This window comes from Punica granatum, chromosome 2, assembly GCF_007655135.1.
Source record: "Punica granatum isolate Tunisia-2019 chromosome 2, ASM765513v2, whole genome shotgun sequence".
Classification (NCBI taxonomy): domain Eukaryota; kingdom Viridiplantae; phylum Streptophyta; class Magnoliopsida; order Myrtales; family Lythraceae; genus Punica; species Punica granatum.
The window spans coordinates 6,327,187-6,449,792 of record NC_045128.1 but is presented as its reverse complement, the minus strand read 5'-3'; the positions used below and the strand labels follow the sequence as shown (position 1 = coordinate 6,449,792).

Here is a 122,606-nt window from a genome sequence, read left to right as displayed (position 1 = left end):
GATATATCCCAATAAATATGTTTGCGTTTTCAATATGTTAATAAATTCAAGCATATTCCCGAGAGAACTAATTAATTGTTCGTGTATATATCATATCGATGATGCATGTTGATTAACTTCACCTCTTATTTTGTTCTATTTTTTAATTTTTCAGGAAAAAGAAAAAAAAAACCCTCCATAAATAATAAAAAATTAATAAACCTTACCGGAAAAAAATTGATAAACCGTCTTAAAAAAAAAAGGTATTCTGCTTCGGCCCCTAATTCAACAAAAATCAAAATAAAAAAGTTTAGGACCCATAAAAACCCAACACTTTGTGACAATAAAAAGACAGAACAGCAAAAGGAAATTTATTTTCAAAAGTGTGGGTCGAATTTGTCATCTCTCACCATTCATTTTACTGTTGTTAATGTTAATTCTAGGTTATATAATAATTGTTACATATGATACGTGTAATATTAAAAAATTATTATCTCTTACATCAACTTATTTATTAGTAATGATAATATCTTAAAATAATGAATTTGGAGCGTGCATAAGCCTATGAATTATAAACTCATCCTTATAAAATAACTATCATTATTATCATTAATTTGATCTTATTATGTAAATTCAAATATTTAAAACAAGTAAACATATGGCCAAAAAATATATAATATGGTGATATTATTTTTAATGAGTCAACCCGCACTTCGTTGTGGCTCTATATTTTACAAAATCTAACATTGGACGATCTCTACTTTCGTTTTGCATATTCCAATATAAAGATGCAATAAGCTCTGCGGCGTTAGTAAGAAACTTGTTATGCTCAACAAATTCAGTCAGTTGGAACGGACAGTTTTGCTCGTTGGATGACGAGTGGACTCCATAACAGGGATGGATCCTCGATATGAATCAAGGAGTGGATACGATTAAAAATTAATCGAGATGTAAATTTTCATTGAGTGTCACAGTTTTAGGTGATACGATTGGCAAATGAGCATAAGAATGGCAACGTATTACTGGAGCAGTGGTACATATATGAGAAATATATCCCACAAATCATTTGCCATAAGAATTTTCAAAAAGCAAGTTCGGTAGAAAAATGTAAAGTAGACGTTTCCCAAAATTTTCCGGCAGGGATATCTCTTGGAGAACCATGAAAAGGGACGCTACCTTCGAAAATTGTTCATGTGGGTAACACATCCCTTTCCACCCTCGTGCATATAGTTTTTCTGTGCTAATGCCTTCCTCATGAGTCATGACAACACCGAAGTACAGTTGCAAAGTTCGTGTCGCACGCCCCTTGCTGGACAACGAAAATCGGGTCGATATCACAAATGATTCATGTGTTGATTGTTGATGAAGAATCCACGAGGGTCAATCCAACCATGAGCCACAAACACCTGCATCAAGGGGAACTCGGGAGTGGTGTCCCAATTTCCCTCTCGGATGCTCAAATCAGATTGAATGTTATGTGCAAGGGAAAAGAATGCAAGTAGTCGATTAACTCCAGAAGTATAAAAGAAGCATGTATTTATAGGAAGTTTAGAAATAGAATAAATTACCACCATGGAGAAATACTCGATATATCGTTAAATCTCTTATCCATAATAGGAAGCGTACCTCATAATTATCGAAGTTGCCGTTAATAATCTTGTGAGGGGCCTTCGCTGGGCTAGCTTAAGTGATAAGACCTCAGCTCGCGCTGCTCACCAGCAAGCTAGGTTTCGCCTTATGAGCCTTACCGGGTCGGATATCCAAAATCCAGTCCCCAACACCCTTTATTCTTTGTCACGTCTTATCGCCCGTAGGCTCCATATGTTTATGGAACTTCTTTTCAAAAATCGGAGAAAAAGAAAAAACCTCTGATCAGCAAGAAATGACAGTTTAATTTTTTTGAAAATCATTTGTTAAGACTTAGATATTATAAACAGCACAAAATTTATTCTCAGCGATATTTAAAAAGGTTTCGCGCTTAGCATGATTACAATTTTCAAAAGTAATTCGATTTAAGTCCGCTTGTAAACAGGACTACGTTTTAAAGGGATTTTTTATTTTTTGCTAATTAAGGAACCAGACATTTTTCTGTCTATATGAGTAAACAACATATGTTATCCTCCCATATTAAGGGAAGAATTATGAAATAATATACTTTTTCGGTAAATATTATGAATTTTTTTTTTGGAGAAAAAGAATTATAAAATAATTTCAATTTCTTCATTTTGTGGTGGGGCAGAAAATTACTGTAAACATATGACTTAAAAGAAGAAAGCATTTTGAAATTTCAAAGTTTCTTCTGTTTTCTTTTGATGATATCATTCTGTAAGTCATCTATTGACCTAAATGTAAACCCAATCCATATAAAATATTAACGTTGCTTTGATTTCAAAATAGAATTTTAAAATCAGATTTTGATTTTAAAAAAGAATGGTTTAAATAGGGTTCACCCTTTGATTTTGTATGAGTTATTTTATTTGTTGTGAAAAAAAAAGTTGTATAAATGAGATCCATTCTTTGCCTTTGTATAAGTTATTTTATTTTATAGTGGGTAGAATTATATTAAAGTTGAGATTTTAAAATCACATTTGCAAACCAAACAAGCTAAAAGTCAGACCCATTTACCAACCAATGTCACATAGGACGGAGGAAGGTTCTTCTTGCATAACTTTTTATGTGACCGCCAACAACAATTTAACAAATGGTGTGCGTAATGGTGCCAACTCTCAGAACTGATGCCATGGAAGATAAAAAAAAAAGGCTAATTATACTATAATAATCATAGACATTTGTCAGCACCCCATTTTGGTCCACCGGCTACAACAAAGTCTTAAACCAATCGGGTCATAATATGAGCTTCAACCGAAAATAATCAAACAAAATCAGTTTAGTATTCATGGCAAGATCGACAGGGCCAACCAGATCTCATTCATTTTCAGCAAGAAGCTAAAGAAATTCAGTCAGCATTTTGGGGGAAATATCGGCCAAGTTCATGGAACTAAAGATAGGAAAGAATTCGGTCAACATGGTGAGCATAATAGGAGGCAAGTTCAGCTGAAAAGAAAAGAGCAAAATTCGTCCAAGTACAATCGGGGTAGAATAGAGCAAGAAAAATCCCATTAATCGCTTTCCCGTCTTGCACAATTTTCCAGTTTTGGACCACCTTCCTACCTTGCCACTCTACCTCACCTTCGCACATTGATTCAGCAGAGAAACAGAGGGAATAGGAGAATAATTTCGTCCAGGTTCAAGGAGAGCAAAAGAAAGAAAGAAAAAAGTCATTAAACCGCTTTCTCGTCTTGCACAACTTTCCAATCAAAACTCTTCCTTCCTCTCTCAACCATGACCCTCATTGATAGGGATTTCATTCAGAACTTTGGGAAGGGAGAGTGAGCAGAGGACAGAGAGAATTCGTCCAGATTTGAGCTGTACAGAAGAGAGCAAAGAAAAAACTGTTATTGTCGGAAAAACGTCGTTTTCCGGCAACCACCCATCCACCTTCACCCAAATCCCAAAAAAAATACATAACACACCTATTTTTGACCTCCTAAATCTATTTTCGAGCTTAATTTTAGCATTCGAGGCCCCCAACCCCGCGTTTCAGCAGATAACAGAAACAACACAGAATCGGGTTTCCATAGCCCTTCCCGGGTCCTAGGCATGCCATTTCCTCTCACGATCATGGCGAGTTGTGCCTACACCTCCTAAGGGTTCCTCACGACTCTCACTCTCCCCCGTGACAAGGTGGTCACGTGCCAAGAGCCGATCAACCGCGCACAACCTCCATTTCTCTCTTTCCTTCTCCCCGGGTTATCACAGTTTTTACCGATTTTCTTTTGTCATTTTTGGGTTTGTTCAGGCCCTTGCACGCCCAAAGCTTGTCACGACCACCTTATGCAGTCCCTTGGGAGTCGAGAGGGCCCGTGCCTACACCATGCAACCACATCGAACCATCCGAGCCATTACCTTTCTACCCGGGAGCCATTGCTGTTTTTCTGGACAGCTTCTGTGCAACCGAGTCTTCCGACTCTCTTGCCACTTCTCCGACTCTTTTCTCGCATTCCGAGGCTAGGTATAACTTCTCTACAACTTAGAAAAGTAGGTCTTTTAGTTATCTAGGCTTGTGGGGTGATAAGGCGGACCCAATTCGACTTAACTTCCATGTTCTAAGTTTATTTATTTTATTTTTTTGCATGTAAATATCGACTTATTGTATGTGTGTTTACTGCTGGAGTGTTGGACGGGTGTCAATGACTCATTTCACATACTTTTCCTTAGATCCCGAGTTTGGCCCTTGAGCAATTTCGTGAACCATCCGACTTCAAAATGACCTGAAATTTTTACCACAAATTCTTGATATTATTTTAAGTCCCCACAAAAAATTTCAGATTTTTCTGGGCACTGGATCTCCAGATAAAAAATGTTTACCCGTCATTTCGGTGTTTTCGGTCTGATTTTGATAGGTCTCGTGAACCATCCGACTTCGAAATGAGCTGAAATGTTTACCACAGGTTCTTGATGTTATTTTAAGGTCCTAAACAAAATTTCATATTTTTCTGGGCGTTGCAACTCCGAATAAAAATTATTTACCGAACATTTTGTCTATTCGATAGATCAGATCACATTGATTTTTGGGTCCAATGCAGCCCTCTCCAGACTAAATCTAGATCCAAAACAGACCCCTTGACCCCGATTCAACTTTGTTTTCATGTTTATTGCGTTTACGATTTACCTCATTTTCCATGCCGATGTCGTTTTATCGATTTCTATAAATATCGTGTTTGCATTTGTATTGTGTGTTTGTGTGCGTCTCCAAGAACATGGTGGCATCGGCTTTGTAAAATGTGCGTTATTATCGTGTTTGATATCTTATGCATGCAAGAACCGGTTAAAACCGATTCTTGGAATTGATTGCAACTACATTTTTCGTTTAATCATTAGTTTCGTGTTAGTTTGTATGTTAGGCGCGTAGTTTCGAACAACCATCTCATTAATCCATAACAATTGAGGTTCAAGATCTCAATCACTAAACCACTCCACAAATGGGAAATGGGATGTATCATTTGGTTAATTAAATCATTCGGCTTAAATAAAATTGTATGAACCGGCTATCAATTCATAAACGCGTCGACGAATCATGAACCGACGGAAATGCCCTTTTTACATTCACAATTTCAAAACGCCAAGACGTGTAACACGAATAGAGTCAATGTCTAGGGTGGATTTGTGCACTTTGACTCGAGTCCGGGCCCGATTTGAGGCGGTTCAAGTCGAAACACACAAGTCTCCTTTAGACCCCTTCGTGTCACGCGATCTCAACTTTTCATTAACTCTTACACATTTCGCAAACCAAAGGGCATAACTGTTGTTTTCGTGATTCACCGACATTCTAGGTGTTAAGGAGGTCGAAACACCTTGATCTATGGGTAGGAAGGTGCAGCCCGTTCGGGTGCGAGTCTTATTCGCATGGCCCGTTTCATCCACTTTCAGTGTTTCTGTCATCTTACCGTAGATTCGGTAGTTAGCGTTGTTATTTTTGTCACAAAACGTGTAAAACCGAACTAATCATTCACTCGGCTTATATAAACATTAGATAATGACTAGGCGGAACTCTAGTTTCCAAATCTAGAGTCAAAATACGAGTTTGGCGTATTCAGTGAAATCTCAGTGTCATTTGCAGAGTAAAGTCTTAAAACAAACTCACACACATAGTTGACTTAAGAATTGCATTTTAGCATATTCATCTGCTTGCCTAGGGTAGGGAAATTGTTTGCCAAGTAACCCCGGTTAATAATTGACTAAATCACGTAAATTCGGTCTAATACACAACTTGTCTGCACTTGTCTGTTTATCCGTTATTTGTCTGTTTTTATATGTTTATATAAGTTTTATTCAGTTTTCTTCTATTTTTCACTTTTATTTGTTGATTTGTTGCGGTTCGGGTCCGAACCCTTATGATACGATTTACACGGGTCCAATGCCCCTTAACTGTCGATCACTGGGTCCAATGCCCCCATACACTGAGTGCGTATCTTAATTTAATTTTCAGTCTTATCCAAACCATACGGTGAGCACGAGTGGAATAATAACTGAACGTGAACCAATCGGGATTCAGTCATTGTAATTTTTATTTTTATTTATCTGAGAGAACAATGTAAGGGTTTATGTTGTACATTTATTTATGTAAGAATCCCGATCGGAGAGTGGACGGTTTGAGTGTTTCTTCGAATTTACGGTGTCAAAACGGACGAGTCGAGTGCAACCCTACATCATGCGGTAAATAAATAAGATGGCAAGCTTAGCAAGCTAGAGTACCGAAAGGGCGTATGAGATATAGGCCCATACATAATAGAACCCCCGAATTCGGAATTTCCGGTTCCGTACAAACCATTGCCTTAGCATACTAGGTGTATCTCATACCCCTAGACCCGGGCAACTCACCGGCCCTCGACCTTCGGGTCGTAAACAGGTAGTGGCGACTCCTTCTCACGTGCGTCCGTCGCGCGTCCCCGGGAAGGTGGACACTCCCAAGCCGCGTTGCATTTAGGCGCGCACATGCGTGCCCCGACGAAATGAAATTCGGGTGCGCATAACATTCATTAAAAATAAAATCATAGACGAAAGTACTAATATGATCAACTGGTTTTTCTTGGTTGTGATTCAATTGATGTTGCTGCTTCCCCAACTGATGCATCTACCCGAGTCTTGACTTCGTTGGTCAATGAAAATCAAACTACAGGACTAATGAAGTAAGTACTACATGGATTGAGTGACAAAGCAATCCTATGAGATATTTTCCTTTATCTTTTTTTGGTCATATATGACTATAATCGAGTCAATGTAGAAATTTGATGGTGTCCAGAATGTTTGGATCTTCAGTGCTGGTTGTCCGCGCAAATGCCTATAAAATGGGAGATCCGCGATGGTTTCCTTTCGCTCTCTAACATCTAATTAAGCACATTGTTTTCAGTTAAAAAAGAGTAGGCTTGCCAAATAACGAGATATATAGATGGTTTTTATAGGTATAGAAAAAATTAAAACAAGAAAATTATTCAGTCCAATAACTCTAGACCGCACACATGCGCGGGTCCGTCATCTAGTTTTATTATAAGAAGATCATAAGTCGATATAGTAAGACACAAGAGAAAAAGAAATCGAAGAGTATGAAAAGTATCCTTACTCATCATCAAGAATATCTTGATTTTATATTGAAAAATAGTACCAATGCATTAGAATTCTCCTTCTCTTTTTTTAATGTACGGGCACCCTAATATCTAGTAGTTTGATAGGTCTTGACTAATCCAATTCAAGTCGAGTCGACTTATTAAGGATTAAATGATATGGCGACCAAGTGGCTATCAATTAGACAATGATTTCCTACTTTTCTATAAATAGGTTATTACATCTATGTAGTGGTGCAATTGTAAATATATATAGTATTCGTTGGCAACAACATATGTATAAAAGAAAAAAAATAAGTTCATTTATATATCAACATACATATAGATAAACTACATAGTGCACTCTCACCATATTAAGTAGGACTAAGAGTTCGTCTGACAGTGTGATAGGAGGTTTCATAATCAGTTCTTATTATAATTTTAAGCATATTTGGTGTTTGTGAGAGTTTTTAAAACCATTATTTGGGTCGAAATTGCGGTTGCGAACGTGATTTCCTCAAATATATTAATAGGTGATTGTGAAACCAGCTTTTGCATATTTTGTTTCAAGTATTAATATTTTTTTTCTTTTACTTTCAACAGTTTTAAATTAGTTTCCTCCAAACACTTTAACTTATTTTAAAATCAACACTTATTTTTCAGCGATTTTGTTTTAGTACTTCTCCATCAGCAACCGCTCTCCCAAACCAAGTCTAAATTGATAAATATATGAATAACTAATCCACATTTAACAAAATATATATAAATAATAAATAAGTTCATCTATATATCGATATATATATATATATATGTAACATATATATACTTTTGACTCCCACCCTATTAGATAGGACTAAATTTGTAAAGTCATATAGGTTAAGACCTCAACTAAAAATATCTACATATTGATAGATAAACTATATATAAACTTGACTCCAATAATAAATTGGGGCATAATAATTAATGTATTACTATTTCATAGATTAATATGTTATAGAAAACTTGATTCGTTGGCATATTTCCATCACAATCTCCAGAAAGTAGAGCACATTAATAATACACTAGCCCCTAATCCCGCGCGTTGTGCGGGCATTTTCGATCTCTCTTATTAAAAATATTCTTTTACTTCATTATGTAATTAGACGTGATGAGTTCAAATGAAATTAGTTATTGAAACGAAATGATCCTCCTTGATTGATCAAACTTTTTCATTTTTTCTTAGCATATGACATGCGCACTAGGAAAAGGTAGTACAGCTATTTTTTCAGGAAAAGGAAAGAAAGAAAAAAAAAGAGTCCTAAATTAGTATTATTTTTTATTTGATTCATCATGCAATACATTTCATGAATATATACATTAAAATCTTAAAATATTTTCCAGCACCTATAAGGAGAATAAAACAAGTTTGAATCCTAGAAAGTGCACATGTTGGGAGGGGAATAACTTTTAATACTCAATCTTTCGGAATTACAAAAGCAATGTCTCCCATAATTTTAGATAATTTTAAAAACCTTTTATAGGAAGACATATTAAAGTAGAAACATTTACTCTTGTTTTCTTGGTTTACGAAGTTAAGCTCAATTATTAGAGCCGATCATGCATGGATTATTTGAATGATTTTTTTCGTAAGATTTATTTAAAATATACATGCATTTTGATATTAAGTTTATATTTTTCTTTCTTTGATTTATTTTAACGGATTTGACAATTCAATTTTTTATTTCATTAATTTATTTGATTTGCTAATGTTGCTTTCTCGTAGTTAGTTCAATAAGAAACTTTTTTTAAGTTATTATCCAAAAAACAAAATATGACACAAAATTACGAGGGAGGTTATAATGGATAAAATGTGTTCATTACTTTGTATATGCATATATATATATATATGTGTGTGTGAGCAATCATTCCTTCATCTTTTAATAAGGTGAAAATATATCTGAAATGCGAAATGCAACTTAAGACTTTTGGCATATAAAGTGATAAGAAATTAGAATTGGACTATAATTTAATAATTTGGTAATTGAAAAGGTATATATGATATATACACCTTTTTCGCATTCTTCTATATCATATATCTCAGTCATTGATTCCCTATTGAATGTTGTTGCTATTTATATACAATTCCGACATGTAATCTACATTTAAGTATCTATATAAACATTCTTAACTGAATCTTTTTTTTGATAGGTTTCTTAATTGAATCTTAATCTATTCAGTATATATAGACATAGAATCTTTTTTTTATAGGCCTCTTAATTGAATCTTAATTTAATCATTGATGCTATAATCAATTGATATTTCAATATTACAATAGTCAATAAATGACAATTTGTTGACTAAATTTATTTCTTTCTATAAAGCTATTTCACTCGTCTTTTAGTGTAAAGCATATATATAGTAATGCCATTAATTAATTAGGTGATGTAAATAGGTTAATTAAATTTAACTAAAGTATAAAACTTAATATATTCAAGATTACACACATGCGATACATTTCAAAATACACAAATTTTTTGTATGAATAATCGAATCGAAAAGTAAATATATGTGCAAATAAAGATAGATATAGCATCAATGGAATCAACAATCATAGTAAAGATAAATATAATACATTTTTTTTATTTCTAATATATTGCTTGAACTCATAAATTGAAATTATCACTTAACACAACTAATAAAATTGGTTTCCTCGGCCCCTTCCTCTTGCTCATCCACCCCCTATTCTGCCCATCGTGCTTTGTCCGCCCCCTATTTGTCATAGGGGTGAAAGCGGTTTGGGTTGGGTCGTGTTTTCCTATTTCGGATCGGGGAACCAAAATTTTGGGATGGGTTGGGTCAGGGAAATGCCTACCCATAAGAACAAAAAATTACTAAATAACCCAACCGCTAGTCAATCGGGTTATTTGGGTCGGGTCCCCGATTGACTAAAATGACTTAAAAGGGGAGATAAAAGAATCGCATATTTTTCTACTTACTCTATGAAAAGAATTGCGGGTAAAGTCTCTACATTTGAGACTAGACAGTACATTTGAGACTGGACAGCAAATGATGAGAGAGAGAAAGATGATGATGGAAGAAGAAGAAATGCAGAAGAGGAAGAGGAATGTGATTATTAACACAAAAAATGAAAAAAAGCTTCGTTCTTTTTTCTATCTGAGGTGGGTTATGGCTCTTTAATGAAGGAATTGCTAGTAAAGTTTGTTTATTTTTTTTAATTTGGTTCCCCATCCAGTTTATTGGGTCAGTTCGGTGGCTAAACCGAGAACCAATAAGGGGGGCTCGAACCGACGGGTTTTTCGAGGTTTGGGTTTTCGGGGTCGGGTTATGTCGGGTTGGGTCAGTTCTCAGGTTGGTTCGGTTTACTTTTCATCCCTAATTTGTCATATGTGATCATATAAGCCCACGGATAGATTTTTTATTTAACAACAGAAAGAACCTAGTTATGTTCAAATGCTAAATAGACTTTACCACCTTGATAATCCCGGACATTCTATGTCAGTATGTCTTCACCCGATCCTAAGGAATAGTTTGGTACCTGCATTTTTACAATTAGAATCTTTAAAAAACAATTAACGATATCGAGTTTTAAGGTGATCATGCCTTATCGATTTTTTAACCAATAGAGATTATGATTTAACTCGTGGGTGCATAGACTACTACAAGTATATCCAGTCAAGTTAATCTTGATGGCGGTGCATCTTATCAAAGTTTGATCACTCATGCTCGAAAAAAGCAATCAAGTAACTGAAACTCGATATAAAAATTCATGCAAAGACAATTCGTCGTTGTACCCGCAGTCACGGCCGCCTCCATTACCACCGTACCTGCCACCACTGAGGTTGTAGCCGCTACCACCACCCTCGTGGCAACATCCGCATCTGTTTCCACTGCCGCTAGGGGATTGGGCCTCGTTGATGATGATGCTCTTGCCGTCGAGATTCTGGTTGTTCATCCCCTTGATCGCATCCCTTATAGACTTCTCATTGACGAAGGTGATGAATCTGAGGCCACGAGACCTCTCGATCTCACGATCGTTGATGACCCGTAGGTATAGATCGAAGGGAGGAGCTTAGATCCAATGAACGAAGATTAAAAAAGAAAAAAGAAACTGTGGGTATCAATTTGATTAGATCTTAGATACTAATGAAAAGATGATTATGGGACGTACTGTCTCTTCAAATCAACAATCTCGCCATGCGCATTAAAGGCTCGCTCAGGGGACTGGTCGTCGGTGGCCCAAACAAGGCAGCCGACGAAGCAGCAGTACTCAACATCAGTGAGGTCATGGCAACAACAACCAATAACAAGAGAGATGCCTGAAAGGGGAAGAAAAGAGCTTAATGATTTTTGTGGGAGGAGGAAGAGGGTGGCTTTTATAAAGGGTGCAGAGGAAGAGACACTTAATTAGAAGGTAAATAAATAGTCAAAATACTGACGTGACAAACTCTCATATATTAAACGGAGGACTCTCATTGCACAAATATGAAGAGTGAGCTTATATATTATAAATAGATTTGGCTAGCTTGACAGGTCTGATATTACCAATACCAAATAAATACGAGAAAATCATCCAAAAAGTAAAAAAAAAATTCCTTAAATACAATCATCCAGGAGTTGACGAGAAGGGAAGGGTTGAGTGGCGATGGCAGTAGCAACGAGAAGGGGAGGCTGCACGACGCACGAGAGGAATAATAAGATGACTGAATAAAAGAGTAGAGTAAGGTTTGAGGTTTCAATTTCATATTTAACAGCGCAGCATGACCGTGCTTTGTCACGGGTCAAAAATTACCTTAAATGATTTGTTAAATATACGTTGTATCAAGAAATTATTATTTATTATACGCGCTTATTTTTAAATAATTATGATATATCAAGACAATGGATTTAGAGTATTCATGAGTTTGCGAAAAATAAACTCTTTACAAAATAATTATCATTTATTATCTCAAATGATCTTATTATATATTTGAAATCATTAAATATTTGGGGAAAAAAAGGATTTTACAGTCACCTTCTTGGCAATTTTGCAGAGACCACTAGTTGGCGGTACTTAATGAGTGGTACGAATGCCAAGTGGTTAGGGCGAAAGGTGATCACACCCTATTTAGATATTATAGTTATCTATTTTGGACATACTTCTTACAGTTATTGTCTTATTTCTTTAATTTTATTTCAAAAAAAAATTATTTACAAAAATGTTGTATGGTAGTAAACTTCATCTCTCGAGATCAAGATGTCTAATATAATATTTGAGATATCAATCTTGATGAGTGAGGCCTACTCTCTAGACTGTAGAAAGCCTCAATATTGTCGATATGTCGGTCTTTTTTTTAAAAAAATCTTTTATTATTAAAAATATTACATATTAATTGGTCTATTGAAATTTTTACCAGAGAGAGCATGAGGGACAAACCGTATAATATTGACGATAAAAGTGAAAAGCGATTAAAAGTTGGGGATCAAAAGATATTTTTCTTATTAAGTCAATACGGTTAATAGGATGGGCTATCATTTTCTGTAAAAAAAAATGTGGGTAAATTTAGAAAAGAAGAAAAGAGAGGGTTAGACTATGTGGGTAAGTCAAGGACACGTGTTCTTGTGTGGGCTAAGAACCCCATGAAAACAACCGTTTTAATATATTTAAGGGTAAATTGCACTGATAATCCAAAAAGTTTTACAAATATTTTAATATGGTACAAAAAGTGTTTTTTGCTACTTGATGGTATAAAATATTTCAAAATTGTTACAGTATAGTACAAATCGTCATCTCACCATTAACGCCGTTAAGCTGTTCTTTACAAGATCTGTAAATTTTGCACCATCATGTAACTTACGTAAAACATTTTGTACTATTAAGTTACAACTTCAAAACATTTTGTACCATCATATAACGTCCCACAAAAATCGGTTTTGCACGATCAGCGTCGGCTTGACGGTGTCAATGGCAAGATAACGATTTGTACTATACTAAAACAACTTTGAAACATTTTGTACCATCAAGTAGTAAAAAAAACTTTTTGTACCATATTGAAATATTTATAAAACTTTTTGGACCATCAGTGCAATTTATCATATATTTAAAGATAAAGATTTTTATTTTTTTTATTTTCTTCGATTACAAAGGAGGTTCAAAACTTAATACAATGAAAGTTAAATCCTAAATAATTAATAAAGAGACACAAGTAGTCCCACTAAGTATCAAGCATGCAACCTCTAGGACAACAGGCGAGGGCGTGAGCCACCGTACTGCACTCTCTTTTAATTTCATTAGTTGGCTTATTTAATATATATATATATATATATATAATTGGGCTATCCCGCTAGGCCAACCAAATGAAATAGGCTCGGCCCAGCATATAATCCTTTGGGTAATTAATTTTTTTTGGGTATATTTTCTGCGAATAGGTTAAGTCACATGGGCTAAATTTATAATTTCAAATCTTCAGAAATATGGAGGGGAAAAAAAAAAGATAATATTTCTTCTCCCGATTTGAAGAGTATTCTCCCCAACATGGTTTCAGTAACCAGCAATGAGATGGGGGGAGAGCAGGTCATATACGCAACTTATCGGGTGCATGTCTCCGCACGCGCGGGAGACTCTAGAGGGTCCAAAGGAAGAGTGGCCTCGTTTTTTTCCGACAAGCAAGTGCTTACCCGAAATCACGAAGCGTATTTGTGAATTCTTTATTAAGTAGGAAAAAAAAATCCGTATTTCATCTCTATGCATGACAAATCCGCAACTCCGGTAATTATTTACATGCAAGCCGTGGCGTTATGAGGGGTTGAAAATTTATCAAAAGAACGATGCGGATGAGTGCATGTACATATGTGTACATATATATGCGTATATATATATATATATATATGAGTGGTGGCCGACGGTCTATCCATCTATACAACCATATAAAGTCTTGGTTTTAAACTGGATTGGAGAACAGTAAAATCGAGTATTAGACGTGTCCTCGTCCCATTCCGATCTTCACCCTCTCTCGTTCTGTCCGTCCCCGTGGCCTTACTTGTCTCTGTCACATTATCTATTATTCTCTTACTTTATAATTTAATTCGCAAACAAATTTTCTATCTTTCTAATGGACCAATTTTTCATGCCTTATACTAAAGTAAAATTCAATAATAAATTTTGTAAATATTTCTAAATAAACATTTTTTAATTGTGAAGTTTTATTTGATACCAATCATAATTTTATATAACTCACCGCAAATAGAACGGGGATAATTTCTAGTAAAAATAAAGCACATTGACCTTGACGAAGGACACTCCAAATAATTGCAGTGATGAGCAATGCATTAGTAGGGACAAATCTAGAAATTAGAGTATTAGGATTTTAGAATTTTAGATCGATCATACATCTAAACTGTCGTGAGCATGATAATTTATCATAATTCGAGTACCTGGAAAGCTAATTAGCTTAATCAAGTCAGTTGTAAATTATCCACAACATTCATTTTTTTAAAAAAAAAATTTGGGTTGAGCGAAAGTTTGTGGTACTAATATAATGAAATAGAAATCCTAATAGCTAATGAAGAGATACGGATAGTTTCGTTGAGTATCGAACGTAAAACCTCTTAGTTCTCAAGTAAAAACGCGTATCATCGCACTATACGCTCTTTTTCACAGCATTCTATTTTCAGAGGATATCAATTGAATGTTTAGGCTCGGCAACTACCTTCCATATGTAGGGTTGTATAACACGACAAAGATTATAATAGAGAAAAAGCAGATCTAGGCACGGTAGACAAGTAAATCTAACACGAAAGATGGCAGGATTTAATTCATCTTAAAGATAGATTAGTGCGTTCATCAATTTATATATACCAGTGATTAAGCTCACCGGCAATGACATACATATATCCGGCATGACTCCCTAATTCCTGTCACCATATGAATGACGCGACTATATATAACGTTGCCAGTGTCGTCTCAAACCTTCTTCTATTCCTCCACTGAGCTTCGCAAACCTCCACCATTAGTTTTCTCATAGGACAGATCTCTTACATCTCTCTCTCTCTCTCTCTCTCTCTCTCACACACACACACACACATTCTCAGCCTTGAGGGAGAAAGATGGCTGAGCAGAAGATGGTGGTTGAGGATAACTGGACTAATACAGCAGCCGGAGATGTCGATGGCACTCCGAAGAAACCGCCTCGGAAGAACAAGTTCGCCTTCGCTTGTGGCATCCTTGCTTCCATGAATTCAATTTTACTTGGTTATGGTAAAACTTTGTTTTAGTTGATACCACCCACTCTACACTACCATTGTTAATATCCCGATTTCCGCTGCATATTTTTACACATACCGTTCGGTCAAGTTCGTCCCGATGGATTCGCTTAAATGAAAAATGTTTTATTAGCTGAATTTGTCATTCGTTTCGTTCATGTGCATGTGGTTTCTTGACTGCTCTGCTGAGTCTTGGACAAAGATTTTCTTCGACCCGATTATCGAATTTTCTTTTGTCACCATCTAAAAACTATTGGAAAAGATGTTGCTTTGTCGTAAAAATTAGTTTTTATTTTAGACGAAATATTCTCAGCCTGTCGGATGAAATTGTCATTGGTGAAATTCCATTATCTGAGGATAATAATTTTTTTTCAAACAATTGCATCAAGGTGTGAAGGTTGAGCCCATGAATGTTGGATAAATCAGAGACAAATATTCGTACATATTGAATATGAAGTTATAGTTTATGTTATATATTTCGAGAAATAGTATGATATCATTAAGGTATAAAGCAATAATTTGTTGGATAATAATTCCTTTAAATTCTCTATTTCTATTTTATAATTATTTTTATTATTTATTGGAACAAAATAGATGTCGGGGTGATGAGTGGAGCAAATGAGTACATCAAGAAAGATTTGGGATTCAGCGACGTGCAGATTGAGATCCTCGCGGGCATCATCAACTTCTACGCCCTCATTGGATCTGCCTTGGCTGGTCGGACTTCCGACTTGGTCGGTCGCCGCTACACAATAGTCATAGCTGGGGCAGTCTTCTTTGCCGGGGCCCTATTCATGGGCTTCGCCATGAACTTTTGGTTCCTCATGTTTGGACGCTTTGTGGCGGGGATTGGTATGGGGTACGCCCTCATGATCGCGCCTGTCTACACAGCCGAGGTTGCTCCCGCTTCGGCACGCGGCTTCCTGACCTCCTTCCCTGAGGTCCGTAAATGTTCTCTTCTCTCAATTTAATTCAGTCTGCAATTTTACCAATTTGATGACGCCTTTGCTAAGAAGTGTTTTTTTTTTTTTGCTCAATTGAATAGTCAAGATCTACAGGACTTCCAAATACCATAATTCACAGTAAAAGTAATATCTTGTGTATTCTGTTACTAAAGAAAATCTTGTGTATTCAGTTACCAAAAAAAAGGCCTCGTGTGTTTTCATGGCGTTTTAAGATCTTTAGGACAATGGACAAACTAAGAAAAAGTCTATGGCACGTTTTCCAAATAGGTGATATTACGTTACCAGTATTTCTATACTGTTTAAATCGCAAAATATTCTTTATCTATTGGTCGATTGGGATTAATTCTTATTCAATTTTAGTTTATAATTTTAAGTAATTTCAAATCCCTACGTAACAAATAAAATCATCCTCTAACAAGGCGCAATATGCTGGTTGTAACTATTTTTAATATTCGAGACTGCGATGGATGCATTGACAAAGTCTAATAATATATAAATAAGTTACTTTTAAATTTTTGTTAGATTATTACATTTGATTTAAAGTTGGCAAATTCGCAGTACATAATCATTGATTTTCAACGGTCGATATTTTTTATTTCCAGGTATTCATCAACAGTGGCGTGTTGCTTGGGTACGTGTCGAACTACGCCTTTTCGAAGCTCCCATTGAACCTGGGATGGCGATTCATGCTTGGGCTCGGAGCCATCCCGTCCATTGTGCTAGCTCTTGGGGTCCTTGCCATGCCTGAGTCTCCTCGCTGGCTCGTCCTGCAGGGCCGCTTAGGTGAGGCCAAGCAGGTCCTCTACAAGACTTCCGACACCAAGGAGGAGGCCGAGCTGAGGCTTGCCGACATCAAAGAAGCAGCCGGCATACCCCTGGATTGCAATGAGGACAGAGTGCAGATCTCCAAGAAGAAGAGCAGCGGATCCGGCGTGTGGAGGGAGCTGTTCCTCCACCCGACACCGGCGGTCCGCCACGTGCTGATTGCCGCTGTAGGCATCCACTTCTTCCAGCAGGCAACTGGGATCGACACGGTTGTTCTGTACAGCCCACGGATCTTCGAGAAGGCCGGGATCACATCATCCGACAAGAAGCTGCTGGCCACCGTGGCGGTCGGGTTCTCCAAGACTATCTGTATCCTGGTGTCGACCTTCTATCTCGACCGGCTCGGGAGGCGGCCGATTCTCCTTGCAAGCGTGGCGGGCATGATTGTATCATTGGTGACACTCGCGTCAGTGCTGGCAGTGGTCAACAGCCACCCGAACGAGAAGCTGATGTGGGCAATCATACTGTGCTTCATCATGGTTCTGACCTTCGTGGGTTCATTCTCAATGGGGCAAGGCCCGATCGCCTGGGTCTACAGCTCGGAGATCTTCCCGCTAAGGCTGCGGGCCCAGGGATCGGGCATTTGTGTGGCTGTCAACAGGGCCACAAGCGGCCTCTGCTCCATGACCTTCCTCTCCCTCTATAAGGCCATAACCATTAGCGGGTCCTTCTTCCTCTTCGCGTCGTTCGCAGCCATCTCCTGGGTCTTCTTCTACACTATGCTGCCCGAGACGCGGGGCCGGACCCTTGAGGAGATGGAGGTCCTCTTTGGAAGCTATCACCGGTGGAGATCCGTGGCGAAGAAACTCGAGAAAAACGAGATTAGAGTTGTCACTGACAGGGACAAAATCTGTAACAATGAGATCCAGTTACCGGTTACCGGGCAAGCTGAGAAGGCAGGGACCTAACTAGTAGCAGCTACTGTGCCATTGGGGCGGGCAGGAAAAATAATAGTTCTTCTGTTCATTACTTAATCCACACCGTGATGCATAATTAGAGGTCAACATTATATTGCTGCTTGATCTCTTCCCTAAAATGGAGTGTTTCGGATTTTACGGAGCTGTTGCTAATACTTCGTCCCGACCATTCTTGTGCCGGTTCTAATTACTTCAAAGCATTGTACCGGGGTCTACCCTGATTACTGTTTTCGTTTTCTACATGTTAATAAACTCGAGCACCACCTGGTTATGTGTGGTCAATGCGAGGGAAGTTGAGACCATATGTTTTTTCTGCTGTCCTTTTTCAAAACAAATTTGGCTGGGGCTATGAACTTCACCGTGCTGCATTAATCAAGATTCAAGAGGCTTTGCCGGCATGCTTATCTATAATTCGTATGGAAGGCTCGAAATGAGCTTATTCACTCGGAGATTCCCTAGTCTGAAGATAAAATCATGGGGTGCATCAAATCTACTGTCAAGAGCAGGCTCTTGGTCGTTAAAGATCTTTGGAGGAGAGTGAAGACGAGACAACAGCAGAAGATCCTTGGCAAACTGGGGCTATCTCACTAAGCTGTCGTTTTTTAATAGCTTTGTTTTGTACTGTTGTTTAATTACAAATATTTTTATTTTTTTCACTGTTTGCTTTCCAAGCTTTTATTGGGCTTGGAAGTTCTACTGTTTGTATCCATGTACCCTGATTTGAATAAGAGCACAACTGATTCATCGGAAAAAAAAAAAAGAAAAGAAAACCTCGTGAACATTGTCCAGAGAGCACTAATTATTCATGTATATATCGATGATGCATGAGGACTTATGTTCACCTCTAAGTTTGCTCTATTTTTTATTTTTCACTGGAAAAAAAAGTGGAAAGTATGAGCTCTATAAATAATACGTACAATTAATAAAAACGCAAGTATAAGACCATTTAAATCGAGATATTTTATGTGCAATCATTTCCTTGCACTTTTTGAACCATTAATTTACAAAAATAAATAAATAATTTAGTCATCATCCAATGATTAAAAAGTTGATTGCATCATTATACCTTCCAATGAAAACACATCACCTCATTAAGAAGAAGGGTAGGGACAAGATATGGCAGAGGAAAAAAGAGAAGCAGCAAAAAAAAAAAATCTAAGGACTGGGGTTGAATTTGTCATCTCTCGCCATTTATATTTTAGATATTATTTATATATATATATATCTTTAAAAATAATAAATGACTGCTATTAATATTATAGATTTATATGCTATAACCAATTTCATAATTATTTTTATTATTGTTGTACTTTTATAAAGTTTTCCCCATTCTCCATCTTATAAAACCCTATAAAATCTTCGTACAAACTCTTCTTTTTTCATTTTGTTTCTACCTTTTTTATTTTCTCATGCTTATTTAAGTCTTCTTAAAAAAATACTTATTTTTCATAAAGAGAATTTGGAAAAAAAAAACACTTATTTCTTTTTTATTAATTATTTATTAATTCATCTATAGAACTAGAACTCTCCATAAATTTTATTTCGCACTTTTCAAATTTAATCCCATATAGTTATCACCTCAATCCCCATTATCATGATATCATTTTTTTTTATTTTTTTTATCATTCTTTCATACGTTCCTATAAAAGAATTATTGACTACATATATTAAATCTATTTGTGTACATTAACTTCACAATATTTAAAAAGACTATAAAATTCAATTATTATAATTTGTATATGGACATGATTTCATACTAATTTAAATGTTTTATATTTTCTTATTTTTCTTAAGGTTTTGTCTATTATCTAAAAGTATTCTTAATTTATTCGATGTCATTTAAAGAACATAGTTATATATATGTATAAGATTATTTAGATTAGACGAAGGAATATTTGCGGAGATTATGTTATGAATAATCATATATAACACTGTTAAGAAAATTAAAATTGTTTTAAATTAAATATAACTTGAATGGACCTGGGATGTACTTCTATTATGTAAATAATCTGCTATAATGCTTGGATACCTTTTTCAAGCGTAGAGAAAAAATACAGATCTTTTCTTTGTTCTATTATTTGCTTAGTATAGAAATTGAAATTAATTAGTTTTTGTTAGGGGAAGCTATAGAAAGTTATAAGATATTTGGTCGGGAATATTGCAAACACTGAATTTTTATTACTAGTTCTTATTGGTTAATTGCACAAAAAAGCACCCATTTTACTCATTTTATTAATTTTAACACGGACCTTTTGAATCTATCTGATAAAACATCAACTACTGACTTTGTATCACTTCTAACATGATGTCAATTTCCATCCGTCCAAACAAGAAAACCTTTCATAAGAAATTTATCCCCCGCTGGGTTGGATATTTTCTTCTACACTATTCTATTCTAGGAATAAAAAAATATATATAAATTTATCTATCGATAGTAGAGCTGCAACATTCGATTCATTGAGTTGATTGTAGATGTCAATTTCGACAAGAGGACGGCGCACGATCCAAGGGGTCTTGATGCTTTTTATGTAGTCGTGAGGAAGATGATTTCCTCTTTTTTTCTGCAAAAGAATCATTTTAACAAGTAACTATGGTGACATTGTCCGAGGCAAGCTGAACTGGCTAGTTAGCTGGAGTGTGCTTCCACACCTCGCACTATGTTGGATCCATTGACACGCCGACTTGGTTGGAGCTTGCCACTCATTCGGATTATCTGAATCCGGTTGACTCAATAAGGGCCACATCTCTCGTTTTAGGCAAGAAATAAAGATAGTTTGCCATTTTTGTGTGGCAGAAAGGCATACCATACTAAGTAACAGTTGCTGGCTAACTATGATAGCATGCGCAATGCCGACTCTTATCAGAGCCCGCCACGTGACGAATCGAATGTGTATGTTGGGTCTTTTGGCTACACATGATCAACTTTGTGATGAGGAGTTAGATATGAGCTGCAAAGTAGAGACTTTGGAAGCGACAAAACAATGGAGCTCCTCCATCTCCATGGTCCCAGGACTTACTTTAGATGGAATATATGGAGAGGTGTTGATCAATTAATGGTTCTTTGATCAAAATGATTGTCATATTCACTTTTGCTCTTGCCTTTTAGGTTCCCACCTAATGTGGGGCTGTGGTCCGGTACGTGATGTGCTGTGACAATGAGGCATTCTTCTTCTTCTTCTTTTTTTATTTATTTATAAATAACGAGAGGTCTTTGAGTTTTGTCTAATTAATTCTTACCGTTCATGTGGAAATTTAACTTGCGTTTTTTGTTTTAGAATTAAATAGAGTTGAATTTTGATTTTAATTGGGTTATAATGATTGTGTTATTGAATTATGAGAAAAATATGAAAAAGTAATGAATAGTTAAGAGAAAGTAATAATTGTATTGTTGAATTGTGAAAAAAATTAATTGATAGTTTAGAGAATTTAGTATTAAAAATTGAATTAAATGGTTAAAAAAATTGAAAAAAAAAGTAATAATTGTGTTGTTGATTTTTATTGTGTAGTGAGTAGAGTTAAAGTTAGAATTAAAATTTTAAAATTTTGATTGCAAAACCAAACGGAACAGTTTATAGGATATATCAGTTTGATCACAAACTGTGCAGGTGGTCAAATAAAAAGTATTCTTTTATATGATTTCGGAGATAAAATGGAACTTGAGACATTTGAGAGTTTTCTTGTCGTCAAGAGGAGGAATGGAAAATTCTCTAATGGAGATATGAAAGAACATTTTAAAAATTATATACTTGGGTTGAAGTCATAATTATTTAGTTGCAAAATTTCCATTTTTATAGAGCATAAACTACGAAAATGTCCTCTGTTAAATAAAACATCTTCATCTTATTATCAAGAAAAGGATAATAAAGATTTTTATTACAATCTTTCAATGCCTATTTATATTGAATATTGAAAGGAAACGGTTTTTTTCTCATTAATTTGAATTCAAAAAAAAAATATTGAATTGACTCCTTCAATCTTGATGATTAACCAAAAATAGATTATTATTATTTCAAATAGCCTACGCCGCTATGGTGAAATCGGTAGACACGCTGCTCTTAGGAAGCAGTGCTAGAGCATCTTGGTTCGAGTCCGAGTGGCGGCATAGCATCTTATAAAAGAGATATAATAAGTCCTATAACGAATTCAATTCCTAATTTTAATTCCGTATAATTTGCTACTACTCTCCCTTTATTTAAATTATGATATTTTTTGCTTTAGAACGTATATTAACTCATATATCCTTTTTGACGAGTTTATAGGATATATCGGTTTGATTACAAACTGTGCATGTGATAAAATAGAAAGTATTTTTTTATATGATTTCGGGGATGAAATGGAACTTGAGACATTTGAAAGTTTTATTGTCGTCAAGAGGAGGAATGGAAAATTCTCTAATGGAGAATCGATGATTGCACAAGATCTTAAATCCGAAATAGAGAAATGATTCTATGTCCTTGGATTTCTACATGTTTTCTCCCAAGGTTTGAATAACTCCACATCTTCACAGAATCTTGGATACATGCATGATTTTGATTGAGAAGTTCTTTTTAATTTTTTATATGAGCCGTTTTCAGCTCGTTAACCAAAATTAAATCTTGCTCTAACGTATGTTCTCTTGATATTTGGTAGCCCAAGTATTCAAGTTATCATGTGAAATAATACACATTTTCCATTTTCAGTAACGGGGTATTCAGATTTATTTATTATTTTGTTGTTATATTGGATGTTCTTGACCTTTTTCACAATGAAATAAAAATACTAATAAATATCTAATAAATGAGTATGGATAATTTCGCGATAAACATTAAACTTGAAATCTCTTAATTACCAAACAATAATATACTCCACTACGCTGTATCCTTTTTGAGATGAGTATTCAAACTTTACTTGGCAATACTATTGGAATGTACCTCCCTATTCCGTCATTATGTAGAATACTTTATTTTTTGGTTTCGGTTCATTTTTTACCCAAAAATATTTGGTGTAATATATATTTATAGTGACAACTTGTCAAAATATATATTTAACATGCGCACATAATTTTATCAAAAGGTATGGAAAAATAAGCGCAAGAATTTCTTTATTGTGATCTATTTATATATTTGCTTACACTTTATCATCAACATTACTTTAAAAATATACATGCTCAACTACTTTGAAAATTTTTACTTTAATTATCCAACAAATAAAAATTGATTCAAGTGATTCGACACTTGTTCTTCTTAAATAAGATTTCAAAGTCGAGTCTTCTTAGTGATCCGACACAGATTGAACTGAATTAATTGAATCTCATTAAGTTTCCGGATACCAAAGTACACAATGTAAAAATGTCCTTTTTCACTATGACAATAAGGTAATATTTATTGAAGTTAATTATAAATAAATCGAAATGAATGAATTGCGACGAGTCTCTCATTAAGGTAATAATGCTTCCATGACGGAAACGTGTAGGGCCTGTTTATTTATATAGAACAGATTCTCACTTTTCTTCTCCTTTTCTAAATTTATTTCAGCATTGAAAAATATAAAAGTATGTTTACTAATGTTAAAGTTATAAAATCGTAGCTCATAGTACGTCAATTACTAATTTAGTATTGTGGCTCAATCTTGTGAAAATAAATTATGTTTAACAAATAAGAAAGGAAAGTCATAAATTAAAAATTAGAAAAGGAAAGAATTGGCTAATGAAAAATTAGAAAACTAAAAAAAGTGTTTTTCTAATTTCTATACAAATTTGAATTATTGAATAGTGAAAAAGAAAATTTTCTTAGAAAAATTATTTCAATTTTATGTTAATAAACATATTTTTTTGTAGTTCTCTACTTTTTAGAAAATTTTCCTGAGAAATTAAAAGATTCTCCAAAATTAAACAGTCGTAGTGTCTCATTAACAACCATTGGATAGTGCCTTAGATATAGTGAGGGCCAAATTCTCTCCAATCTGACGGTTATCGATCAGTCATGGAATCGTGAAATTTTCCTTGAGAATTATTCTTAATCTCTCATGAATACTACTGCATCATTGAACTCATCTTCCAATTTTCATATGCGGAAGGATTAAGAAAGAGAGCAAATTACATATAAAATCATGTGGTTTATTCATTTTTATAAATCATACGATTTCATTTTTATTTTACTAAGCCAATCCGTCAATTAATCCAAGCTCAATATAGATTTAAGGCCGAAATTGAAGAATTATTACTACTATTACTTTTTGCTTTTTTGGTGCTGTCTCTTTTGCGCATGGAAAATCAAAGTCATCTTCAACTCTTCTACTCACAGCTCAATCAGTTGATCGAGACTTCGAGAGGTGATCGGTTAAATTCGTTTCATACGAAGACAAAGGTGATGGGCGTACTTGACGTTAACTTTATCATTATTCCATCACACCATTAAGTGTACCCTCATCAGTTGACTAAGAAAGTTCTCGAGCCGTTTTCAGTTCGCTCTAACTTTTTTTTTTTGCTAAAACTCACCAAAACTTTCCACTACTCCTGCAACCTACTCATTGAGTTACGATTACTATTCCATCAATCATCCCGAATTCGACCACTTCAGCAGCTGAACGGAGCAAGCTGAGCGAAAACTTCTTGACAACAAACACCATCGCAGCAGCGCTGATGTTAGTTATTAGTTAGTTTATAGTTTAACCTTAGTTTTATTTTTCTTATATTTCACTTAAATTTTAAAAAAAGAAGAAGATAGGTTGGCTAAATTTTAAAAAATAAAATAAAATGGCATGCTTTTATTTATTTTTTTATGTATTTATATTTGAATTTGAAATCTTTGATTATTTGGGTAAATAGGTAAACCACATAAATTTTGAAAAATGGGATACAGTGTAATAGCAAGGGTTTTCGTCTTATAATCTAGAAGTTTTAGATTTGATTTTCGTTTTGAGACTATATGCGTCTCTGTATTAAATTTCTCTATTTCCTTCTATTAAGTCCATGAGCGTCAATTGTTATTCAAAATCACATAAATGTTTATGCAATTTACTCTAAGAGTAACGTAGACAATCTATTGTTTATTAGCTACATAAAATGAGAGACGAAATTATTGCAAGAGAAGGGGAAAAAAAATCAAATTGATGAATGGGATAATTCATCTCTTCAGCCACCATTTTAGACCACTTTTTTATATTGTTTGTACCGATCCCACCACATAGAACGACCTGCAGCAAAGTCATATGGTGGACCATATGACTTCCAAATCACATGCGATCGAGTCCCATGACATCTAGGACAATTATTGATTCCACGATTTAGCTCGATCGATGTTTTCAGCTTTCCCATCTATACCTGCATTCATCCGCGCGATTTAGATTTATCACGGATAAGTGATTAATGGATGAATATCAGAAAGCTCTCGTTATTATTATCGATATACAGTAAAGTTGACTACCTTTTCCAATGAATGCTATTAATTGTTAGAATAACTTCTACTCAAAGTAATTAATTGAGCATACATTAATCACAACAACATACTAACTATACACAATATAAATTGAGCATATATTGATTAACACAACATACGAACTATACAAAATATAAATTCAGCATATCAAAATATAAAATATCTTGTTAAAAAGGATTTTAAATTAGCAGTACTGTACTGTAAATTTGACTAAATTTTGCAATAAACTCTATCAATAAATGTAATAATTATACTTAATTTTTTTAAAATAATAAATAATTCTATTAAAAATATGAAAATAGTTATTAGAACAATTTTTGCTCGGCAACAATTAATTAAGCATAAATATATATTATCATAATTCGCTAATTGTATAAATTATGAGCATATTAAAAAATAAAATTAACGTGTGAAATAAGTTTTTGGAATAGAGCTATTTCAAAAATGTGTAGAATGAAATCAACAAGATGTATATTTTAATTATTTTGTATTAATATGCAATATGTATTAAATAAGATAGGTAACTACTATACGCAAGGTACTAATTCTACGAACTAAGCTCACATAAAAAATAAAAGTAATGACATAACAAAATATTATTTAGAAAACGGTAAAATCAGGTCTATATACTGGTATTTAATATCTGTGATGAATCTACATAATATTACCAACTAAATAAAATCACTGCTTTTAAATAAGATGTTTGTAAGCCATTATTTGTAACTAAACTATTTATACATATTAGGATTATTATTATATATTTCATTTTTTTAGTTATTGTTAAAATTTTATTATCTTGAAAAGTAAATTTAACTTTAAAAATAGCGAACAATTACTATCTAAAATAAAGCCGTGTAATGACCAACTTAGAAACTAGTCTATGTTCATTAAAAAAAAAGAAGAAGAAAAGAAAAACAAACATGGGTCCAGAAAGAGCGTGTTGTCCTATTAAAGGTGAAAAATAACAAAGTATATGACATCTTTAAATAAACTACTACAATTCCCATGTGACAGTATGACTAAGTATGGTGGGCATACCACCCGCTAGGACCTACCGCCTATCTCCTTTAGTACTTTTTTAATGATTACTTCGTGTAGGTATAAAAATCTATTTTATTTAATAACAAATTTAATTTGTTTTTATTTGCGATGTTAAAATTTTAGGGTTACACCAAGGTTGTGCCACAAGATTATATCAGTATATTGGTTGACTATAACTTGCTTTGGGAGTGCCGTTACTAATGGAGATTGAAATAAAATTGCTGAAAATAAGTGTTGATTTCAGAATAAGTTAAAGTGTTTAAAAAAAAAACTAATTTAAAATTGCTGAAAGTAAAAAAATGTAATATTTAATATTTGAAAACAGAATAAGTAGAAGTACATTTCATAAGCACCTACTCCTAGAAAAAATCATGCTTGCAACCGCAATTTTAACCTAAACTGTGATTTCAAAAACTCTCATCAAATAAAAAATTTGTCTAAAATTATAAAGAAAATGATTATAAAACATCTCACCGCATTTTCAAACGAACTCTATATCCTGACTTGAGCATTGATTTGGCCATGACTTCCATATGCTTTTTTAATAAATTTCGAACCCCATTATTGCGTGTAAACTTTGTTCATTTAAATTTGTGGCTCTATTTAAAACCTATTATATTGTAATCATGACTTTCTAACTCAAACTATTGAAAATTTAACCAAGACTAGCAGATAGAAATGTTAAATACTAGTTTTTATACCTTAACATATTAATTACCGTAGCTTTTTGAATCAATTTTCAGCAATCGAGAGTCATAACTTACTTCGTGTAGGTATAAAAATCTATTTTATTTAATAACAAATTTAATTTGTTTTTATTTGCGATGTTAAAATTTTAGGGTTACACCAAGGTTGTGCCACAAGATTATATCAGTATATTGGTTGACTATAGCTTGCTTTGGGAGTGCCGTTACTAATGGAGACTGAAATAAAATTGTTGAAAATAAGTGTTGATTTCAGAATAAGTTAAAGTGTTTTAAAAAAAACTAATTTAAAATTGCTGAAAGTAAAAAAATGCAATATTTAATATTTGAAAATAGAATAAGTAGAAGTACATTTCATAAGCACCTACTCCTAGAAAAAATCATGCTTGCAACCGCAATTTTAACCTAAACTGTGATTTCAAAAACTCTCATCAAATAAAAAATTTGTCTAAAATTATAAAGAAAATGATTATAAAACATCTCACCGCATTTTCAAACGAACTCTATATCCTGACTTGAGCATTGATTTGGCCATGACTTCCATATGCTTTTTTAATAAATTTCGAACCCCATTATTGCGTGTAAACTTTGTTCATTTAAATTTGTGGCTCTATTTAAAACCTATTATATTGTAATCATGACTTTCTAACTCAAACTATTGAAAATTTAACCAAGACTAGCAGATAGAAATGTTAAATACTAGTTTTTATACCTTAACATATTAATTACCGTAGCTTTTTGAATCAATTTTCAGCAATCGAGAGTCATACCTTAATATCTGCGGTGAACAAAATTCACAAATTTTACCCCTAAGTATTATCCTTAATTTATTTTACCCTATATATTAATTACTACACAAACCATTATGATACACTCAAAGATTGACCAAACGGTCTCCCCCCCCCCCCCAATCGCGGAGGCTCCATCCTGATTTATAGAATATTTAGCAAATCCTTCCAGTTAATTGTTACATCGGAAACTCAACCATAGTATATGTAACCGAAAAGAATATATTATCAATTAAGGATACTCAATTAGCATATGTTAGTGAGAGGCCCCATGCTGTACACCTAGGGGTGTAAGCTAGTTCAACTCATAAACTATTCAAGCAATTGGCTTGGCTAAAGCTCGAGTTTGGCTTGGTCTTATTGAACTCGGGCTGAGCCGAATAATCACTTGAGCGGAGTATGAGCATGGATGTGTTCGATTCGAGTGGCTCGTGAGCCTTACCAAGTGTAAGCCCATTTTATATAATAAAAAAAAATTCTTAATATCTTATAAGCTTAGAGCCCAAGCCCACATTATTAAATCCCTTTTTTTAGCTGGATCATTATTAAATCTTAATATGGCTTACAAACACAAGCCCGCATGATATAATCTAAGCACACATCTAAGATATTACATAAGTAGTTCATTTAATGAGGTGTGTTAATGGAAATAAAAATGTAAATTATTTGAATATATGAATAATATATATAAAGTTCCACAGTTGACATGAACAATATTATAGCGATAAGTTATAATAGTCAGGGTTAATTTTACCATATAAGACGAGATTTTAAAATTTTTTACTGCATAACATGTATCATGTTAGTTTCATCATACACGATATTTTGAAATTTTTTTATAGTATAGATGTAGAACGATTCAATTTTCCATCGATTTTTGAACAGAAAGTTGACTATTTTAGCCCACGGTTGCACAGATGGACCCTTTTGTGGGCGCTATCCGCGCACAAGAGAATATCTTTTGGGTCCCACTAAGGAATCTCTCTCTATCTTTCTCCTCCTCTTCTTCTCCATTCCCGCCATTGTTCTGAGCAGCAGGGAGGAGTCGATCGAGCGGGGGCTTGGAGACGAGGGAGGGGTCGTGGCCCATGATGAGTTCAACTTTGAACTCGGCCTCGCAGCAGAGGTAAACATCGAGTAACTTGCAGACCCACCCGGTGGAGAGGAAGGGCTCGGAGGAGGAGGAGGAGGAGAGGAGGTCGGGGAAGGGGTTGGAGATGTTCTTCTGGAATATCTCGAGGTCCTCGAGCTCCTGTTCCTGCTCGAGAGATAGAGAGAGAGAGAGAGAGATTGTGGATTAAAAGGAAGGGAAGAGGGAGAGGTGCAGCAGTTAGGAGAGAGAAAGCTGAAAATTTGGGGGAGTCAGGGGACCGGTGAAAGGGCCAGAAGCAGCATGGCGAGACGGAGCTTCCGCGGGGGAGCTGATTGCGGATGAGATCGAGTTCGCGGGGGGAGTTTCGCCGATTGGGCGATCTTGAGCTGCAGAATTAGGGTTTTAGTGTTGGGTGGTAAAAGGCTGAAAATTTGGGTGTGAGGCAGTGCCAGAAGCTGGCGGAGATCGTCGGGGCCACCCTGGCCGGAGAAGGCCATGCGGCGGAGAAGGTCCTGCCCGGCGTTATTGTCTGCTCCGCGAGGAGAAAGAAGAGGAGAGAGAGGGGAGACTGAGAGATGGGAGAAGAAGATGACGTGTGCACGAATAGGGCCCAAAAATTGATCCAGCTGGGTAACGGTGGCCCAAAAACGTTCATCACTTCATCTTTCCGTTAAGGAATTGATGAAAAATTAATGTGTTATACCAAAAAAAAAGAAGTCAAATTACCGTGTTAAATAGTAAAATTATTTCATTTTGTGTTACATAGCGAAAATTTTCAAAATCTCGTATTATATGGTAAAATAAACCTAACAGTATATAGTATGAAAAATTATAATTAATATGAATGGTTTTAAGAAATAATTCATAATTTTCGAAGATTATTATTTTTATCAATTATATATGAAATTTTATATTTTATCCAACAATAATATGTTATTTTAAGTTTTGTTTATTATATACAGTATTTTATTATAAAATATAAGGAAATAAAAGGAGTTAATAACAATATTCAAGTTAGTAGATCAACTTACTTAAAAGTCTACTACTATATAATGAATTAGAAATTGCATGAATAGATTAATATTTTCATTGTGATTGAAGTATTATATATTCTTATGATTAATTTTACGTGATTGTATGTTTTATAATTATAGAAGTCAATATGATAAGAAAGTTAGATAAATGTATATAACATATCAAGATATTGTTTAAAATAATTGTTACATTTATTATTAGGTATTATTTTAGAAATGAAAAAGAAAATCAAAATCTTCAGTTTTCTCTCCCATGTGCCCTAACCCTAGCAGAGCAGCAGAAGTCGATTTCCTCCCCACACTACAATTCATTCGCAGAGCTCTCGGCTCTTGCCACACGACCGTGCCCTAACCCTAGCTAGCCTAACACGCCCTGCCCAGCTCGCCTGACCAGACCGCCGTCCTATAGCTCGTCGGCCACCACCCTTCTCTGATCTGGTTTGAGCTCTCGAGGTCTGGTCCTCTCCTCTTGACTTGTAGATAAAGCTCGAGCTCGACAAATTGACCGAGCTTAAGGAGCTTGAGCTCGAGCTGCTTAACTCGTCCTCGAGCTGAGCTTGAGCTTGGCTCTTGAACCTCAATCATGCTCAAGCCAAGCTCTAGCTCAACCTTTTCACGAACAAGTCGAGCTTAAGTCTCTTGTGTTTGGGCTCAGGTCAGCTTGATTAACACCTATTTGTACCACTATAGGTATTTTAGCTGTTCAATTTACTAACAAAATTCTTTTATAAAAATACATAATTCATCATACCTCATGATACTTCTATTATATAAAAGTCCTGATATAATAAAACCACCATTAGATTTTGGAATATATACAGATTGCACGAAGATTTTGTAATTTATCACACCTACAAAAATTTATTGAGTTGTCAATTGCAAACGTACTGAGTGACAAATCATTGACCTGATTAAAAAAAAAGTAACAAGTTATTGTGCATCATACTTTTCCCTTTTTGCTTTGTAGATCCTCACTTTCCTACTATAATGACCCGCGGTCACTGTGACATGCAGCTCCCTTGCGCTGGGTGCACGTAGATCCCACGGTCACTCTGCCATTTGACGGCCAGGGTACGTAGTGTCACTTGCTGGCCATGTTAGAAAACACATTACTTTCTTTCCTCTCATCAGCAGCAAAAGATGACAATTTGGAAGTGTTACCGGTTTAAATTTAATTTCCTAAAGAATTCATTCGGGGACACGTGTCAATACCCGATTAAATAACTTGTAAGACATGCAATAACGACACGTGGTGTTAAGAGAATGAAACACATATTCAATTTATTTTTAAACATGTAGGCAAAGCCTCCAAAAACTTTATCTCCTATTATCATGTAAATTCACTTAGTGGGGATAGTTTGTTGCCCATGTTCTCTCACTACAAGCTATTATATTATATTTCGGGTATTCTTACCATTGTTAGGAGATACACATACCATATATAAGAATTTACCTTGTAATTATGAGATTATAAATATATGATGAAGCTAACCCTATTGGGTAAGGCATTGACCCTTCACATGGTATCAGAGCACAAATATTAGTCTGTCAATTTTTTTTTTCTCCACCGACACTCTCTCCAATCACCTCACATCACTTGTCATGGCATCAGATAGAGAAAACCCTAACGTCAACCCCTTTGCTTCTTCCCCACCTAACCCATCTACTACACATTCAACATCCCTCACGCCTTTGACTGTTCAACCATCCATCTCCACCCAAATTCTTCAAACAAACACTGGAACCGTTACGACCCCTAACATCACGAATTTGATCACCATCACTCTGACCTAGAGGAATTACATCATCTGGAAGTCCCTATTTTCCACTTTCTTACTCTCTCATGACTTTTTCTCTTATGTCGATGGCAGCTTCCCCTTGTCTAGAGAACGCAGATGACAATCACGCTGGGTGGATGCGCACGGATCAGCACATCCGTTCTTGGATCTTTGCAACCATCGCTGAGGATCTTCTGGAAGAGGTGCATGACCTACCGACTGCCAAGGCCGTCTGGGATTGTCTCCAGACTCGATTCGTGGAGCGTACACGCTCTCGGGCCGTCGACATCAAGATTCTTCTTTCTCGTGTGAAACTCACTGATCAAGGAACCAACAAATACCTCCGTGATCTGAAGGTGTTGGCCGATGAGCTTCGAGAAATTGGAAAGCCTCTATCTGATGAGGATCTGGTCACTTATGCTCTTGCAGGTCTCCCTAAGGAATACGAGTCCTTTGTCACCACAAATGCCAACGATCGTGATCCATTGACTTTTGAGACTCTTCGAACAAAACTCACGCATCAGGAAAAGAGGCTCAAGCAATTCTACCTGGAGCCTACCTCTGTTCCAGTCACAACTCAACCAACTGCGCTCCAGACACATACCCAAACTGCTCGAGGAGGTGCTGCTCAAGGGGGTGGCCATGCTCGTGGAGGGCGTGGTAATCGCGGTCGCGATCGAGGTGGCCGTTATAATGGTCAGTGGAGCAATAGTTGCCCTAATTGGGGCAATAGCAACTGGACACCCCAGATGTCTGGTGGTCGTGGCACTGGTGGCCCAGGGACTTACGGTCGAGGAGGCTTCTATCAGTCTCCCATGGCTAGAGATGCACCTTTCCAATCTCCGAATTTGGTAAGGTCATTCAATAACCCACCTCCTGCTAATGATGGAATTTTTGGACGTGGCCCTGTTATTGTAATTTGTCAAGTTTGCAATAGTCCAGGTCATACTGTTATTCAATGCTACGAGCTATATAATCATAATTCTGCCCTGAGTTATCCAAAGTTCTTGGCTACCCTTAGTCTGAATGATACTTCAACTCCTGAGGCTTATCTTGACTTTGGGGCCTCCAACCACATGGTCAATACCGAAGGTATTCTCTCTCACTCGACTCCATATATTGGTTCTGATGGTGTTATTGTCGGAAATGGATCCTTACTGTCAATAAAGAGCATTGGTTCTATAACAATTCCTGCCTCTAACACTAAACTCCAGCTTAAAGATGCTTTCTACGTTCTTGATCTTGATTATAATCTGGTCTCCATACAACGTTTGTGTAAAGACAACAATTGTTATGTCGTTTTTACTGACTCGGGTTTCTTTTTTAAGGACAACAACCCGGGGAAGACATTGCTCAGCAGACATTCTGATGGGTCCTTATACCCGATCACATTCACTGCCCTTGTCGCCGCCACAACTTCTTCTACAACCTGGCATTGTCGTCTAGGCCACCCGAATAAAGTTCCCTTGGGAATTCTTAGATCTCGTAATCTGATTTCCAAACTTTATTCTTTTAAGGATTTCTGCATATCCTGTGGTTTGGGAAAGTCTACTCGTTTGCCATTATCAAATATTGGACATTTATCTTCTTCTCTTTTGGAAATAATACATGTCGATGTATGGCAGTCATCTATTTTATCTAATATGGACTTTAAATATTATGTTATCTTTGTCGATGATTTTTCCCGATATACATGAATCGTTCCATTAAAATGTAAATTTGAGGTATTCCATAATTTTTGCACATTCAAAATACAAGTTGAAAACTTTCTTAATCGAAAAATCAAAATTTTTCAGTGTGATGAAGGTTTAGAGTTTAATAATTCTCAATTTCGTACTTTATTTCAAAAGTTCGGCATTTCCCTTCAAATGTCATGTCCACATACACCGCAACAAAATTGTGTTGCTGAACGTAAGTATAGACATATTGTTGATATGGTTCGTACTTTATTAATCCAAAGTGAATTACCTCCAAAATTATGGGTAGATGCGGCTTTAACTGCGGTTTACATAATTAATCGTCTACCATCGCCTTTCCTTCAAAATTAGTCCCCTTTTGAAAAACTATTTAATAAAATCCTGTCTATGATTTCCTAAGGGTGTTCGGGTGTGCCTGTTTTCCAAATCTCACTCCATATGTCTCTCACAAATTAGAACCCCGTTCAAAAGAATGTGTCTTTCTAGGATATGCAACGGAATACAAGGGTTATTGGTGTTTTGATCCAATTAAAAATAAAGTTTTTACATCAAGACATGTCAGGTTCAATGAAACTTGTTTCCCATACAAGAAATTAATTTCGACCACCCATTCTCCTGTTAACTCCTCTTCTCAGCCCACAGTTCGGTCCCTACCCATATTACACTTCGGCCTGGCTCACCACAGCCCAACACAGCCCACAGCCACTAATAAGTCCATTTCTCCAACTTGACAGCTCGCCAATCTCTCTTGTGGTCCATCTTCGACCTCACAGACCCAATCCGTTTCAGCCCAAACCTCCTCTGCTCAGTTTGAAACTGCCCAGTTGGATCCTACCTCACCGAGCCGACCTCTTCCTGACTCTCCCGATCTAACCCAGTCGTCTTCACCTCCTATAGAGACCCAAACCTCATCAGGCCAAACTTTCTCTTTGTTTACTTACTCATGCAATTTTGTTGTAGAACCTACATGCTATTCGCAGGCAGTTAAGGATCCTAATTGGCGTCAAGCCATGGCCGACAAATTTAATGCACTTATTCAGAATGGTACTTGGAGTCTTGTTCCCCCGAATCCTCAGGTAAATGTGGTCGGCAGTACTTGGAAGTACAGGATTAAATATCGTGCTGATGGGTCCATAGAGTGATACAAAGCTCGCCTTGTGGCTCAGGGGTTTCGACAACAATCTGGCATAGACTTTTATGAAACCTTTAGTCCAGTTGTCAAGCCATCTACCATTCGTCTAGTTATCTCACTTGCTCACTCTTACTCATGGTCTATCCGTCAATTAGAGGTCAAAAATGCATTCTTACATGGTTATTTAGCTGAAGAAGTATACATGCGTCAACCTCCGGGATTTGTCCATCCACAGTTTCCACATCATATATGTCGTCTCCACAAATATCTCTATGGACTGAAACAGGCTCCTAGAGCCTGGTTCACCAGGTTTAACTCCTTTCTCTCAACTTTACAATTTCATCCCAGTTCAGTTGACTCGTCTCTATTCATATATCGTAGTGGCTCTCATACAATCTTACTTCTCCTTTATGTTGATGACATAATTCTTACAGGCAGTTCTTCCACTCTTCTAGAGCGTTTCATCCAAATCTTATCGGATGAATTTGCGATGAAGGATCTTGGTCCTTTACACTTTTTTCTTGGCATTCACGCTACTCGTTCCTCTGGCAAATTGTTTCTTTCTCAGAATAAATATATCTCTGATGTCCTTTCTCGTTTTGGACTTGATAAATCAACAACAGTAAAGACTCCCTTACCATCCCGAACACATCTATCACTAACAGATGGTGATTTATTGGATGATCCTACCGAATATCGAAATATGGTTGGTGCTTTACAATACATTACTATTACGAGACCTGACATTTGTTATGCAGTGAACCTGGTCAGCCAGTTTATGCATGCTCCGCGTACATCTCACCTTCAGGCGGCCAAGCAAATTTTGCGATATCTTCACGGCACGTCTACTCATGGGTGTTGGGAATTGGTGTATGCCCTAGAGGCAATCTATAATCAGTTCTGTAATATGATATCTATTTCATTATATTACGAGGCATATCTGTTATTGTGTAGATTGCGCTAAATATGATTTTACACAATAATGTCCTTGGAATAGTAGGTTCAATAGACATCAAGTGTGACTTGATTGTGAGATCCTATAATTAATGAACATTATTCCTAAATGTCCATAGTCAAAGTATTATCGTTAATTAGGACAACGATAATACGGTTAGACTAGTGTGAGTGTTGATTGATGACCAAATCTCATAGGTCATGGATATGGAGATATCAAATCACACCACATGTATACATTAAGAGTAATGTGTATTGGACTGACCCGCCATGAGATTGCTACATGGGTTGTTACGTGACTGTCATTAGCATATCTCAAAATGACTATAGTGTAATGGTCCTTTGACTTGAGGTCACCATGGATTCCTACGTGTAATGTCGTATATTTTGATACTGTCAAACGCCACCGTAACAGGCTGGTTATAAAGATAGTTATTGGGTATGCCACAAAGCATGGAAAAGAATGTGAGTGACCAAGATAGGATTTGTCCCTCCTACGAAACGGGAGCGATATCTCACGGCCACTTGGTGGTTAAGTCTAAAAGTGTATGCATACCCAAATGAGTCGATATAAGGATATCGAGCTCATTTGTTCTGATAGACTTACCCGGTAAACCAAGAAAGAGAGATATTGAGCCATACAAGAATGTCATCGACCATGCCTTGGGCTCAATAGAGATATAGAGGACAAAGGGATTATATTACACGGTAACGTAAGTCACAAGGTTCGTCGAGAAATTGACTTTCCGATTACTTGAGTAACAGCGATGCATTGCTAGATGCCGCTCACTGTTTGTGATATTGAAATAGAGATTTCGATATTACTATCAACGTAATTGGGAACCTACAGGGTCACACACTACGACTACATCGACGGGATATTTTGAAACAATAAAATCGTCTAATAGAGATTAGATGATTTATGGTGCGACCGATTAATCGGATATTTAATGAGATTAAATTTGTCGATTAATTAGATTCGATTTATTAGATTAAATGGACCAAATTGACACACGATGCAATGTGTATGTATGTAATATATATATAGAGATATATATAGATCGGCAGGGATATATATGTGTGTGCTGTACATATATGCTCTTATATACAAAGTTTGTCCCACATCGGTGAAACTTTGAAGTTTCGGCTCCGCTATTCCTTATAAAAAGATGGGGGCAATAAGTGTATTAATATATATATACGTGCAGGCATATTCATATACATATATGATATGTGTATACATATGAGCATATAATTGTAGGAAAAGTCAAAGTTGAATTGTTCAACTTTAATTAATCCTACTAGTTTAATAAATTTCGAGTGTCGCATCGGTGTTTCTTTCGAGTATTGGTCGCTAGCACCGCCGATCTCGAAAACTCGTCGACAAAGTCGGTGTGGATAGCAGTAGAGGCGTCACGCGTGGGACGCTCGGTCGACAACTTTAAATATTCCAGGTACGCTTTTATTTACTCTTATTCTTCTAGTAGGTCTTGGAATTAGTTTCACGGGTAGGAAATTTTGAATTTCTGTTCCTTTTACGCTTCCGTTGCGCCTGGTGAAACTAGCAATTGGTATCAAAGCCAAGCTAGTTAGAATCTGAGTAGATAATAGCATAAAATATGATTTTATGCTTGGTACTGGTATGATTATGTTTGATATTTGCGGTGCATGACTGTTAGACATGGACTAGGTCCTAGTTGTGTTAGTATAATAGTTATACGTGTGGACTATTATGTAATTGTTACATAATAGTGTATGGTGAGATCGATTAAATGTTAAATAAAATCCCTCAAAATATTAAGTCCATATCCTTCCACCGTGTAACGCTCGTCAAGACCAAGATCGATGAGTGTGTAAACCTTGCCTTCGCAGGATGCCCTCATCTATCCTAGTAAGACGTGGTGTTTACCAATGGGTCGGACTTAACTGAGCAAGCCTAATAGGATTAGGAGTTCAGAGGCATGCAGTTGGGCATCGATCTACAAGATAAATTTGAATAAGGAGTTATTCACCCAACTAATCAAGAGTTGCATGTGATGCAATTGGGAAAGTGAGTTCCCCACCTAAATAGCTAGTTTTGGGTGAATCAGCCCTCGCTGACTCAGAGCTTGGTGAGATATGGATCTTGAACTACTATGAGAATGATATTCTCTGAATCAATATTCAGGGTCATTGATTTGATATAAATAGTGGGAGCAATATTTAATAAAGTCCTCATTAAATATTGTAGTGTCATAATACTTATTTTGCATATTTTTTTGTGGTAGTTACCATGGCAGGGAGCACCTCTAGTACTTTCTGTTTGCGATCCGTCCTTGATAAGGAAAAACTGTCAGGGAATAATTTCCTTGGTTGGTATCGAAACTTGAGAATTATTCCCACCCAAGAAAAGAAACTATATGTCTTAGAGCAACCTCTTCTTGCGCCACCACCTAACGATGCCCCCCAAGCTGAGAAAGATGCATATAGTAAGCATCATGATGATGCCGTAAACGTCGGATGTCTCATGTTAGTCACCATGGACTCGGAGCTTCAGAAGCAACACGAGAACATGAAGGCGTACGATATGATCGTGCATCTAAGGCAGCTCTATCAAGAGCAGGCCCGACATGAGAGATTCGAGATCTCTAAAGCACTTTTTCAGGCAAGGTTGACTGAGGGTAGCCCGATGGGTCTTCATGTACTCAAGATGATTGGGTACATCGAGACTCTAGGACGACTGGGATTTCCTCTGGGTCAAGAGTTGGCCACAAATTTAGTCCTACAGTCGCTGCCCAGCAGTTATAGTCAGTTCATCATGAGCTATAATATGAATGACTACAATAAACCATTGCCTGAACTGCTTAACATGTTGAGAACAGCTGAGCATGATATCAGCAAGGGGACGTCTGTTCTAATGGTCCAAGGGACCAAAAGAAAGGGCAAGGGCAAGAGTAAAGGCCAGAGGACTAAAGGTGCATCCAAGTATGACTTGGGTACGTTGAAGCCTAAAGCCAAGGTGGCGAAGAATGATTACTGCTTCCATTGTGGCAACACTGGACATTGGAAGCGGAATTGTAAGATATACCTGGAAGAGTTGAAGAAGAAGAAGGGAAGTGAGACTTCAACTTCAGGTAATCATGTTATAGAGATTAATGTATCTACTACTTCTATATCTTGGGTATTAGATACCGGGTGTGGTGCTCATATTTGTGGAAATATGCAGGACCTAAAGGATAGTAGATCGTTGGCAAAGGGCGAAGTGGACCTACGAGTTGGAAATGGAGCAAGAGTTGCTACATTAACTGTAGGGACTTATCACCTAGTTTTGCCTACTGGGCTAGTATTAGATCTTAACGACTGTTATTATGTACCTGCTATTAGTAGAAACATAATATCTGTTTCTTATTTGGACAAGAAGGGATTTTGTTTCACTATCAAGAACAAGTGTTGTTCTATGTACATGAATGATGTATATTATGGCAGTGCACATTTAAGTAATGGTCTGTATGTTCTTGATCTAGATACGCCTATTTATAATGTGGAAACCAAACGGCTCAAATCTAATGATTCGAACCTGACTTACCTCTGGCATTGTCGTTTAGGCCATATTTGCGAGAATCGCATCTCTAGACTCCATAAGGATGGATTACTGGACTCGTTTGATTTAGAATCGATCGAGACATGCGAACCGTGCTTAATGGGGAAAATGACTAAGGCCCCTTTTACCGGAAAAGGTGAGCGAGCTAGTGATCATCTGGCTCTCATACATACTGATGTATGTGGACCAGTGAACAAGCTTGCTAGAGGTGGGTATCTCTACTTCATTACATTTACTGATGATTTCAGTAGATTTGGATATGTATATTTGATGAAACACAAATCTGAATCCTTTGAAAAGTTCAAAGAATTTAAGAATGAAGTGGAGAATCAGTTGGGTAAGAGCATTAAAGTTCTTCGATCAGATCGAGGAGGTGAATATTTGAGTTATGAGTTTGCTGACTATCTTAAACAGTGTGGGATTTTATCTCAACTGACTCCACCTGGAACACCACAGTGGAATGGTGTAGCTGAGAGGAGGAATCGAACTTTATTAGATATGGTTCGATCTTTGATGAGTCATGCAAACTTACCTGACTCCTTCTGGGGATATGCTCTACAGACAGCTGCTCTCATATTAAACAATGCTCCGTCGAAATCAGTTGAAAGGACACCATATGAGATGTGGTATGGGAAGCGTCCCAAGATGTCTTTTCTAAAAATATGGGGTTGCGAAGCTTATGTGAAGAGATTGTCTTCGGATAAGCTTGGCCCTAAATCGGACAAATGTTACTTTGTAGGGTATCCTAAGGAAACTCGAGGATACTATTTCTATAATCCCATCGAGGGCAAAGTGTTTGTCGCTCGAACTGCGGTATTCCTTGAGAAAGAGTTTCTTTTCAAAGGAACTAGTGGGAGGAAATTAGAACTTGGGGAAGTTCTACCACAAAATGACATTGACCAATCGACGGGCGATGTTGCAGAACAAGTACCACAAGTTGTTGTGGCACAATCTTCTACACAGGTGACACAGGAGCCTCGTAGGTCTAGTAGGATACGTCATGAGCCTGAGAGATATGGATTTCTCGTGACTCAAGACAATGACGTATTGCTCATAGATAATGATGAGCCTACAACCTATGCGGAAGCCGTAATAGGCCCTGACTCTGAGAAATGGCTGGAGGCCATGAGATCTGAGATGGAGTCCATGTACACTAACCAAGTATGGACTTTGGTTGATCCACCTGAAGGGGCAAAACCCATTGGGTGTAAGTGGGTCTTCAAGAAGAAGACTGATATGGACGGTAATGTGATTACTTTTAAGGGCCGACTTGTGGCAAAAGGTTTCAAACAAGTTCATGGTATTGACTATGACGAAACTTTTTCCCCGGTGGCTATGCTTAAATCCATAAGGATCTTGCTTGCAATTGCAGCTTATTATGATTATGAGATCTGGCAAATGGATGTCAAAACTGCTTTCCTGAACGGGAAGCTCCTCGAGGATGTGTATATGACACAACCTGAGGGTTTTGTCGATCCACATAGTGCCGGAAAGGTTTGTAAGCTACAACGGTCTATTTATGGGCTGAAGCAAGCTTCTAGGAGTTGGAATCTTCGTTTTGATGATGCAATCAAAGAGTTTGGTTTCATTAAGAATGAAGATGAACCCTGTGTTTACAAGAAGGTTAGTGGGAGCGTAGTGATCTTCCTGGTGTTGTATGTAGACGACATACTTCTAATCGGGAATGACATTCCTTCCTTACAGTCTGTAAAGACTTGGTTGGGAAGGTGTTTCTCTATGAAGGACTTAGGCGAAGCTACGTACGTGCTAGGTATCAGGATCTATAGAGATAGATCCAGGAGACTGCTTGGCTTAAGTCAGAATGCATACATACATAAAGTGCTTCGGCGCTTTAGCATGCAGGATTCTAAGAAAGGGTCACTGCCTATGTTACATGGCATAAGCCTTTCGAAGGCTCAGAGTCCTTCTACTCGAGAGGAGAGGGACCGCATGAATAGGATTCCATATGCGTCGGCTATTGGATCCATCATGTATGCTATGTTATGCACTCGATCTGATGTCTCGTATGCTTTGAGTATGACGAGTCGATACCAATCAGATCCAGGTGAGAGACACTGGATCGCAGTAAAGAACATTCTTAAGTACTTACGAAGGACTAAGGAGATGTTTTTGGTATATGGAGGCGAAGAAGAGCTCGTTGTAAGAGGTTACACCGATGCTAGCTTCCAGACCGATAAGGACGACAGTAGATCGCAGTCAGGGTATGTGTTCTACCTGAATGGAGGTGCTGTGAGTTGGAAAAGTTCCAAACAGGAGACAGTAGCCGACTCTACCACAGAGGCTGAGTATATTGCTGCCTCTAACGCTGCAAAAGAGGCCGTTTGGATCAAGAAGTTCGTGACAGAACTTGTTGTGGTTCCTAGCATCGCAGACCCAGTGGATCTCTATTGTGACAACAATGGAGCCATTGCGCAGGCTAAGGAACCCAGGTCTCACCAGCGATCCAAACATATACTCAGGCGCTTCCATCTCATTCGCGAGATCATCGACAGAGGAGATGTGAAGATATGCAGAATACCAACAGATGAGAATCTCGCAGATCCACTTACGAAGCCTCTTGTGCAGCGCAAGCACGAGGCTCACACTAGATCTATTGGCATTAGACAGATGCCAGATTGGCTCTAGTGCAAGTGGGAGATTGTTGGGAATTGGTGTATGCCCTAGAGGCAATCTATAATCAGTTCTGTAATATGATATCTATTTCATTATATTACGAGGCATATCTGTTATTATGTAGATTGCGCTAAATATGATTTTACACAATAATGTCCTTGGAATAGTAGGTTCAATAGACATCAAGTGTGACTTGATTGTGAGATCCTATAATTAATGAACATTATTCCTAAATGTCCATAGTCAAAGTATTATCGTTAATTAGGACAACGATAATACGGTTAGACTAGTGTGAGTGTTGATTGATGACCAAATCTCATAGGTCATGGATATGGAGATATCAAATCACACCACATGTATACATTAAGAGTAATGTGTATTGGACTGACCCGCCATGAGATTGCTATATGGGTTGTTACGTGACTGTCATTAGCATATCTCAAAATGACTATAGTGTAATGGTCCTTTGACTTGAGGTCGCCATGGATTCCTACGTGTAATGTCGTATATTTTGATACTGTCAAACGCCACCGTAACAGGCTGGTTATAAAGATAGTTATTGGGTATGCCACAAAGCATGGAAAAGAATGTGAGTGACCAAGATAGGATTTGTCCCTCCTACGAAACGGGAGTGATATCTCACGGCCACTTGGTGGTTAAGTCTAAAAGTGTATGCATACCCAAATGAGTCGATATAATGATATCGAGCTCATTTGTTCTGATAGACTTACTCGGTAAACCAAGAAAGAGAGATATTGAGCCATACAAGAATGTCATCGACCATGCCTTGGGCTCAATAGAGATATAGAGGACAAATGGATTATATTACACGGTAACGTAAGTCACAAGGTTCGTCGAGAAATTGACTTTCCGATTACTTGAGTAACAGCGATGCATTGCTAGATGCCGCTCACTATTTGTGATATTGAAATAGAGATTTCGATATTACTATCAACGTAATTGGGAACCTACAGGGTCACACACTACGACTAAATCGACGGGATATTTTGAAACAATAAAATCGTCTAATAGAGATTAGATGATTTATGGTGCGACCGATTAATCGGATATTTAATGAGATTAAATTTGTCGATTAATTAGACTCGATTTATTAAATTAAATGGACCAAATTGACACACGATGCAATGTGTATGTATGTAATATATATATAGAGATATATATAGATCGGCAGGGATATATATGTGTGTGCTGTACATATATGCTCTTATATACAAAGTTTGTCCCACATCGGTGAAACTTTGAAGTTTCGGCTCCGCTATTCCTTATAAAAGAATGGGGGCAATAAGTGTATTAAGATATATATATACGTGCAGGCATATTCATATACATATATGATATGTGTATACATATGAGCATATAATTGTAGGAAAAGTCAAAGTTGAATTGTTCAACTTTAATTAATCCTACTAGTTTAATAAATTTCGAGTGTCGCATCGGTGTTTCTTTCGAGTATTGGTCGCTAGCATCGCCGATCTCGAAAACTCGTCGACAAAGTCGGTGTGGATACCAGTAGAGGCGTCACGCGTGGGACGCTCGGTCGACAACTTTAAATATTCCAGGTACGCTTTTATTTACTCTTATTCTTCTAGTAGGTCTTGGAATTAGTTTCACGGGTAGGAAATTTTAAATTTCTGTTCCTTTTACGCTTCCGTTGCGCCTGGTGAAACTAGCAATGGGCTCCTTCTCCATCAGTCCCCTGATCTTCAAATAACAGCCTACACCGATGCTGATTGGGCTGGGTGCCCAAATACTCTGCGATAAACAACTGGTTATGCTGTGTTTGTCGGACCAAACCTGATCTCCGGGCTATCTAAAAAGCAACCAACTGTCTCTAAAAGCTCGACAGAAGCTGAGTATCAGGCTCTAGCCTATGCGATTGCAGAGACCTTATGGATCCGGCAATTACTGCTTGACATTGGCCTGCATGCTCCAAGTCCAATAATAGCTTGCTGTGATAATATCAGTGCCACATATCTAGTCGCCAATCCGATTCAGCACCAACGGTCAAAGCACAATGCAGTGGATTACCATTTTGTTCGGGAACAAATTCAACGAGGGGATCTCCTTGTTCGTTATGTTCCTACATCATCTCAGTTGGCAGACATACTCATCAAGAATCTCTCGGTTTCGGCATTCAAAACGCACCGTCGCAATCTGTCCGTGTCTTCGCCCCCAACAGATTGAGGGGGTGTATTAGAATATATTTTGGGTATTCTTACCCTTGTTAGGAGATACACATACCATGTATAAGAATTTACCTTGTAATTCTGAGATTATAAATATATGATGAAGCCAACCCTATTGGGTAAGGCATTGACCCTTCACACAAGCATTCTTGTCTTCTCTTTGCTTACACATTACATCCAAACTTTGCCTATAAATAGAAAAAACTTACACAGATTCGAGATACACATCATTCAACACACTAAAGGCTCTTTAGCTTTTATCTTTCGGTCCCTCGCAGCCTTCTATCTTGGGAGTAGATATAATGTAGACAACCTCCGATTCGCGGTGGCTAGGGCCTCAGCCTCAATGGTTCGAGCCAACGCTTGTTTGTGGCTGTAGGATCTTCGTCCTCAATAACTCGAGCAATTGACCCTGTGGCTGCACGTTCGTCTTCAACAACTCGGGCTATCATACGTCGGTGGCAACCAAGCTCGTCTTCAACATCATGGTCCATCCGAGTTCGAATCATCCAAGAGGTTAGAGTTCAATCCCATGGCCATTCGTCTCGATGTCTCAATGCGGTACCAATTCATTCCTTCCTTGACGGTTCGAGCGCTCCCAAGTCGGAGATCCTTGGGCCTAAACTACACTGACATAGTCATTATATTCGTTGTAGGCCACCCTCGAAGACTCTTCGGTTTGAATTTCATTTCCATTTATATGTACTCGTGATGTATTCCTTTCTTAATGAATGGAATTCTAATTTCATTTATTCCTTTAAACTCATGAGCTATTCATATATTAGAATTCCAATTCGGACCCTCTCTCTTATGAGCAGATGTAATGTAGACAACCCCCAGTTCGCGGCGGTTAAGGTCTAGGCCTCAACGGTTCGAGCCAATGCTTGTTCGTAGCGGCAGGATCTTTGTCCTCCATGACTCGAGCAATCGACCCCGTGGCGGCAAGTCCATCTTCAACGCCTCAGGCTATCATACACCGGTTACGACCAAGCTCGCCTTCAACGACATCGGTTCATTCGAATTCGAATCATCCAAGAGGTTAGAGTCCTATCCAAAGGCCATTTGTCTCGACGTCTCAACTCGGTATCAATCATTCCTTCCTCGACAGTTCGAGCGCCCCCAAGTTGGAGATCCTCGGGCCTAAACTACATCGGCATAGTCATTCCATTCGGTGTAGGCCATCCTCGAAGACTGTTCGGTTTGAATTTCATTTCTATTTATATGTACTCGTGATGTATTCCCTTCTTAATGAATGGAATTCTAATTGCATTCATTCCTTTAAACTCACGAGCTATTCATATATATTTTATACATCCTTTCTCCGCACGAAGTCTTTAATTTAGGGTAATGCCAAAATAACCCGCAAGGATTTTATGTGAAAGGAAAATAAATTTTCTAATATTTCAAGAAATCAAAAATTGAAAATTGCCTTTCTTTCTTCATCGAAATTCGGAAACAGGAAGAAATTTAATTAAGATAAGAAAGAAGAAACGAGGGCCTAGTGTTCTGCTGATGTAATCATAGGAGGAATTTAATTAATATAAGAAAGAAAAATGCAAGGAAATGCTTTCTTTTTCTTTCATTTATGTGTTTAGTGCATAATTACCTTCAAACAAAACAAATAATTACAATAATATGTTCTCTTTGTCCTTTTTATTAACTGCTAAATATATAAAATAACTAGAGAAAAGAACCAAAAATAAAAATAAAAAATAAAAAACTTGCAAGAGTATGAGAATAGTTCCACTCTGCGACAAAACCTTGACCCTCATATCTTCTACTAGTGCGCATCCCATGCCATAGGCATGCAACTATATGTAATTTTTATTTTCATAATTTACGAAATGAAAGTCTTCTGTAAATTTGAAAAATTTAAAAATATATGAATTGTTAATATAAAAAATGTATCCTCAGACTCATCTTTTTTTCTGTATATATAATAATAATAAAAAAGAGATAGGAACAACCAAAGTAAGGATGGAAATAATATTTGAAACAATAGATAAATTTTTGAAATGGGAAATGATATACATGTATGAGTTGTGACCGTGCTGATCAAGATGGGATAATTTTATTGATTTAAAATTGTCTTGTAAAAGAATAAATGGGAGGATTTCTTTCTATTTCTGTTATGTATGAACTAATACATTTTTAATTTGAACTACTAATAAAAAATTAAAAGAAATTTCTCTTTTTAACAAATTACAAAATTGAATAATATAATGCAAAAATTATGTACTTTTTAATTTTAAAATGATATATAAGCAAATAAAAGTTTAAAAATAAATTATTAAAAAAATAGAAATTTTATATTTTTCTTAATTGTAAATTATTTAATAAAAGAATTAGGTGGATTCCTTTTCATTTTATGAAAATTAATTTTTTAAAATTTAAATCGTCAAAAATAATACAGAATAATTCTTGAAAATTTTTTGTATCTTTTTCCTTTTATCAATAAAAATATTAAAATATAAATGAAATCAATTGAATTTTTAAAATAATAAAAAATGAAAAGCACTTTTTCTAAAATTTTAATTTTCTAATAATGCAAAATAGTTAAATGCAAAATTTTGTCTGACTTTCCTTTTATTAATTCAAAAATATTGTTATATAAAACGAAATCAATTAAATTAAATAAGAAAAAAATAAAATCAGTTGAGATATAAAACAAAATCAATTAAATTATTAAATTAAGAAACAATAAAAAGCACTTGTGAGAGTATATAATCAGTAGCACTCTCAAGGCTTCCCGGATGCTTCCCTTGTACCTATTCGTAATAATAGAAAATATATTTGAATTGCTTGCAGAATGTACGAACTCGCTCATTTTTTTTATATTCAAAATATTTAAAAGCAAAAAAATGAAAAAATCTAGTTCAAGTTATTTATTTTCTTTTTAATACAGTTAATAGCACAATTTTTCTTACGATTTGTTTTAACATTTAAAGTTAAGAAAATCTTGAGCTGTTCTTCACATAAATCTAAGTTAGGTTTTCTAAATCATTATGAAAATTAAAAATCAATCATGAAAAGAATGCAGTAACTCTCTGAGATGAAATAAAATTTGACCTTTTATAAATCCATTTAAGTAAGGGGAAGATATACGCACCTCAACGTCTTGATCCGCATTCACATCCCCGGTTTTATTATAGATATAGAATATAGATATAAATATGGATATAAATATACAAATATAAATATATAGATAGTAACAAACCGTTAAAACTGTGTTACACCAATGTTACAATTTTCTTACTTCTGGTAGTGCATAAATTATTCCAGTCTATGCACAATTGCAGTCAGTCCCCAATTCACAGGTTATGTTCCTTAAAAGAATTTTCAATTTTTAAGTGATAATTTATAATTTTATGTAGTTGATATTCTTATAACTGTATATTGAAATAAGAGGAGGAGATGAGTTAGAGACATTGAGAATAAATTATGGTCTAAAGCCATAAGAGTAAAAGATATATTATTCGAGGAAAGGGATTTAGTAAAGTGGCATAGAATGCTAGATCGGAACCAACAATTGGATTCAATTCTTACCAATGAGACTTACATGCCCTCGCTTTATAAACATAGTAGGCTGAGTAAAACGACTAAATTAGGAAATAAATAATGTCATAACACCTACATAATTCAATAAGATATTGCAATTACGAAAAATATTAACTAACTTAATTGATAAACATAATTGTATTTTCAAACATTTTATATCTAAAGATAAAATATTATTTCCAATTACAATTATTTATCAACAAAATTAGTCTAGTTCGAGAAGGACATTCTAATTTTTATTTATCAATCTATATGATTTTCCTTTCCCATTATAATGGGCCTTTCTTGGACCACCTGACCCTTCGACAGCGAAAATTTTGATTGGGCCACCACAGCAATTGATTAGGCCCATGAGCCTCATAGAGATGGGCCCAATCAATCCCTCGCTGTTTTGGTAATTTCGTAATTTAGACGCGACCTGCTTCCTCCCGCCGCTGAAAATGCCGCCAAAATTAGGGTTTCTGGCCCTATAAAGACCGCTCTTTCAGCAAAACCCTAGCACCGCCCCTCTTCTACATCCATGGCAAGCTCGCAGCTTTGAGCTTCCGTTGCGTCTCTTACCTTCGCTTTTGTGTTTTCTTGACGTCCATTCCTTAACTAAGCTCGCATATTGATGCGAATAGCTTCTTTGATTGAATCAGAATTTGGAAAAACAGCGTCAAAGAACTGATTACCTTCGTTCTTCCCTCACTGAGCGTTGTGTATGAGCAGACGCCATATCTGTTTCAGCCTCCGTGCTTTCGATTTGGCCTTATGTGCTTCGCTAATCGTTGCGGGATTTGAAGGCACTCGGAGGCTAAAATTTTCCTCTGTCTCAGCTTTCATCTGCAACTTGTTGTGTTGATTGTATTGTGCTTTTTGATGAGATTTGTTAAATTGATTTCGAGGAGAGGAGGGCGGTGGAGGTGATGACCCTTTCCCCAAATGATCGACGTTGATTATACTGTGCGTCTTGTAATGTTCCTCTTCGGAGGAACCAAGCCAGTGGTTCTGATCCATCTTCCTCTTCTTCTCCAAACATTAAATTTCAATGGTTGAAGGGTTTTTCTTTCTGAGATGATACTGTCAATCTCGATTGTCCGTCTTTAACCTGTGCATTGCTTGGATTGGAAATGTATGTTTGGGGGATTGCAGGGCATCGGGGAGGCAATGAATCTGTTGTTTGTGTCAATTATGGTTTATTGAGAGGGAAGGAGATTGGAAGTGATGATTATTTCCCCAAATGATCGACGCTGATTATACTGTGCTATTTCTTACATTCCTTGTTATCGAGGAATCAAGCCAGAAGTTCTGATCCTTCTCTCCTTCCCAAAACCTGTGCTTCTCATTCTTTGCTGTATAAGATATTGTTAATCTTGATAGAGTTGAGACTTGTATTCGATGTGCAGCAAGTTGTGTTTTTCTATGATGATGAGTAATAGGGAAGGCGATGGAAGAGATGATTTTTTCCCCAGGCGATAGCGCTGACTATACTGTGCTAGTTCTTACATTCCTTGTTTTCGAGGATGGGCTTGTCGTGCTTCCTGTGTTCCTCTTTTTGCTCTATGAAATATTTTTGTGGTAGAGTTGAGACTTGCATTCAGTGTGCATCAAGTTCTGTTTTTTCTATGGTGATGCATATGATCACAATTGGTTTTGACTAGTAAAGAGGGAAGGGGATGAAAGTGATGATTATTTCCCCAGATGATCGACGCTGATTATACTGTGCTATATCATATGTTCCTCGTTGAGGAACCAAGCCAGTAGTCTGATCCATCTCTACTTCCCAAAAACCGTTTGCTTCTCTTGTTTCCGTAGTTCCTTACCTTGCTATATATGATAATGTGGATCTTGATAGAAGTGTGACTTCAATTAGCATGCATCGAGTTGTGATTTTTCTCTGAATGATGCATACGTTGGTGATTAGTTAAGGGGAAAGGGATGGAACTGATGATTATTTCCCCAAATGATCGACGCTGATTATACCGTGCTAACTATTACATTCCTCTTTGGTGAGGAATCATGCCAGTGGTGCTGATCCATCTTCCTTCTCAAAACATGTGATGTTTTTAATCGATTGAGATTGAGATTTTTTTTTGTTGATGTTAGCACAACCCGTCTAGTGTCGGAAGACTTGCTATCAGACACATCTCAAGCATGATACCTTGTGTGTGTTTGGCTGTTGCTCCTGTATGTATCTGCTTATTTTTGTGGATTATATTTTCGGAAACCGTTATTGGATGTTGCATTTTTCTCTCTTCAAATATTATTGGTGGTGGTTTTTTGAGGTTGGCGGTGTATCACAAAGTGCAAAGTAAACAGCAGGCTGTTTTAAGCTTGAACAAGTTAATGGACCAATAGAGTGTGCTTCATTGTTAAGAATGGAGCCCCAAATCACATCAATAGTGTGTTCGTCATTGTTATGCAGTTTCTTATTTCTTGGTATATTGGCATGCCAAGCCAACTGATAAAGCTATGCCTCTAAATGTATTGCTAGAACGAGATTAGTTTGGCACTTTTGCAACAGACTTTCCCTTCTTGTCAGCGGCCCAAGTCATATTTTGTTTTGCAGCTATTAGGTTTGATGAATCAGCTGCGTCCTCTTGGCTCTAACAATGGTCTTCTCCCAGATTCTCATCCATCATGTAAATGTATGTGGTTATCAATCAGCCCGAGATTTCCGGGTCATTAATTATACGAGCGATGACTGCTGGGCATCAAATGAGACTATCAAATTGAAAGAAGTGGCATATTAACCAACTCAAGTTTTCGAGTTTATTCATCATACACGGGATGACTGTACAGGCATGCAAATGAAACTGTCAACCAAAAGGGACAGAGACCCAATTTGATGTTGAGCACCAGAACGAAATGTCAACCAGCGCGAGTTATTGAGTTTGGTCATTATGCACCGGACGGCTGCACGGGCACCCAAGTTATGCCATCAACCGGAAAGAATTGGCAAACAGGAGAGGACCCGGGTTCGATGTTGAGCACCCGGAACGATGCGTGGTCGTGGTTCCACTGCTATGTATCCATGGGGCAGACTGCAACTGCCTCTACTCTCTCCCCGTTTGGACCCCTAAGGGTAATCTGGAATTAACTTGTTTTCGCTCAACGGCTGGCTGTGGCAGTAGAACACTGCATACGGATAGGGCATCAGGTGGTACACTACCATCCTTGTAGCCGCTACCTGCATTTGAAATGTAGGAAGCACTTGAGAGAAGTACATTGAACTTTATAATGGTAGCTAGCAATGCAAGATGTTTCAGTCCGTTAACTATACTATATTAACCCACTTCGGAGCCTCCTGAATGGTGTAGTTTTGGAGAGGGTCACTGGCGTTATGCATGGATAGGTAAGTTGTGGTCAGGGTTTGGGACTTTGTGCCCGGCCCTAGTATCCGTTGTACACCGTTGAGGATCGCCTCCAGTGAAGTGGTGCAGTACTTGACCTCTCCCTTGATCGGTTGGAGCTCGCAAGTCTTGAGAGTGTACGCCATGGCTTTAGCTTGAGGAGAGCGCTCGAGGAAAGAGAAGTAGTCCAGGAGGTGGGATAGTTGAGAGGATGAAAAAGGGATAGACTCAGCTTCTTCCCTGGGGAGCAGCCGAGGGGTCTTCGGGGGGTCCAGCCTTCGTGGAAAGTAGAGGGGCATCGTCTTCCCGATCTTAAGGTCCTCTAGGGTGAAGAAGCTATGGTGTGACGGTTTTATATGGTGATGCCAGTCATGGGCATGACCGCGGCCATTATATTTGTTTACACTAATTTCCTACGCTTTCTTCTCATAGATCCAGCAATTGTCGTCCAGATCCGGCTTCTGATTCTTCACCCGAGCAACATCATTGCCATGCGTGGCATAGATCCACAAATAATCGTCAACTCTATGCTTTGTGATGCCATGCTCATCCTTTTTGTCACCATATCTCCAGTCTAACTTAGGAACCTCCCTGCCTCGAGAAAAGTACTGTTAAGAAGACAGTAATTGTATCAATCAAATTCAAGTGACCATTCATATATCGAAAGCGGTAAATAACTTCCCGTCATGGTAAACTACAAGTGGATAGATTCGATTTCAGGATGATAAATCATCGATAATTGGAGATCTGTGCATACACCAATTGACGCCTAATGCCAGAAGATCGAGAAACTTTGCTTGGAAATTATATTAATCCTTGCTTTCTTCCTGAAAACTATCGTCGAAAGTCTGTCGTTAGACGCATCTCTTTAGAACACGTGCATTGATACTTACAAAGCTAAACATCTCACTGTCCACAAGCACAGAAGTGACACCACAAGCACCAGCCTAGCCTCTAGTTGCCGAGCAGGCCAGGAGGCGACTAGAGGAAGGGTCATTGTTTCTCCCTGAAGGCTTGAGAATAAGAACCTGTCTTCTTATGCTTTTTATATAACTGATGTGCAAGGAACCAAATGAAGCACTGTTTAGAAGTCAAACGATGTCGCACATAATTTAATTGATGCCATTATTGGACACTGAAGATCTTACCACTGTATTAATATTGTAATGAGTTTTAGTTGAATTTGTTTGTAGGAGATTCGCTATGGGCGCTCTAATATGAAATTCGACCTCGCGAACAAGGACGGAGCCACTTGATTGTCGGGGGGCCAACTGTCCCCCGTATATAGTATTTTCATGCAATATATTCGTATATTGTAGTCTTATATGTTACGTTCGTATATATAGGTTTACGTACCGCACCTGCTGAGAAAAGGACCAGAGGGTGCATGCTGGCCAGCCAGACCACCTTCTTTTCGGCCTAAGGACCAGAGCAGCCACGAACTGTTTGCCCTGGACAAGGCTGAACTCGGCCTTGGCGTGGCTCTTTTTAGGGCCTCAATCTTGCAATGTTGTATGGGCTGGCACTGGTAGAGTCGTAGGAACATGGGACAAGGTGATGTTTTGGCCATATCTAAATTGCCCTGCAACTTGCAAGCGGATTGTCCAATACGTGTTGACGCCGATGGGTTCTTCCTTAACATGGTCTAGCTATAATCTGATCTCTAATAGCCGGACTAGCAAAGGCTCGGCCACAAAATGGCCCCAAATCAAGGCCAGCCAGCCATGATTCAGCCACCATTCTGATATAGAAACATCTAATCATAACAAAATACTTAAACTTGAGACTGAAAACTTCTTTTTCCCACGAATCCAGAGTTAGGAGTTTCTGCAGTATCCATGATCATGTAAAAGGAATAATTTCTTGCAGTTTTATGATGCCGATCGGCCCGACCGGACATCATAAATGGTGGAGCCTCTTGTAGGCTGGAATTTAACATGTAAAAGGAATGATTTCTTGTTGAACTTTGTCAATGTCAACTCGTTTCTTCTAGGACATGGGATCAACCGCGATCAATACTTAAAGTTGTTTCTATACATGAACGTGTGGAAGCCAGACAGTGCAGTGCCAAAGTCGGACAACATAGATAAGGTTAGCTGAATGACAGTTTCAAACAAATGCGGCTAGACGAATGGGTTAAGGTGAATGTGATAGCGTCTATCCCCTCTGTCTGTCAATCAAGTTCTATCTTTTCCAAAATGACAGAACAAGATCAGTGATAGCTTCATCTCTTTGTATCTGTTCGCTACTAAATTGTAATCCGATGTTCCAGAGATATATCTGTATCGACACAGTGATTTACCAGTTCTTGTGGATCGGGAAACTAGCTTGATACTGTATGTACATATGCAAACTCTCATACCATTGGGAACTAGATTATTTGGTAAACGAGTAATAGTATCGTCGCAGGCATATGTCAATCACATACGGGTTTACAATATATTGCTTCAGATTTTTTCCCTCCATAGTTGCTTTTAAGCTAGCAAAGCTTTTACTTCATTACTAGACCTGGGGCAAAGGTACCCAAATGAGACTATCAACAGGAAAGAAGTGGCAGACGGGGGAGGAACCGGGCTCGATGTTGAGCGCACGGAAGGACACCTGGTTGGGGTCCCACTGGGATGTGTCCATGTGACATACTGCAACAGCCTCCACTCTCTGCCCGTCTGGACCCCCCAGGGAGACCTGGAACAGCTTGTTCTCACTCTGAAGCGTGCTGTGGCAGTAGAACACCACGTAAGGGTAAGGCATGGGGTGGCACCCGACCATCCTGGGAGCCGCAACCTGTGTCAAAAATCAATGAAGCGCATAAGATTAGTAACATCTAAATCGAACACAATACTGAAACTAGTAACATGATATATAACTCTCAGGCTGATTTGCATTAGGATTGTGTACCGGCCATCTCCAGTGAACAGGTATACCAGATTGATTAGTATCCAACTGACCTGCTTTGGAGCCTTCAGGATAGTGTAATTCTGGAGAGGGGCGGCAGTTTTCTTCATGGAGAGGTATGTGGTGGTCAGGACACGGGACTTTGTCCTGGGCCCAAGTATTTGCTGGGCATAGTCGAACATCGCCTCCAGTGAAGTGGCACAGTACTTGACCTCTCCCTTGATCGGCTGGAGCTCGCACTGCTCGATAGTGTATTCCATGGCTTTGGCCTGAGGAGAGCACTCGGAGAAGGAGAAGTAGTCCAAGAGGTGGGGGAGTTCAGAGGACGAGAAAGGGATAGACTCGGATTCTTCTCTTGAGAGCAGCTGATGGGTCTTCAAGGGGTCTGGTTTTCTTGGGAAGTAGAGGGGCATTGTCTTCCCGATCTTAAGGTCCTCCAAGGTGAAGAAGACATGGAAAGATGGTTTCATGTGTCGATGCTGATGGTGGTCATGACCATGATCATCCGGGCTTATGCCCTTTGGATTCTTTGCATAGCCCCATAAATTGTCTCCGGACTGCTTTTCATCCATCCACTGAGCGTCGCCATTGCCCATGTCGAGATTCACATCTTTAGCTTTCTTCGTGTAAATCCAGAAATGGTCTCGATGCATAACATCACCATCAACTCTGCGTCCCGAACCTTCCTCGGCTTTCTTACGGTAAATCCAGAAAATGTCATCTATTTCTTGCTTTTGATGCATATCACCAGCACCTTGATCACAACCATCATCTTGGTTTCCAATCGTTTCCTTGGCTTTCTTACTGTAAATCCAGAAAAAGTCGTCTACTTCTGGATTTTGATCGGCCATCATCTGAGCACCACCATCATCCCTCATCTTCTTATATTGCTTGGCATAGATCCAGAAATGCTCGTCGACTGAATGCTTTGTGATGTCGTACATTTCCTTATCGGTGACATCTTTCCATTGTGTTTTAGGAGCCTCTCTCCCTTGAGCAGAGTACTGTTAACACGGCAATCAGAAAATTATCCTTAAGCTTAAGCTAAAGAATTCATCAAATTGAAGCAAGACTCGAGGTCGGAATCGGCATTAACTTCCCTTCATGTTAAACCATAAGTAGGAAGATTATGATGCCAGGATGCTAAAAGAATGAACAAGTAAAGATCCTTCCACACACGGGTCGATGCCTAACGAAAATTTATCGAGCAGCCACTACTATCAGTTTTTCTAAAAGCCCTTTCGAATTGCATTACATTGTAAGACAAACACTAGAAACTATATCCCTTATTTCCAGTTGTTTTCTAATCATAACCTGTCCTTCTACTTCTTTGAACCGGAAACTACCGTTGATGGTTGCCTAAGTCGGGATTAATTAAGGAAGAGATCAGAAGGATTAGATTACCAGCAGGGCAAACTGGAAGAAGAAGAGGAAGATCCGGGAAGCAAGAGGAAGGGCCATTGTTTCTCTCTGGAGGCTTATGAACATCTTCATTTTCTTATGCCTTTATATAGAAGAAGGGGTGCTGGAAAATCGTATTACTGAACTGAAAGGAACCTTATGAAGCACTGGTTGAAGAGTCGAAGGATGGCGCAGACTATTTAAATGAATTAATTGCATTATTGCAAAGTATGGGTCTCAGACTCTCATTATGATGAGACCCACACCTTGCAATTATGCAATTAATTAATGAGAAAATAAACAATAATGCCATTCATATAGATTTATTTAAGTGGTTCAGTATCTATCTCTTAAATAAAATTTTAAATTCAAATCATGTGAAAAGAAAATTTTCATTATTGAGAGAGCTTTGATCCAATTCGACGTGAATTAGTTGGGCTTTCTTGGCTTCCCGATATCACCGATGTACACCAGAAAGATTAAAAAAAAAAAAGAAGTCAATGTAGCGTTGAGTTCGATAAATTAAATTAATTGAGATGAGATTTGCTTGTATTTGTTTATAGAGATGATGAGATTCGTTAAAGGGCTTTTAAGCCTGTAATAGAAAATATTGGGCCTCGTACTTGATAGATAATGAAGGTTATATAGAAGAAATAGACATGCAGGATACGTGGTTTGGGATAGCGGTGTATCGTTCATGGATTATGACAAAGCAGGCTCGACGGTATTTCCTTATTCAGTACTGTAGAGTTAAAAAAAGAGCAAAAAGTTATTTCCCCCTTAACCTCAGGGGTAAAGTATGTTGTACCCCTTACCTTTAAGTTTTAGCACTTTACTCCCCAAGCACAACGAAAAATAGTCAAAGTACCCCTCGATGAAATTTTGAACTTTTTTCGGCCAACTCGAATCACGTGCCCCCACGACTGCTAAAAGGGTAAAAGCATCATTTGACACTAAAAATAATAAATACTAAAATTTAAAAAAAATAGGGGAAGATTGGAATTGGGGGCGGGGGTCGCCCCCACCGACCACCCCACTACCCAAAGAGGTCGTCGGTTTCGAGCCCGCCGGCGACCTCTCTTGTGTACGGGTGGCCAACATGGGGCACCCCCACTCTTTATTCCGATTTCCAGCTTTTCTATATTTGATGTCGTGTGCATGGCATGTGACTCGTTTTGATTGGAATATTGACCGAAGGGGGCAAAGCAGCTATTTTTCATAAAATTTGGGGGGCACTGTACGAAATTTGAAAGGTCGGGGTAGATGTAGTCTACCCCTAAGTTCAGGCGGCAAACTGCTTTTTCCTCGAGAAACAAAGAGACACATAAAAACCTTAATAGGTCGGATTAATGCATATGAACTGTATTAGTATAGAATCCAGCATAAGGCAAAAGAACAGAGGGTAATGACTGACCCTAGCCGCTACCCTTTGCCGAATGCACGGGTAGCCACAACCAAGCCTTAGGTACGTAAGGCCGAGTTTGAGCTTGGTGTCTTGCAATGTCATATTGGACAAGTCGGATCTCCGCCCGGATGTAACTTGTGCTACAACGGGCAAGCACAAAGGCTTATGATGCGGGTTGACATGATTAGTTCTTCAATGCCATGGTCTTTAGTCTGGCCCCTAATGGCCGGGCTAGCAAAAGCTTGGCCATAAAATGGCTGAAAGGGGTGGCTGGCTGGCCATCACCTAATGCAGTCCTGATTTTCATTCTGTAATGAGCAACTTATTCACAAGATCTGCAAAAGGTCCATCTAAACTAAGATATCATATGCATATAAATTAATCAGCCAACTTTATGGGAAGTATTAATCAATATTTGCTGAGAAAATTGCAAATAGTATAGCCAAAACTGTGATAAATGAGGTATCGATCATCAAAATGGTACCGAGCTCATGGTTTTCAGAATCATGATTCGAATCGTAGAATCGTACGATTCTACGATTCTACGGAGTCATCCGATTCCGATTCGGGTAGGTGAGTCGGAAAATGCATAATCGGAACTGAATCGGCGGATCCAGCCCAGACTGGGGCAAAGCCCAAGCCTCATTCGGGCCATCTGTGGGAGTCGGGCCGAAGCCCAGCCCATTTCCCCTGAGCCCAGCAGTTTCTCTCCCCCCCCCCCTTCTTCCTTTCCCCGTTCTTCTCTGGATCTTCTTCCTCCCCGAGTCGCGAAATTGAGTGCCCTAACCCTAACACATCTCCAGTTCCAAGTTTCTCTCCGGCGATCGGCGATCCTCTGTGAAGATTCAGGCTTATGAGTATCTAGGATCTTTTGAATTTACTTGTCGTTGCAAATGAATTTACCGTTGTTATATCAGTTCACTCCTCGGGAGCATTTCCGTCAAGGTTTCCGTCAATATATTACAACAAGCTGACCATAAATTGTTCTCTGAGCCGTGAAGAGCTTGCTGTTATCCTACTCCAGTGGTGCGGAATTTGATAGATTCCATCCAAAACATCCACGGACCAAAATTTAAGACAACTAAAATACGGGAGACCAGTCGAAACCAGACATAAACTTAAGGGGGCCAATTGCAATAAACCAATGCTCGTGTCTCTTTGCTTATACAAGCAGCACCGACTGCCTCGGCACCGACTTCTTTCTCATAGGTTCTCTACCTCTTCTCTCTCTCTACCCACTCTGCAACGACCGAACTTGCGAGCTATGTCGATGTGGTTGGCCGTGTCTTGCCAAGTTGCAGCTTTAGCTCGGCTCGCTACTCTCAAACCGGCTTCGTCCGGGTCTCAAGCAGCTGCTCTTGTTGTTCCTCGCCGCGGCCTTGATGGCGGCGGTGGTACCTCTTCCTTTCCTTTCCTTTCCTCTCTAATATATAACGACTTATGGAAAAGATAGTTCCAGCAAGCCTGGTGAATTAAATCCTTTCTCTTTTCTTTTTCCCGAATATTTGAATATGTATTGCACCACCTTGAGCTGAGTCAGTAACTGGGGTTCCATTTGCAAACCATCATGGACCGCCTTGAGATGAAGATTTGAATGAGATTTGATCTGTCTGTTCATTTTATGTTATTAGTTATGACTTATGTTGTTAACTTTTTATTTCGGGAGTTTGATTTGGAATTTTGGACTTATGAATTTCGATAATTTGTAATGATATTTTGTGTTTTTATCATTTTATGACTTATTGTTGATTTGTTGGTTTGTGGTTTTTATTTGAATGAACAAGGATTGATTTTTTTTTACTCAGAAAGTATGCTACATATATATATATGCTATTTTTTAAATTTTTTTAAATTTTTTTTAAATTACATGTAGAATCTTACGATTCACGATTCGAATCGCGATTCACGATTCTACGACCCACGACTGATTCTACCTAGAATCGCGATTCTGAAAACCTTGACCGAGCTGATCCAAGTTTCGATTCATTATTTGAAAATTGCAACTGGCATAATATTTTTACTCAATTATTTCCTTCACGTTCGGGATAAAGCCCTAAATTCCAGGTGGGAGATCTTCCGAGTCTCTAATGATGGAAACCGTGAAGAAAATATTAATGCTGCGTTTGGTTTCATAGTAGGATTTTAAAATTAGATTTTGATTTTGAAAAAGAGTGGTATAAATGGAACCCACCCTTTGACTTTGTATGAGTTATGTTATTTTGTTGTAAAAAAAAAGTGGTATAAATATGGCTCACTCTTTGACTTTGTATGAATTATTTTGTTTTATATTAGGTAGAGTTAAGTTAGAATTGTGATTTTAAAATTGCATCCACAAACCAAACAAGGCCTAAATGATTCTACTTCGTAATGATGTGACAAGGAAGAATAATTAAATTATCATGATTTACCTATTTGTTACAGTTAAAAAAGGTCAAATATTTGATGATTCTATCATTTTAATTAGTATTTTCTTATGTCATACAGTGACATAGGATCATCAAAGAGTCATGTGAAACTAACGGGACTGTACTATTTGTGCATTTCGCCCTAACAACAATTTAAATCGTGACTCATCGTGAATCATCGTGAAAAGACTACTCATCTGATCTCAGTAGGTTATTGCGTTTAGTATTCCTATCTCCGACTTATAAAGAAAGCGGGATTGGCTATCTTTGTTTGCTTTGTAGATTGATTGTTATATTTGAGATGACCACAATCGAGTGCCCTAAGAAACTAATCGAGAGAATAACCAGATTGTCCTCGTAGTCGGTCCGAGCTGGTTCAGGGCAATGGACGAGAGATCTTATCATAGTTTCCGCATTTGGATAAGATGTAGAAGCAAATAAACCGAGATAAGGCCGCCTTTTGACGCATTCCAAAAGAGGAGACTTTATTAAGTCAATTGAATGTGCTTTTATTAACGTATAGGTATTAGATAGATGGTTGTGACTTAATATTCCACATTAATTAATGACATATAAGCCAAAGAAGTCTTCCTCACAAAGTTATGGATAGATACTTCATAAATGTTGTCTTCTTTTTTCTTTTGACTAAATGAATGCCAAAGTCCTAAAATTATAAAAAAAAATATTAAATTTAAATCCTTGTATCAATTTCATTCAAGTAATTCTGAATCTTTAATCCGTTCGATATTTTCGGTCGGAAACCATAATCGAATATTAGCGCCGTTAAATTGGTCCACATGGTATCTCTTAATTAGTCTAATAATATTTTATTTATTAAAATTTTAAAAAATATGGAAAAAGACAAAAATAACAAAAATAAAAAAAGAATTCCACCATCGCCAGACTAAACAATTTTTTTTTGTCTTTTTAGAGATTTTTTAATAAATATAAATATTATTGAACCAATTAGGAGGCCTCACATGCGTCGATTTAACGGCGTTTTAACTTTCAATTACGATTTCGGATTGAAAATGTCTAACGGACTACACATTTAGGATTAATTGAGTTATATTAATATATTTAAGACTTATATTTAACTTTTTACATAATCTTAAAACTTTTGCAATTATTTAGCCTTTCCCTATTTTCTTATACTTTTGACTTCGGTCATCGAAGATCTGCCGTGGAAAGGATATAGGCACTTTTTTTAGGCATTACTTAATAAGAAAGGGCACAAAAGGAGAAGGAGAGAGATGGATATGGCTAAGATATTTTGGATCCGTCGATAAGTCACCAATAATACGATTCATTTGTTGTAAATTGAATCACGGAGCCGTTTATTTTGAATTATTTGCATGAGACTGAATTCCTCTGCTAGGTTTTCAACGTGTCAGGTACATCAAATACGACGTACTAAGTTACATATGATATTAATTGGGACAGTGTTGCTTGGATGACAAAAAAAATTAGACAAAAAGGTTCCCGTGCATCAAAAGTCCCGAATAAGTTGTTGGGACATCCATAACACGGCAAATTTACAGCGCATTGAATCATAAAATTACTTGAGGTTGTTCCAAACGTTTGCATAAGTTGAGTCTTTCAGTGGCTTTCAAGCATGTCATCTACGTCAAATGTAATGCGTGAGACAAATGAGACAAATGAGGACGAGGTGGCTAAGAGAAAATATAAAGGAAAAAGAAAAAGGCCAACGTGGCCCAATTTAGAAAATACAAGGAAACCCTAACTGGCCCAAGAAAAGCCAGCTAATGGGCTGATTCACTAACTCAGACCACAACCGGAAACAAGAAACTAATAAGAGAAACAAAAAGACCACCACTAACGAATTAATAAAACAATAAGTATAACAATCATAGCACCATGCCATTGCCACTAAGGGATGGATCGAGGGAGACTGATGTGGCAGTCGTCTCCCCTAAAATTTTGTCTGCTAAAGAAAATTTATGTATAGTCTTTCGATTTTTTTGATGAAATTCTTTGAATTTCCCCATAGCTAGGAGAAATTACTATCCAATTGGCCCTCGCAAGGAGTTTGCTCCCCCTAATTTAAATCCTAGGTCCATCCCTATTACTGCTACTCCATCATACAAAGATACAATTTAATACAAAATATTATGTATAACGTAGGTTGGTTCAAGTGGTTCAGCGATTATTCTTCTTAAATAAAATATTGGGTTCGAATTTTGCGAAGGAGAAAATTCACTATTGGAAGATTTTTGCCCTTTAATGCACTAAGCATCCTCGAACTTAAATTTGTTAATGCCCATTTGACTTTTGGATATCAAATGGTGACACCTAAAAAAGATACAAAACTTTTTTTTAATTATTTTGTGGTTTTACAGTCTTAGGTGGCGTTTGGTAAAATAATGAATGTCTAAAAGTTAAGCACTTATGTTATGTTTGTTTGGACCTCAAATTAAGTGCTGAAAATTTATTCACTTAAGAGAATAAGTACTTAATTGGTTAAGTCAAAATTGTTTGATAAAATGAAGTGTTGAAAATTTGTAGTTTTCTAGGGTTATATTTATATTCTGCCAAATATTTACTTTTTTTTTTTTATAGTTTGACCCCATATTTTTTAATTCAATTACTAAAACTATATATAAAAAAGAGAGAGAAGAAGACAGTGAGATCGGAGAAGGTGGAGAGGGAAGGGTTCGGTGGTGAAGGCTGGCATAATCGAGGTCGCCGGCAATGTCACGGATCACCGGCAACCTCACTCGGGAGGTGGTGGCCAGAATCGGGTCCACCACCGCCCTTAATTGTCCCTCTCTCTCTTCGAAATTGTCTGAGAAAGAGAGGGAGATCTGGGGCCGTGGTGATCTCGATCTAGGCCACCACCGCCGAGGCGAGGGCGCCATTGACCTCGATTAGGTGGTGGTGGCCGGAATTGGGGCCACCACCGCTCTACTTCCTCATCCATCGCCCTTCCTTCCCCTCCCTTCCCTTTTATCTCGAAATGGACCAGATTGCAAAATAAAAAAAGTTCAGGGGCACTGTTGAAAATTAGCCAAAAGTAGCCCCTGCCGAGGACATAAGTAAATATAGAGTTGAATAATTAAGTAGGTTTTGGATTATCTAATGATTCAACACTTTTTTAATTGAATCATTAAATTAAGTCAAATATGTTATGTGTATCAAATAAGCTTAATTCCATTAAGTGCAAAAAAATTAATTTTAGCACTTAATTGAAGTTATCAAACACAACTTTAATTAGTTGAGAGAAGCAATGTATAAGAAGAGAGGACAATTGATAATAATGAAGAGATGTTTCTTGAGAAGTTAAAGGCGCCAATAAGTGAAAAATAACTTATTCCATTAAATCAAATATTTTGACTTAACTCATTCAATGATTATTGACTTAATCATTAAAGTAATTTATCAACTTATCACTTATTTTTTTCTCGTTCTCCATTTCATTTTCTCTTATAACTAATATGTAACTAATTTTTAAGCACTTATTTGATTAAGTGCAAGCTTACTCTCATTATATATTTCACATCTTAACTCAATAGGTCGTAATCAGTTAAACCTGTACAGTAAAGCATATTATTTTTCCTATATTATACGGAATTCCTAATCTTCTCTGGTGACGTGTGAAGCACTTCATGACTAATACTATACTCCATGAAGGGTTCCACCACAATCACTGACGCAGAATTAATTTCCTGCATTTAGGGATAAGGCAACGCACTTTTGACTTGCCAACCCACATCATCATGCATGATTGACCACTATTCTACTGCAACATTGCTCTTCTGGCAAATTTGTTGCTTCTGATTCAAACACATGCAAAACTTATTTTTTCCTCATTAAATATATTCTATGGGACAATTGATCAATCTTTATCACAAATTACGTGATTAACTTGCACAGTGGGTTCACTCAATGTGAAAGTCAACCAAGGATCACATCAAGCCAACTAGTGAAGATTGCGATCTCATAAAAGTTGGAATTGATCTATAAATAATTTAAACAAAGATAATAGAGTTACATGCCAGAAGAACTATTCCTCGAAAAGATTAATAGCGGGAGGATATTTTCCTAAATTTATTTATTTATTTTTACAGAAAAGAGGTTTGTGAAATTAATATAAAAAAATAAAAACCTTATAAAGATGTATAAGTAGTCCCACTACGAAATTCGAAATTGAAACATCTAAACTATCAAGACAGAACTGTGCTATTGCATTATTCTTTCTTTCTAAAAAACAAATTAATCATTAAAAAAGACATCACACTAAAAGTGGGTGAATATTTAGTACAAATGAATATTGCATTCACTGCTCTTAAAAACAAATAATCTTGTTATTGTTATTAATAGGCTGCTGTCAAAACCGAATAATCTTGTCATTGTTAATAGAGATATTTCAAGATTTGGATGATTTCTCGTTGTTTTTAGGACTTTGAATTCTCTGTCAATTTCTTCCAATAAGGATCATACAAATCTTGCATGTTCGCCTCGTCAACTTGACAAGATTGTTCAAGTTCCGATTCCCCCAATATGACTGAAAGTTCGGTAACAATCTTAAGTTTCTGAAATATCTCTATTAGTTATTAATAGGCAGTCATAGATTTGGTTATATGAGATTTATCGAGGCATTACAAGGACAAATTCTATTAATGTTGCATCAAAATCGTCATCGTAGAGATGACATAGACTAGTTACTTTTTTTTTTGGTTATAAAAGAGATCAAGAACCTAGTACAATGAAAAATAAATTCTAAATAACTAATAAATGTGAACGGATAGTCCTACGAGGTATCGAACCTGTGACTTTTAGATTAACAAGTTAGGGCGTGCGTCACTGCGCTAACTCTCTTTTGATATATGGACTAATTAATTGATTCGTCATGAATAGTACTTGGCGAATTGATTATCAATCACTATTTCTATTATTGAAATCAGTTCAAAGTCAAACGTTTGAGAGCAATGTGAAGCATCTTCGATATCTAGACAGTGACGACATTTACCGCACATCACCCAACTTCAATCCTACGGCGACGTTTACCAAATGTCGTCAAAATATTAATATTGTACGACGTCACAAAAAGAGTGGCCAAAAGTTGGTTTGCAGGGGCCCTTTCCCAAAATGTTGTCTTAGGATTGTCTCCGGGGACTACATCTGTCGACACTTTAAAAGCGTAACCAAAGACTGACTTTAGGCGACTCTGATGAAAATGTCGCCACATGCACCACTTAATGTAATTATTCGTGATGCCTTGCTCAGCGTCGCCAGAAGAACGTCGCTAATGACCTGTTTTCTTGTAGTTAATTATCAATCTTAGACTGGACCAATCCACTAGAAACAAGTGGCCTGAAATTCAGAATTAAGAAGATGCAATTGAGAGCACATTAGCTCACCGTGACATATTCACATGTCATCTATAATATATATATATATATATATTTTAAAAGCTTCAAAAATTTCTTTCTTGATGATTAGGATTCTGTTGTAGACTTTGATTATTTTCAATCCACATAGATAGTGGGTCTTCCGTCACAAACTTAGTAATATATTAGGACATATCATCCCCAAATTTTAGCAAGAAGAGTCGAGATACTGTCACAATATATATCATCCAGTATTCTTAAGAACCTTATCAGGCTCCATATACTCATTTGGAAACCACCAGATCCCCCAGCTAGCGTGAGAACCTGGACGCGTCTAAACATTCCTAATTAGGGGCCCAAGAATTTGGGACATTTCAATAACTCGTCCCGGACTGTCCAAGTAGGCTAGATCCGGAGAAGTTCGAGGGCACGTTTGTTTCATGTGTTTTTAGGACATTTTAGGTTCTTAGTGGTATTAGCAAAACTAGTCTTGAGATTCCTGGGGCTATACACTGTGGGTAAACAATTTATATATCATCGCAACAATTTGAAAAATTGGAATCAATTTTCAAGTGACAGTAATTATTTGGGAAAATAAGGGACATAATTAAATTGACTTTTTTATGCAATTAATCCATTTATATATTATATAAAACTATACATATAGAAGCACATAGATCTATCTTTCAATCTAAAAAAGGAAACCACGGTCCGAAGAGGAAAGGAAAGAAATTGAAAGATTTGCATCATGCACAATATATATTAACTTAATAATTGAAGGAGCCATATATAAGACAATTAAGATAATCAACGAGTTGACTATGGAAGAAAAGGCCAAGGAGTTCGTACAATGCCGTGAACTTGGAAAACATTCGTGAATGAATTGCTCGAAAATTATTGGTTGTTGTGTTATGATCCCACGATATATTTATTGATCACTATTATAATATAAGAAGAATATTAAAACAAAAATATAATAACAAAAAAACAATTAGTACAAAGAACAACCTCTAAACACAACTTGAGTCGGTGGTATTAAGTGCACATTTATTTAAATATAGCTCATCAACTGCGAAGTATAAATGATAAACTATGTTCCATGTGCATAGACTTAATTATTACACACGAATGCATTCAGAATCCGCTGGCAATTATATTCATGACCGAGCATAACTGATATCTAATCGAAAAATAATCTCAACACAATAGGTTGAGGACACATATTGAATTCACCCAGAAAATCAATAGTCCAAAGATTAATTTTATTGATGTCAAAGTCCGATGGACCCTAATTAATCTAGCTCGAGTTGTGTTAGCCCACTAAAGTGTAAATTAAAGTTTTTTCAATCATGAATTTTCTCTATTCACAAATTTAAAATCTACGACATTGCTTAAGAAAACAAATGCTAAAATGCTTAAACCAACCCACAATGGTTGCCTATATATTAATTTCAATCGGGTCTCCGTATTAAATTGGTACATTATTTGTTGTGTATCTGCCTGATATATATATATATATATATATATATATATATATATATATATAGATCATGACATAAATATTGCGGGTTAGGTACTGTGCATGCACGTAGCATATGGCAACAAAGAAGTACAACTAAGTATATATTATCCTTTTGTTTTTTTTAAGAAATAAGTCTAAGTATATATTATCGACTAACATAAAATTATAGTCCAAGTTGCCTCGAAGCCCAACTGGGGCCTACCTGCCCTCTCATGGGGATCCAATTAACAATATATAAACATACCCACGTATGTGCATCCTCCCATAGTTTTCGGGTTACAAAGGAGGTTAATAACCCCTCCTAAAGTTTTAGCCAAATCTAGCTACAAGATATGATTACCCCTTCATTCCAGGCACTGTGCCCTGGAATTACGTGTAGCGATAAGCTTCGTGCCATGTCGATTGGCATTTTTTTCAGTTATAATAGAAGTCTATTGGCCTTGTACATGAAATAAAAATTCTAATAATTAAATAAAAATGCACGAATTGTCCTGTAGAGTATCGAATCTAGAATTTCTAAGTTACTAGACAATGAAGTGCTCCACTATGCTATATCCTCTTTGATCACAAACTGAGGTTGATCAATGACATACACGTGGATAGTGTTCATGAGTGTGGTTGGAAATAAATGAAGGACGACCATCTATTACGCAAGAGAGCACATATAAATTGATAACTACTTATTCAGGAAATTATACGGTCCATTTATGGAAACATTTCTTGCTGCTTTTGTATGTATGTGCCATCATATATCATCTTTTGTTATATTAATTGTCTCATCGCCAAAGGTTGATCCAATGACTTACGTGCAAAGAGAACAATTCTTTTGAATCGAGGAAGCTCCCGGCTCGCCAATTTTCTAGAGGCCAACTTGATAGGGTCAGAAAGTTGGAGCCATTATTTTGTTTGATCGAATGGTTTTGATATTAATATGTCAACATGACTCAATGTTTGCATCACCCTTGGTGTATCGGCTGAAATTATGATGATTCCATACGGACCTTTAGCAATAATAGATGTGTTCGATAATGACTAGTCACTATATATATATATATATATATATTTCATTTACTAAGGAGGCTTAAATCCCAGTACATATATATTGACTGGGATCGGCAATTCAAAAGTAACATAGTTTACACATATAGGTGTTAAATAATTTTATACATGAGTAGGTAAAATCGTATAACGCCCACTCCTTAATATAGACCATATTGGAGTGTTCAACCATATGTTGATCCTAGTCATAGTGGTCACTAATAATTATCAAATTTGTCATGCAAGCGTGCAATAGACCATATTGGAGTGTTCAACCATATGTTGATCCTAGTCATTGTGGTCACTAATAATTATCAAATTTGTCATGCAAGCGTGCAGGATACCTTTTGGTACGATGGAGGCACATAAACCTAATTTTTTTTAATGTGTACCATAGTATCTGATCCCTTTGCAAATATATATAAAAATAAGCTCAAATTCTACCAGCAAGTGTACTGGGTCAGATCAAGTAATATAGTGATGAATAGAGTGTCGGTCCCACAAGGATTAATTAAGTACTAAACCTATATTAGATTCTATTATTATCTAAGCAATCAAATTAAGAGAATTAACTAATTAACTACTAATCAACCTAAATCGTCACAAAGAGCAGAAAGAGAATTGTACGAAAATATATCAATTGAAAGTGGGAAAAACAGAATCCACCCTAGTTTCACTAATCAGATTGCCATCATGTTATATAGACTGATAGCTATGTGATTATTCAAGTGAGTTTATCAAGCCTTTAAAATTAAAGTCTTAAACCTCTAATTAATCAATCAGCTCCCGCATCTCTAATTAATAGTGGACTCTAAATTATAATCATACACCTTCCAGTGCTATGATTGTCTAATGCCCTAAATTAATTATCCCTAATGTCTTAGCGAATAACTAACTAGAAACATTGCATTAATCCCTGGATAATCTCTAATTAAACTAATTAACGCAGCTATCGCATTTAACTAATTAGTCTAATCAAGAATTCCTAACAAACACTATATCAACTCCCGTATCAATAGTGTTTCTAACAATTATAACCAATTAAGAATTAAAATTGAAATTATAGGAATTGCAATCATGAATCATCAACACATCTATTAATCCTATAACATGGCGACAATCATCATATTAGCTACCTAGGGTTTCATCATATTCCCACAAAAGAAGCTTAGAATATCATGGAATTGAAAACACAATTATAATTCCAAGGAGTCATTGCAATAGAATTCATATTCAGCAGTAAACTCAAGATATTGAATCCTAAAACAAAAACCCAACAATTCCTTTAAGGAATTATCTCTTCCACAATTCTTCGCTTCAAATCAATTGATCCAGGTGACGGCTCCAGATAAGACCCTCTCCAAAAACTCTCTAGGTTAAAAGAATGGTGAAAGATGGCTCCCCCCCTAGGGTTTCCTAATCTTGTTATGAGGAGTATTTATATCCACAACAAAAAAAAGATTTCCGAAAGATATATGCTGGCTCCAAATTGCGCAAAACTCCTCAATATTGCTCGTAATTCCATCTAAGTCCTCAAAGACCTACAATATCAAATTACACATAATTAAGCACCGACTTCTTATAATTTCTATAAAATTAATAATAATTTAACATGAATTGCACAATAAAATATGAGTATAATATGCCCTTATCAACTTCCCCACACTTGAACTTTTGCTTGTCCTCAAGCAAAATAAATAAGACCAAGGAAAGAAATCTATCAGAGAGAGTACAAATTTTCATATTCACTGATTTAAGCATTTGATATCTCATAATTTATTACTCGTTATTTTGTGGTGCCCACTGCTCAAACCAAACTGGAAACATGTGATCAGAGTACTACAGTTGAAATTAACCAGCTAATCTAGAGAAAGCAAATTTTAATCCAAGCGTTTAGCCTAAGATTTCTATTTCAAAAGTAAATACTCAGTCCTATAAGGAAAAATACACATTTAAACTTCATAGCTGTTAGCAGGCATATAATCCCTCTAATTTTCCCTCTAAGCAAGTCAACAAGGTAGTGAAAGCATATGGTATCTGCTTCGTCCCTAGGTTTTCTTCCTTTTTATTACAAGTCTTAATTTATTTTTTTGTTTTTGCATTCAATTTTTCCTTTCTGTTTAAGAAGCAAATTTTTTTTTTTTTTCAAGTCCAATTTTTGTTTGAACTTGTGCCTTTCCGCTCTTCTCGTTATAGTGAGTTCATTGAGTCGGCACATCCCGGGCTCATCACCCAAGTGACCGGGTTTTAAAGGGACCCCTACGAACTCTTCCTCACTCTAACATTCAAGTTAGGATACTCATAACTCAATTCTTGAGTCATTGGAGTAAAGGCTATGCTTGCTTTTTTTTTTTTTTTTGAATGCTCACTAACACTTTTCAGACTTCTTTTATAGGAATCACTAAGTACAAAGCTTCTTCTACCTCTTTCACTAAATGTTAAAGTGCTATTAGAATAATTAAAAAGAGGATATACTAACTAACTTTGCTTAGAAGTAGACCTGTTTATTTTTCACTTAAGGACTTGACCGACTCTTAAACTTCAAACTCTAGGGCTAAAAACTAGGTAAATTTGATTTCTAAAGATTTGACTAATTAATTTTAACTAAGTACAAAAATCACAACAGTGGTGAGTAGGGCGCCTAAGTGAGTCAATTTTTTTCAAACAATTCCTGAACAAATGCTATCAACAGTATTCTTCGTACAATCTCTAGATTTCAATAATTAAAAAAAATTAAAAAAAAAAAAAGAATTTGGCCTAACAATTGCCAGATAACTTAAGGACAATTATAATTCAAGGTGACAGGGAAGTATAACTATTTATCAACAAAGACAGGCATCAGATGTCATGAGTAACAAATTAAATCACAGAATTCAGACATCAACACTATACTCAATTTTATACTCCATCTGTTTAGTATCTCCCTTCCCCACACTTAGATTAAACAGTGTCCTCACTGTTCCTAATGTAGCTCTAGTAAAACGAAAATAAAAATAAAGAACATAAGAGAAAAAGAGATACTAGTACTTCCCCGGTTTCGAAAAATTAAGTTGAAGCAATTGGAGTTCCAACTGGTATAGCAATAGAGAGAGTCAGCAGTTGTTATCCACCCTGGCTTCAAAAACAAAAAGAAAACAACAAAAAGAACAAAAATAGCAGATAATCCATCTTAACTAAAACAATCAAATAGCAAATATCCCAAGTCTACCCAATGAGTGGGTGCTTGATAAAGTACAAACCAACAGCAAATCAAAATAAAACAAATGAAGCCAAAGAATTGAGAGCCAACAGGGACTTTAGCTCTCAGACATGGGCTGCCTCCCATGAAGCACTTAGTTTATAGTCGCTAGTTCGACTTTTCCAATTCTTCAACCGAATTTGCTAGATCCACCGTAGTGGCATCACCATCAATATTTTCCCCTTCAAAGTAATGCTTGAGAAGATGACCGTTTACTTTAAAAGTGCGGTCATCTTCTGACTTCAGCTCAACTGCACCATAGGGAAAAACATTAGAAATAACAAATGGTCCAGACCATCGAGATTTTAACTTACCTGGGAACAACTTCAAGCGAGAGTTGTATAATAGGACTTTCTGACCAGGAAAAAACTCTCGCTTTAGGATGTTCCTATCATGCCATCGCTTGGCTCGCTCCTTGTATATCCTAGCATTTTCATATGCTTCCTCTCTCATCTCAGCCATCTGATTCAATTGGAGCAATCTCTTTTCACCTGCAGCTTGTAAATCAAAGTTAAGGTATTTTATGGCCCAATATGCTTTGTGCTCAAGCTCTACTGGTAGGTGACATGATTTACCATAAACAATCTTGTATGGGGACATTCCTATGGGGGTTTTGAAAGCTGTCCTGTAAGCCCACAATGCATCATCAAGTTTTAAAGACCAATCTTTCCTAGATGCATTGACTGTTTTCTCTAAGATACGCTTTATTTCCCTATTGGACACCTCAACCTGTCCACAAGTCTGTGGATGATAAGGGGTGGCAATTTTATGAGTAACTCCATATTTTGATAATAATTTTTCAAATTGCCGATTGCAAAAATGTGATCCCCCATCACTTATAATGGCTTTAGGTACCCCAAATCTTGAAAAGATGTTCTTTTTCAAAAATCTGATTACAACTCTGGCATCATTACTTTGTAGAGCAACTGCTTCTACCCATTTTGAAACATAATCAACAGCCACAAGAATATATTTATTTGAAAAAGAAGAGGGAAAAGGACCCATAAAGTCTATTCCCCACACATCAAAAAGCTCAATTACAAGAATGCTATTTTGTGGTACTTCATGTCTCCTAGAAATATTGCCAGTTCTTTGGCATGGAGCACAAGACATAATGTAATTCCTGCAATCATGAAATACTCTAGGCCAATAAAATCCACAAGATAAGATCTTAGTTGCAGTTCTTTCCACACCAAAGTGGCCTCCTGCTTCCTTAGAATGACAGTGTTGTATTATGCTAAGTTGTTCAGTTTCAGGCACACAGCGTCTAATTACTTGGTCAGCACAATATTTAAACAGATATGGTTCATCCCAAAAATAGTATTTCACATCATGCAAAAATTTCTTTTTCTGTTGAGATGACAAACCATATGGTGTGATGTTGCTAACCATGTAATTGACTATATCAGCATACCAAGGTAATCCTTGGATTTCTGCTACATGCAATTGTTCATCAGGGAACTTTTCATTAATGGGTGAATCTAAACAATCAGATTCCAAACGGGATAAGTGATCAGCCACTACATTTTCAGTTCCCTTTGTGTCTCTAATTTCCAGGTCAAATTCTTGTAGCAGTAGAATCCAACGAATTAGCCTAGGTTTAGCATCAGCTTTGGCAAACAAATATTTCAGGGCAGCATGGTCTGTGTATACTATGATCTTAGAACCTATCAGATAAGGCCGAAACTTGTCACATGCAAATATGACTGCTAAAAGCTCCTTTTCAGTTGTGGCATAGTTCTTTTGGGCCTCATTTAAAGTTCTACTAGCATAGTATATTGCATGAAATACCTTACCTCTCCTTTGCCCAAGTACTGCTCCTACAGCATAGTCGCTGGCATCACACATCAGCTCAAACGGAAGCTCCCAATTAGGTGCAACGATCACTGGTGCAGAAGTGAGTTTCTCCTTCAATAAATTGAATGCCTGCAAACAATTGTCATTAAAAACAAAAGCAGAATCTTTTTAAAGTAAATTACAAAGAGGTCTAGAGATTTTAGAAAAGTCCTTGATAAATCTCCTGTAGAAGCCAGCATGTCCTAAAAAGCTCCTTACTCCTTTTGTTGAAGTGGGTGGTGGCAACTTCTCTATTATCTCCACTTTTGCTCGATCAACTTCAATCCCTTTCTTTGACACCTTGTGACCTAAGACTATACCCTCTCTTACCATAAAATGACATTTCTCCCAGTTCAGAAGCAGATTAGTCTCCTTACATCTTTTAAGCACACAGCCTAAATTTGTCAGACAAGATTCAAATGACTTCCCAAAAACAGAGAAATCATCCATAAATATTTCAATAAAATTCTCTAACATGTCAGAAAATATAGACATCATGCACCTCTGGAAAGTGGCAGGTGCATTACAGAGACCGAAAGGCATTCTCCTAAAGGCAAAAGTGCCATAAGGACAAGTAAATGTGGTTTTCTCCTGGTCCTCGGGTGCTATATGAATCTGATTGTAACCAGAATAACCATCTAGAAAACAATAATAATCATGCCCTGCAAGTTTTTCTAGCATCTGATCAATGAAGGGGAGGGGGAAATGGTCTTTACGGGTAGCATCATTTAGTTTCCTGTAATCTATACAAACTCTCCACCCAGTCACAGTACGAGTCGGGATTAATTTATTGACCTCATTTTTAACCACAGTCATACCACCCTTTTTGGGCACTACTTGAACAGGACTAACCCATTTACTATCTGAGATAGGATAGATAATACCTGCATCCAACAGTTTAAGCACTTCTTTCTTCACTACCTCTTTGAGAGTTGGGTTAAGTCGCCTCTGTGGTTGCACTATGGGTTTGCACTCAGCTTCCAACATTATCCTGTGAGTGCAAATCAAAGGGCTGATCCCTTTGATATCTGCAATAGTCCATCCTATTGCCTCCTTGTGCTCTCTCAGCACGCTTAGGAGCTGTTGCTCCTGATCACCTGTCAAGGAAGAAGAGATAATTATTGGCAAAGTATCATCTATTCCAAGATAGGCATATTTTAAATGGCTAGGCAATGGTTTAAGTTCTAGCACCGGGGACTGTGTCAAAGATGATACTGGTTTTGTCGCACTAGTGCCCAGCTCCTCATAGTAGCGAGCCTTGATTTCTGATACCTTCTCCACAGATTCTTCCTCATGCTCATCATCATCACTCCAATCGTCCAGATCCCTAAGGACTGATTCCATTATATCCACACCTGCTTTCTCCTCCACAGACTCAGAGATAAGCTCATCAATAATATCAATGGTGTAACATGATTTGCCATCATCAAATTTCTTTATGGCGTCATAAACATTAAAAGTTATTTGTTCATTCATAACTCTTAAAGTGAGCTTACCTTGTTCCACATCTATTAATGCTTTACCTGTCGCAAGGAACGGTCTGCCAAGGATCATGGGCACCTCTCTGTCCTCCTCCATCTCCAAGACTATGAAGTCGACTGGAAATATGAATTTGTCTACCTTCACCAGGACATTCTCAACAATACCCTTTGGATATTTGATACTCCTGTCAGCAAGTTGCAAGGTAATATGAGTTTTCTTGCATTCTCCAAGTCCAAGTTTCCTGAAAATAGACAGAGGCATTAAATTTATACTTGCACCTGAATCGATAAGAACGTTCTCAAAATGAAAATTCCCTATAGTACAAGGAACAGTGAAACTCCCCTGATCTCTTTGTTTGCGTGGTAAGTTAGGCAAGTCCTTTTGGAGAATCATAGAACACTCTCCTGTAAGCATCACAGGCTCACTCCCATCAAACTTCCTCTTTTTAGTGAGCAGATCCTTCATGAATCTAGCATATGAAGGCATCTGCTGGAGTGCTTCTGCAAATGGAATGTTGATTTGCAGCTTTTTAAAAACATCTAGGAATTTAGCAAATTGGGCGTCCAACTGTTGTTGCTTCAATCTTCCTGGAAAAGGGACAGGAGGAACATACGGTTTCACCCCTAGTGACTTCTGCCTTGGTTCCTCCACCTTTTGCTTACCTTTGTCTTTCTCCGGACTCTCCTCCTGAGTTTGAGCTTTTCTATTGACTATTTCCAATTCCTTGCCACTCCTCAGCATTATAGCATTGACACCCTTGGGGTTCTCTTCAGTGTTGCTGGGTAAAGACCCTGATGGTCTATTACTCAATTGCTGAGAAATCTGACTAATCTGACCCTCTAGGTTTCGAATAGTGGCTTGTTGATTCTGTAGCATGGTGTCAGTCTTTTGCATATAGCTCAACATGAGCTCTTCCATTCTCGACTGACTTTGCTGAGGTGGAGCATTCTGAGCAGGGCCTTGCTTTTGGAATCCAAGTGGCGGTTTAAGTGCATTATTCTCATTCCTCCATGAGAAATTAGGATGATTACGCCACCCGGGATTGTAAGTGTTCGAATAAGGCCCTTGATTACTCCGTTGGAAGTTGTTGACAAAGTTCACTTGCTCTCCATTGGGTGAAGCCGAGGGATTTCCAGACATGCATTCAAGAGTCGAATGTGGTCCTGAACACAACTCACAAAAAGCAACCTGATTAGTATTAAAAGAATGTGCTGAGGTGAGTTTACTTACCTGGGTAGTGAGAGCTGAAATCTGGGTTGTTAAATTAGCAATAGTGTCCATGTCATTGACTGATGCCACTCTTGATTTACTTCTTTCATTCTGCCAATTATGTGCACTGGAGGCCATCTCTTCTATCAAAGCACTTGCTTCATCATAATTCTTACCCATCAGTGCGCCTCCTGCTGCAGCATCTACTAGAGACCTCAATGTATCATCCAGGCTAAGATAGAAGACCTCAATTAGGAGATTATCTGGCAATCCGTGATGTGGGCACTTTCTGATTGCCTCCTTGAATCTCTCCCATGCCTCATAAAGTGATTCACCATTGAACTTGGTGAAGTTAGTGATTTCGTTCCTCAATCTTGCAGTCCTAGCTGGTGGGAAAAATCTCCTGAGAAACTTAGATGAAAGGTCGGCCCAGGTGGTGATGGACTCTTGTGGCAGTGAATTGAACCAGGCTCTCGCTTTATCCCTAAGCGAGAAAGGAAAAAGCTGTAATCTAATAACATCATCAGTGACATTATTCATCTTTACCGTGTTACAGTATTGGAGGAATCCTGCAATATGCTCATCAGGACTCTCGTTGGGATATCCTCCAAACTGATTTGATTGAACCATCTGGATGAGTGCTGGCTTCAGTTCAAAGTTATTAGCTGGAATAGTGGGCCTTCTGATCGCAGAACCCATAATAGTAGGTACTGCATAGTCTCGAAGTGCTCTGGCAGCACCCTGTATTTGGCGGTTGATGTCATCATCTGCCATCTCAACTACCTGCAATTCTTCCCTTCTTCTGTTCTCTCTTCTCAACCGATGCAAGGTGCGCTCTATCTCAGGATCTAATGGTAGAAGTTCAGCACTTCTACTCCTGCGCATAGAATACCTACAAAGAGAACAAGAAATAAACACACAGTAAAGTGCGCCTAAATTAACAATAGAACTAAAGGTGGTCTAATATTAAGTTAATCCCCGGCAACGGCGCCAAAAACTTGATCCCTTTGCAAATATATATAAAAATAAGCTCAAATTCTACCAGCAAGTGTACTGGGTCAGATCAAGTAATATAGTGATGAATAGAGTGTCGATCCCACAAGGATTAATTAAGTACTAAACCTATATTAGATTCTATTATTATCTAAGCAATCAAATTAAGAGAATTAACTAATTAACTACTAATCAACCTAAATCGTCACAAAGAGCAGAAAGAGAATTGTACGAAAATATATCAATTGAAAGTGGGAAAAACAGAATCCACCCTAGTTTCACTAATCAGATTGCCATCATGTTATATAGACTGATAGCTATGTGATTATTCAAGTGAGTTTATCAAGCCTTTAAAATTAAAGTCTTAAACCTCTAATTAATCAATCAGCTCCCGCATCTCTAATTAATAGTGGACTCTAAATTATAATCATACACCTTCCAGTGCTATGATTGTCTAATGCCCTAAATTAATTATCCCTAATGTCTTAGCGAATAACTAACTAGAAACATTGCATTAATCCCTGGATAATCTCTAATTAAACTAATTAACGCAGCTATCGCATTTAACTAATTAGTCTAATCAAGAATTCCTAACAAACACTATATCAACTCCCGTATCAATAGTGTTTCTAACAATTATAACCAATTAAGAATTAAAATTGAAATTATAGGAATTGCAATCATGAATCATCAACACATCTATTAATCCTATAACATGGCGACAATCATCATATTAGCTACCTAGGGTTTCATCATATTCCCACAAAAGAAGCTTAGAATATCATGGAATTGAAAATACAATTATAATTCCAAGGAGTCATTGCAATAGAATTCATATTCAGCAGTAAACTCAAGATATTGAATCCTAAAACAAAAACCCAACAATTCCTTTAAGGAATTATCTCTTCCACAATTCTTCGCTTCAAATCAATTGATCCAGGTGACGGCTCCAGACAAGACCCTCTCCAAAAACTCTCTAGGTTAAAAGAATGGTGAAAGATGGCTCCCCCCCTAGGGTTTCCTAATCTTGTTATGAGGAGTATTTATATCCACAACAAAAAAAAGATTTCCGAAAGATATATGCTGGCTCCAAATTGCGCAAAACTCCTCAATATTGCTCGTAATTCCATCTAAGTCCTCAAAGACCTACAATATCAAATTACACATAATTAAGCACCGACTTCTTATAATTTCTATAAAATTAATAATAATTTAACATGAATTGCACAATAAAATATGAGTATAATATGCCCTTATCAGTATCCGAAAGTCTAATGGGCTCCGACTAATCCAGTTCGAGCCAGATCTGTCCATTAAGATGATAAAATTCTTCCAGTATGAATTCTCCCCCTTCAAAGGATTCGAAACCGTAGACATTATTTAAGTAGAACAAGCGTCGAATAATTTGAATTAACTCATGTTAGTAAAATTTAATTTAATTTCGGAACTGTGAAACGACGAGGCGGTCATGCATGAGCAAACCTCAATGATCAAAACACGGAAATTCATTTAATACTAAAATAAAATAGAATAATATCACTATACTAACTACTAAATCTTATAACCTTTTCTTTCTTCTTTAGTTATTTATTTTTTTTGGATTACAAAAGAAAATCTCTCCTTTCTTCGAATTCTTTGCTTTTTAAAAGTTTTTATTACTGTATGCGAAAGCCGCATTTCTTTTTCCTAACCTCAGAGACTCGCCAAAACTTGTCCATGGCATATTCTTCGCTTAGTCAACGTGACACGTAATTGATCCTTACTTTGCTCTTAGTGGAGCTGCTGTCCCCTTTCAGACGAAAAGCCAACCCACAAAAAATGTGGATAAATATATAATGAGAAAGATTATATGGATATTTTGGTAAATAAAATACAAAAGAATTTATTAATTGCGAATTAAACACTGCTCATAGTTGACATAGGCCAACTTTCTCGGTTTGTGTAGAAAAAACCATTTTCACATTTTTTATTTTAACTTTTCCTGTTTTTCTGCCTGAACCAGTGTCCTCAGTCCTCACAATCTAAATAAATTCATAATTTTTCTCTTGATTTAATTTTCGAGAAATGATTGAAAGGTTTCGTGAGCTTTACTTTTGGAAAGAGCTCGACGTTTCCATTTCTCGGGGAGAATTGATCATCCCGACATCTGGTGGTTGAAACTTGTTCATTAATGAATCTTTCTAACGAGCTTGGTGACAGTCTTATATTACCGGAGTGACACATTCTAATTGGTATATGGGCAAATCCATGATCTCCAATTGTATTAAAATTCTATAAGTTACCTTTCATAAGAAAAAATAGAAAAAATTGTGATATAAAATATATAATTTATACTATAAGAACTATCTGTTGAACCAGACAGAGACACATAACTTGATGATGCAATAATATTATTATTGTCGGTTAATCAATGCAGTCAGTGTGCGACAAGCTAATTAAATAAAAAAATTATATTAAATATTGGCACTAATTAATTAATTAATCAATTATATTATATTATTAATCAGAGATTAAAAATTAACCAATAGCTTGGCACAGCGTGGTAGGTGAAGGGGGCAGAGAGAAGGCAATATAATTTGCATGCAATGCATCTAGGACGTACTTTAAGTTATGGAGTGTTATTGATTTATATATTGTTTATTATATCTTTGTTCGTCTTAGATATTTGTCATTTCGTCAACGTGTTTTTATATATAGATATAGGTAGATACACATATTGGGTAGCCGACATTGATGCCTTTTCCATCGTAGGGTAAATTGGGTATTTCTGCATATTATTTCATTAAACCCTACTTAATGAAGACAACTTAATTAATCGAATTACCTACCAAGAAAAGAAAAGGAGAACTTAATTTAATTATAAAGTTTCATACGATTGACAAACATATTGGTGAACATGACTTATCTAATTATATAATAAAGTTAGTCGAAACTCACTGAAAGCATTTTGTATGATCATGACAACTCGATACACTAAATATAAATTAGTATCACTCAATAAATTGAAGATTACACGTGATCTAAAATGAAGGAAAAAACATCCTAGTTGACCACAACCAAACATTTTAAATAACTAAATTTGTAAAGCACTATGAAAGATGGTTGCATATGTCATGTCGTCAGAATCGTAATGCATGAGATGGGAGACTAACCATGCGTTTGTTTTCGGAGTTAAAGTTAAGAATTTGTGATTGTGATTTTGATTGTAGAAGAAGACAAAAATAAATTTGGCCGTTTGTGGGGTCCACCAATCTGTCTCTACCCTTGCCCCCACCACACCCCAGGCCGTGCAAAGGCCAGTTCTTAGTTTGACTGAACAGGAGAGGCCCCTACCCAACGTTCTTCTGCTCTTCAGACACCTCGCTGCCTCCCCAACTTTCTTCCTTCTGCGATCTACATCCGTGAAGCTTTAATCCGCGAATCTGTCGGTTCTACCGCACGATCCCTATCCTCTACGAACGCGTGAAGCCGCATAGTCCCCCCTGCAGAATTCGGTCGTCAGTGGAATCAGTGGACAACCGTCGAATTTTGTCGGGCCCCTACCAGTGGGTGTTACGGTATAAGAGGCGTCTTCATCCGAAGCCAATTCCATATCGAAGTGAAAGGTACTTTCTTCCACCAATTTCAAATTACATTATGTGATTTTCCCCAATTTTTATGCCGGGTTGAGGATAGTTCTGTGCCCATGCTGTTGGTCGAAGTTGCTGATGATTTTTGGTCGATTTCGGTTTGATTGCTTTCTGTGTACATTTGTGCGGTGGATTTTGTTGTTGCTGTTGGTCAATTTGTCGATTCCGGCTGCTTTGGATTGGAATATTGATATGTTTTGCTGAAACCTTCCTCGTTGCATTTGTTTGGTTCCCCTGGTCACAAGCAGCGCACATGCTCGATGAAATGTCTGTGAAGGGCTTAATAGAAATAGCATTACAATGTAATCGTTGCTTTTGCTTTCGTCCTGTGCTATTCATCCAAAGTAAATGCTTCTCAGATGTCAAATGAACTTTCTGTAGTTTTGCATACTGATCAATAGCATGGCTTGATGAACGGAATGGTTTGACTGATCAGCATATATTCTTTTAGCTTTACTATTAGTTGGCCAAGTAAATGCTTCTTTACAGCATCATCATACGCATATGCACAAGTTAACTTTAGGTAATACTTTTTATTGGTGTTAATGGATCAACAAACAGCTGGCATTCGCAAATCCATTGTATCAGTGTGTATGTCTTAGTGATTGTTGATGGTTCGTGCCACTGCCGAGCGGTATGGCTTCTATTGCAGCTCGTGACTGCTTGGTCTTGTTGCTTATTATTGATGGCTTTAGGGAAGGGTTTAAGGTCCCTTCTCGTCTAAGTTGAGCTGTTTACTAGCTTATACAACTTAAAAGATTCTTGGCGGGCATTGATTGTCTTGTTGCTCTTGCGGATGATTTGTTCTTGCCACGAAGAATCGAGCTATTTCTGTCAATTTTTCAGGGAAAAGAGAAAGGTTTCTTGCTCTGGTCGGTGGCTTGACTGAAATAATCGAGTCTGAATGTTCATAAGCGATTCTGTATTTGATTATTTGCGCAATCATGTGATGTGCTTCTCGTCTCAAGGGCATGATGGATTGTATATCTCATGCAAATGTCTCGGATGCGATATAGAGTCCTTTCGTTTGCTTTACACATTCCGATATTTTCCAGTGACGGACTTTGGGATTTAGCATTTCTCTATGATAAGCCATGAACTTTTGTTTATGTACTGAATTTAGGTTGGGAAAATACTTGGTTCTGTACGTCGAATTTGGACATATTCTCTGCTGTTTGAACTGAAGATGTTGCCTTGCCTGCATATTTATATGTCTGTTTTTGTGCTGAATTTTCAACAAGTGCACACAAACATTGTTGTTTGTCATATTTTATTGTATCACCGCAGTATAAGTTGTTGTTATAGTTGTTTCAAAGACATGGCCCCCAAGGGTGAAAGCGTACTTGAGTGGACTGAAGCGCTGGAGAACGCTTTCATTACCATCTTGCTCGAGAAGTTCACAAGGACGCATACAACATATTGGAAAGCTAGGGACTGGGAACAAATGAATAAGGAGCTGGAAGAGCAATTTCCAGGCACCATTCTCGACGCCAACAAGTTGCGGCAGAAACTACGCAAACTGAGGATCCAGTACACGTAGTTCACCGAGCTGATTGCGCACACTGGAGTCGGCTGGGATGAGACAACCAATACCGTAAAGGCGAATGCTGATGTCTGGGACAAGTTTATTAAGGTATAGTAACACTAACCTTTACTTCTGACACTTTTTTCAGTTTGTAATTTTCCACATAAAGTAGTTCATACTTTTATATTTGTTGCGTTTTTTTAAAACATCCAGAAGAACAGCAGCTTCAAGACTTTTCAGAACAAAGGTTACAAGAATTACACATCATTAAAAGAGTTGTTCAGGTCTAAGACAGCAACAGGTGCATTACGAATTTCATCCACCGACCCACCAAAGAGCCCAAAAACATATGCACGCATGGAAGAGGAGTTCCTAGCAGCAGCGTCAAGCCGTAAGAAAGAACCGATCAATCTTGAAGAGGGATCCGACGATAGTGATGACCCCGTTCATGAGGTTACCGAACCAGTTGTTACTGGGTCCCGTCGTCGTGTGTGCAAAAGGAGTGCCTGGACATGTTGAAGTGCAATCTCAGCAATAAGGACAAGGACAAAAATTGTACGCCTCCTGAAACGAAGAAAAGCAAATTCGTGACGAGCCCCGACAAACCAACGAAGGGCAGCATCGAGGAGGCGATGGATGTGCTCAATAAAATGCGTCCATCCATGTCCATAAAAGAGTATCTCGTGGCTAGTGATCGACTTTCAAGGGAGGAGCACACACGGCGTATGTTCATGTGCCTTCTCGATGATACAAGGTTGCCATGGGTTTGTAGCCTGCTTGACCCTTGAACAGCCACGGTCCATCGTCTACTGCGATACATCTTTATAACTAAGAGTTTATTTGTTATGTCATTTACTAAACCTTTGTTTTATATTTGTTGCGTGTGCTATTACTTTGCTTGAACTATGTGTTTGTTTTATGTGACTCTTGTGACATGCAATTACGATGTTTGTGCATTGCACTTGCATTTGTTTTACATTTGAATCCTGATTCCTTTGACCATATCATTTCAATTCTATGCTTTTGGTAATCTGCCATCTTGTTTGTCGATATAGTTCGCTAAGCTAAAGGGAACACACAATGTCAAGACACGGGAATTCACGACGAAATGATAACCAATCAAGAGATGCCCAACTTATGGGGATTTATCTGGCGTTGGAGATTGTGGCGGCCGAAGAAGATGTCCCGCGCAACATTCCTTGTCAAACCTCACGTCTACAAGGCAGATATTACATAGAGGAAGTTCTTGGCAATGACACAAGGTGTTATGAGAATTTCAGGATGAACCCTCACGTATTTCATAACCTATGCGATACGCTAAGAGCAAACTGTGGAATCAGAAATAGCAGGAATGGTATGACCGTCGAGGAGATGGTCGGCATGTTCTTAATGGTAGTTGCACATAGTACTCGCTTGGCCGTGGTTGCCGAACGATTTCAGCATTCTAAGGAGACGGTGTCACGAGTCATCAAGGTAATAGCTCATGGAATTCATTCGTTGTTACCAACGTATATAAGACGGAAGAACGTTGATGTGCAGCCGGAAATTCAGAGTTGCCGAAAATGGTACCCATTCTTTCAGGTATATGTCGTACATGTGATAAATTAAATTACCACTAATTTTTTTTTGCTTTATAATGTAATTCGTATTCTTTTCATTATTATTGTAGAATTGCATTAGAGCAATCGATGGGACCCATGTGTCTGCTTGTGTTCCATCATCGGTGAGAGGCGCGTATCGCGATCGGAATAACGAGATTACGCAAAATGTACTCGCCGCTTGTTCGCATGACATGATGTTCACTTATGTCGTCACTGAATGGGAGGGTTCTGCTCATGACTCTCGAATTCTGTCCGATGCCGCTACATTGTAATTATTTCATGCACCATATGGCGGTAAGTTCTTCATGCTCATATCGTATGTTCCCTTGTCAATCGCGTATGTATTTTCATAAATACATTCCACTACTGTTATATCTTAGATCTACATTTGTGCTTGCAGAACAATATTATGTAGTCGATGTGGGATTCCCTAATATTCCCGGTTATCTGGCTCCTTACAAAGGCCAAAGGTATCACTGCAGTGATTATAATGACGACACCCCACCAACGACGGAGAAAGAGTTATTCAATCAGCGTCACGCATCCGTTCGTAATGTTATCGAACGGTGTTTTGGGGTGCTGAAGAACAGATTTGCAATACTGCGGACAATGTCAAATTACGGCCCGATTCGCCAAGGACAAATTACTCTTGCATGCTTCGTGTTGCACAATTTCATTCGGCTAAATAATTATCACGATAGATTATTCGAAGAGTATGGAAATGCATGGGAATATTACGATGAATTCCGAAATCCTCCTCATCTAACTGGGGATCGGGTTGATGTAGACATGAGAAGCAGGGAAATGGATGCATTACGTAATCGTATTGCAAATGCAATATGGAATGCGGAAACAAGAGGAAACCGGTAATATTGGAATGAATGAAAGATATAGATAATTAATTATAATGGGATTGTATGTTTAATAATATATGGGGTCCACCAGTTTGACTTTTGAAATGTGTGTTTTGTTGTGTAGTGTATTGAGTTAAAGTTAAAGTTAAAATCTTAAATCACGACTCTAAAAACAAACGGGTTTATATGCCTTTTTTTTCTCTTGTTGTTTGTTTGGGAGTCTTTTAATAAATATTGTAATTTATACTAATCATTGTAATCATCTAGCTGAAGTGGTAATCAATGAGAGTTGCAACAAACATTCATATGAGGAAAAGGGGAAAAATAAATTATGTGCGGGTATTACCAAATAATAATTCATTATAAGACATCATCCAACGGAGCTAACGCGATAGCAGCAATTTTATTCTCATTAGTCAGTCCACACAAGCTAAGTTAGGATGAATATATCGGCAATTTTGGTTTACTTCGTGAAAATTTTGAAAGGTGTGATCTGTCCATTTTTCAATCAAAAGGATAAATTGCACAAATCATCATATAATTTCCAAGATAATTGATGATCCTAAATAAAGAATCACTCTGATTATTTTGTGCCGTCTTTCAATGAGATATGAACACAAGGTAGAGTTACATACTATATCAAACATACAAATGGTTAGATTTTTCATTCCGCGTATAAGTGGGTAAAGTTCGTATTGATAAATGGTAAAATTCAAGCCATATATATAGCCAAGACTTTTATTTGGCTGCGGTGGAACAAATTTTATTTTAACTCTCAACATATATAAATCACTCACTTATTAATGGCTTATCACATAACTTGCCAATCTATGCAAACTAAAAATCGTGCATAATATATAAATCAGTCACTTATTGTGGCGCATGCTCTCGCCTAACAACGAAAAAATTGTAAATTCGATACTCAGTTAGACTACCCGTGCCTCTTTATTAGTGATAATTACATGAAAATCGAGTTTAAAGATCACATTTTAGCAAGAATTGGTTGCTAGGACTCAGGGTTTGTCTTGTTTCAAGTTAGTTTTTGTATAGTTTTAGTTTGAGTTCGGTTTTCAGAGGTTTATTCACTTTTTAATCATTTTTAGTTGGTTTTCCGAGTTTCCCATGGATTTCTTGCTATTGGTTTCAAGTATACTATTTTATGGACAATGTTGGAAGCATGACGAGGCCAATGATCATGATGGAGGCTTTGGAATTATCAATGAAGTCACGATGGAGTCTCAGTTGGATGGTACATAAGTACACTTTCAAGTGTACCTCAACACAGAGGACCTAACTCAACCAATTCAAGTCTATAAAATTATACCTAGGCACACTCTATATGTTCTGCAGCATACTTTGCTGTCCGAGTTTCCCAGTGAATTTCGAGCTTGCTTCGCCTATTTTGAGCAATTTAATGAGCTGGAGACTTGCTCGGAAGGGAAGAGATTGAGAATCAACATTTGAAGAATATATTTTGTTGCAATCTCTTTTGATTCAAATTAGAAAGTTGAACTCTTCTTTTTAGGTAATTAGGATCTTAGCCTTCTAGAGAAAATTTGAGAGTTCTCTCCCATTTATTTAGAACTTGACTGAACATAAGAAGTGAGCCGACAATAGGAAAAGAAGGAGAACGTGAACAAGTGACGGGAGACGAACGTGAAGACTGGAGACAACCCGAGCTCGAGACCTTGTGTTTCTTCGACTTTTCTTTTTTTCTATCTTTGTTTTATCATGTCTACTTTAATTTCTTGGTTGTTGAACTCCATTACTATGAGCTAATATCGTTTCCTAGGTTTTCAATAGAACCTAGAGTTTATTCTTAATTCGTGATTTTACTTCTTTTCTTATTGATAGATTGATCGTGTTTATTCTATTTCGTTTTTAATACTATTTGATTTGATTGACCACCAATTAGATTATTCTAGCAACTTACATGAACTTGGGAAACAAATTCTAAGTTTAGGCGCTGGATATGATAACCTAAGATTAATTTGAGTTGGGAAACATGATTAATTTGCAAGAGGATTAGGAATAATCAATCGTCTTAGGTAGTCAATTAGGGTTCAATCATAATGGGTCCTCACTAGTAGGTTGCTTACGAATAGTATATTTGATTTGATATATGGGGATACGTTCTCGTAGCTACTAGAAGACGTGCGAGAAGGTATAAAATCCTAGTTTAACACAAGAATCAATCAGTTAATAGCAAGAGAAGTAAGTAATCGAATTAGGAATAGCTCCCAAAGAAGTTGTATACTTTAGGTATCTTTTCACCAATGAATTATTATTTTTATTAATTTTCTCGCTTCAATTTAGTTAGTCAAACCACTAAAAAGTCAATCTCCTGAATAAAGTTGATTGTTCTAATTTTAGTACTTAGTGAAAGTTTAGATCAATAATCGAAGGAACGATACTCTACTAACTTTTTATTACTTGTTCGATGCGTATACTTGCATGAATTGATTATATTTAATGAAATAATTAGTTATTTGAATTTTTATTTCATCGTATTAAACCTATGGACTTTCCTCTCACTTAAAAAAAATCGTGCATAGTATCCAATTAAGACCAATAACAAGAGCCCACCTGCATGCCCTTTCAGCCACAACCTTTGACTATTGCCTGTGGACAACTCTAAGGAATATATTTTCTTTAAGTCAAAATCTATAAAGAAACATAGATTGGGTTGGGTTGGGTTGGGTGACTTATCTCTATTACTTTGGATCGAGACTACTTCTCCTGGCTATTTTAATTTCCACGAAAACGATTATGGGCCACACCAATACAATTAAATGTTAATTTTAGAAATAACTTGAAGAGGGTGTACAATTAAGTAAGGTCTCGAGTTCGAATATTGTAAATAGAAAAAATTCATTCTGAAAGAATTTTACTCTTAGTTGGTCGACTTATTTATTTAAATTAGTAGGAACCAATTTGGGCTTCCGAATACTAGAAATAGTTAACCAAAATCCAAAATATAGGAGTTTTTTCCGGACTGTTGTACTGTCCTAATTAAGTTTCAATTGCGCTTACGATTATGTTTCGCAACATTTCTATCTCAAAAATTGATGTCCGTTGGTTCAAGGCTCAAGCTAAATTCAGACTGTCTGGTCCTGTGCCCCGCTAAGTATAATTATCAACATGTTCGTAATCGCACCTTTACAATTAAAAATTATGCGGCTGTAACTTTTATCACTATGATAGGTGATTATATTATAAGAAAAAAAAATCATATTATCACTAGTGATGTTTATTATTGTATCAGATTTTAGGTTTATTCTATACATAGAGACTCGCAGTCACTGTGATAGGTGATCGCGACCTTCGGATCATGTTGTATATAATCGTGACTGTCGGATAACGTTGCATCTCCAGTTCGCGGATCCAATGGTTGAGGAGCCATGATATCATATATTAATAACACTATTTCATCTTAGAATTTCCCTTTTCTTTTACAGTAATGATCAATGAGTTTAATATCACGAAATAAAAATATTAAATATTTAATAAAGAAATATGAATATTTCCACATGAATATTAAACCTAAAATTTTTTGATCACTAAATAAGTGCACTCGTCACTAAGATGGGAAAATTACTTGAATGATACAAAACCTTTTAAGTTGTAACGCGGACGGTACAAAATCTTTTTTTTTTTGTAACAATTTGATATAAAACGTATCAAATTATTTCAATCAAGTACAATCCGTCAATTTCCGTCGACGCCGTTAGTAATTTCTGACGTGGGAAGTCTTATGACACGTGACTGGATGCCGTTAAGAATATCTGACGTGGCACGTGACGTGGCAAGTCTTATGACACGTAGCTGGAAACTTTTAGCATGATGTAACAAATGGGTACATAACCTTATTAAGATGTAACAAATTGGTACAAAACTTTATTATGATATAACAAATTGGTACAAAACTTTATTAAGATGTAACGAAATGGTACAAAAAGTTTTGTGTGATGTAACAAATTGATACAAATAGCGGAACAAAGGACAACTACACCTAATTAAAATAATAAAAGAGGAGATCCGTATTGAATGGTACTTGCATATCCAACGATGGAAAGACCCGTATTACGCTAATATGGAGTCATATTACCATGAGCGAAAAAAATATCTGGTAGTATGAATTTGCATAATAAATTTTGGTCCCTCTGGATTTCGAGAGAAGTACATAAGTTCGAAAGAAAATATTGGAAGAGAAAATAAAGGGAAGATCTTTCATTCCAAAATTTTTTGACGAGATCATTATGTGCCACGTCAGAAATTTTTGAAATGAAAGATCTTCTTTCTGTTTTCTCTTCCAATATTTCCTTTCGAACTTATGTACTTCTCTCAAAATTCAGAGGGACCAAAATTTATGATGCAAATTCATACTACTAGATATTTTTTTCGCTCATGGTAATATGACTTCATATTATCGTAATACGGGTCTTCCCATCGTTGGATATGCATAGATCTTGCAGCACCATTCAATACGGATCACCCCTTTTATTATTTTAATTAGGTGTAGTTGTCCTTTGTTCCGTAATTTGTATCAATTTATTACATCATACAAAACTTTTGTACTATTTCGTTACATCTTAATAAGGTTTTGTACCAATTTGTTACATCTTAATAAGGTTTTGTACCCATTTGTTATATCATGTTAAAAGTTTTCAGCCACGTATCATAAGACTTGTCACGTCACGTGCCACGGAAATTCTTAACGACGTTGACAGAAATTGACGAATTATACTTGATTGAAATAATTTAATACGTTTTGTATCAAATTGTTACAAAAAAAAAAATTTGTACTGTCCGTGTTATAACTTAAAGGATTTTGTATCATTGAAGTAATTTTCGCTCCCTAAGATACATGTTTTTTTGATAGAATTTCCCTTATTTTATCCTTCTTTTGTCCTCAGTATACCTGTAGTCAACGTGGAGAAAAGAGGAGAGAGGTGGAAGTTCAAAATATTGTTTTCTTGTGTTCCCACTAATATACGAGTGCCTGACTGGCCGAGTAATTCAATTAAAATGGGATCGATTCACTGCGTGATAAATCATTCACAATCAAAGAAGTTCAAAATATTATTGATTGTTGATATATAGTGATATTGCCTTCATTAGTTCGTGGTACTGGGATGAACAACGTTATCCCAAATGAAGTATGGTACCTTGATTACACCATGCAAGTTCAGAATAATATTATATCTATATTCTTTTATGCAGTAATCTCTCCAATGTCGCAGCGAAAACATCAAATTGCATGCATAGAGGATGGTGAATTTGACGAAGGTCTATATCAGATTGCACAAGATACACTTGAGCGTACAACGCCCGAAGGAGATATACGACCCGGGCTCCGCCAGAATTCCAGTCGGTCGATTCACTCTATTGCATCATCATCCATATAATTAGAACATCAAATATTTCGGAGGGAACACCGGCCTTATATTACTGATAAGAGCATATGCACACTTCTTCAGACAAGTACAAAACACACACACACACACATATATATATATATTATCAGTCTCGAAGGTCAACAGTTTTACAGACATATTATATACATATATACATACAAAAATTATATTGGTTTGGCCTTATAAATGGTGAGAGTCAGAGCAGAGAAGCAGCCGCCTTCACTTCCACTACAGAAGAGCTCAGCAACTACCAACAATTTCCTCAGACATGATGAAGCCCTTCTGTGCTTTTATAATCCCATTCTCTCTTCTCCTCGTAAGAACATGCAAACTCTAACCTGTTCTTGATCTCGTGCATCAGTTTTCGATCATTCATGATCATATCGATGTTAATTATAGTAGTTTTTCTTAATCGTGGCTTGAGTTAGATCGGTTTCTGCGGTTTCCTTCTTCTTTAAGTAGCTAGCTTCCACAAAGTTTATCCTTTCGTGTTGTTTCTCCGGGGTTAGATGCTCATGAACGTGTTTTCTTGTCGGGTTTAACAGCTCCTGAGCTTCACTCACGCGAGGAAGGACCCTGCTGGGGACTACTGGAAGAAGATAATGAAGGACCAGCCCATGCCCGAAGCAATCAGAGACCTTATTGTTCGACCCAGAAGCAAAGACAATCACCATTTCGTTAAGGATTTTGACGTTAGACGGAGCGTCATAATTTACCCTGCTCGCGTGGATCCGAAAGATAACATGTCCTCTGATACAGAAGACCTTAAGTCAGGACATAACGATGCCTCGTCAACCCAGCATGTAAATCTCAAGGTTCCTGACCAAGAACAGAAGAATCATGAAAACGGTGCCTAGGAGTTGACGTGAATCGGCTCATATTGATAGAACTTATAAGCAATCATGTTCATCATCTTGTCGATCGGGAATTTCCTTATAAGTTTAGCGTCACTAATTCATTTGGATCGTAGTCAATTGGTCCGTGCATCTTAGCTCTGGAAAATCCATAGAAGTTGCTCCCTTTTTCCCTTTTGTAATACTGCTATCGGAAGCGTCTTCTGTAGGAATTGTCATGCACATCTTGTAGAAGAATTTCTGTATGGTTTCTGTCATTTCGATCTGGCACTCTATATAGTGTATATGTTATACCATTTCTGTTTAGTATTCGAACCATTTCAATTGTATTCGGTAATCAGGTGAAGTAATTAGCTAGTTTACCTGTCACCATAGAGTTATCTTGTTCTTAATTAAATGAAAAGGACTAGCTTGCTTCTTTCGTGGAGAACAGAGAGTTCAAGCACTGGAGATCATCATTTTCTCGGGATTGTGGCGACACAATAAAATTCTGTTTACTCAATAATCAAGAACTGTTTCTTTTTTCGTGCTTAATCTTGGGTTCTGCTGGCAAATAAAATTCATATGGTTCATTTGTCCAAAGTCCCGACATCAGTACGTGTGATGCGCTGTCCACTTCCTCTGTTTTCTGACTTAAAAGGATGTCGTGATGGATTCACCAAGCATAACAGCAGCTTCTTCTTTGCGTAATGCTTCATGTATCTGAACCAGTAACTTCATCGGATAGGTTTCAAGTTCCTGCTTGGACATTCCGGGGAAAACTGAACAAGGGACTGTCGACCAAGCCGGCTTCGAGATCTCGAGCCTAACTTATGGAATTGAAAACGCTGCTCTCTCTGAGAACAACATGATATTTTGCCGTAAGGCAATTACATAGGTAAATAGCAACCCAGCGTAGTTAACTTAGCATAGCAAGGTATAACACAATAGTGCTGACTCGAACTAAACATATAGACATTACATATGAAATACATATCTACTAGTAGGACTGCCGACTCGTCCATGTTCTGAAAGAAGCTCAAACTGATACAGCACAAAAGAGCACAAGTATCAGGCTTCTATGCTGGTTCATAGCACGGGCAAGCCGGTTTTCTCATAGCACCCGATAACTCCCTAGTTTGCAGGTACCCACACGAGATGATCTGCAGGGAAGAAGTGACACACATGGGAACTCCCTGGCTCGATACCAAGCACCCGGAACGACACATGTTCGGGACTCCACTGGGATGTGTCCAGGTGACATACTGCCAAGGCCTGCACGGCTTCCCCATTTTCGCCTAGCAAGGGCACCTGGAAAACCCTGTTTGGGCTCTTCTGGCTGTGGCAGTAAAAGACTGCATAGGGGTATGGCATAGTGTGGCATGCCACCATTGTCGGCGCTGCCACCTCTAGTGGGGGGCCTGAGATCGTGTAGTTCTGGAAGCTGGCCGTATGGGATGACCCAGCAAGGTGGGATGTGGACAAGGCAGCGAACTTGCTCGGGCCAGCCGGGGCACTGTCAAAGATAGAGCGGACGAAATCAAGCTGGGACTCGAGGGAAGTCGCGCAGATCTTGATTTCCCCCACAATAGGCTGCGCCTCGCACTGCCGGAGAGTGTCCTCCATGGCCGAGGCCTGAGCAGAGTCCCGCGGGAAGTTAAAGAGTTCCAGGAGAGTCGGGAGACGGGCAGACGAGAAGGGGATCGACTCGGCTTCTTCCCGAGGCAGGAACTTGGGGGAGGCTAAAGGGTCCCTCTTGGGGAAGTAGACGGGGAGAGCGTTCCCCTCCTTGAGATCCGTCAAGGTGAAAAACACCATTGTTGATGGGTCACCTTGAGCACCATGACGGTGATGATGATGCATCATCCCATGATGTCCATGTTCTGAAGGCAACCTCAAGACATCAGGGTTGACGTCCCCCTTGCTCAGCTTCGTGTTTCCAGGATAGGGATGCTCGGGTCGAGTCGGGTCCCTCAGATCAAGCTCCCTAGCCCCACTACCTCCATGAATTCTGACCTGCAAACAATTTTACTCTATGCTTTCAGCTAAAAAATTGGCTGGTTAGTGACCCATTTGATATCATTCCCTTTCATCCATGGCAAATTCAATCAAGATCAAGAAAGCAAACAGCTTCCCCTCGTTACATCAGCAGCATAACAGAACATAGACAGGACACAACCAGGGATGGTGTTTCTGACATTAGTGAACTGTCGGTTGATCTAGAGCAGCTGGAAATCACTGACCTGTAAGAGCAGCAGAGGAATCAAGATGGTGGTCCAAGATTCAAACCTCATGGCAGCCATCTTCAAACTTGATCTCCAGCAGCAGCAGAGGAGAAACAAAGCACTGAGAAGAGCTTTGTATTTTGATATGGGCAGATTCTCCTTGTCTGGTGGGAGGATTAAAGGACAAGTTGTTCCTAATAATGATTTGCCTCCTGTGTCTTACGGTCTTTTCTTAATTTGTTTATTGCTCTGTCAATTGTTTTTTCCACATTTTGTTTTTCTTTTCTCAGATGAGGAAACTAAAGACCCTGATGAGGGAAATTTCCACCACTAGTTAAAACTGACAATTCTGAAATACCAAAGAGCATACCCAAAAAAGCGACAATTAAGGGAAAAAGTTTGTATTTCTAAGTTCAAATCCCTTTATTTAAATTTTTATTTTTCCATACAAAAGCATGAGCATTGATTCTTCTTCTTTTTTGATGTGTTATGGATTTTATCAAGTCCATTTCAATGACTTGCAGGGCACAGCTAAAGATCAAGTCTGATAGATTTTCACCAAATTTATATAGATTTAAACGTACTTTCAATCCAAAAATTCAAGCTATTAAATAGTGATATCTAAATATCATATATGTCATTGATTAAATGTGTTGCATGCCCTTAAATACCCGCCTTCAATGACAATTGATCTCAACTCGAATTCCTATTTTTTCTGTACTCGGGCTTTTAACTATATCAGGTGGGCTTCTCCTTTGCACTCATTTCTACCATGCTTATACGGACTGAACCTATCTTCAACTAAAGAATTTGAACTATTAGGTGATGGTACCGGAGTCTCATATAGATCATTGATTATTATCTTTTCTTAGTCGTATCAACAAAGCAGCTAGAACTCATCGAATTTTCTTTATGCTGACATTCGGGCATGTGCTTCATATGATATAATGGACAGCATCGTCTTATCTTCTATTATAGTCGCGGGCAAAAAAAGATGATTTGTTGCGAAAAAAGTAAAAATATAAATAAAAAATGAAAAGACAATATATTAATATGAAGTTATGAACATAAAACCAAAACAACGTGAAACATGATTCTTGAAAGTTTCTTTTGGCTTCATCTTTAGACGATGGATAATAATAATAAAATAATATTACCCATTATTAACTTTTTCTTCCTTTCTTTCGGTGTGAATACTAATATCTGGAAGCTCAATTAAGCCCGACTAATGCAGTTGAATTAGGCCAGCCCACCAAGATATAAAATTCTCTCAGCGTAAATTTTTTGTATTCACAAGAACTCGAACTCGAGGCATTACTTAAGAGGAATAAGTTTTGAACTGTTTGAACTAATCCACTTTGGATAGACATTATTAACTTTAACTAAATACATTAACCCTGATCCCATTCCGAATCACGGCCAAATGCATTAAACCTGGTCCCATGCAATGGCAGACAACCTCTAACCTTGCCAAGTATGTGATATGATCACGTGTTCCAGGAAAGTTCTATGATACATATGGTTGAAATGTTTGTATGTTGCATATATGTATTATATTTACTTCAAAAATTTCAAGCTGTTTACTTACACTTCAAGAAAATTAAAAATAAAAATATTTTATTTGCACATATCATACGTATATTTTTCACCATATGTATCATAGACCAACCTCATGTTCCATCGCTTTTGTGTACAAGCTTTTCTATTTTTTTAATGTTATGTTATTCTAGAATTTGATACCATATGTTTTACTTTCTCCCATCTATCTATTTTATTTTTCTTAAGAATTTATACATGTACCAAATATAACATATTTAATTTATACTAGTGACTCTACACGTGTGTTGTCCGTAAAAGATTTCTGAATTAAGTGGTAAGACATAATCTACTGTTTTTGCACTAGGGGACACCATTTACACCCCTTTCATTTCGTCTCTGTTCCCTGCACCACACGCGGACCTCTTGGGCCCTTCCTTTCCTCTTTCCTGCCAACACCAATGAACAGTGTGATGGACACTTCCCATTAACTGTCTCTCCCAAACGCTCTTTTCCCTTTCGGTGCCTTTGAACGGCGTTCCCTCTCCTTTCCACCACAGCATCCTCTGATGGCGGTCTCTTTTCACAGCATCCTTAGACAGCCTCTTTCCCTCTTCACTTTCATTTATTTCCAACGTAGCATTCTTCCGCTCCCTTGCTCAGCACAGATTGTTCGCAAAGATAGATGCCTCCGGTTTGCATTGATCCGACGAACGCACGCCTCAGTCCTACTGTTGTAACTGAGGTCGCCCACCTTTTCGCAGCAGCGACCTGTTGTTTGGGATGCCAACCAGCCAGCCACGCCTTCACTTTGCTGGTCATTCTTCACACCATACTTTCGTCCTTTTCTGCACAATGATCAACTTAATCTTTGGTGTGCGGTGCCCTGCCATCCTCTCTTTGAGTGTTGCTCTCCCCGCGGATTAATTTCTTATATCCATCACAGCCTTTCGACGGAATGCTCACTTCGGTTGCCTGCCTAAATTGCCTATTGATTGTTGTCCTGTTGATCACTTTTCCTGTCTTCCCACTTTTTCCTTCCTCCTGATTTGTTCGTGCATATAAAATACCGTCCACATTATGCTTGCATGTGGACCTTGTTAATTCTCTCTTCTCATTAACGATCACTTTAATGTAATGCCCAAATTGAGTCTGTCCGGTCCGCATCTCTGCATAAATTTGCTATGATAACAAGTTTCCCATTCTGGTAAGAGCATTTAAATGGTATATCAATGGTGTGCATTTGGATTGCAAGTCAATAATGCTTAGGATTCTAACTGAGAATAGAAATGGGTTGTGCATAGAGTGATCAGTACATGTTGCTTATTTGTTTACTGTTGTGTTTTAATGATGGGGGAATTCTATTTAAGAGGAGAAAGAGGCACATAGCAAATGTCCAAGTAAAGGGGAATATCATGAGGCCAAGAAATTCGACAACACAAATATGAAGAGAAGATATATCATACAGTGGATAAAGCACAATGTGATTAGTTTTTATCTAGTTCATTTTTTTTAGTGGGTCGTAACAGAAATAGAAGTAACAAATGGGTGGGCTATTAAAGAGAAATGGCCGCCAAGAATCTTAGCTTTGGTTATGTTTATTAGTTTGATGGTATGTATTTGAGTTGGACGTCAATAGTGGGTATGAATCTAATTAGGAGGAGAAATGGTTGTGCCAAAACTGCTCAGTTTATATTTTAATCCTGCTTCCTACGTATCATTTCTTGAAGATGTCACTGTTATCGGTATTCCTTTTCGATTGCTTTTGAGGAGAGCTCTAAGGCCATTTTTTGATTGATTTATTGTTTTAAAGCTTCTATTTAATGTTCATTGTCGATCAGTCTCACCAGCTATGTACACCATCCCAAATAATGCAATTTCTTATGACTTTTGATGTTTTCTTGTTCAGTGATCACAAGCTTTTCTACTCTAATTCAGTGGGATGGCCAGAGCAAGAGCCGGTAACTTCTTACGACCAACTTACGTCTTGTCTCTTACCATTGTAGATTTATGATTTAATTTAGTTAATAGAATCCTCCTTCTTTTGTGGTATGACAGACAACCATGCTTGGGTCCACTAATTAGATTGAAAGAAACCTTATGTTATGTATCGAGGAAGATGTCAACCCAACAATTTCTTTTTCTTTGAGCTAACAGATCAGGGTTGTTTATCAAGTATCTTCCTGTGAATGTATAGAGCAGCGAGCAAGTTATATATGACTTTAAAAAAAAAAAGTGGCTACGGAAAAGGGCCTCTTTGGTTTCCTTTATCACAGATTCAACTTGCTGCCTTTATTTCCAACAAGTTTTGAGTCGTGCAACAATTATAATCATGAGAAGTACCGAGACTCTCGTAAGAAATTACTTGCGGCCACTGGTTGACATGCATATCATTTTAACTTTTGAAAGGATAAAGCTTAGCATTATTTGAATAAAAGTCATGTCAAAAAATACTTTTTTTTCCGGGAGTGCTGAATGGTTGATTTCACTTTTTATTTTTTCATCGATTTAAGATTATAGATGCTAGACTCCTTCTATAAGTTATATTGTACAATTTCGATATCATGTTATTACTTAATCGACAATTTTAGACATGTACATAAGCACACTGACGTTGATTGCATATACTGCTCGAAAACTTTTATCCAAGCATGAAGCGGATAAATGGTTCCCTCGTCCATGCAGTTGCCGATGAAGTACACATTCATGCAAGTATATGTACATGCATTTTTTGTACAAAGAATAAGTGGATGATTGGTCGTTGCTTTTCCATTTCACCATAGAATGCTCAAAGTCAAGCAGCTTTTACCTCAAAGTTCGCTATTGTATTTTAAGCCCAGAACAGAAACATGCCCATGTTAAGAGAATGATAGAATGTCATAAAGCGGAAACGAAGCTCTGTTGCGAGTTTAGTAACCCGCATCAAACATCTTCTGCTAATGAAGGTACGTGTCTTTACATCATCCTCTTTAAAATATAGACCCCTTTTGGTAACATAAGTAGCCGTCTATCATTCTTTTATCGAATGCAATAGCTTAAAAGACCTTCTGGAAATTCGTCACCATGGACTTCAATCCATTGAGGCATGTTATTTTCTGGTTTATATATACTCTTGCCCCTTACACAATTGTTCTGCTTGTCCGCTGAAAAAATTGCATAATTTTGCTTATATCCAACATTTTATTCGTTGAAGTTATTTACAAATTGTTCCTACAGTGATCCTGACTTATTGTCATATGGAAACTTGATAGAAATGGGAACCTCTATCGCAATGCCGAGCACAAACTAATTTCAGAATTTTTATTGTAAATATTTGGTATAGATGCACCTTTTATTACTTAGTTGTTACATCCATGAAACAAATTTTGTTGCAAATTCGACTTACATTCTTTGTCTATTCATAGGCAATGTGAATAAATCACTTCTAGTCCGATCTCCTACCTAATATCAGTAACCTTTAACACTATGAACCATCACTAATATTAAATTTATATTCTCTTTTGGATGCTCTCTATAAGTGAGTGAATGCATAATATTAGCATTATGTACAAGAACTTTATATTATATGTGCATGACTCTTACATAGATGAACCCAAAACGAAAAGTTTAATATGCCCATATAACGCATGTATTCTGTGAGGATAGATGATGAATCGCAGACCGTAAAGTATCCTTAATTAAAGCCAAAGAGCTTTAAGGATATTACATGGATGGTCATAAACTGGTTAACTATGAGTATGCTTATAGGTGCTCACAAGAAAATCTTATTGATAATAAAACTAAGGTTTTCTTTGGTGAATCACTACTGTACCCTTTGTTGTCTTAGCCCTCTGCAATAACAATGATTGCTCATAAACTTCAGGTGTTGAAGTTAAGCTTAAATGCTTGAAAAAAGTTGGCTAGCTTAAATCTCTGAAGAGCTGCAAATATCCTGATACCAAAGTTGCACTATGAGTCCAAACTAGCATGCTGAATTTCTTTCATTACAAACTCCTCAGAGGTCATTTAGTTGCTGAATGTGTAACCTCAAAATGCTTTCTATGCTTTCTAGGTAAGGATGGGAATTCTCCCTTTTGATATGACTTTGATTTAGAACTATTTAATTGTATCCTTTGCCTACGATTTTCGAATATTATTCTGCCTGTCCTGAAAATTGCCGTAGTTATGGTCTCCAGCAAGCTCAATTGGCAATATTTGATGCAACAAATAGAATTATTGATGCTCTATTAAAAATCTATTCCTAGAAATAAATATACACAAATTAGAATGAAGTATACATTATTTGTACATCATTGTGGGGTTGCTGAGCCAATTTTACTTGACGGGGACGAGATGCAGACATCTTAGGAGAGCGCGTGGGCAAAATTGTTGGAAGAAACTACATGTTCCACCTTATAGTCGAAGAGGCATCTGATTTGCTCCACACATTGGGAAGGATCATTGTTCAAAGTGCCATTGATGAAGGGTCATCGATCCTCTCATATGAAGAGACTGTTTTGTTTGTGAAATCTTACTGAGACAGCTACATATAATTTTCAGTAGAATTTTTGGACATTCGGCTAGCTTAGACGCACTTTAGTGCAATAATTATATCTGGGATTTGTCAAATAAATTAGCATCTTAGCTCGCTTTGAATATTTATTTTTGCCAATGTCAAGTTTCTTCTTATGTCAGCTCTATTAAATTTTTGGGTATAGTTAAATTTGGAAAGTAATTTTTCTAATTTTCTTACATTTATTAAATAATAAAATCCTATAATATCTCAATATATGAGAAAAAAAGGTCCATTAGTAATTATTGTATAACTTTTATATGTCATCATAAAAAATTAATTGGCTTTTGTGAACGGATAAAATTAATGCTAGAAGCATTTTACTCTTTAGTGGGCCAACTCGACGCAATTGGAATAGGCTAATAATCATGACTCATTAGGCTTCCGGATATAATTGTTTACACTAGAAAAAGTTACTAAACCTTTTTTTTGACATTGTATACTTCAATAGTTTGAAATAATATTAGATAAATAGCGAAAAACACAGACACCAAAATGTGCAGTGCAGGTTGATACAAATAGAGGAAACAAATACAGATATCGCCACGTGCAACGCACGTGGTCATTCAACTAGTAATTATAAAATGCTAGAAAATATAAAAAAAATTAAATTTCATTCAAAAATATATAATTAATTATATAACATCATTAATAATCTTATTGATTGATTGAAAGATACCTAATCAATAAATATGAACTACTTAGTATCATTAACGTATATTGATAATTTTTCATTTAGATATAAGATAATTTACAATATCAACAATTATAAATAAATAATTCATTTTTTTCCAAAATTAAGTCAATTTTCCTTAAAAAAATTAAGGTTAATATAAGAAGTCAAGGTATCATCTTTTAATATTGCACATTTCCAAACTATTATATATTTGTTGGAATTTTGGAGTAGTTAACTGAAACAAAAGAAGAAAAAAAATTCAATTCTAATGTATAAAATTGCAATAAATATTCATATTAAGTACATAAGTAAGTTATTGTTCTTGTTGTATTACACATATAATAAATTTTAAAATATGCAAAAATAAAATGTGAGCAGTAATTAATTAATATAAAAAGCTCAAGTCGAATACCATGATAATCAAGAGCAAAAGGAGTGAACATTGTTAAATGAGAGAAAAGCTTCTAATTGCTTATAATTCTAATGCTTTGTAAAAAATTACCTCTAAAGTAATGAATGATTATTGCTAATCTTCTTTTATTTATAAATCACATATAATTTTAATTTCTTCTCATTTTTCATTTGAAATTAGTACCAAAAAATATAAAAAGATTTGAAACATTTTTCTTTCAAACCAAAACATTTAATTTAATATAAACGGGACATAACATTTGTTAATATTTTCATAAAACGTTTCCAATAATTTAATTTTTTTATGTTTTAAAAGTTCAATCTAAAATCTGTAAATTCTAAAAAGTTGGAGCAATTATTTTTGTCGAAGGGCACTACCGCCCTTGGCGAGGTTGTCGGCGAGTGGTGATTATTGGCCAAAGACCCTTACTGCTCAATTTTCTACTTTCTATGAAAATATGAGCAATGGTACGAAGAAAAAATTAGAAAGAAAATGCTAAAAGAAAATCAAATAATATCTCCAAATGGAAAAGAAAATCTATGATATCCTAAAAAAAGAGTACAATTTATGAAGAACGACATATAACAAATTACTCAAAAATTATAAGTAAAATATTCTCTATTAAAGACCCACAAAATATCTATAAATTATAAGCGATTAGATATTTTATAATTGATGACATACCTTTTGAAATATAAAAATACGACCATTGAGATTTTCGGGTAACAACATCAAGAATCTTTTGAGACTTTACAATGAAACTATCAATGAGAAAAGTTTTAGAGGGAGAAGAGAGTTCAAATGATTTTACACATTTTTATTTGAAAATTGAAACATATACATATTATAAACAAATACAACTTTTTAAATAGTCATATCCCTTTAGCAATTACATTCTTTAACCGGAAAATTATTTCACCAAATATGAAATAGTATTTTATGGTTAAATTTATCTATACTAATTCAACTATCAAATTTATCTTTTATTAAATTATAACTCTCTCATTATTTTCCCAATCAGATCTTTATAGTTTTTTATTATACTAAAGAAGATATAATTTTCTGATAAAAATAAAAAAGTAAGTGATGTATGAATTTCATTTAACCTTAGGGAATGTCAGGGGAATGCTTGGGTTTGGTGATTGAATATTTAGTCTCACGAAATGTTTTCGTACTTGAAAAATAACGTTTCGTACAAAAATATCAGTCGACTTATTCGTACATGCAATCAACTGATGCTTTTGTACGAAACATTATTCTCCTTACACGAAAACATTTCGTACGACTAAATATCCAGTCACTGAACCAAAAAATTTTGGGGATGCAAGGGTCTCTTGAAATTTTGTTTGAAAAGTTGTTTTCCTTGCATAATTTGAATGTAGGGCATTTACCAAAATGTACAATGATTTTAAGAAATACTTTTAGTTTTGTTAATTATGTAAATGAGCAAATTTGCACTATCATTATTTAAGTAAGGGCAAAATAGAAAGAATAGTTTGAGAAATACCTCATTCTTTTATTTTTTCCATTGAAAGCGTGAAAGGATCTAGGAAACAAAGACCATGTAAAATCTCTAGGCAATGAATATATAATACATCAAAGTTTTGAAAAAAATCGATATGAAAAAAATATGATAAATGTACTTGTAAAATAGGTTGGAGAAACACCTCATTCTTTTATTTTTTCCATTGAAAGCGTGAAAGGATCTAGGAAACAAAGACCATGTAAAATCGCTAGGCAATGAATATATAATACATCAAAGTTTTGAAAAAAATCGATATGAAAAAAATATGATAAATGTACTTGTAAAATAGGTTGGAGAAACACCTCATACTTTTATTTTTTCCATTGAAAGCGTGAAATAGTCCAAGAAACAAAGACTGTGTGAAATCACTGTCCATTGAACATATGATACATCAAAGTTTTGAAATTATAAATCGATATAAAAAACTATGACAGATATACCTGCACTAGGGACTAACTCGGTTAAAATGGATGTTAAGAGGAAAAAATGTCAAAAATTAATGAAAAGAAAAAGAATATGAGTATGAGTATTATGAAAGTATGTGACCAAAAGTAACGAATTTAAAAGGGTGTAACAAAAAGTCACGATGACATAAGGGTATTTTTGAAATAATGAAAATTAAAAAAACTCCTCATAGATTTATATATAGTATAGATATATATTACAAGCAATTTTTCTTAGAATATAAGAAAAAGTTTTCAATTTTTATGTCAATATCAAAAACACTTATAAATTTATAAATGATGCAAGTAATTTAATCTAAGAGTTCATGTAATATATGATAAATATATTCTCCAAAAATGAATTTATTTAAATTATTTATTATCAGTTTTCAAATTTGCATGTGCTTGATTAATAAAATTTTGGGCCGTTAAATTAAATATATACAGTAAAATATTTTCTAGAATTTTCCCTCAGTAATGACTTATATGATTGGATTATGAGCAGGTTTTAGAATCGAGTATAAAGCATTTTTCTTCCGACTTTTGGGATGAGGTTTTGCCTCTCTACCTTTAAAAAATTATGCGCTACTCTCAACCTCTAAAAATATGAGCACTTTGCCCCCATCTAGTCAATTTTCAGGCAAGGCATGTGAGATTTTCAAGCGACCAAAAGGCCGTTAGCACGATAAAAAGTAAAATTTTAAAAATTAAATAAAAGCTAGAGATTGGTGAAGGGTGGGAGTAGGAGTGCCCTGCAAGCCACCCCACCCCTGACTAACGTCGCCTATGGGGTCTGAGCCTGCCATCGACGTAGATTGGGAGGTGGGGTGGCTGGCATGGGCACCCCCACTCCCTTCTACGATCTCCTGCTTGTTTTTTTGGTTGGTTTATCTTGAATTGGGGGTTGGGGTAGGAGTGCCGTCGCCAGCCACCAACCTCCAGACCAACATTACCATCAGGTTTGAGCTCGTTGGTGACATCGCTCGGGAGGCCGAGTGAACGGCGGGAGTGTCCTCGCCCCCGATTCAAGTGATCTCAAATGCTATCTTCCTCTCACCTCGACCTAATTGTTTATTCTCAATCTGAATCAATATACTCTCAATAGAGATTTCCATTATGATCAATTCAAAGAAGGAGAACTCTTTTTTGTCGTCTCTTCAATTTCAAAATTCTGACTTTCTTGAACTGTGATCATAATTTCTCGAGTTTGCGATCAGGATTAGATCGCAGTCAGTCTGATTGTCTATTTAATTGTGATCTTATGACAGTAAAAGAACGTCTTGTGTTTTAGATGATTGTTCTCGTGGATGGATTATTAAAATTGTAAACCTACTTCTTTGATAATTTGGGGGTTTTTTTATATGTTTGATAGTTCTGTGAGTTGATTTTCTTTAGATCTTTCTCGGATCCAGCAAGTTGATTGCCTAGTCTTTGATTTGGGAGGAGAAGGAAAACCCTCTATCCTCTATTGTGTTGATTTTCTATGTTCTTTACTTTTTTTTATTATCTTTTTTCCTTTTAAATTCTTTTGGCTTTTTTTAAATTTTTTCTAACTTATAATTAATCCAACGGAGGAATATGAAGATTTACCATCGAATTTTTTTTCTATTTTATTATTTTTAATTAAATTAAATGACCTTTTTGTCCCTCAAAGATCTCACATGCCACACATGTGACTCTTTTTGGCCGAAAAATTGACAGGAGTGGCACTGTTCAAATTTTTAAAGGCTGGGGGCAAAGCTAATCTTGTCCCAAAAGTTCGGGGCAAACTACTTTTTAATCTTTAGAAAATATAAAAGCTTTGACAAAGATCGATGTTAATAATAAATACACTAAAATATTAAAAATGTTGCTAAATAAATTTAATTAAAAGTAATGAACTGAATAAAAAGCAAATGATATTTGTTGAAAATGCTTTATAAATTGACATGAATTTAAGTTGAAATGTTAAATTGCATGAGTAATTTACCAAAAAGACGTAAAAAGAATTTAGATAAATTTTGGAAGGTCTGTCAAATTCCGATATTAAAATCTAAAAAAGTTTTTTCATTGAAAATGTAATGAATCACATTTATATTGATTAAAAATACTTCATATATTTGATTTCCCATGCTAATTTGTATATTTATATATAAACATAAGAGATAAAACAATCACTAGAATTTGTCATGTATAATTCTCAACTCTTAATTCCTAATTCTTCAAATTCCTTATATTAGCATTATAAAACATTTACTAGACGCGCGGCGGCAGTGGTTGTTCGAAATTCCAATTTGTGTATGGGAGGAGAGAATTTTCATAAAGAATTGCATAATTGAAATTAATGGAATAATTGTGAAAACTCGTATCCATATTAAACAACGAGAGTCAAATAGTCAATCAATGGAAATGTTTGAAAATCTTATGTGGAAAGTTTTTATGAATGAAACTCTCTCGCTCGTGAAAGCCTACGTTAATTATATATAATAATATAATAGATCCAGCATAAAAATGCATTACTTAATTACGAGGATTAGATCTAATACTTCTTAAAATTATTCTGATAGAAATTTAAATTTTACAAGTAATTAATTATTTTCTAAAAAATATAAAAGAGTTTCTATAAAATTTAAAGTCATAAGGATTCTTTATAAAAAAAAAACCTGTGATATTTGAAACAATTTTATTATTATGCAGTTTGTGCTCATACCCATTAAACCTATGTACGTGCATAAGGTTATAGTGAGACTTAACTTTTTTTTTCCCGGTGTCAAATCTGATATCCGGAAACTCAATTGGATTCCCACTAATCCAGTCAAGGCGGGATAGCTCACTAAGGATTAAAAGTCTCACAACGTGAATTTTTTCTACTCACAAGACTCGAATTTGAGACATTCTTTAAAGAAAATAAGCGCTAAATTACTTGAACCGACTAATGTTAGTTATCGAGACTTAACTTAGTATTTTAGAGAAAAATAACAAATTTAAGTTAAATAATTGTCTCAAACTAGTTACTTTGTGCACCATGGATTTCCCTTTGCCGTATATTTGCTTCCCCAAATTTTGTCCACTCTATATTTTTGTCTTCTCAATTGACTTGATACTAAAATTGTCGAGCTCCCGTAGGGCTCCGTAACCTTTTAATATTCAAAATAAATCTTTATATAATCTTATCTTATCAGATACAAAGTGAAAACATACCAATAAGATTACAACAAATGAATAAATTTATGCACGTGAGTAATGTCGAAGCAGATTGAAACATTCTATATAGTATCACAAATCTGGGATGCTTTAAGACAAAAAGAAAAAGAAAAAGCAAACACATGAACCAATAAGCATTGATTCAAATGGTTCTCGGTACTTATTCCCTTAAATAAAGTTTCAAGTTCAAATTTTATGAATGAAAAAATTTCTTGATTGAGAGAGTTTAGTAATCCGATCACGCTCGAACTGAATTAATCGGAGTCCTGGGCTTCTGGATAATATGATATGCGCTGAAAAAAGGAGGGACCACTTTTAAATATCCTAAAAGAAGAGGGACTTAATTGAAATTAACTCAAAAAGAAAATACGAAAAGAAATGGAAAATGGAAGGGGCAAGAAGCCAAAGGAACACAGCGCTTCGAGCTCGAAGCGATTATGCAGAAAGTTTGAGCAAAACCCCCACTTCCATTCACTGTGAACATCTCCGCTGAATTCTCGGAGGATCGAATCCTTAGCGATGGAGGATAAACGCCGCGACGCTGGAAACCTAACGGTGGCGAGTGGCGAGCCGCAGACGGCGGAGCCGGGGTCATCGCGGCGGAGGGGAGCGCCGAAGAGGAAGGCCAGCGGCCTCAACGCCTCGAATTCCTTCGCTACGCCGTCGAAGCGGGCCACCCGAGAGAAGAACTCTGCGTTTAGTCCTCAGATCCACAACGGCCCCTTGACCAGGGCTCGCCAGGGGCCCAGCAACCTTGGCCCCGGCGCTTCCCCGGCCGCCGGCGTGAAGGTCGAGGAGAAGGCCCCGGTGGTGTCGCAGGAGGTCCTGGAGAAGGAGGCGGAGAGGAAGGCGATTGAGGAATGGGAGGCGTTGGAGGCTTCCATCGAGGCAGAGTTCGAGGCTCTTAGGTCTCGCGACTCTAACGCCCATGTGGTTCCGAACCACTGTGGTAAGTCGGAGTTTCCCCGGCCAAATCCCAGAATTGCATGTCCATTGTTCTGTTTATTGGCGCCAAAAAGGCGTCAATATGCTAAATTTCTTTCCTTTCTACTGGTTACTGTCGGAACCTTCTGCATTTCGTCGGAGTGTTGCATTGAAAATGGCCTTACCGAGACCATTGCTTTCTGCTGCTGTTAATGTTGTCGGAACAAATCAAATGAATTTTGATTCAGTACGTGTATGTTCCAAATATTATCAAGCTTGCAAAGTTAAATAATGCTTTAGTTGACTGATGCTCTCAGCGGCAGCTGCATAGGTTATATTCTCACTGGTCCAAAATCTCTCCTTTTCCTGACCCAAGTAAGAGTCCAGCTGTTAAGTTATGGTTATGGAGAATTCTTCAGTTCACGTGGAAACCGTAGTTGGTGGTTTTACGCATTTTCTGAAAAGGGGAAATAATGCAAAACCTCTCCTTTTCAAACAACAACGCCCTGAGTATTTTGAAACGGATATGGTAGGAGCCTCATATAGTGTTTATGGCAGTGTTTGGCTTATCAAATCAATTGAAAGCAAACATCCATTAGTTCGTAAACATTCACTTTTATTTCCAGGTTGGTTTTCTTGGACAAAGGTTCACCCTCTTGAGGAACGTGCATTGCCATCTTTCTTTAATGGGAAGTCGCAGAATCGGACGCCTGAAATGTACATGGAGATACGCAATTTTTTAATGAAGAAGTTCCATGGCAACCCCAGTGTGCAGCTTGAAGTGAAAGACCTGTCAGAAATTGAAGTTGGGGATTTGGATGCAAGACAGGAAGTTCTGGAGTTTCTGGAGTACTGGGGCTTGATTAACTTCCACCCATTTCCTCCAGCTGATTCTGCAATGGTTGATGCCAATGGTTATGAAACTGCACAGGAGGATTCATTGATTGAAAAGTTGTATCGTTTTGAGAGACCGGAATGGTGTCATCCCATTGCTCAAAAGAATAATCTGGCCACTCCAGCTGTGATGTCTGGGCTTTTTTCTGAATCTACTTTTGCTGAAGAGTTGGTGAAACCTGAGGGGCCAGCTGTTGAATACCACTGCAACTCTTGCTCAGCGGATTGCTCACGGAAGCGCTACCATTGCCAGAAGCAGGTTAGTTGTTGAATATCAGGGTATACTGTCCGAGTTAAAGAAACATGATGCTTTGAGATCTTTATGAATCACAGGAGTTTTCAAATTGAAAAAAGGCTGGTGGATTGATTGAATACTGTTTTTTTTTTTCAAATAAAAAAAATTACTTTTATACACGTATAGTCATTACATCTACATCAAATATGGCAGCTTAAGATGTGCAAAAAAGGGATGCAATCTAGAATTTATAAGAAAGAAAAGCAATCCAGCCAAGTTACTAAACTAAAAGTGGAACTGTTAAATTTTATTTTACGTTGCATGAGAATGCTAATTAACTGAGAACTTATTTAGTAAACTTTTATTAATTCAGGACATGGAGATTTGTAAAATCTTTTAGTTCTGCTCAAGGTGTAGCTACATTTAATGAGACAAAGTCTCATATGCTTCATATGGAAGAATACGTATTTCATGAGTTGGATTGAATTTTTTCTTGGGTAGTGTGAAAGTTTTATTCTGCCACACTGATTTGAATGATAGTTACCTAGTTTAGATAGTATTATTTGTATTATTGTTTGCTGACCGTCTTTTTCCTTTGACAGGCTGATTTTGATTTATGTACAGAATGCTATAGCAATGGGAAGTTTGGGTCTGGCATGTCGGCATCAGACTTTATTCTCATGGAACCTGCTGAGTTACATGGTGCGGGTGGTGGGAACTGGACTGATCAGGAGACACTTCTTCTTCTGGAAGCCCTGGAGCTCTACAAAGAGAATTGGAATGAGATTGCTGAGCACGTCGCAACCAAAACAAAAGCTCAATGTATATTGCACTTTGTTCAAATGCCTATTGAAGATTCATTTCTTGACTGTGATGATGATGTTGATGCAACTCCCAAGGAAAATCTAGATACTGCTATAAACAATGATGACTCCTCTGTTCAGAAAGAAGTCCCAGAAACAGCAGAGAGCAAGGCTAGTCCTGTGGAGGGTAAAGCACAGACCTCATCTGGTGAAACTGCCAAACCTGAAGATGCAAGTGCAACTAAGGTTGAAGAAAATAGTGCAAAACAAGATGCTAAAGAAGATTTGAAGGTTGATGAGGACAGTTTGAAGCCTGAAGCTGCAAGTGAAGTTAAAGTAACGGGAGATAGAGATGAAAATCTTGCACTGAGGGCTCTTAGGGAAGCATTTGAAGCTCTTGGTTATGTTTCAACACCTGAAAGCCCTTTATCATTTGCTGAAGTAGGAAATCCTGTCATGGCTCTGGTGAGTTGGACCGTTTGGTGCTTCATATTTGGAATTGGATAATGCCCTATGTTGAAGTTATACTTGGATGAAAAGCATACTTGTTTGTATTTCCTAATTAAAACTTGTGGTTTTAAACCTCAATATACGGGTACAAAACTGAAATGTTGTCAATCAAAAGGGATGAATATGTTTAATTAAGTATAGGGCAATTGTTCTTAAGAACTTTCTGATACAAACTTGTCAAGAAGGCCCTGTTAGGTAAGCAGCATGAGCTATAGGTGTCTTTATCATTAACAAAAAGTATCTGTTAATGATCCTACAAGAGTCTCGGCAGTAGACATTGGAAGGGAAAATCTCCTTCCCAATGACCTGAGGATCCAAGTTTGACACAGTTGTGCATTATGCTTCCACTTTCTGGCATTTGCCTATTGTATATAATCCTGCTTGCTGTTTGTGTCTTTGTATTAAATTATCCCTCAGTACGACAGTTTTGAAACTCATCTTCTTTCATCAATGCGCCTTCTGTTTGTTATCCATTTTATATATAACAGTCTCAATGACTGAGCAATTGACATTGAGCTATTCGACCACAGCCTTGGAACTTGTGTTATATTGCAACGTTTTGAATGTCTATCTATTGTATCCTGGACCTCAGGGATCAGTTTATTATATGTGACGATATATCTCTTTGATGATCAACCCTTAACTTTCTCTGAGAATTTTGATGTCTAGGTTGATTTATACTAAATTTGCATCCAGCATGACATAAGGGAGGAAGCTATCGATTGTTTTACTTTGAAGTTCAAGATTTTCAGTTTTTAGTAGAGCATCAATTTAGTCATGAGTTCAATCTATGACTAGGTGGTATTTTCCCTTTTATAGGCTGGATTTCTCGCACGATTGGCGGGATCTGATGTTGCGACTGCATCAGCCTGTAGTTCTCTAAAATCCTTGAAGTTTGAATCTCCTGGGATGCAGTTGGCTCTGAAACACTGCTTTATTTTAGAGGATCCACCAAATCACAAGAAGGATCCAGCAGGTTCACAGAGGTTTGTATATTTGCTTGACAGTTTTTTTTTTTTTTTTTAATTTCATCAGTTATAACGTATTTCCTCTGATGTGCCTAATAATTATACAGTGTTGCCACTGAAATGGCCAATTTGGATGCCCAGAAAGATGATAAGGAAGAAGAAGATGCAAAAGAGAAAAAAGATATAGCGGGCAGTCACAGCGATCCTGCTTCAGAGGTTGATGCAGGAGCAACAAAAGAATTGGATTCTCCAACCGAACCTGTCGGCCAAAGTGATCGGAAAGAATCATTGTCCTCCGAGCTTCCAAAAGACCAAGCGTCAGTTGCTGTGAAAGAATCAAGTGAGGTGGGAAAAGATGGAAAGGAAGGAGAGACACCTAACCCTTCAGGTGGGGAGAAGGATGTAGAGATGGTAACTGATTCTCCATCTGCAGTGAAATCTGTGGAGTCCACAAAAGCAAATTCAGGCAGTGATCCCGCGGAATCTACGAAGGTGTCAAGAAGTGAAGATGAGGGGTCTAAATCTCTGCCTACTGACAAGGATGAGACTCAGCATCCAGATGCATCAGTTGAGCATGAGCCAGACAATTCCAGAGTTCAAAATGGAGCAAGTACTCTCTCTCTCTCTCTCTCTCTCTCTCTCTCTCCCCCTCCTTCCTCCTCCGTCCCCCCCTCCTCCTTTCTCCCTCATTCATTTGTGCCTTTCTTTTCCTAAAGTGCCTTCATATGAACTGAATGTGTTGGGAAAGCAATTTGCTAAGTTATAAATTTTATTTTTCCTTTCTAGCAGCTGAGAATCAACAAAAAGATGGGAATAAAGAGAGCTGTGACACCGCAGACGAGAAAGATGATCACAATATTGATAAAATAAAGCGTGCGGCAATTTCTACACTTTCAGCAGCAGCAGTTAAGGCGAAAATTCTTGCCGATTATGAAGAAGACCAAATTCGACAACTTTCAGTTTTGTTGATAGAAAAGCAGGTACACCTTTTTCCCTGATCTACTGGGTTCCTTTTACTTGCATGCCTCTCTGAAAAGTACCTTTGACGTTCATTATTCTGGGATCTCTATGTTTGCAGTTGCATAAGTTGGAGACCAAGCTGGCTTTCTTCAATGAGATAGAGAATGTGACCATGAGGGTCCGGGAGCAACTGGATCGGTCGAGACAGAGACTTTACCATGAGAGAGCACAGATAATCGCAGCCCGCCTCGGCATTCCTCCCTCCTCGTCTAGAGTTCCACCACCAATGCCTCCAAACAGAGTTCAGATGAACATAGGAGACTTAGCTCCGAGAGCTCCAACTAGCATGCTGCCCCTAAGGCCACCTCTTGCGAGGCCCATGGGAAGTTTGCCTCCGAACCCTAAGGTTGGAGGATTAGGTTCAGCTCCACAGTCGGGACAAGCCTACCGCTGACAAATCCTTTTCTGGACGTTCGAGTAAACGCATACTCGTCAATTCTCACATTTTGATTACTTGATTAAATTTAGCCAAGTGAGTATTCTTTTCTTTATCGCTGTTATAGCCACGATCTTCCAATCTTCTTTCTACGAATTGTCTTATTAATCATAACCAGACCTGGTCTTAAAGTGGCTAGAGGCCTGGTTCATGAGTTCAACCAGATATTTGAAGTTCCGGCATTGCTTATGATCAGTTCTTTCTAATAGTTCGAGTTATTGATGGAGCTGCGATTCTTCTGCTTTGCAGGTGTGTCTCTGTTGCTATTGGAGAAGATTCGGAACGTATTATGGGCACAGTGGGAGCTCAATTTTAGAAAGTTCTACTAACTGGTATCTAACCTTGTACGTCTATGTACTGATGTTTCTCTGTATGATGATGTTTGTTTACTGCTTGAAAGTATTCGATTTAGAAGTAAGATAGTTCAGAGTTGCCTTCTAGCATTAAATCTCAATCGGATATTGGATTCACTTAAGTTTGAATGATGAAAAAGTAGTCACTACCCGCATGTCTTCGTGGTGACGCCCTGATATTCCAAATCTTTATTTTTCTTGTACAGTCAGTTTACTGCTCTGTTGTGCTGGTCAGTCAGTTTATGCCCCGATATTCACTTCTTATGGAAGATATTTTCCTTTTACTTGTGCTGTTGACCCGTTAGGAACCAAATCCTCGTTGTGTCCTTTTATTCCATCTCTTGTATACTCATAACAAACATGCTTCAGTCGATATCGTTTTAGAGTAGGCAAAGGAAGTACCCAAAACTCATGGAAGGTAAAGATAAGATGTTATACCTTGTTGCATGAAATCTGAAAGAACCAATTGGATTGCAATTGTTACTCATTTTTTAGTTGAGACTCGAACCGTGGAGTTGATAAAAATCTAATATATGAGCGAGCACAAAGTTGGTGGAAGATGAAATAATATTTAGTGACTTGTGGAGGGACACTAACCTTCGATGACATGATACGTTAACAATGTACATATGAAAACGTTAAATGATATATAGAACTTGACGTTCTCACTTTAATAGTATAGTCTATGGTTTAATTTATTCGAATATGGCGGAAAGCAGGTATCAGATGATTTTCGTGCTCATATTATCCAATCCTATCGACGACGGAAATAAAAACCGAGATGATAAAAGAAAAGGCGTCTCACGAAAATAGCCATGAGGCTAAGTATTAGGAAAGAAACACGGCCTCCCGTCCTTAATCCAAGAGACTACTACCAAGCGTTCGTTTTTCATTTTCACTCATTACTCTCTCTCCCCTTCCCGCAAATCAATCTGATTTCAGACATTCAATGCACCGTTCTGACAAAAGAAACACCGACAACCTCAAAAAATGCTAACTGATAAAAAAATTACCATGAAGGGAAAGTCAACGAGATATCCATATGTCTTCATGTTTCAACACTACGTTCATTATGCAAGAGGTTGATCTGTTCAGCTTCATCTCCCTGTTCTTCTTCTGGGTCTTCTTCAATTGCACCATAAGACGAGGACGAGGACGAGGACAAGGACGAGAAGCATCGTATCACTGCGAGAAGTGGTCGGCTTTTGCTCTCTCCGAACACGATCATCAGCACTACTCGCGTGATTCGCAGAAGCTCCTTGGATAATGGCCCCATCCCCACCGTCTAATGGCGATTCTTCGTCCAACTCCTCCTCTTCTTCTTCTCCACCCCCACCAGATGATACTAATTCTCCGCCACCACCTTCATCGTCTTCCTCATCGCCACCGCCGCCACCGCCAGATGATTCCAACTCCTCTCCACCGCCACCCTCGGATGACTCTGACTCATCCTCCCCGCCCCCGCCATCTCCTGACAAGTCGAACTCCTCCCCACCTCCACCACCTCCTAACTCATCCCACAAATCCCCTCCGCCCCCAAAAAATGACAACGGTGGCAACAACTCGCAGTATTCCCCACCGCCACCTCCACCGCCTCCACCACCACATTCGAAGCTCGCACCTCCACCTCCACCGCACAAGTCTTCATCACACCGTGCCCATCCTCCCCCGAGTTCATCATCCAAGGATGACAACTCTTCGCCGCTATCTGGCAAAGTACCGATCATAGTCGGGGTTGCAGTTGGAGCGGCGTTATTGTTACTTGTGCTGATCTTGATCTTCTGCTCATGCCGAAGGAAGAGGAGGAAACCTCCGCCTGAGATGATGTATTGGGATCATGAGTCTGAAAGGTCTAGAGGTAATAACAAGGATTGAATTCTTATAGACCAATATCAAGCTCACGTTGCGAAAAATTATCTGATCCCTTATAAGTCGGGTACGTCCCTTAGCACCTCGGGATTGTTGGATCAACACATAGTATTGGATCGTGGTTGATCTAACAACCTCGAGGTACGACGGTCCAGGCTAAGGACTGGATAATTTTTCCAATGTTCAATTTTCAAATGGTCAAAAAATAAAAATAAAAAAACAAGTGGCGTATGCTACATTTACACACACACATATATATAACATGACAAACTTCTTAATAGGGTCACATGTACGGCCTATGTGATCGGACTAATTGGTCCAGTAGATTACAAGATGTTTATTTTCTACTAGTTTCCCCAATTAAAATAATCGTGTTTTATTTTAGATGATTATTACCATCAACAGCCCATGCAACACGTCGTTAAGATGCCCTCGCCGGCTGTAAAGCCAGGCTGGCCGCCGCCGCTGAGCAGTGGGGAGGTGAGCTCCAACGAATTCTCTCGTCCCTTAGGCCCTCCAATGCCGCCGCCGCCACCGACCATAGCCCTGGGGTTCACGAAGAGCACCTTCACCTACGAAGAGCTGGCTGCTGCCACCGACGGCTTCTCCCAGGCGAACCTTCTTGGCCAGGGAGGGTACGGATACGTGCACAAGGGAGTGCTGCCAAATGGGAAGGAGATCGCTGTGAAGTGTCTCAAGTTGGGCAGCGGGCAGGGTGACAGGGAGTTTCAAGCCGAGGTCGAGATCATCAGTCGCGTCCACCACCGCCACCTGGTGTCGCTCGTGGGCTACTGTATGGCCGACGGCCAGCGGATACTCGTCTACGAGTTCCTACCTAACAAAACTCTTGAGTATCACCTTCATGGTATGCACGCTCTACAGTGAATACTCGTCTAGAAGATTAATTTTTCGAATAGACGGTCGTCATGAGCTTAATTTTTAATATTTACGTACATAATATTAAAGCGCACGTTCGATAATTTACTGTGAACTTGAAGTTGCAGGAAGAGGTAAAGATGGTCCGATCTTGGATTGGCCAACAAGGCTGCAAATCGCTCTTGGATCGGCCAAGGGGCTGGCCTATCTTCACGAAGATTGTAAGAAATTTCTCTCTTTTATTTTCCTCACAATTCATGCTTCTTACAATTCGATATATCATATTATGCCTATATGTGATGATGCAGGTCATCCTCGTATCATCCACAGAGACATCAAAGCTGCAAACATTCTTCTCGATTTTAATTACGAAGCCAAGGTGTGTCCTCGATAAGTCCATCCATCTTTGATTTGTTTGTCCCGGTCGTTAATCGATTTTGTGATGTTTCCAACTCGAATAAACTCAGGTATCTGACTTTGGATTGGCCAAGTTATCTTCCGATAACTATACCCACGTCTCGACCCGCGTCATGGGAACGTTCGGGTTAGTAATAACTTGACATGGAATTTTTCATACCTCATTGCTCTTTACGGTCGTCTAATATGCTGCACAATCGCGTTTCAGGTACCTTGCTCCTGAGTATGCAGCGAGTGGGAAGCTGACCGAGAAGTCGGACACCTTCTCCTTTGGCGTAATGCTTCTGGAGCTGATAACCGGGAGGCGCCCCGTAGACATCAATGTTGGGGACTACTCGGACGATGAAAACTTAGTCGACTGGGTCCGAACCGATCAACCATATCTTCTAACTGTAATCAACACAAACTCGTTTCATGAGTTGTTCTGATGAGTGATGTCTTTGCAGGCAAGGCCAATAATATCGACTGCCTTGGAAGAAAGGGATTACAGTGAGTTGGTGGACCCACGGTTGGGTGATAGCTTTGCCCCACACGAGATGGCTCGTATGGTTGCATGTGCAGGGTCTTGCATTCGGCACTCCGCTCGAAGACGACCCAAAATGAGCCAGGTAAATAACATCTGTCCCAGTAGAAAATATTCAATTAGCATTACTCATCCACTTTGGATGAATAAGAACCAGCCAATTAGATAACACCATCGATCCTTAAGTCAAACACCGAGTTGAGACGTTTATCTAGCATTATATAACATGAACTGATAACTTGGATGTGATGCGTGAAATGTGCAGGCTGTTCGAGCATTGGAAGGCGATGTGTCCTTGGACGACTTGAATGAGTGGGTGAGGCCGACCAACGGGTCGGTCTTCGGAGGAAGTAGTACGGACAACCTCTCGCAGACTGGCTCCAGCAACAATAACAGTGTAGAAATGAAAGACCCTAACAAGAAAACAGGTTTGGACAGTCAGGAATTCGCAAACAACAGCAGTGAACAGAGCGTCCGGACTAATCAGTTCGATCAGCATTTTCGGCACTCTCCCTCTCCGAGTAGTGACTCGCAAGAAATGCAAAAGATCAGATTTCAAATATAAATAAAGAGAGACTGTGAATATCGACGTCGGGTTAGCTAGCATGATAAACCAAATGTCATTATTCATATAGTTGCAGAGTTCCATCTTCGCTTCGCCTTGATTGTAACTGTTTTAGTGTAACTGAGATTGTACATCTTGTAATGTGCAGCAATCTGGCAGTTGAGAACCAAATATCAGTATCACCTGCAAAAGTATTGGATAGATTGAGAACCACTTGATCTCCCGATATTCTTCACCCTCGCGGGTTTACATTTCTCCGACTCTTATGATCTTTAAATCTACCACAGCTTCGGGGCAAGCAGTCCACATTAGTCCTCGGAGAATGACATGTTTCATGAACAACAGAAGAAAACCAACCCCGACAGCATTCAAGTCTGAGTAGAGAGCAGAAAATGAAATTGCAGCTGGAGCATATTATCCGAGTTGAAGTTGATGTGTCAAAAGCTAGAAAGAAAAGCAAGCGATTTGAGAACTCGGCAAATACAGAGTACTGAATACATTAGAATTGACAAGTAGGCTCCCATTCAGACCACCAAAGAGAAACTTCTCCCCCGAATCAAGAGCACAAATTTTCACATCGATATTACACGAGAGGAATAGGTACATGACTATGGTCTCTCAAGCTATGTCACAGAGCACGCTACGTTTGTGCAGAAAGGTGTAATGGCTCGGAAACCTGAGATGAGTGAATATGTTCAAATAGAAGCCTTCTTACTCCAAGTGACTCAAATTACCTTCCTGTACCCACCGAAAGCCCAAATCTGCGCAACAGAAAAAAGAGAGGAGAATGTCATCTCCCCCTCGTTATGGCTCATTTAATGAGATGCAACTGGAGCATACCATTTGTAGAGAAAGAGAAAGGGGAAAGAACTCTGAAGGTTCATCAGAACTGACCTTTAGGTTTGTATCCCAACTGCCAGTACACAGGGCACTGCCATCTGCAGACAGGCCCAAACAGCTTATCCTTTCATCATGCGAGTTTGACAGGGTACCCAAATTCAATACCACCTGCATGGGAAGATAATTCACTCCGGATTGCCAAGGAAGCATTTTCAATTCTTTTTATATCTAGTGATCACCATCTAATTAAAATAAAACGTCAAAACGAAAAGACAACATTGTCCAGGTAATCCAATGTCGGATATCCAAAACCAAATTCTCTTTTTAGGTTTATCAAATTTGTAAATGAGACCTTTATGTCATTAGAATCAATAACACCAAACAGCAGCTAGGAGTTATCCGAAAATAGGTCTAGCATCCTTATCTAACTAGAGTTCAATGAGAGTCGAGACACTCATCAAGATAAAAGATTCGCATTTAAAAGTCGAAAGGAGGATTTTATTTGGCACATTGCAAGAAACTGGTGTGTACTCTGAAATGCGTCTCAGCTCCATTATATTGTACTGCGAGTTTCCTACCTCAGCCAATAGCGTGTCCCACACATAGCAATTGCCATTTGAGTACCCAGCAAAAAGAAGCCTCCCTGATATTGAGAATGCGATAGAAATGACATGTGGGATCTCACTGTCACCATGCTGCTGGTAGTACACTTGCAGTTGATGCCCTGTTCTGATATCAAACAGCCTGCATGTACCATCATCGGAGCCTGTTCCAAATCTGTTGCCATCTGGAAAGAACTTTACAGCATTGACATCTCCCTCGTGGCCATGAAATGTTCGAACTGCTCGACTTGCAACACGAGTGTCCCACAGCCGTGCAGTTCCATCACAAGAACCAGATACAAACATTCTTGAGTTTGATCCACTAATTGATACACTGAAACAATGAAAACAGTAAACATGGTGAATAATAAAATCAATAATTCTTCCTCATCTAAAGCTCATCTTTTTGTCAGGAGAAATAGCAGAGCAATATTTTATTAGAGCTATCGCAACATATCGGATCAAGAGATTGCTGGCATAAAAAAGACAGAAAATGTAGAGAAACATATCAAATGAGTAGTGGAATAGCTTAAAGGATTGATATGTATAGCTTCGTGGTGAAAACGAACAGATTAGATTCGATGCATATTCAGCATTCACAAGTTGCATGCACACCCAATTATGTACAAGAAAATATCCTATGGGGATCACTCATAATTTAGAAACTGAACTTTTCCCAATATTAGTTGATATAAATATGTTGTCAATACGGCATACCTGACAACATCTCCAGTATGTCCTGATTGAAATTCTCCTCCAAAGACAGATGTTCTGAGGCCCGTAGAGATATCCCAAAGAACACATGTCTTATCGCCAGAACCGGTAATCAGGTGATTGTCTTCATCCGGGGAATACTGGCACGAGGACACATAACCCTTATGCCCACTGAGCATTCTTGAGACTGGTAAATTCCCATCCCTATCAGTGGGCGAGTTAAGGTTGAAGATCGAGCAAACACTATCAAGACCGCCACAGGCAACTGATTGACCATTTGGCGCAAAGGCACATGCCATGACCCAGGCACAAGGAAGCTTTATTGCATGAGTTTTCTGACTGGTCAGAGCGTTCCACACTATCAGCCGCCCATCTTGTGAAGCACTGACGATACGGTTCCTCTCAGGTGTCCAATCAAGCGAATACACCTGCAAATATATTTTTAGCGCAACATGAAAAAGAGTGTACATAGCTAGCCCTCTCATTGCTAGAACGGCAGGAGCCTCACACACTAGACCCAACTTTAGACAATTACCATCGCTTCTTATATCCCCACATCAAATTCTTATTCTGTTTCAAATTGAAGGATGTTACTTGCCCGTAAAAGGAATAACTGTTCATGTGTCGTGCAGACACAGCAACTCTTCCTCCACGGGATATAAGGCATGCCACAGGTTCAGGTTGTGTATCATTTATATCCTTTAAGAATTCTACTTATTACTGCCATTCTCAAATATCACACGGCAATTGTTCCGGGCAGTCGGTATCTTAATCTAAATCCTTGAGTACATCAACCAAGCAGTATCCTAGAATTCTACCGGCAGCATCATCCCTAAGAATTTCGAATATCAACTCCCTCTTTGGCAACAAGTTCTCTACTACGAAAAAGGCTAATGAGCTGATGATACCCGATACACCGCAAAATTGAGTTCATTCGAATGTTTACCTTCCCGGTGTGGCCCTGCAATGTCCGGCAGCACACCAGATCCGTCGGGCCGAAGCTGACCGGAGTCCTCCCCTGAGCCCTCGCATAGCCCGCAACTGCATGGAATTCACAGAGTAAATCAAACAGATCCAATAACCAAACGCGAAATCAGCAATCACGATTAGCGAAGCTAAGAGCAAAAGAATCAGAATACTCATCACACTGACTGACCATCGGTGTCCAGCAATTGGAGCCGCTTCTGCTTCAACCTCTCCCGGAGGGAGTTGACGGTCTCCGTAGCCGCCTTGTGGCGCTCCTTCAGCTCCGTCACTGACATTCCTCCAGCGGAATTCAACCCAACAAGGTCATCTACTGATGAAATTCCCCCCGAGCTTAAAGTTCCGAGCTTTGACGAGAAATGGGAAGCTCCGAAGCTGACGGTGGACGCCTCGGGGGATCGAATCGGAGGTTTCGCCGGCTTCTGCAAGCGGCGGAGGGAGGAATGAGTGGAAGCAAGACCAAGATGGACTTCGGGCTCCGCCTTCTTCTACTCAGACAGACAGACAGACAGACAGGGACACAGAGACAAAGAGACGCAGAAAATGGGACGGGGGAGGGTGGACCGAAGATGGAGTGTGACGGACCGGGCGGTTTATCCGGTTGGACCGGAAAGGGGTATCAGGTCGGTCCGGTCCAGAGGATGAGCTCAACGGTCAACTGGTCATTTCCCATGGCTGATAATACAAGATGAATTTGGTACTACTGGCCTATTCGGACGGAGCATTTTTTGAGTATTTACTCTATGTTCGGGAGAGAGAGGGCGATGGAGGGAGATGGAGACAGAAGAAGGAATTTAGATATCTATATCTATATCTATATACAATATTAAAATCTGAGACAAAATATCAAATCGTGTCATGCAGAACAAATCATGTAGAACGAAAGAAACTTTACATTGAGTGACCAATCGTTAGTCCATTGATATGGTATAATATGGTAATAAATTGTCACGGTTCATTAAATACATTACAGTATGTATATTATGAATGAAAAAGATTTTAAGATCTAAATAATATATTTGAGACGGCCTTTTGAATTTTTCTATCATTATAAACTTTAATCATATTAAAATTTTAAACAAGCATTTTTCGTTAAGTGATTCTAGAGGTTGAAAAACTATATGTAAAAATTATCCAACTATTGTCTTCTTTTTTGTCGACTCTCTCTTTATATTGCTTTTTCAATAAAATAAAAGTTGATTAATAAAAGTGGGGAAAAATTGAGAAAATTAAAGATTACCGAACGTTTTTCTATTTACAATGACAAATTATGTGCAAGTCTATCTATTGGTTTATATGAAATCTCCCCCTCCCTCCAGATTTTCTCCTCCGAAACACACCATGATTGGAAGGCTTGGCTAGCTAAAATAGCTGCACATTTTCCCTCATCATAAGAAGGCAAGAGACTCGAATAACATGGGCTCCATTTCGCTTGGCGATTCTACGTTATAACGAATCGGATTTGAGACAATGTGTGACACACCATCTCGTGAGTTGAGAGGTAAGATCATATAAGGCTATTGAGTGTCGATAGTAATATCGACTTGCACGTGTCGCAGATACCTATTTCTTTGAGTAAATCTATATAATATATAAACTTAATTGCCCTAATAAATAGGGGTAGAATAGTAAATGTTTTATAATTTAGTATGTTTTTAATAATAATAATTATATTTATATATAATATATAAGTTTGACTATGCCCTATGTAGGGGTATAATAGTAAATATTTTAATAATTTAGTATGTTGTATAGAAAGTAAATAAAAATAAATATTATTATTATTTTAATTATAGGAAATATTTCTAGAAAATATTAAGAAAAGATGCCAATCATGTATTGTTATTTTATTATTAAATAAATATACATATCTTTGAGAAAATTAAGAATTATTTATAATTATATTAAACTTTTATTTATCACTTTTAACAATAATTATTAGAAGCTCTTGAATTACATTGTGTTGGGAATATAAAAGTCAATTGAAAAAAGTTAATCCCACGTCGGAAGTATAAAAGAAAATGGAATGGTTTATATGGGATTACGTCTCGCAACTTATCAGCTTGAGTTTTTGAGTTGAAAGTTGAGTCCAAGCCTATGTAAGCTTGGTAGAATTTAAGACATTGTTTAGCGTAAATTTGAAATTTACCATATTAAAAATTATATAGTATAAAAACAATTTTTCTATATATTAATATAGATTATAAACTGACATCAATTATTGTTTTAATATTTAACTTATCGTGATAAATTTTATTTATAAAATACATGCAACATATGGGGTCAGTAACTAGTAAATAGATAATTGGAAAAACAACTTAAAGGAATCATAGTATGTCGATGTCAATTTATCCGCATACTGGGAAGGGCACCATATTTGATAAGAGCAAGGATGACAAGAGAGAGTGGAACCACGCCTACCAATTTTTATGAGACCACAGATTCTAAGGATAAGCAATTCAATAATTAGGAAATATTGTATTAAAATATCCAACGCATGCATTCAATTTAATTAAAAAATGAGGAACCCTTAAACAAATCCAGAAAAAGGCAAAAATTAAAAATAAAAAAATTCCGTTGCCGGGAATCGAACCCGGGTCTCCTGGGTGAAAGCCAGATATCCTAACCGCTGGACGACAACGGAATTACTGATGAGTCTTCGTGCATCTCATTAATTAATCATTGGTGTGCTTCCATATGTGAAACCCGAAATACGGATAACCTCTACTGACCTCAGTGAAGACGAAGCACCCGTCAATCATCGTCTGATTCTTCATTGAAGGAGGCACGTCAAACTATTTATCTTTTAGTACATATATATAACGTCTTTGATCTGATTTTAAGTCTTATTTCTGAGACAAATAGAGTGTGTAGTTTCTGCAGAGAAGGAATTTTGATTATACTCGAAAACTCAATTGTGATGGGTAGTGCTCGGTGGAGATTTACACACACTTCTTCCTTTCTTGTCGGAGAGTAGTCATTAGTTCACCAACAACCAAGAACCGTCTCAACCGGAAGTTCGAGAAGAGAGAGGTTTCAGGCCGTTTGTTTATTAAATGTTATTCGTGGAATTTTCTAAGAATCCGTCATGTATTATGCGATCGTATGATATCAATAAACGATAATGCAAAAGTCCGAGATCAGTCTTAGGGTTGCGAAATAAAGCTCATGGCATATGAAGATCTTTTGCTAACATAAAAAATGGACTCATTGATTGATGTATTGTCCACGACTGAGAACATGACAAATCATGGAGCTGTGACAATAATAATGAGTCAGTTGAAAAAGTTTTCTTTTTTTTTTAAATAATTCTAACATATCGTCTCCTTGGGCGACAAATTTGATACTTTAATTCAGTTTAAATGTTTAATATTTCAAATTAAGTGTTTAGACTTTACTTGATCTGCACGTGGAAGTGCAAAACATTTGTACATATCATTAGTGTACTAAAAGTTCTAACTAAATACTTGACCTGGAGCAGAAAATATATGAAGTAAAAGTACTAAATGTGTCATCATACCTATCGTCATGTTAGACGGTTTTTTTTTTTAAAAGAAACAGTAGTTGAAGAAGAAGATGAAAGAAGAAAATTAAAGGAAAAGAAAAGAAAAGAACATGTCAGCTGCAAGTTGCGGTTGAATTTGCTGAAACATGGTCGACCACTGGGTCGAGCGAATCAGATCATAGTCCAGCAGGGCATCCATATGTCTCTTGTCATCTCATGCCATTTCCTTTTCTCTTCGAGTCTATAGCTAGTCTATTCCCGTATGCCGATATATATCAACCATTGACGAGATGCTAGTTTAAGCGTGAGTGACCACAGACCACCGTGATAGTGTGAGGGATCGACTATGTTCGGACGAAGATTAATTAGTAGCCATTTTTCGCGTAATATTTCGATATATTCCAGCTCTATCCAATGTTATTGGCCTCACCCTAGATGTACATTAAGTGCCTTATTAGTTGGACTTCCTATATATACACATATATGACGTATATGCAGATATAAACTTCCCTTATGACAATGCCGTAAATCCAACGGTATGGCTAGTTCGAGCAAGCTCACAAGGTTATAGGTTCGAAATCAAATCCCTCCTTATACACGACATTAATCTTGGTAATACAACTTACGAGAGAAAGGAAAGAATGAAAATCCGATCAAGATATAAAACAAGGCTAGCTAAGCTCATATATTTACGTGACGGAAATGAAGTCTTCACAATTATCGATTGATAAGGGCAACTAAACAGTGTAATTATCTCATCTATTCTTCACACTTCACATTAACATGAAGCTTTCATCTCTTTCTCTGTGTCTCTCTGCAGCACCGTTGCCCAAAATCAAGAGGAATTTTTACAAAGAGTTAGTACCTTTCGGTAAGACCATGGAATGTCTTCAATTTATTGAATGAGACTAACTCTTGCTTAGGTTTTGGTTCATTCCCAACCTCAAATTGCTTCTACAATTATTTATTATTGATAAAATGGTTAATTGTTTGGAACATGAGTTTCAAAAAAACCGAACGTGGGGATATATAGAAGGAAGTCTTGCTTGGATTCTTGGAAGTGAGCATGGCCGACTGGGTGAACTCGCAATCGTCGGTGCCCTTGGCAGAGTGCTGGTAGTCGAGGTACATGGCATAGGCTGCATGCGAGGTGAATGTATTGGGCTCGAAGCAAGGGCCTCTAGGTTGGATTGCTCTGCAGTCAATGCCCTGACCACAAGCGTAGTCGAGTGCTGCCTGAAGCTTAGTGTCCGGAACTCCGGACCTTGCGATGCACCAAGACCCATTCGATTTTGGAGAAGGAGTAACCGGTGTTTCGGAACCTGATGGGCTCTGTATACGGAACAGA

The 122,606-nt window shown here is 37.4% G+C and overlaps 10 protein-coding genes, 1 long non-coding RNA gene, 6 other non-coding genes and 2 pseudogenes across 20 annotated transcripts; 10 read left to right on the top strand and 9 right to left on the bottom strand.

Annotated features, from left to right (window-relative positions):
- Window positions 1–10,875: 10,875 nt before the first annotated feature.
- Window positions 10,876–11,612, bottom strand: LOC116193581 (glycine-rich RNA-binding protein GRP1A-like). The gene is made up of 3 exons (XM_031522324.1): window positions 11,576–11,612; window positions 11,312–11,455; window positions 10,876–11,180 (listed from the first exon to the last, which is right to left on the bottom strand). The coding sequence occupies exons 1-3, from the start codon at window positions 11,610–11,612 to the stop codon at window positions 10,876–10,878; spliced, it is 486 nt and encodes a 161-aa protein (XP_031378184.1).
- A 3,433-nt stretch (window positions 11,613–15,045) lies between these two features.
- Window positions 15,046–18,386, top strand: LOC116197344 (putative polyol transporter 1). The gene is made up of 3 exons (XM_031527461.1): window positions 15,046–15,372; window positions 15,972–16,318; window positions 16,945–18,386. Exons 1-3 carry the CDS (start codon window positions 15,222–15,224, stop codon window positions 18,073–18,075), a joined length of 1,629 nt encoding a protein of 542 aa, XP_031383321.1. The 5' UTR covers window positions 15,046–15,221; the 3' UTR covers window positions 18,076–18,386.
- Window positions 18,387–28,802: 10,416 nt separating this feature from the next.
- Window positions 28,803–29,787, bottom strand: LOC116197072. The gene is made up of 2 exons (XM_031527089.1): window positions 29,404–29,787; window positions 28,803–29,290 (listed from the first exon to the last, which is right to left on the bottom strand). The coding sequence occupies exons 1-2, from the start codon at window positions 29,620–29,622 to the stop codon at window positions 28,931–28,933; spliced, it is 579 nt and encodes a 192-aa protein (XP_031382949.1). The 5' UTR covers window positions 29,623–29,787; the 3' UTR covers window positions 28,803–28,930.
- An 18,811-nt stretch (window positions 29,788–48,598) lies between these two features.
- LOC116198311 lies at window positions 48,599–48,698 on the top strand. Its single transcript, XR_004155249.1, has one exon. It is a non-coding gene; the product is annotated as a small nucleolar RNA Z103 (small nucleolar RNA).
- A 198-nt stretch (window positions 48,699–48,896) lies between these two features.
- Window positions 48,897–48,998, top strand: LOC116198312. Its single transcript, XR_004155250.1, has one exon. It is a non-coding gene; the product is annotated as a small nucleolar RNA Z103 (small nucleolar RNA).
- A 359-nt stretch (window positions 48,999–49,357) lies between these two features.
- Window positions 49,358–49,455, top strand: LOC116198310. Its single transcript, XR_004155248.1, has one exon. It is a non-coding gene; the product is annotated as a small nucleolar RNA Z103 (small nucleolar RNA).
- Window positions 49,456–49,619: 164 nt separating this feature from the next.
- Window positions 49,620–49,721, top strand: LOC116198314. The gene has a single exon (XR_004155252.1). It is a non-coding gene; the product is annotated as a small nucleolar RNA Z103 (small nucleolar RNA).
- Window positions 49,722–50,553: 832 nt separating this feature from the next.
- Window positions 50,554–52,031, bottom strand: LOC116193580 (annotated as a pseudogene).
- A 1,331-nt stretch (window positions 52,032–53,362) lies between these two features.
- LOC116197858 (BURP domain-containing protein BNM2A-like) lies at window positions 53,363–55,505 on the bottom strand. The gene is made up of 3 exons (XM_031528112.1): window positions 55,334–55,505; window positions 53,983–54,933; window positions 53,363–53,818 (listed from the first exon to the last, which is right to left on the bottom strand). Exons 1-3 carry the CDS (start codon window positions 55,421–55,423, stop codon window positions 53,537–53,539), a joined length of 1,323 nt encoding a protein of 440 aa, XP_031383972.1. The 5' UTR covers window positions 55,424–55,505; the 3' UTR covers window positions 53,363–53,536.
- A 14,317-nt stretch (window positions 55,506–69,822) lies between these two features.
- On the bottom strand, window positions 69,823–73,476 carry LOC116194446 (annotated as a pseudogene).
- A 24-nt stretch (window positions 73,477–73,500) lies between these two features.
- LOC116193579 lies at window positions 73,501–75,701 on the bottom strand. Its single transcript, XM_031522323.1, has 4 exons — window positions 74,838–75,701; window positions 74,008–74,795; window positions 73,622–73,848; window positions 73,501–73,511 (listed from the first exon to the last, which is right to left on the bottom strand). Exons 1-4 carry the CDS (start codon window positions 75,699–75,701, stop codon window positions 73,501–73,503), a joined length of 1,890 nt encoding a protein of 629 aa, XP_031378183.1.
- On the top strand, window positions 75,085–75,191 carry LOC116198295. Its single transcript, XR_004155234.1, has one exon. It is a non-coding gene; the product is annotated as a small nucleolar RNA R71 (small nucleolar RNA).
- Window positions 75,702–88,997: 13,296 nt separating the features above from the next.
- Window positions 88,998–90,046, top strand: LOC116196882 (organ-specific protein S2-like). Its single transcript, XM_031526806.1, has 2 exons — window positions 88,998–89,151; window positions 89,381–90,046. Exons 1-2 carry the CDS (start codon window positions 89,104–89,106, stop codon window positions 89,690–89,692), a joined length of 360 nt encoding a protein of 119 aa, XP_031382666.1. The 5' UTR covers window positions 88,998–89,103; the 3' UTR covers window positions 89,693–90,046.
- A 417-nt stretch (window positions 90,047–90,463) lies between these two features.
- On the bottom strand, window positions 90,464–92,103 carry LOC116196881 (BURP domain-containing protein BNM2A-like). Its single transcript, XM_031526805.1, has 2 exons — window positions 91,912–92,103; window positions 90,464–91,684 (listed from the first exon to the last, which is right to left on the bottom strand). Exons 1-2 carry the CDS (start codon window positions 91,969–91,971, stop codon window positions 90,803–90,805), a joined length of 942 nt encoding a protein of 313 aa, XP_031382665.1. The 5' UTR covers window positions 91,972–92,103; the 3' UTR covers window positions 90,464–90,802.
- A 1,761-nt stretch (window positions 92,104–93,864) lies between these two features.
- Window positions 93,865–98,097, top strand: LOC116194349. 2 transcript variants are annotated; one of them, XR_004154406.1, is made up of 3 exons: window positions 93,865–94,246; window positions 95,339–97,480; window positions 97,768–98,097. It is a non-coding gene; the product is annotated as an uncharacterized LOC116194349 (long non-coding RNA). The 2 variants fall into 2 exon arrangements; XR_004154405.1 differs by having other exon boundaries at window positions 93,868–94,246; window positions 95,339–98,097.
- Window positions 98,098–104,614: 6,517 nt separating this feature from the next.
- On the top strand, window positions 104,615–110,568 carry LOC116196172 (SWI/SNF complex subunit SWI3D). Of its 2 annotated transcripts, none has more exons than XM_031525763.1 (8): window positions 104,615–105,169; window positions 105,771–106,297; window positions 106,876–107,541; window positions 108,406–108,572; window positions 108,662–109,164; window positions 109,344–109,534; window positions 109,633–110,046; window positions 110,260–110,568. In XM_031525763.1, exons 1-7 carry the CDS (start codon window positions 104,740–104,742, stop codon window positions 109,966–109,968), a joined length of 2,820 nt encoding a protein of 939 aa, XP_031381623.1. In that variant the 5' UTR covers window positions 104,615–104,739; the 3' UTR covers window positions 109,969–110,046; window positions 110,260–110,568. The 2 variants fall into 2 exon arrangements, with proteins under 2 accessions (XP_031381623.1, XP_031381622.1); XM_031525762.1 differs by having other exon boundaries at window positions 109,341–109,534.
- Window positions 110,569–111,567: 999 nt separating this feature from the next.
- Window positions 111,568–114,713, top strand: LOC116196814 (proline-rich receptor-like protein kinase PERK4). Of its 2 annotated transcripts, none has more exons than XM_031526720.1 (8): window positions 111,568–112,221; window positions 112,618–113,097; window positions 113,237–113,329; window positions 113,417–113,487; window positions 113,576–113,652; window positions 113,734–113,887; window positions 113,972–114,133; window positions 114,314–114,713. In XM_031526720.1, the coding sequence occupies exons 1-8, from the start codon at window positions 111,630–111,632 to the stop codon at window positions 114,611–114,613; spliced, it is 1,929 nt and encodes a 642-aa protein (XP_031382580.1). In that variant the 5' UTR covers window positions 111,568–111,629; the 3' UTR covers window positions 114,614–114,713. The 2 variants fall into 2 exon arrangements, with proteins under 2 accessions (XP_031382580.1, XP_031382579.1); XM_031526719.1 differs by having other exon boundaries at window positions 111,569–112,221; window positions 113,231–113,329.
- Window positions 114,714–114,988: 275 nt separating this feature from the next.
- On the bottom strand, window positions 114,989–118,278 carry LOC116196815 (guanine nucleotide-binding protein subunit beta-2). The gene is made up of 6 exons (XM_031526721.1): window positions 117,926–118,278; window positions 117,716–117,810; window positions 116,773–117,197; window positions 116,032–116,389; window positions 115,508–115,621; window positions 114,989–115,374 (listed from the first exon to the last, which is right to left on the bottom strand). The coding sequence occupies exons 1-6, from the start codon at window positions 118,029–118,031 to the stop codon at window positions 115,339–115,341; spliced, it is 1,134 nt and encodes a 377-aa protein (XP_031382581.1). The 5' UTR covers window positions 118,032–118,278; the 3' UTR covers window positions 114,989–115,338.
- Window positions 118,279–120,325: 2,047 nt separating this feature from the next.
- Window positions 120,326–120,397, bottom strand: TRNAE-UUC. The gene has a single exon. It is a non-coding gene; the product is annotated as a tRNA-Glu (tRNA).
- Window positions 120,398–122,606: the final 2,209 nt, after the last annotated feature.

Coding starts and splice junctions, on each gene's coding strand:
- LOC116193581 (XM_031522324.1), bottom strand. CDS start 11,612: ATGAGAGTCCTCCGTTTAATATATGAGAGTTTGTCAC. Junction 11,456..11,575: donor AATATATGAGAGTTTGTCAC/GTCAGTATTTTG, acceptor TTCCCCTTTCAG/GCATCTCTCTTGTTATTGGT. Junction 11,181..11,311: donor CGAGATTGTTGATTTGAAGA/GACAGTACGTCC, acceptor TATACCTACGGG/TCATCAACGATCGTGAGATC.
- LOC116197344 (XM_031527461.1), top strand. CDS start 15,222: ATGGCTGAGCAGAAGATGGTGGTTGAGGATAACTGGACTAATACAGCA. Junction 15,373..15,971: donor TTCAATTTTACTTGGTTATG/GTAAAACTTTGT, acceptor GGAACAAAATAG/ATGTCGGGGTGATGAGTGGA. Junction 16,319..16,944: donor TCCTGACCTCCTTCCCTGAG/GTCCGTAAATGT, acceptor TTTTATTTCCAG/GTATTCATCAACAGTGGCGT.
- LOC116197072 (XM_031527089.1), bottom strand. CDS start 29,622: ATGGCCTTCTCCGGCCAGGGTGGCCCCGACGATCTCCGCCAGCTTCTG. Junction 29,291..29,403: donor TGCTTCTGGCCCTTTCACCG/GTCCCCTGACTC, acceptor TCTCTCGAGCAG/GAACAGGAGCTCGAGGACCT.
- LOC116197858 (XM_031528112.1), bottom strand. CDS start 55,423: ATGAAGATGTTCATAAGCCTCCAGAGAGAAACAATGGCCCTTCCTCTT. Junction 54,934..55,333: donor TCTTCCAGTTTGCCCTGCTG/GTAATCTAATCC, acceptor CCGTGTTAACAG/TACTCTGCTCAAGGGAGAGA. Junction 53,819..53,982: donor TCCTGAAGGCTCCAAAGCAG/GTCAGTTGGATA, acceptor TTTTTGACACAG/GTTGCGGCTCCCAGGATGGT.
- LOC116193579 (XM_031522323.1), bottom strand. CDS start 75,701: ATGCGCAGGAGTAGAAGTGCTGAACTTCTACCATTAGATCCTGAGATA. Junction 74,796..74,837: donor TTTCAGCTCTCACTACCCAG/GTAAGTAAACTC, acceptor AATACTAATCAG/GTTGCTTTTTGTGAGTTGTG. Junction 73,849..74,007: donor CCTGTGATGCTTACAGGAGA/GTGTTCTATGAT, acceptor GTCTATTTTCAG/GAAACTTGGACTTGGAGAAT.
- LOC116196882 (XM_031526806.1), top strand. CDS start 89,104: ATGATGAAGCCCTTCTGTGCTTTTATAATCCCATTCTCTCTTCTCCTC. Junction 89,152..89,380: donor TCCCATTCTCTCTTCTCCTC/GTAAGAACATGC, acceptor CGGGTTTAACAG/CTCCTGAGCTTCACTCACGC.
- LOC116196881 (XM_031526805.1), bottom strand. CDS start 91,971: ATGGCTGCCATGAGGTTTGAATCTTGGACCACCATCTTGATTCCTCTG. Junction 91,685..91,911: donor TTCCTCTGCTGCTCTTACAG/GTCAGTGATTTC, acceptor AATTGTTTGCAG/GTCAGAATTCATGGAGGTAG.
- LOC116196172 (XM_031525762.1), top strand. CDS start 104,740: ATGGAGGATAAACGCCGCGACGCTGGAAACCTAACGGTGGCGAGTGGC. Junction 105,170..105,770: donor TGTGGTTCCGAACCACTGTG/GTAAGTCGGAGT, acceptor TTTTATTTCCAG/GTTGGTTTTCTTGGACAAAG. Junction 109,165..109,340: donor CAGAGTTCAAAATGGAGCAA/GTACTCTCTCTC, acceptor TTTCCTTTCTAG/CAGCTGAGAATCAACAAAAA.
- LOC116196814 (XM_031526719.1), top strand. CDS start 111,630: ATGGCCCCATCCCCACCGTCTAATGGCGATTCTTCGTCCAACTCCTCC. Junction 113,653..113,733: donor CGCGTCATGGGAACGTTCGG/GTTAGTAATAAC, acceptor ATCGCGTTTCAG/GTACCTTGCTCCTGAGTATG. Junction 113,888..113,971: donor ATGAAAACTTAGTCGACTGG/GTCCGAACCGAT, acceptor ATGTCTTTGCAG/GCAAGGCCAATAATATCGAC.
- LOC116196815 (XM_031526721.1), bottom strand. CDS start 118,031: ATGTCAGTGACGGAGCTGAAGGAGCGCCACAAGGCGGCTACGGAGACC. Junction 117,198..117,715: donor TGCAGGGCCACACCGGGAAG/GTAAACATTCGA, acceptor ATATATTTGCAG/GTGTATTCGCTTGATTGGAC. Junction 115,375..115,507: donor GTTGGGATACAAACCTAAAG/GTCAGTTCTGAT, acceptor TCTGTTGCGCAG/ATTTGGGCTTTCGGTGGGTA.